This window comes from Castanea sativa, chromosome 10 (genome assembly GCF_040712315.1).
Source record: "Castanea sativa cultivar Marrone di Chiusa Pesio chromosome 10, ASM4071231v1".
In the NCBI taxonomy this organism is placed as follows: Eukaryota; Viridiplantae; Streptophyta; class Magnoliopsida; order Fagales; family Fagaceae; genus Castanea; species Castanea sativa.
In genome coordinates this window covers 33,559,067-33,700,672 of record NC_134022.1, presented here as the reverse complement: position 1 = coordinate 33,700,672, position 141,606 = coordinate 33,559,067, and the positions used below count along the sequence as shown (strand labels likewise).

General features: G+C 34.7%; 7 protein-coding genes, 1 long non-coding RNA gene and 1 pseudogene across 12 annotated transcripts; 3 read left to right on the top strand and 6 right to left on the bottom strand.

Moving 5' to 3' along the window:
* Positions 1 to 20,049: 20,049 nt before the first annotated feature.
* LOC142612998 (uncharacterized) lies at positions 20,050 to 22,639 on the bottom strand. Its single transcript, XR_012840215.1, has 2 exons — positions 22,353 to 22,639; positions 20,050 to 20,500 (listed from the first exon to the last, which is right to left on the bottom strand). It is a non-coding gene; the product is annotated as an uncharacterized LOC142612998 (long non-coding RNA).
* Positions 22,640 to 23,909: 1,270 nt separating this feature from the next.
* LOC142613647 (putative protein phosphatase 2C 10) lies at positions 23,910 to 29,873 on the bottom strand. 4 transcript variants are annotated; one of them, XR_012840299.1, is made up of 9 exons: positions 29,694 to 29,826; positions 29,512 to 29,604; positions 29,204 to 29,354; positions 28,065 to 28,304; positions 27,676 to 27,952; positions 26,550 to 26,617; positions 25,966 to 26,457; positions 24,546 to 24,700; positions 23,910 to 24,412 (listed from the first exon to the last, which is right to left on the bottom strand). XR_012840299.1 is itself a non-coding variant. In XM_075786085.1 (7 exons), the coding sequence occupies exons 3-7, from the start codon at positions 29,240 to 29,242 to the stop codon at positions 24,275 to 24,277; spliced, it is 849 nt and encodes a 282-aa protein (XP_075642200.1). In that variant the 5' UTR covers positions 29,243 to 29,354; positions 29,512 to 29,604; positions 29,694 to 29,873; the 3' UTR covers positions 23,910 to 24,274. The 4 variants fall into 4 exon arrangements, 2 of the variants coding, with proteins under 2 accessions (XP_075642200.1, XP_075642201.1); XR_012840298.1 differs by having other exon boundaries at positions 23,997 to 24,412; positions 25,966 to 26,617; XM_075786085.1 differs by lacking the exons at positions 25,966 to 26,457; positions 26,550 to 26,617 and having other exon boundaries at positions 29,694 to 29,873.
* Positions 29,874 to 44,092: 14,219 nt separating this feature from the next.
* LOC142613054 (cryptochrome-1) lies at positions 44,093 to 51,281 on the bottom strand. Its single transcript, XM_075785238.1, has 4 exons — positions 50,512 to 51,281; positions 48,137 to 48,355; positions 45,850 to 46,556; positions 44,093 to 44,899 (listed from the first exon to the last, which is right to left on the bottom strand). Exons 1-4 carry the CDS (start codon positions 50,822 to 50,824, stop codon positions 44,093 to 44,095), a joined length of 2,046 nt encoding a protein of 681 aa, XP_075641353.1. The 5' UTR covers positions 50,825 to 51,281.
* A 17,509-nt stretch (positions 51,282 to 68,790) lies between these two features.
* LOC142612420 (uncharacterized) lies at positions 68,791 to 69,258 on the top strand. The gene has a single exon (XM_075784518.1). It carries the CDS (start codon positions 68,791 to 68,793, stop codon positions 69,256 to 69,258), a length of 468 nt encoding a protein of 155 aa, XP_075640633.1.
* A 14,032-nt stretch (positions 69,259 to 83,290) lies between these two features.
* Positions 83,291 to 84,786, bottom strand: LOC142613809 (transcription factor MYB93). 2 transcript variants are annotated; one of them, XM_075786317.1, is made up of 3 exons: positions 84,598 to 84,786; positions 84,378 to 84,507; positions 83,291 to 84,260 (listed from the first exon to the last, which is right to left on the bottom strand). In XM_075786317.1, exons 1-3 carry the CDS (start codon positions 84,728 to 84,730, stop codon positions 83,510 to 83,512), a joined length of 1,014 nt encoding a protein of 337 aa, XP_075642432.1. In that variant the 5' UTR covers positions 84,731 to 84,786; the 3' UTR covers positions 83,291 to 83,509. The 2 variants fall into 2 exon arrangements, with proteins under 2 accessions (XP_075642432.1, XP_075642431.1); XM_075786316.1 differs by having other exon boundaries at positions 84,378 to 84,773.
* Positions 84,787 to 93,130: 8,344 nt separating this feature from the next.
* LOC142613873 (signal peptidase complex-like protein DTM1) lies at positions 93,131 to 95,987 on the top strand. The gene is made up of 2 exons (XM_075786386.1): positions 93,131 to 93,486; positions 95,690 to 95,987. Exons 1-2 carry the CDS (start codon positions 93,242 to 93,244, stop codon positions 95,775 to 95,777), a joined length of 333 nt encoding a protein of 110 aa, XP_075642501.1. The 5' UTR covers positions 93,131 to 93,241; the 3' UTR covers positions 95,778 to 95,987.
* A 3,335-nt stretch (positions 95,988 to 99,322) lies between these two features.
* Positions 99,323 to 100,086, top strand: LOC142611803 (multifunctional methyltransferase subunit TRM112 homolog A-like). The gene has a single exon (XM_075783948.1). It carries the CDS (start codon positions 99,566 to 99,568, stop codon positions 99,932 to 99,934), a length of 369 nt encoding a protein of 122 aa, XP_075640063.1. The 5' UTR covers positions 99,323 to 99,565; the 3' UTR covers positions 99,935 to 100,086.
* Positions 100,087 to 103,107: 3,021 nt separating this feature from the next.
* Positions 103,108 to 108,458, bottom strand: LOC142612633 (uncharacterized). Its single transcript, XM_075784748.1, has 8 exons — positions 108,021 to 108,458; positions 107,773 to 107,913; positions 107,370 to 107,597; positions 106,168 to 106,375; positions 105,400 to 105,536; positions 104,249 to 104,329; positions 103,782 to 103,848; positions 103,108 to 103,705 (listed from the first exon to the last, which is right to left on the bottom strand). Exons 1-8 carry the CDS (start codon positions 108,320 to 108,322, stop codon positions 103,403 to 103,405), a joined length of 1,467 nt encoding a protein of 488 aa, XP_075640863.1. The 5' UTR covers positions 108,323 to 108,458; the 3' UTR covers positions 103,108 to 103,402.
* Positions 108,459 to 123,682: 15,224 nt separating this feature from the next.
* On the bottom strand, positions 123,683 to 126,613 carry LOC142613995 (sesquiterpene synthase 2-like; annotated as a pseudogene).
* Positions 126,614 to 141,606: the final 14,993 nt, after the last annotated feature.

Here is a 141,606-nt window from a genome sequence, read left to right as displayed (position 1 = left end):
AACAAATAATACTAATAAGTTAATGCAAATAAGTTACCATTCTGTCCTTACAAAAATTCAAAAACTACAAAACTAAAATAATAAAAAAGTTTTTTTTGGTACTGGCCGGTATTGCCCGAAATCGGCCAGTATGGCCGATACATGGCCGGTATTTAAACCGGTACGAAACGTTGGCGTTTCGATACTGAGATATGTACCAGTACATACTGACTGGTACCGATACGGTATCGACTACTCTGTTTAGGAGGTCATCAAAAAATTCTCTCAAGATGTCTCTGATTGGAATAATAGCCATATTGGAAACATCTTTGATAAGAAGAGAATGATTATGGCCAGGTTAGGAGGGATTCAAAAGGCTTTAGCTGATAGTCATTTGGTTTCTCTTGTGGAGTTTAAGAGGAAACTCCAGGCTGATGTTTGTTGTGTTCTGAATCAAGAGGAAGAATTATGGGCGCTTAAATCCAAGGTTAATTGGATGCTGCTGGGAGATCGAAATACTTCCTTCTATCACATCTCAACGCTGGTTAAAAGGAAAAGAAACTCCATCACAACTATTATGTCAAATTCCAGGGAGTGGGTGCATGATGAAGTGGTAGTCAAGGAGGTTATTTGGAATGGTTTTCTGATCTCCACACTACATCCCATAGCTTTTTTGTCCTCAATATCTTGGTTGGTTCTACCTGGCAATCACGTCTTTCCAATGAAGAGCGTGATAGTATTGATGGGGGTGTCTCAGAAGACGAGATTAAGACGGGTTTGTGGTCGCTTAAAGCCTTTAAAGACCCAGGTCCAGATGGCCTCCATGCAGGTTTTTTCTAGCGTTTCTAGCTAGTAGTAGGTAATTTAGCAGTGGAAGGAGTTAGAAAGATTTTTGCTGGAAAGGAAATCCCTGAGGATTTGAATAGGACACTCATCACTCTTATTCTTAAGATTCTTGGTCTAGAAACTCTTAACAATTATTGCCCGATCAGCTTGTGTAATACGGTGTACAAGATTGTATCAAAAATCTTGGTTGCCCAGTTAAGGCCTTACCTTGGTAAACTAATATCTCCCCTCCAATCTACTGTTGTTCCTGGAAGAAGGGGAACGAATAATGCCATCATTGTCCAAGAGCTTATTCATACGATCAGTAGAAAAAAGGGTAGAATTGGATTTATGACGATTAAAATAGACCTAAAAAAACCTTATGATAAGCTTGAATGGAGCTTTGTTAAAAAAATGTTAATTAAAGTCAACCTCCCTCAAAATCTTATAAAGCTTATGATGAGCTGTGTGTCGATGGTATCCACCTCAATTTTGGTGAATGGGGGAGTGTTAGATCAGATTCTGCCTTCGAGGGGCCTTAGGCAAGGTGATCCCCTGTACCCATATATTTTTATCTTGTGTATGGACTTCCTAGGCCAACTTATTGAAGAAAAATGTAGTGTGAAGAGTTGGAAGCCGGTTAGGGCATCCAGGAGTGGTCTAGCGTTCTCACATCTATTCTTTGCGGATGACTTGGTTCTTTTTGCTAAAGCTGACCATGAGAATTGTGTCGTAGTCAGGGAGGTGTTAGATCTTTTTTGCAGTAGATTGGGCCAATCTGTTAGTGGCACCAAGTCTAGGGTCTATTTCTCCCTGAATGTTGATAGGGATAGCAGGGAAGAGCTTTATGATATATTGGGTTTTCAATCGACACCCAATCTAGGAAAATACCTCGGTATCCCCATTAATCATCCGGGGTCCTCATCTCAAGACTTAGACTTTGTGTTGGACCGAGTCAAGCAAAAGTTGGCTGGTTGGAAGGCGAATCTCTTGTCTTTGGCGGGTAGAACAATCCTTGTTAAGCATGTATCCTTCACCATACCTAATTGTGTTATGCAGAGTGCTCACCTCCCCAATAAAATAATAGAAGGAATTGATTAAGTCAATAGAAACTTCCTGTGGGGCTTAACAAAATCAATGAAGAAAATGCATTGGGTTGGTTGGGGTAAAGTCACCAAACCGAAGGAAGAGGGGGGATTAGGTATCCAATCAGCGAAGGGTAGGAATTTGGCCTTTCTAACAAAATAAATTGGAGAGTCAAAACAGAAAGGGAGTCTTTGTGGGCTAAAGTACTCAAAGGAAAATATTGCAGCACTCGGAGATTGAGATCTAGAAATCGGGATATGCTTCCTTGCTCTAGGGTCTGGACAGCAATGAAAAAGGAATCTGAGACTTTCCAAAAGGGGGTAAGGTGGACCATTGGAAATGACAGTAATCTTAACTTTTGGTATGACAACTGGTCCAACCTTAGGGCTTTAAGGCAAGTCATTCAAGGCACCTTTCCTAATGGGCTTGTGAACCTGAAGGTAAAGATATGGTGTCAACTAACGGGTGGGACTAGTCTATTACTTCCTTTGATTTTCCAAATTTAGTCAAGCAGGAACTTCAAGCCATTCCTGTTGCTATGGCATCCCGTGGAAAGGACAAGTTGACTTGGAAGGAGTCGGATCATGGTTTTTTCAACCTCGGATTAGCTTATAAGATAGCCATTAATCAAGATAATGTTAATTCGTTTGGGGGTAAGTGGATATGGAAGTCTAAGGTGCTTCCTAGGATCCAATCTTTTGTGTGGCTCTGTTATCATGATAACATCGGGGTGAAGGAGTGTCTCAACCAAACAGGTATGCTTCTTGACACTCAATGCCCTCTTTGCCACACATTTAGTGAGTCAATCATACATGCCCTTCGTGATTGTAGAGTGGTTAAGCAAGTTTGGGACCAGCTGGGTGAGAATCAGGTAAACAGGTCCTTCTTCAGCAGCAACCTTCAGGAGTGGTTGGAGGAAAACGGCACCAAGAATCAAAAAGTTGGTCGCCACGCTATTCCCTGGAATACAATTTTTCTGTTTACTATATGGCTTATTTGGAAGCATAGGAACTAAGTGGTGCTCAAGGAGCAGAGGTCGAACCCACAACTAGCTAAGGAAATATCTTGCAGAGCCATAGAGTATACTTTCTATGCTGGCCCTCATAAGGAAGCTATTATGCGAGTTTGTAGATTTATCCGATAGAGCAAACCTGTAAGTGGTTGGGTAAAATTGAACACTGATGGTTCTTCCCTTAGCAACCCAGGCCTAGCAGGGGGAAGGGGTCTAATTTGAGATGAGGTAAGGAATTGGGTTGTGGATTTTGCTCAGTTTTATTGCAGAACTTTGGGCACTTCGTGATGGGCTTAATTTATGTCATAATCACAACTTTGCTGCAGTAGAATTAGAGATAGATGCTAAAGCTATAATAGATGCCATCCCTAACCCAAATTACTCTAATGTATTTGTCTCCCCCCTTATGGATGATTGCAGGTTTCTGGCATCCCAGATCCCTCAGATTAGCTTTAGGCATTGCTTCCGTGAAGCCAATAAGTGTGCTGACGCTCTTGTGCACTTGGGAGGGCTTTAAGATATTGATTTTGTTATTTTGGAAAGTCCGCCTATGGATTTAGTTAATTTTCTAGATTTTGACTTTAATGGGTTGTATTTGAACAAGCTCTGCCTTGAATTGTTGTTTCCTCCTCAGTTCGTTAATGCATTTCCTTCACCACAAAAAAAAAAAAAAAAACTACTAGCAGTCCTATGTGGCTTTAGAGCCAGAAGGTAAGCTACGTACGGCCGAAATATAAAAGCCACCTACTAGAATACAAAAAGTAAAAGAGAGATGTCGGAATTTGGATCACATGTTCAGTTGATATTGTGTGATGAATAGATTATTCAATGTTTTTAACATAATAATGTCTGAATAAGTTAATATCGTATTACTGAATAAATGAATAAGTTAATATTGTATTACTATGTTGATAGTTTTATAAGACATTAATGATTTAGACTTGACAAATCCTTCAAGGATTTTAACCCTTTAAAATTCTTGGATTTTAAATTATATATAATGATGGGGGATTTTTTGACATGACAAGCATTTATAAACAAAAGGCTAAGAGAGCAGACGGACTCTATAGGGTTGTTGGCTTTAAGGTGACGAAGAATCTGTAATAAGCTGACGGCACTTGCAATACAAACAATGGCAAGGCCGAAGGCTATGTCTCGTACTGATGGGAAGAAATGAAGTGACAACGGGCCATAAGATTGACGGATTAGAGAGGCTGACGGTTCCAACGTGGCTATGTGCGGTGCCCACGCGTGCTCGTATATGGAAATGTCTTGCGCATCACATACCAAGGCCTTATTACGTGTCTTTCTTATATGGAAAGAAACCCTATAATCACGGAAACCTTAATACCAAATACCCTCCACAAGGAAAGATCCCTACTTTTGGGGGATCTCGATTCACTACTCATCACTATATAAGCACTAGACCTCCTCTTTCCTTAGGTACGCAGAAAATCCCTAGCTCTCTCACTGTAGAGTTCTTAGAGATTTCTCATTCACTAACTTGACATTCGAAGGGTTTTTGGCCGGTACTACATTAGTGCTTTCTGTTTGGTCCATTTGTTCATATTCCACAAGTACCCATTGGAGCGCTTTGGAGCCTACAATTCACTGACGATTTCAGCAAATTATCATATAAAATTAATGAAATTAAAATGAAGGCAATTAAAATTTATTGATTTAAAACAAATTTAAATTTAAATTTAAATTTCCAAACATAACCATGACCGTGGATCTGTAAGTACATGAGATCCTTAATTTATGTATAAATCGCTCTACCGCCTCCATTGGAACATAGGAGAGTTTTTACCATGGGTAAACCTTAAATTAACTAAAACATTAGTCCACTCCCTAAGTTTGATCTCTTTTCTCTGAATCTATTGGAGGAGAAACTACAGTCAACAATAAGAGCTTTTAACCTTGGGGTGAATTTTATCTAGATTATGCATGTTAGAAACAAGGAATGCATCCAATTTTGTAACTAAAGCTGAAACTCACATGTAAATAAAGTAACTATTTGCAACCCATCCTTTAAATCCTATATAAATATCCATTTTATGGTTTATTTTTTTGGGATCTAATAGTGTAAATGATGCAACAATCCATATACATTTAAAATTTTAAAATCTATTCTAAGCCATGAAATAGATGGACAAATTTTGAAATAGAAAGGATCCTTCTCCCATAACTAACCAATTTTTCTTGCACACCCACATACCCTTTAGCTAACCCTGGGTTTCCTTTAGATGCACTATCCCTATTCACTTTAGTCATCCCATGTTTTGGGGATTGTCATTTAACCAGCAATTGTTCAACTTGCTCTTTCGTTATGTAACATTAGCTAATTTACAAGCGGGTTTTGTGATAAAAGTCCCTATTAGTTGAAAAGAAATCCTACGAAAATCAACATGAGCATTACCCGTGAAAAATTCTCTCACAACAAGAGAAGTTTCATGGGGAAGTAGGGTTCTCTCAAGTCTCAACCAAGCATCTTAAGAAGTTCTTACCCAAAAATTTAGGCCCCTCCTTATTCTCCAACCAGTTCTCAGTTTTAGAACAAGTCCCAACCCTTTTTTAGGCATGCCCAAAAACTTGAACCTTTTTAAGTCTCTGTAAATCGCCTTGGAATATTTTAGTTTCTAGGCTGGGTCATGGGTGTTCACGACTCTGCCAATGCGCGACATAAGTGTAAATCAAGGTAAATAGTTTGATTTGGTATCAAGGATTTAATGAAATGGAAATTTGGGATTTGCATTAATTATAAAAAGAGTACAAAGCTTATATATACAATGTACAAAAGGAAGCAAAACTATAACTACAAAAACAGAACTAACCACCTACACACGTGCCTATCACTAGCTATAACTAACTGTTACATGTACTGCAATTTAAAGAGGCTTAATCACTTAGCTATACTGCAAGTTGTTTATACATTGTGTTACTAAAACTATTGTCATTTATTCTCCAACCAAATTTGCAACTTTTGCTTTATTCCTGGCCAAGTTTGTCAAGTCCTGCTGCTCTTGTTGCTTGTTGCTGCCTTCATTTTGATACTCCCCCTCAAGAGCAGTTGTTGTATGTATGTTTATCATACCCATTTTGCAGACAAGATTAGAAAATTGATTAAAACTCAATGCCTTAGTGAGCATATCTGCTAATTGACCATGAGTTCTAATATGGTTTAGCTTAATGACCTTCTCCAAAACCTCATCCCTGACCACATGACAATCAATCTTGATATGTTTTGTCCTCTTATGAAAAACTGGGTTAAAACCAATCTGTAATGTTGCCTAGCTGTCACAAAATAGTAAAGCCTCTCTAGTGTGCTCTATCCCAATGTGTCTAAGGAAGTACAAAATCCAAACTATTTCACATGTTGCCACAACCATGGACTTGTATTCAGCTTCTGTTGAAGACCTTGAGACAGTGGATTGCTTCTTTGACTTCCATGACACCAAGGAATTTCCAATGAAAATGAAGATGCTATACCCTGTTACAGACCTTCTAGTATCAGGGCATGAGGCCCAATCAATATCTGTAAGTCCCTTTAAGTGAATCTCTATATTGGAAGAAAACAGAAGTCCCTTTCTCGGTTCATTCTTCAGATACTACAGGACTCTATACGCTACATTTAGGTGTGGTTTCCTTGGCTTAGACATGTATTGATTGAATTTATGAACAACCAATGTGATGTCTGGTCTGGTGATTGTCAAATACAACAACTTGCCAATCAATCTTTTGTAACTACTTGGATCCTTAAGCTCTTCACTCTCAAACTTGCTCAATCTAAGACTTTGTTCCATTGGTGTTTTTGCAGGTTTACAGCCAAGCAATCCAGCACCATTTAGGATTTCAAGTGTATATTTTCTTTGGCAAAGAGCTATTCCTTTGTCTGATCTAGCAACCTCCAAACCAAGAAAATATTTCAAATCACCTAAGTCCTTCAATTTAAATTTTTGATTTAACAAAACCTTGAACTTGTCTATCTCATCTTTGTCATTGCAAGCCACTAAAACATCATCCACATATACTAAAAGAATCATAAATGTATGTCCCTACTGCCTTGTGAAAAGAGAATAGTATGCCTTGGATTAAGTGAATTCAAGTTGAATCAAAGTGGTAGAAAACTTAGCAAACCACTATCTAGAGGCTTGTTTAAGCCCATACAGAGACTTATTGAGCTTACAAATCACCTGCCCCTGGCTATGAAAAGAGCCATATACACCTCTTCATGGAGATCACCATGCAAAAAAGCATTGTTCACATCTAATTGGCTTAAAACCAGCCCTTGACTGCTGCCACAGAAAGAAGAACCTTGACAGACACCATTTTTGCAACCAGTGAAAAAGTCTCAATGTAGTCTATCCCCTCTTTTTGGTTAAACCTCTTAGCTACTAACATTGCCTTGTATCTTTCAATTGAACCATCAGCTTTATATTTAATTTTGTAAACCCATTTAGACCTTATAAGTTTCTTACCAGCAGGTTATGGGGTTAATGTCCATGTGTTTTTAGTCTCAAGTGTTGCTATTTCAGCAGCCATGGCCTCTTGCCATTTAGGGTTAGAAACAACTTGATAATAGAAAGAAGGCTCAACACTAGAGGAAATGGAACAACATAAAGATTTGTAAAAAGGGAAAAGATGTTGATAAGAAACACGAGAAGACAAGGGATGAGAGGTACCTAATTGGAGAGGATTGGCCGTGAAAAAGGATGATACTTGATTGTAGTGATATGTCTGGAGGTATGATGGTTGTTTAACAGTTCTAGAAGACCTAAAAGGAACATGATCAACAAGAGGCTTAGGGGGTTCTTTAGGTACATCATCAAGAAATCCATCATCAAGTTCATGATGAACTTGAACGATGGAGTCTTATCAAGTAACAGAAGAATGAGAATTTGACAAAAGAGTATCATCAAAGATGGAAGGAATAGCGAGAACACAAGGTAAAGGCAATGAAGAATTAGATTCAGAATTAGATGACATTGAAGCATAAGGCTACATAGATTCATGAAAAACAACATCCCTTGAAATGAAAACAGTATGGGGTCCAAGATCAAGGCTTATATCCTTTTACATTGAATGGATAACCAATGAAAACACACCTTCTAGCTCTTAGAGAGAACTTATTTATGGTTTGAGCAATGGTGGAAGCAAAACACAAACAACCAAACACCTTGAGCTGACTATAATCTAGTGACCTTTTAAAAAAGAAGATCAAAAGGAGTTTTGTTATTCAACAAAGGCGAAGGTAATCTATTGATTGAGTAAGCTACTTTTAAAACACATTCACCCCATAACTGGATTGGGAGATGAGATTGATTTTGTAAAGTTCTAGCAATAGAAAGGAGGTGCTGATGTTTTCTCTCCATAACAGAATTTTATTGTGTAGTGTAAACACAACTATGTTGATGAATGATACCATTGGTACTAAGAAAATCTGGCATGTCAAATTCTTTGGCATTATCAGTTCTTATAGCTTTGATTTTTAGTACAAATTGAGTGTGAACCATAACATAAAAGGATTGAACTAACTGCCTAACTTCAGATTTGGCATTAAAAAAGTCTTATAGTATTGCATTAAAAAGGCAAAAAAATCTTGTCTTCTGTTTTACGTTAAAAATTTTAACTAAGGCCAAAAAAATTAATAAATAAAACTTAATTTTAAAATATTATATTCTTTTCAAATGTTCAACATTTTATTAAAATATTTTACTATGTTATAGAGGTTTAAAGCCCGTACTGTGTATCTAAGAGTTAGGCTCTTTTGGATATACACTACTGTTAATTTTTTTAAAATCTTCTCCACTCTCCCCTTGTGTGTGTGTGTGTTAAAATACTTAGTATTCTCAAAAGAAAAAATAGTGAGTTAATCCCACATTGAAAAATGAGTAGTTATAGAGGTTTAAAGCTTGTGCTGTGTATCCAAGAGTTAGATCCTTTTGAATATACACCACTCTTAGTTTCTTTAAAACCTTCTCCTCTCTTCCCTTGTGTGTGTATATATATATATATATCTTACTATGTTTGTGGTAGTTTAAGAGTGTAAAATTTTTTAGTATTCCAAAATTTTTACTCTTCCTTTTTCTCTCTGACAAAATTAAGATTAGAATTAATAGTTTCTGAGACAAATTCATTATTGAAAATTCATTGTTCATAACTATAGTCCAAAATTGCCAAGAGAGACAACGACCATTTCAAATAAGATATTTATTCTCACATTGATTGTTTCAAAGTTTTCAAAATTAAAAGTTTTAAAATCAATTTAATAAATATATGAAAATAGTCCAATTAATGTATTAAATTATATAAAAATGTCGGATTCTTTTTTCTAAATCATGTATCGCTTATAAAATATTAGGTCACAATACATTTTATTTTCGCTTATATTGAGTATGCCCGAGACTAGGCCCTATTTTTGCAAATGGTGAATTTGAGCAAGGCATGAAAAAAATAAAAATAAAAAAATAAAAAAATATTTGAAATTGAATTGAAGTATTTAATAGGAACGACCCTGTTTATAATTTACAAGTTTTTAAAATATTTTCTTTTAAGTTTAAAATACTCTATGCATATGAATTTTTTTTTTTTTATAGAAATATGGTTATATTGCATGAAAGACATTTAACATGCCAATAACATGGCTAATATTGCATAATTTTGGCATTATTATAGTGATATTAATACAAAGAAACCAATTTAATCCAAGGCTAAAGTTATTAACAAAAATATATCAAATTGATGATATTTTTAAAAGAAGTGTTCAATGAGTACTACCATTGGGATATTGGAATAAACCAATAATATTTCATAAAATAATTCACTTTAGATTATCACCTTATTATCACCTTATGTAACAAAATGGCCTGGCTTTGGAGTTAGCTTACCAACTATGGAATCTTCGCACTTAAAAACCACAGTTGGCAAATTAATTTCAAACTCAAATATTTGAGTATTTAATTAAAGTTTTGATTGTTAGTGGAAAAAAAAAAACATTGGATTTGGAATCCTATCGATTGTTGTATTATCTTGGTATTATCATTTTGAATTGGATGTCACTAGTTAGCATGTCACTTTTACTTTTCAATTGCAAATATGTAATAAAAGAAGTGAGTTAAAATGTAATAATTAGAGAAGTACTATGTTCATAATATTTTTATAACATTTTCACAACAAATCATAAGTCTTTTTAAAACATTTTCACAATAAATCATAGGTGGTTATTTGTTATTGGTTCAAATTTGAATTTAGCACTGAGATTACTTTTTTAACCTAACAATAACATCCAGTAACAATCTGCCACTTAGGATTTGTTGTAAAAATCATGGTTTTGAAATCTGGACCGGACCGTACGGTTTGACCCAGTTAACTATGACCCCTCTTCTTTGCGGTTCTTTTAGTCTTGAGAACCTCTCTATGCAAGAAAAACATGGACCCGTGCGAACCGCGGTTGAACCACACAGTTCTTAAAACCGTGAATAATTTTTGCGGATCTCATGGTTCCTTCTTTTTCAGCAACCGAAATTGAAGATTTGGCCGGCATGCACTTTTTCTTTTTCTTTTTTTTTTTTTTTTTTGCCAGATCTGGAATTAAAAGATTTGTATGGGAAAAAAAAAACTGAGAAGAAGAAGATGACAAAGTTGGGGCTGTGCAAAGTTGAAGCAGCAAGCTAGCAACCTAGCACAAGGTGCCAATCACGGCCTTCATCTTCGTCTTTTGCTTCTATTTCTTCTTCTTTTTCTCCTTCTTCTCTTTCTTCAGTCCCTCTCTACTACTGTGGTTTCTCAGCTTCTCTTTGTTTTGTATTCATTTTTATGTTTCCAAAGCACCTTCATGTGACTTGCATTGGGTAGGCAGAAAACTTTTGATTTTTGAATTAAAGATGACAAAATGTTTCAGCCATTAGATTTTTGCAACTTTGAGCCCACGTTGTGACTTATATTGATAGATTGATATGTAACAAATAAAATATTATAAGTACCTTTAATTAATATTTACAATTTTTTGAAAAGAGAAAATGTGTTACAAAAGATTTCACAACTTTTTTATAACACTTATGATGTAGCAAAGAGTGAACGGTGGAAGATAAATAGTGAGTCACATCATAATTATGACAATATATTATAAAATAGCGTGTGATTCTAGAACTACTTTATCTTAAGGCAACAGATATCATTAAGCATATAATAATTATTAAATTATTATTTTAATTTAAAATTACAAAGTAATATAATTTTTATTTTATTTTATGTAAGTGCCCTTATAATTCATATATTATTATAATATTACTATTATTATTACTATCACAAGTTTAACTAATCAACATATAAATAAATACAAAAATAGTATATCTATGTATGCTTAGGATTTGATATTTTTTATTTGTCCTGTGAAAGTTATGATATGAAAAAATAAATTTGAAAAATAGATTTCTATATTTAATTGGATCACAAGTTTAACTAATCAACATATAAATAAATACAGAAATAGTATATCTATGTATGCTTAGGATTTGATATTTTTTATTTGTCCTGTGAAAGTTATGATATGAAAAAATACATTTGAAAAATAGATTTCTATATTTAATTGGATCATTTTATTTAATTTTTCTATTTATACTAATTTAACATATTTATTTATATTTAAATAATTATTAAATTAATTATGATGTCATCACGATTCAACCTCAACTCAACCTCAGTCTGACCTCAAAAATCTTGAACCTCTTTCTTTTACAATTCATTGAACGGTCTGAGTCTGAAAACCATGGTAAAAATGTTGTGGACATATTATATAAATAAACTCAATTGAAATAGAAAATTAATTTCAAATTCTGGTTTTTTTTTGGAACATATAATAATGTTGGTGGGAATATTTGTAACCATTACCAAAATAATTTCAAGAAAAATTTTGAATGCTAAAAAAGAATTAAATTAAAGTTGAAAGAAACCATCGACAACTGCAAGACAATTTGAATCTTATCATCATATAAACGAAACTCAAAATCAACCCACAATTTAACAATGTCTGGCATATTTGTATATTTTAATACTAACTCCAATTGAGCAGTATAATAACGAGTTAATTAGTTTCAAATGCTTTGAACGTGGGTAATCTTCCATTGTCACTATTCTTCTACCCTGCAAAGGAAACCATAGTGACTCAATAAAGCTCGAGTACTCTAAGTGATGTCTAAAACTAGCTAACTGTCTTGTACATATGATTTTACCGCACATGTCTGTAGCATTAGGATTTGTTCTTTTCCCTGTAGTTGGTTTAGAGATCAATAACTATACAATCAAAGTTTCGGTTTGGGATGTCATATTGTCACACTAAAAACACTAAATGAGACACATGAAACTCAAAGCAAACAGGCGAGGTTTATTTGATACTAGCTAAAATTAAAACGCATGCACATTTGTCGGCAATGAAAACTCTTATAGCTTACCTACCTAGTTAGATTAGCTCTAAATGAGCATCTAGATTTTAGAGCAAGTAAATATAAGATAGAAGAGCCACTACATAGAAGTTAATACAATTCTAGGTCAATGCTAGTTTTGTTGATGAAGGTATACCTTCTTAACTATGCCTTTTTTTGCATTAGCAGCCTTAACATCTTCATAAACCTTGCTATGACTTTCATCATCCATGCTCCCAATGAGTTTAAACTTCTTTTGATAAGGTTTCTTAGAACAACTTCAGGTTGGACCTTTGAATGGCATTCAACTTTAACGAGGACTTCACAATATTCACCATTATTTGAGCCTGATGTGCCACAAGAGAGTGAAGCCAAGTCATTGATATCTTTCTTAAAATTTTCAACCATTAAATGACATGGTGGTTGCCCTTTTCTCTCTCGTTCTTCAAAATCAACGTTGCACTTAATATAATTTGCACCAATCATTGCAAGAGCTTCAATAGAAGCCAACATTTTCTCTAAAGAAACCTTTCAGTCAGCAAATACTAATAAACTATAAATAAATAGAAACCAATTTATAGAAGAAATAAAATTGAGTTCAACTATTCTTTGAATCTTCACTATTAAAAAAAAAAAATTTTGAATCTTAAGTTTATGTCTTATTTAAACTAAAGAGATATTTCATTTAAATCAAAATTTAAAATTATGATCTTATAAACCGTTTTAGCTTATCCAAAAGCTATCATTTTTTTAGAATTTTATCCAAAAGCTATCATGATTGTATAAGTATTACAAAAACTAGCCGAAGCTTCTTTTTTTTTTTTTTTTAAATAAAAATTTCTTGGGTCTCATGACCTTACCGATTTGTTGGGCCTAACTATGCTAAACCATGACTATTTTTTGAGGAAGTAAAAATAGATTTTTTTTTTTAGACATATCATGGGTTGGGCTCAAAGTGCGTAGGTCCATGATTAATTTTTATGACAAAGTAGAGACGGAGGCAACGTAATTGAATCCCGGCTTACCTTTTATCTTTTTGATTTAGGTGATCCTAGCCTTAGTACAAGGATTTTAGTTCATGCAAAATAATCTTCTATGCAAGACGTCAAACAAAGTGTCACTAAACTCTAGACATCCAGTTTTATAGAAAATGTGTTTATAAATTGTTTAATAAAATGCTTACAAAATGTTTCATCCAATGTTTAAGAACATGTGTTGATGGTTGCTCAATAAAAGTAAATAAGCATAAAATTACTCTTCCTAGGTGTAAAAAAAAAACACACACACACACACACACACACACACACACAAATAGCTCTCAATCCGGCCAATCAAGTGCCTTGAACCACCTACAAAACGAGGACCTTTTTCTTTCTCATAAACTGTACTTAAAAACAAAAAGGCGTAATGAGTAAAAACAAGTTTGGTTCTTAATGAAATATTATATAAACACACGAAACAATGGAAGTAAAAATACGGAAAAGATACACAAACTCTGGATATTAAAGAAAACAATATGAAAACAAAAGAAATTATGAAAGAGAAATTCATGTAAAAGAATAAAGACAATAAAATAACAAATAGAATAGAAAGAAATTAATATTAATGATTTGATATTTAAAAACAAAGGGTTTATAGAAACAAAAGAGCAAAAACGCTTTTGTACCCTTGAAGTTGCTGTGCAAATATACCTCCTCATCCTCACTGCTGTGCATGCAAGGGTAAAGTGAGCATCCACAGCAGTGGAGTTAAAAATTTAGATTTTTAGCTCCATCAAAAGTTACTTTATCTATTTTACTTACACACATGCTGCAGCAATAAATCTATTTTAGCTTTCAACACAATAAAATAATATAAATATTACAATAAAATAATATATCCCCTACAATAAAATAATATATCCCACAACTCAAAAAACATTCACAACACCAACCACAACCACCTCTACCATCAGCCACAACCACAACCACCACCACTACCACCAGTCCACAACAGGAAAAAAAAAAAAAAAAAAAAACCCACCAACCGAAATCTCCAATCTTTTTCCTCAACCCAGACCAAACAAAATCACCAATCACAAACAAAATAAAAAATCACCAATCACAGAGCTGGGCTTCGGTGAGGAGGACAGTGTCAGGATGGGTCTGATCGGCGGAAGAGAAGTGGGTCTGAGGCGGATGGGTCTGATCAGCGGAAAACCAAAGTAATGGTCTGATTGGCGTTGGGTAAGCATTGAGATGGAGGACTGGGCGGAGGCGTGGGTATGATCGGTGGATGGGTCTGATCAGTGGAAAACCAAAGCAATGGTCTAATTGGAGTTAGGTGAGCGTTGAGATGGAGGATTGGGCAGAGGCGTGGGTCTGATCGGCGGATGGGTCTGATTGGCGGAAAACCAAAGCAATGGATCAGCGGCTTGGGGCTTGGGTTGGCTTGGGCCGGTGATGTTGAGGCTGGCGGAGGCGTGGGTCGGAGACTTTAAGAGAGAGAGAGAGAGAGAGAGAGAGAGAGAGAGAGAGAGAGAGAGAGAGAGAGAGAGAGAGAGAGAACTGTTTTTATTATTTTAATCGAGGCCAAGAGTAAAATAATATTTTTTTTGTTTAGTTCTCATGAAGAGTGCACATCTATAGATAGATGTGCACTGTAGCAATGGAGCTAAAAAAAATAGATTTAGCTCCACTGCTGGAACATGTTTTTTGGTGTTTGAAGAGCTAAAAAATACCAATATACCAATATAGTACCACTGCTGTGAGTGCTCTTACCAGCAGTGGTGGCAACGAAATAACAAAAGCAATGAGGTTTAGCGTTGCTATATTAATATAGTATTGGGTAAAGTAATAGTTGGTTTAAAACTCCTAGTGTTGCTGAGTAGTAAATAGTCAAACGTTTTCAGTTTGGTTTAAAACTCTTCATTTAGTTGAACAGTAGTTGATTTAAAACTCTTCATATTGCTAATTAGTAGTTTTTTTGAGAAACACTACTAATTAGTTTAAAACTCTTTCATATTACTAATTGGTTTAAAATTCTGTAGTTTACTGTGTAATAGTAGGTTTAAAACTCTCATTTTGAGATAATAAATAAATTAGGTAAAAATGCAAAACTGAACCTCTAACTTTCACCATTTTTCATTTCAATTCTTTAACTTTCAGTTTTGTCAATTCAATCCTCTAACTTTTAATTTTTGTCAATGCAGAGCTCCGTTACAACTCAGTTAGTGGCTGTCGTTAGAGCTCCTAAAACGATGTCGTTTTGCATATATATTTATTTTTTAATAAATTCGGAATTAAAAGAAAATAAGCAAAATCTGAAAAGTAAAAAAATAAAAAAAAAAAACATTAAGGGGCCTTCCCCTGAATCAAAACAAAGAGTGGGGCGTGTGTGTTAGAGACAAAGAAGGATCTTAAGAAAAAAAAAATGCTAGCTCTCATGAGTCCATCATTACTAAAAATTACTACCATTAATAAAGCTTTCAATGTAAGCTCCGAAAGACAATGCGTTTTAACGAAGAAAATGATTTTTTTTTTCTTTCTATTTTCTTAAAAGGAAATAAATAAACTTGTCTGGAAAATGGAAATGAAGAAAGGAAGATAGGAAGAAGGTTGAAATAAAGTTGAAATGAAATAATAATAATAATAATAATAATAATAATAATAATAAATAAAGGGTACCTAGAAACATCTTCCCAAAGAGGCCCCTTGAGAGTGGCATCACGGAAAACAACGTCCATCTCTGACCTAATTCTGAGAAGTGCTAAAGTCTCTTGATAAGGCCACCATGAAAAACGGCGTCGTTTCAAGAGTTCTAATGGCAGCCACTAACTGAGTTGTAACGGAGCCCTACATTAATAAAAATTGAAAGTTAAAAGACTGAATTGACAAAATTGAAAGTTAGAGGACTGAAATGAAAAACGGTGAAAGTTAGAGGATCAATTTTGCATTTTTGCCAATAAATTAATAAAAAAAATAATGTGTAAAATTAAGCAACTACCAAAAATTATATCACAAAATATTATAAGATGAACTAATAGTCAAATATTGAAAATGAGATTTAAAGAAATCTTAGTCAAATATGCTCTTTTTTTCTTCTTCTTTTTAGATGCTATTAGATGTAGATTATGCTAATAATATCTAATAATTGTAACAATTTTGCAAAATAGCAATTACAAATTTTATAATAAATAAATAAAAATTGAACACTCATAATAAATTTAAAAAACAAAACAAAATACCATCCAACAAAAATTGAAAATATGCTAAATGTGTAGCAATTTTATAAATGATTCATTTTGTTTTTTACAGCTGCAGAGTGAGCTGGAAATCGCCTCAATCATCATGAACATAATTATGCAATATAAACTATTTAATTCAGGTATTTGTGTAAGTTTAATTGCATTGACAATTTGTAAAATAGAGTTAAAGACCTTCTTTAGGAATTGCCTAATTCCTACTTTGAATTCAATGGCTACAGTTCAAAGAGAATTAGCAACAAAACATATTTTTGGCTAAAAGATCAAGTTGTGAACACTGAACATTATCTACCGTAAATGTATTATTAGATTTCCTTAAAGCCTTCCTAGTACAAAAAAGCAACTAATACATAGTTCAAAGAAATAGAGCTTCAAACTACACTTTTCCTAGAGCTGAAGTTAAACAAAAGAGTTTTTTGACCTTTAAGTTATAGCACTATTGAGCAACATAAACAGCTACTTTTGTATTTGAAAAGACATTCAGGCAATCTCTCAAACATATTAAGGGCATGCCAAGGATGCTCATCTAATAAAAGGAAAGGAAAGGAGAGATTATGACTGTCCCAAAAGATGAGCTTCTAGTACAGTAGAAACCTAAACTTGTTTTATTCCTTCCAGCCATCACCTTTGTTTTGTGCAAAACTTCTTACACAACACATAATAAAGTTATTAACAACGTTTATACTCTCTCTCAAAAGAATAAACAACTCTAAAACCTCATATGGATTTCCTATCCACTAATATGAATCCCACCGATTGGCCAAGAAAAATAATATTCATGGAAAGTTAGAAACAAAGGGGAAAAAACATCCATATCTGTAACAGTCTCATTCATTCATATACTTAAAACCCAGCTTTTCAAAGTTAGTAAGTTTACAAAAAGTTTAAGGCTTTGATTATATAGTATTTGAAGATAAGCATAAAATTACTCTCCCTATATTTTAATAAAATGCACACACAAATAGCTCTCAATCCGGCCAATCAAGTACCCTTTTTTTGTTGAATTAAGCCAATCAAGTACCTTGGAGGCTTGAACCACCTACAAAACCAGAACCTTTTTCTTTCACGTAAACTATACTAGGCATAAGGAGTAAAAACATTTTTTCCTCTCTATTGTGTCAATGTCTGGACTAACACAGGAATATATATATAAAAGATAGATTCAAGTTACATCTTTTCTAAACCATTAGATTTAAGTAAATCTAATGGTAAAAAAAAACACTAATTAATGGTAATATTTTTATTAAGATCTTATTAATTATCCCTTATTTATTACATTCTATATCTACCTCTAAACTTAAAAAAAAAAAAGGTACACGTCTCTCTCTTTCTCCTCCATTACACGTTTCTCTCTCTTTCTTTCTCCTCCACTGCTCTTCCATCTCCACGGCTAGGTTGCCGGTAGATGGAAAAAAAAAAAAAAAGCCACATCCGCTAGTTGCATAACTGGGATTGAGGAAGCTTTCAATAGAATTAATATTCCTATAACATTTGGCCAAGAGTTTTATAGTTTAATTAGCAAAATTTGGAACTATGATTACGAAGATTCTTTATTTTTATTTTTTCTCTAAATTTAATGAGTACTACGACATACTTATAATGATGGCGGTCATCTTTTTGTTGCAATTGAAGCCCCCTTCTCTATTCTGGCAATCCCACTTGTTTAAGCGTGAATTCAGGTCCGGATTCTCGCATTCATTTATATCTGATACAAGATAATAAACAAACTAATAAATCAATTAAATCTTAAAGCATTTTGGATCTCAAACCCATAGATAGAGACACAAGTTAGTGTTTCTTTGTTTGCAGATTGTTTTGACAAATTAATTCTAAGAAATAACTAATCAGTGCTCCCATTCAAATTGAGTTAAAAATTTTTGTCTATCACAACGAAAAATAATTTAGTAGCATTGGTGATCAGAAATCCGAGTTATGCAACCAGTGGCTATGGCTTTTTTTTTCTTCATCTGCCAGCAACCTGGCCGTAGAGGTAGAAGAGCACGTATACCTTTTTTTAGGATTAAAGATAAGTATAGAATCTAATAAATAAGGGATAATTAATGAGATCTTAATAAAAAAATATTACAATTAATATCTTTTTTACCGTTAAATTTACTTAAATCTAATAGTTTAGAAAAGATGTAACTCTAAAGAGTAATACCTTTTTTAAACCGTTGGATTTAGATAGACCCAACAATTAAAAAAAGACCATCATTATTACAAATATTCTTATAAGATCTCATTAATTACCATCATTTATTACCTTCTAAATTTATCACTAAACCCAAAAGGCGTTTGACATCTGACTCTCTCTCTACATTTCTCCCTCTCTCTCTCTATCTCTCTCTCCTCCATCATTGCTTCTCCACCATTGTTCCACCTCTACACATTGCTAGCAAAAGGAAAAAAAAAAAAAAAAAAAACCCAAGCCGATTCAGTGTTACTCCTTGACTTGATACTGGGCAAACTATTTAAAGAGGAGCCTTCTTTCATCGAGCCTAAATAAAAAATCCCTCCCTATGCTTTTACTATCTTGAGCCTAATTTGATTTATTGCAAATCCACAAAAGTTGTTAACCAAACTAGCGTGTTCATTAGTTCTTCCATCAGAAAAGCTCTTTAGACTCTAGAGCATCAAAGTTCTAATAATTAGAAACAAGTTCACTTGTTGAATTGGCTGGTTTGTTTTTTATACTATTTTTTAACCAAATCTGCGTACTCCTTTCACCACCATATGGGGATTTAGTGATTTACCCATTATTGTTAGTGTTTGGCTTGGGTTTTTTTTTTTCCTGCTGGCAACCTGTAGAGGTGGAACAATGGTGGAAGAGCAATGGTGGAAGAGACAGAGAGAGAAACAAAGAATAAGAGAGTCCGACGTCAAACATTTTTGAATTTAGAGATAGGTTTAAAATGTAATAAATGAAAATAATTAATGAGTTCCTAATAAAAATATTTGTAATAATAATGAATCTACCTAAATCCAACGGTTGAAAAAATGTGTAAATCTAAAAAATGTGTAAATCTAAAGAGTTAGACCAAGTGTAACTAAAAGTAAAAGATAAAAATTATGATTAACTTCTATGCCCTTGAATAAAATATTTTGAGGGGCAGAATCTTCAACTTTGATTTACCTGAAGAACTGATTAAAAAACACCAAGCACTAAACAGTGATTGAAATATTAATTAGGAGGACAATTTACGATAAACTTTGATTATCTGGCAAGTGTATAAAATTTTGCTGACGCAATTCTTAAGTTTAAAAAACAACACGAAAAGCAGAGGGTGGAATAGGGGAGCGTAAATGCTGACTCACAAACACGACTTCTTTGTTTTGCTACTATCCCTCTTGTGAATGGCTATGAAGCTATCCTAGCACTTAGGTATGACAAATTATAGGCAATTCAAGATCAAGAAATTTGCAAGGGATTTCGAAGAAAACATTTGGAACAAGACGTAAATAATGCTTGATGCTGCAATATACACTAATGCCACATAACACAGCTTCTACTAGCAACCAGAAAAAGTCACATTGCCCTTATAAGTGTTTTTAACCATTTTTAACAAAAGAAATAAATTCCAAATGCATTGTTTCATCCCTACTCCTCTAGCAAACTGTAATTCTTAGAGCACTTGCTATAATGCTTACAACCTAATCATACACCAAGCATCTCATTAACTAATCTGTCTAAATACCAAGCGCGGCAATCCTTAAAAACATTCAAGTACCATATAAAGCTATAACCCTTTTCGCCTAAAACATTTTCCAATCCCAAGTTGAAATCAAAAGCCATTCTCCAATCCCACCCTCTAGACTCCAACAACGCCCCATTACACTTTTAGCACAAAATCAAAAGGCTAACTCCTATAATGGAAAGAGGTGAATGATTTCAAGCTACAAAAGACCTCTTCAATCCAAGACTTCCTCTTAACAGTCCTAAAGGAAAAAATAAATAAAATCGTCAATACCACATTAACAAGGAAAGGGAAGGCAAACAAAAAATTGAATTGTTAGGTAGAATGAAAATGACACTAGTGAAATGCAAGCCCTTAAGGGAATAATATAAATGCCAACAAGTGCCCTTTAACACAAAAGACTGCCAAAAACATAACTTTTTCACGCAGAATATTGAACAAGTAATGTATAAGCACCTGCCCTTGATACCACCATTGGTCAGCACTTGTAAATCAACGTTTTGCAATCAATAAGTCTAGAGTCAAAATATATTTCACAAAAAATTTCACAACTGCAGAGGTGACAAGTTATTAATAGTGGACCAATATGAGAATCAATAATAACCTACCAACTCAACAGTTGTGAAATTTATTGTGAAAAATATTATGTCTATAGAGCATTACTCTATTGCAATGCAAGCCAAAGGTTGAACCATTAATGGTTTTCAATGGCAGGCAAAAGCATACAAACTTGCAACATTGAACAAATGATCTCTACTTGTTCTCTATTGATTGTTCCTCATGGCGAAGACCACCATATAAGAGAAAAACCAAAATGCAATAAAAACAATTTACCGAAAAACTCCATATTTAGAAGTTAATTACAATTAGTAAAATTTCCAATACAACTTAATTGTTTTCCTTTTATTCATGTCAATCCAATTCTGCACATTTTAGTTTGAAACACATCTAATCTACACTGCATCTAGCTTGCAATTAGTTGCATACACACTACTCTCACGTGGGTGAGAATTCCAAATCAAAGAGTGGCTATTGCAAGATGTGCAAATAACATCTTAATGGAACCCACACCCATGTGAGAGAAATGTATAAACACTTGATGTGCAAGTTACACACAACCAATGAGTTTTGAACCCATGACTTTAACCTCCACCCTTTTAATGAGGAGGAGGTGCCATTTGGGTTAAAGCTCATTGACTACACAAACTTTAAATTTGTAACAAATGGTCAGAAATAAAAAAGGAAAATTCTTCAAAAAAAGACCCCAAGATCTAAGATTGAAACTTTCCTTTTCTTTTCCTTCCATTCTGATGACCCAACAGAGCAAAGGCAATTCACAATCCAAAAATCAAATCACAAAGAATGATTAGAATGTATCAGAGAAAGGGGAGCCAGATAAGCAAAAATGACATATCTGGATAAAAATAAACCCCCAAGACCTTGAAATTCAGTCTATGCCTCAAGAACAAAGCCATCAAGAAACAAATCCTTGCAGCCGAAAGGAGAGGCAAAACACACCCAAACTACCACAATTAGAAATAAGTATATAAACCTAGAGGAAGACAAAGGGATGAAACCAAGTTGACTCTAATTAAGCATTGCCTCAATCAAGTTATATCATCAAAATCATAGTTGACCCCTACATGTTGAAGTTCAAAATACATTTTTAAATCCTGAGTTTACACCATCATATACGCTCCCACCTCGTGCACTAACTCAGTTAACAGGAAACTTGAGAACAACACCAATATGTTGAACAGCCTAGTGGATTTGTTAGGAACAGCTTAGCTAGCTGAATCCATGATAGATTATTTTGAAGAAAAAAAAATCCAAATTTATCAACACCCATATGTTGATTATGTTCTTAAAATCTTAGCTAATTCCTTAAAAAAATCTTTAAAAAAAAAAAAAATCAACAATAAAGTTATCTAAACTTGTTGGATATCCTATTAGGCAAACAAGATAATAAAATAACAATAAAGCTATCTTCGCTAAGAGATTAAACAAGAGCATTTCAAATAGAAATTATAGAGAACAAAAATGAAAATGTAGCAAAGGCAAAGGGAGGCCAGAGAAGTAAGAGGCGACTAAACTGGACAAAGTTGAACCCCCAGGCCATTGAGCTAAATTGATTTATGCCCCCAGAACAAAGCCATTCAAGAAATTGATCCTTAGATCTTAGCCCTTGTAGCTGAAAGAAGAGGCAATCATTATCACACACACACGCACACACACACTCACTCACTCACTCACTCACTCACTCACTACGCTACCACCACCTTCACCATTTAACAAAAACAAAAACCCTAGAGAGAGAGAGAGAAAGAGTTCGGCGAGAGATGAATTGTGAAGCGGCATATATAGGATAGAGCAGCAGGGCTTCAAGGTAAACCCTAGAAGGTGATGACATCACATTCTTGTCCATTATCACTGTCTATAAAGATGCTAATGGGCTTCAAGTTTAGCCCAACCCAACTGGACCCTCTTTGAAGTAGAAAGCTCTCCGTCCAAAAAAAAAAAAAAAACTCTCTTTCTCATTTCATTACTCGGATTAAATATTGTAAATTAAAGGAATATTATATGTATTATTAAAATATTAAAAATTAAATCTTTGACCTGAAATAAACTTTGGAGATCAGATGATTAGATATTAACAAAACCAATTAGCCATTGATTTTCACATTTCTTATTAGATATTATTTGTACTTGTCACCTATTTTGAGTTGTAAATGTGTACGTCACATTAAAATTATAAACTTTAAATACGTTAAATATATAGGATGTACATCAACGAATGTAAGAAAACAATTACCATTAGCAACATGTTTAGCCTTGTAAGTATATCATATTTGATCTTCCCACTTAGATGTATCAATTATCCAAAATTATCAAAATAAACAAAAACAAAAATGGTTGTGTCGCTATCGAGAGGACAAGGAAAAAATATTCTAATTTGCTGGGTACATGATAAGCATATTCTCATCAAGTTTTAGGATTGAAACGCATCTCCAACCAGGAAGCGTGCAAAAAGTCCAAGAAAGGTTTGGTAGCGAGGATCCAAACCACCAATATATACTAGCCTCATCACATGCATTTTGTATGTAGATGAGGCTTTTTTTTTTGGTATAGTGTCATAAGTTTTTTTTTAAGTGAAAATGTCGGGCTTAACGGTCCTATTTTATAGCCAAAAAAAAAACTTGTCTTTATTTTTTATATATAATTTTTATTTAGAGAATCTAATTTTTAAGTAGATAAATTAATTTGAAAATTAACAGAAGAATGATTCTATTTTTTAAGCAATATTTTAGTGAGAGTTAAAGTTATATTTTTTTCGAATTGTTCTTTAGTTTTATCTCTACTTAAACATAGAAGTGTAAGGGTATTTTTGAAGAAAAAAAAATAAAAATCCCAAGCAGGAAAAGCCTCTTAGATAATGCATAAATTGGTACTATTGAGGATTCAGTTTGAAACTATCGAAAATTATATGGTTTAATTTTTCAACAGTGTTAAACTTCAAGGTTTTCTAAGGTCTAAATTATAATTTAAACGAAAGAATATTTGAAACTCAAAAGGCCAAAGCTAAACGTGGCCTATTCCAAAAATTTCCAATGATCAGATGATAAAACTAGGAGGTACCAACACCATAGTACTAAACAAAGGCAATCCTCCAATCACATAAAAGCATATATTCATCTACACAGCCGCAAGGAAATAGATCTTGAGAATAAAACAATATGTATCAACTTCAAGCCCCTAATTCACTTTAAAAAAAAAGAAAAGAAATCAAACAATATCAAGCACTGATCGAGAAATTAAATTTACAGTAAGGGAATCCTTCCTTTTCTTCTCCGTTTTTTCCTTTGACGAGTTCATATATTTCTGGAAAATTCAGTGTGGATTACCCCAACAAGGTATCTATTGTTGTCGGTCTAACCACAAATTGGCATACAGTGTAATAACTCTTATTGTAGGTATATACTGCACCTCGAGAGCAACACTGATTTAAAAGGTATCATCACTTAAATCTAACAACAACACACGATATGTCATCTTTACTGTCTCTTTTCAAGGCTTCAGCTGTTAATTGCTTAGCTGCTTTCTGCGGGTCTTTGATCCTTCTTGCAATATCAACTGCTTCTTGATTAGGCATTACCTGAATATAACGTGCAAAAGGGAAAACAATCTCTTAAAGGTTTACACTAATGCAAGGACAATGTAACAATCATGTGCCATTTTTTGTATGAACGTGTAGATAGTGCTACAGATCTTCTGAGTGAAACAATTACCTTCCAAAGACCATCACTAGCAAGGATTAAAAGTTCGGTATTGGCATCTACAAGAGTCTCTTGTATGTCTGGGTCAGATCGCAAATGTGATTTGAGGCTCTTGTCTCCAAAAGCACGAGAAACTGCCAGCTGCCCGTTGACTCTAGGGACATCCCCTGATAAGATGGCATGACAGAGATCAGGATTATTGCTGTAACATTACCCAACTTCCAAGCTTACTAAATCAAAACACCACAAAGAAAATACCTTATCCAAACAGTTATGAATAAACACCATAAGAGTTATTGTTTCATTCATAAAAGCTGCTACATTGTGTCTGATGACATATGCAGATCACAGGGATCTTTGGTTTAAATCTATTTTATTGACACTTAGCAAAGTTACTAATGATAAAGATACTTCACATCATTGGAAAGAAAAATAAGTGAGTAGTTTGAATTCATTAAAATTTGCAAGAGACAAGGATAAAGTGGTAAGCAATAGCCGGTATGGTCAAAGCACCTTGACTAAGAGAAAGAATACACTTGAATTAGAACTCTTAGCATGGTTAAAGCACAATGAAGAAAAAAAAAAAAAAAAAAAAAGGAAAAATCAGCATGGGTGCTCCTTCCTAAGCTTGGACCCACTTTATTCTGCATAAGTCCCCATTGAGAGCAGGGACCATATTTTCTTTGAATGCTCTTTCACACAAAAAAATTGGAGGAAGATTACTTGCCTGTGTCTAATTAAAAACTCACAGTGTCAATAGGATGCTGTAATTGAATTGGGTACTAGAGAGACCACAAAAAATTTCTCAAAGCCGTGTTATGTAAATTGGGCATGGCTGCCACTGATTACAATATCTGGCATCAAAGAAATGCCTGGGTCTACAGAGGGCATATCAAATCTGAAGATTCCATCATCACCTCCATCATGTGAGATGTTAAAGCTTGATTTGAGATTTGCAAGAAGGTGAAGGTGAAGGTGTCACTGCAGTTAAAGTTTTATGTTCAAATTGGAGCATCTCTTATAAAGTTTTCAAGAACTAAGGAGGCTTTGCTGTTCTGGTTTATACTTTCCTTTGTTTTACTGTGTAATAATTCCTAGTAGTGCTGATGTATGTGTTGGTTGTTCTGTGATATTAGGGTACTATTGTCTTGTGCTGCTGTGGGTTTTGGTGTGGTTCTGTGTGGTGCTAGTATGCACTGAGTAGTAGAAATGTTGTGTTCTTTTTTCCTTAATAATGAATTTATCTCTGTTTCATAAATAAGTAAAATAAATATATATATATATATATATATATATGACCAACATGATAATAAGCAGATTGTTGAGCAGCATAGATTTGTCAAAGGAAGCCGAAAAAAAAATCAGGCAACACCTAAGATATACTGAGTAGCACGTTAAAACAAGATATATGCAGCAGGGACCCACCCACTACCTTATAGAGAATTAGAAGTCCCTATTTCTGAAAGAAAGCCCTGAATCTTGACCACCACCCAAACTTTTGGTGTCATCTGATATTTACCTAGTATCAACAACTCTGGAGAAGAACAAAACAGCATCATAGTCATCAAGAGGTATAAGCCACATGCTGAGGTATGATACCAAGTTACCAACTCAAAGGAACTCCAAAGCAGAGGGCATCCATTTTCACTAGGAGATCGTTTTCTAAGAGTCAGTTTGGGAATACCTTAGTCTGGGCATACTAAGTACTATGTATATCACAAACCCAAGACATTGGAGAACTCCCACAAGCCTACAACTATTCCATATGATGACAACAGAGTTATCACCTTCTGCAGGAAATTTTTCTTGTTTTTCTCTTCTTATTGCAAAGAAGGATATCCACTCTGTTTGTGTTATCTCATCCAAGAGGCTCGTGATACCCCCCAAAAAAAGAAGTCCTTCTCTCCCAATCAACCTGGCTACACTATAGAGCAAAACCCACAATTCAAGGTCATCAGATGTGGGTCTTTCAAAGGGCAGCTATCAGATGCTTGTTGACAAAAAATAGTGTAATACCTTTATGATTTTGGACAACACGGATCAGATCATGAACTCCTCATATTTTTCTGAAGTGCCCCAGTGGACTATAAAAATAATTAAGTTATTCCTTGGTTAATTTGATACAGTGACCAATAGACAGTGTAAGCAAACTCTTTTTTCTGGGCAGTCTTGCATCCAAAGTAGGGAGCACTAAATCCCACCCAACCTCCCAACACGGGAGACATCTAGATGCCTTAAAGATTCATCACTGAAAGCCTAAAAAAGTGTCACTACAATGAAAATTTCATGCAGCAATCATATGAGAAATTTGGGATAAGGCTTCTTGTTGTTGTTGTTGTTGTGGTAATCATATGAGAAATTTGAATCAAACAACAAAACTTTGGGAAAAAAATCTTCTTCTGAGCACCTAAAATATAAGTAGAAAGCTACCAGTTTAGTGGACAGGAATATGATTTGCATGGTAACAGCACAGCTACAACATAATCTAGTCCTTGCAATGTGGATCAGCAGAGTTTTTCTTTAAGAAAAAGGCAACTGATCACTTTAAAACAAAATATCTTAATAATAGACCAAGAGGCAGGATGTTTAAGGGCTTGATCAAGCTATGAAACAAAGCACATGAATTCACTCTTTTACTTTCAAAATTATTTTGGTGCATATCAAAGTAAATGGACATTGGACAGGCAACCTAACCGTTGATGGACTAGTTCCCACAAATGCTACTCTGGCTCCTAACAATCAGACAATCACAGAGAGATCTACCAACACTTTTAAGTTCTTATGAAATAATTTCTTGTAGATGATGATTGATAATTTTAATAAATAAATAAAAAGTTTTGGCTCCAAGGGGAGGAGGAAGAGGAGATTCAAACTAGTGACCTCCGCTTCATGAGGCATGGTCCCAGTTGATATTTTCTGAGGAGAACTAGCCATTTATAAGATGCAATTGCATAAATTAATCCAAAAATAGTTTTAAGAAAATAAAAAATGATGCCAGAAATTTGAAGATGAAACTCCATTTAATGATGATTAACAAATTCTAGCTAGGTAATTATTTAGAATAAAACATCAGCCATGTTAATTAACTTCAGATGAGAACACATTCAAACAAACTCTTTAAAGAGAGGTGGCTGTGAGAAACCTGGCATGTTTGAGACAAAACCGCCTTTGTTCTCGATGCTGCCTCGCTCGGTGTTGGGCTCATGGTCTATAGACATCTGTATTGCCTGGCCCCCTCTTGAGAGGACTGCTCGTGAATCTCCAACATTGGCTACCCATAATTTTTGGCCATTTATCAAAATTGCAGTTACGGCTGTAGACCCACCCCGCCCCAAGTCAGAACTGTGAGAGAGAATTGCCTGGTCTGTCTTCTCATAGGCTTTTGAGATAGATCTGTTGGGGTCAACCCAAAATTCTTCCTAAAATGATTACACTAGAGTGTAAGAAACTAAGAACGCATCTTTAAAAGTATTACATAACCGAGTAAAACTGAAACTTAAAATTCTGTTAAAGTTTAAAACAAGACCCCACCTCCTTTAGGATATTGGAAAACAAATGTTTTTGTAGGTAGGAAGGAACAGTATCTCCCAAATGGCCATCATAGATAGCAAATAGTCCTAATTCATGTCCATCAATCTGCATAAATTTAGCAACATGGTAATCCTCCATGGGATGATTAGCTTTCCCTTTTACTAGGCTGAAACCAAACTTGATTAACCCCTCATGGCTTCTTCCTTTGCCAGAGCTAGATGAGGAACGCCCTCCTACAAGCTACATAACAAAACTATAAATAACGAAAACCTCAATATTAATCTTGCATGTTTTAGAGGAAGTTATATGGTACAGAAGCAAACAAAAGTAGTTGCAAGTTGCAACTTTGAAAACCATTTGCATGAGGCTGCAAGAAGAAGATTAAACAAAGAAATTACTATATTTAATTAACAGCTATCATTCCAAACAAATGAAGCGTTGAAAGTTATTGAGATAGGAACTTTTTTTTTTTTTTTTTCGTCCTTATTTTGGTCTCTATTAGTCTATTTTGCTATGTTTATGATGGTTCTTTTTTGTTTTTCTTTTCTTAGAGGGGAGAGAGAGCATGAAAGAGGATCACCAGAAGTTAGTTATATAAACTGCAAGTGAGAAAACATGCAGTTGGTTCAATTCCGATCATCAGTTCTTCCTAAGATGGCCTAACAGTGTAAAAATTTCAAAATCTCTTATACCCAATTTCAGCAACCCTGCAAATACCAGTCCAATTCTGTGCTAAAAGTCCCCCATCAAACTCACTAAAGAAGCAAGAAGATAACTTGAACAGTTGAACCACTCAAACTAACTAGATGTGCCATCATCACCTCCAAAGCCCCCCAATTATCCATTCTATACAAGTGATTATACAACAAAGAATGATCAGTAATCTCACTAAGAACCTGCAAACGTTGAATAATTCAACTGAATAACATCACAAAATTATCATATTCACTCAAGAGTCTATGCCCCTACTAAGAAAATTGGAGACACAAATCAATCACACAACACAAATAATCCTCTAACAAACAATTAAAGACTGTGCCTTTTCAGCTTATTGGTTAACCTTTTCACAACACAGAACATATTGATTGCTATTAGAGACAACTGATAGACACATAAAGTTTTAAAAAAAAAATCCTCACCTTAGAGTAGGAACCACTAAAACAGCAGAGCCTATCCATTAAAGGAATTCAACAGCCACTTCAACTTCTTCAACTAAAATTTCAACATCCAACCCCTGTAGCCACCTCCAACCCAGATTTCAAACCAAACCCGCCTCCCCAATTTCACAAACTGCACAAGCAAAAACAATAGTTGATCATTATAATATGAAATGAACAAAAACCCTTCAACTATTAAAACCCTAAAGCCTTAAAGCCCCCCAAGAAAAAGCCACAAAAGCTAAAAACAAGAACAAACCAAAACTGGGTTATTGACAATTTCCTCTTACCGATCCAACTGAAAGCCAAAAATGGCTGAACTTCGTTGTTTTGGCTGTGATTTTTATGCTTGCTCCTCTTGTTGTTATTAGCTCGCACACAAGCTATTGAATAAAAGAATGATAATTTTTATAAATAAAATAAAATAAGATAAAATAAAATAAAAGAAAAAGGGAGAGAGAATATTTGAAACCTTTTTTCTTAAAAGAAAAAAAAGTTTGTGAGACGAAGGAATCGAAGGAGAGCTATGTGTTTCTTTATGGAGGTGATGATTTTTAATTGAACCGTTCGGAGGAGACTTGGCAATGAGAAAGATATTATTATTTATAAGTAAAAGAGAAAAAAAGGCTGACACTTAGCAGAGCAGACTTCCTTTCCTGTTGACTTTGCTGTATCTACTTCTACCGTTTCTGTCTTTGTTTATTTATTAGTGACGGTAATGGTAATTGTTAATTAACTATTTTAAGAAATGTTTTATATTATTTTTAGGATAAATATAACATGATGTAAAAAACAATAAGTTTTTTTTTAATTGTTCCCAAAATATTTTATAAACTAATATTAGGACATCTGTTAACTTTTTTTCTCCATTGGTTATTAGCTTTTTGGATTATAGTACAATTTCTCCATTGGTTATTAGCTTAACTGATTCAATGCACTCTATTTCACAAATTTATTTTTTGCCATAATTTTAACGTTGTAGAATGTGAATGATTGTCTACTACTTACATATAGATTCACAAATTTTTTTTCTACCACTCACACTTTGCCACATCACAATTGTGGCAAATAAGTTGTAAATAGTTTGTTCTCCTATATTTTTTTCTCAAGGTAATTCTATTACCAGGTAAAAAGTAGTTGTGTCACAATTATTTTATGTCGTAATATATTTGACTTTTACATGAACTTACTATTTTTTCTTTGTTACTCAATTACTGCAATGTGGGCAATTGTAGTACAAATTATAGTTTTTTTTTTATGTGGTTCACGGACCTCCACTAACCAAAAAGAAAAAAAGAAAAAAGAAATCTAATAGAAAACTATATATGTTGAAAGAATTCTACCTTTTTTTTTTGAGAGAATCCTTTCATACTTGTATTAAGGCAAAAATACAAAACTGACCCTCTAACTTTCAACATTTTTCATTTTAGCCCTCTAACTTTAAGTTTTGTCATTTTAGTCGAACTTTCAATTTTTGTCAATCTAAGCTTTCGTTAGAAGTTAGTTAAGGCTGCCGTTAAACACACTAAAAAGACGCCGTTTTATCATTTTTTTTTTATATATAAATTTCGAAATTAAAAGAAAAAAAGAAAAATCTGTAAAAAAAAAAAATAAATAAAAAAAACATTTCATGGGGAACGACGACTGGCGGTGGTGAAGGCCATGGAAGACAAGCTAAACAAGGAGATCTCAACATTGGATCGCCTTGACCTCAACGATCTAGAGGCGCTCAGAGAAAGGAGGCTCCAGCAGATGAAGAAGATGGCTGAGAAGCATTTTTGTTGTTCCCCTTAAAATGTTTTTTTTTTTTACAGATTTTTTTTTCTTTTAATTCTGAAATAAAAAAAAGGGTAAAACGACGTCGTTTCTCCGGTGAGTTTAATGGCAACCTTAACTGAGTTATAACATAAGCCCGAATTGACAAAAATTGAAAGTTAAAGAGCTGAAATGATAAAACTTAAAGTTAGAGGATTGAAATGAAAAACGTTGAAAATTAGAGGGTCAGTTTTGCATTTTTGCCTTGTATTAAAGACTGCAATACATTCCATCTTACAAACTACTAAGTATAGATTTTTGTTTTAGCGAATTTAGAAATTATAATACCTACACCCCACCCCAAACCCACCCCCAAGGTCAAATTAGCAATCCCATGAAAACACCCCAAGCCTTTATGGCAAGGGGAGGTACCACTTGCCTAACACGAGCTGTAATTACTAACTACTAAGTTTAATAACACAAGAAGGTACTATAACACATAAGAAATTCTTTCTTTGAATTACATCCTCGTTGGTCAACTCTTCGCAATTAGGAAAATTATAAAATACTCTTAAAGTACCGTAGATACATATTTTTTTCATCTCAGATGAATAATGGATCTCATCATAAATGTAATTAGTGAAACATATTATTATGTAAAAGGAAGAAATACATAGTTATTATACACCTAAAGTATTCTATGATTACTCTACGATCAACCAAAAAATATATTTTTTAATGGAAGTAAAATTATTGTTATTTTTATTCAATCAAAAAGTTTGCATAAGTAACAGGAGGAATCTAGAAAAATCACTTATCCATATTTTTATACTAATGGAAACGTTTGATATTCAAATCCCCATATCTGTTGTTGTAACCTGTAACTATCGCTTAAAAAAAAAATCATATTCAATCGTAATACTACATATTTATTAGGTTAGAATATGATAAGGTCCAATAAAATAGTATTTACATGAAATGCAATGATAAATTATAGCATGCCACATGATAACATGTGTCTTTTAATTTTTTATCCTTACATGATAACCATTTTGTAACCTCTCCTAAAAATTCATGCAACATTAAAGGCGAAACTACAATATTGGTCCCTCAAGTTTACCCTGTGTGCGCAATTGGTCCCTTAAGTTTCAACTGAGCACAATTGGTCCCTCAAGTTTATAAAATGAGTTGTATTAGTTCTTTTACTAACTGCCGTTAGTGATGTTACTTACGTGGCTAACGGAATAATGACTTGGCATTTTTTTAAATGACATGACATTTTTTAAATTAAAAAATTGCAATAACTAATTTCCACCTCAGATTTTAGTGACCCAGTTGAAATCAAATATTAAAATATAACCCGGTTACAAATTAAACTAAACACATTTATCATCTAATTTTGGTTTCACGCACGATGGCGCTAGGGAGAGAAAGGGGAAGGAGAGATTGATGCCGCCTCCCTCTGACCCGTCGCCGGTGGAAACCCAAGCCCTAGCCACCGCCGGCGACAGCCCTTGTCCCGTGTCCCTGTTTCTCTCACACAACCACTGACCCACCTCCCTCCTCCCATCTTAGGTCAAGGACATGAATGAGAGATTTAATACCATTCTCATCCATGGAATGGATATGCTCCTCCACCCATTTCCCAAGAACCAAATCCAACTCCAAAAACCCTCGTTGTTTGCTCCTATATATCAATCTGTTTCCCACATCCAAGGGAGAAAAGTTTTTAGAAGAATTTAAAATTAAGATCTCCATCAAAATTAAAATGTGACAAAGAAATCAAAGCCCAAAGTATGATTATATTAAGACAAAGAAATAAAGTGGAACCTGTTAAATAATTGCCTCTTGCTCTCTTCATTGGAGAGATCAATATCCAGTGATTGGGTATTTGAAGAAAACCCAGAAACCCAATGATATTGAGGCTTGAAAAGGGCTTGAGGGGAAGTGGCAGCAATGGAGCTCCGGTTGAAATCAAATATTAAAGTGGTTGTGCCAGAGAAATAGGGATGCGGGTCAAGGGCTCTCGTCGGCAGGGACTAAGGTTTGGGTTGTCGCCGGCGGTGGCTAGGGCTTGGATCTCCACCAGCAGTGGGTCAGAGGGAGGCGGCGTCAATCTCTCCTTCCACTTTCTCTCCCTGGCGTCGTCGTGTGTGAAAGTAAAATGGGATGATAAATGTGTTTAGTTTAATTTGTAACCGAGTTATATTTTAATATTTGATTTCAACCGGGTTACTAAAATCTGAGGTGAAAATTAGTTATTACAATTTTTTAATTTAAAAAATGTCATGTCATTTAAAAAAATGTCAAGTCATTGTTCCGTTAGCCACATAAGTAATATCACTAACGGCAGTTAGTAAAATGACTAATACAACTCATTTTATAAACTTGAGGAACCAATTGTGCTCAGTTGAAACTTGAGGGACCAATTGCGCACACATGGTAAACTTGAGGGACCAATATTGTAGTTTTGCCAACATTAAACAATAACTTTATGGTGGATTTCATATCCCAAAAAACATTGAAAGTGTTTCCTTTTTTCCTTTTTTGAATAAGTGTTGGTGGAGCTCAAGTTATTTAAACCATTATTTATAAAAACTTGTAAAGTTAGGTAGAATTTTTTTTTCTTATTATAGAATAAGAAAATTCATATTAAAATTATTTAAAATTTTTAATTATATTAATTATGATATCATTAGTAGAAACATCGATTAAGCACCAATTGCACCAAAGAACCAATTACTTTTTTCTGTTCTTTATCTGGTCCAATTTTCGAAATCATAGTTCAAGAGAGCATAGCCAAAAAGAATGAAAGAAAATACACAGAAACAAACGGGGTGTTTGATAAAGTAGTTTAAGATGAAATTTTTAAAAATAAGTATGAGTGAAAAAGTGTATAATATTATTTAAAATATAAAAATGCGAGTTTGAAATGAAAAAATTAACCGAATCAAAATAACCCAAAAAAGCGTTTGATGTGTCATTTTTTTTTTTCACCCAAAAAAAAAAAAAAAAAGTATCATACTTTTGCTGACCATGATTGAACAAAGTTCATTGACGCAGCGATTGATTTGTCTCGAAATTTGTACATGGAACACAGGAACAGCCGAACAGAGTGATAGACATATCGAATGCACTAAAGACTAAAGAGTAAAGACAAACTGGAATTTGTTAAAGTTTTTTGGTTTTCTCATAGTTTAGTCCGTTAAGAGTACGGAGTACCTTATTACATCAGTCAAACGACTTAAACGGTCAAACCTACCCACACTAAACTGTATCATCCTTTTTTGCTTTTTGTTAACGACTATCCCCCAGACAGAAACTAGAATGAATTTACTACTTTATTAAATTCAAAATTTCAAACCGCACACAAATGTCAAGAAAAAAAAACTCAATCAATCCCTTTAAATTCGGTCATACCGAGACAATTTAATGCATTTGAGGACCTAGTTGAAAACTGAATTGAGGTATTTTATATGTTAAAATATGACTTTTTTTTTAATAAGAAATATTAATTAAACTTTATTTTATCATTTTAAAAGTAAAATTACTAATTAATTAAGTAAAATGTTTTTGAGAAAGTCTATAGATAAAAAATTGACAATTTTTCACACCTATTAACATGGTAGAATGATAATAATAAATAAAAATGTAATATTAGTAGTGAACTTCGAAAAAAAATAGTAAAAGTTTATCAATTCATTTGTTGTAAAAAATGTTGTGAAAATTTTTGTGCATTGCTAGATGTTAAGTTGGTTATTGATTCTAATTTAAACTCACTTTAAAATTATTTTTTTGCCCACCAACTACAAGCCGCCACTTAGAATTGTTGTGAAAAATATTATGGATGTAACATTCTCTCTTTCTTATTTTTCATATGATACAAATTTTGAAGGTCTTTTTCTCTTTAGGCCTTAGGCAATTGCCTCATTTGCCTACACTATAGAGTCAACCCTGATGCGAACTAATGAATTATTGATAAGATTTGTTTTTAATAGTTATGTTTTCTTTTGTGTTTTAACTTATGATTGAATTAATTGTTACATTATTTTGAGAATTAACATTTGGTACTATGTTGAAATTATGACTAAAAAGGTAATCATGTTGAATGGAATTGTGTTTGCTTATGCTAGTAGAGAATGTGTTTTTCATCATAAAATAATAATTATTAAATTAGTTCCTATAAAAATATTTATTTTTTCTTGAATTAACACATAATTTTACATGTATGTGGATTTCCTCCAAATCCTCATAAACAATCTCAATTCCCAGATCCCTATATCCCCCCCCCCCCCCCCCCAAAATAATAATCTTCGCCACAAATCACTCACCAAAAAGCAAAACAATCAATTCCTAACGCTGAATTTTGTAATGAAATTTACAACAACAAAATCTAATTGCTTTCTATCAACCATATACTTCATACAATCTCTCTTCCACTGTGCAAATAAAGGGTAAAAAAAAAAGGAAAAAAAAATCCTCACTTAAAAATTTAGGGTCGGTATGGTTGAAAATTTTTAGTATTGTTATTCAGTTTTCAGTATTATAGAAATATATGTCTAAGTATTATAAAAATACATATCAGAAGTATTATTGTTGTTTAAATACTAAAAAATGTTATTTAAACACTAGAACTAAACAGCCACTTAGGATCACAAAATTTTTTTTTTTTTTTTAGGTGGCTGAATGGGTGTAGAAAAGTTGGCAACAATGTCCAAGAAAGGGGCAAATCGACGAGATGATGGTGTTTTCAATGTTGCTCTTACATCACTGTCGTCGTCAAAGAAGACTACCAAGAAAAGAGGGAAACGATTTAATTGATCTTGTCAATAAAGCATACATGATACATCTACAAAATCAATGGTTGGCTATTGTTGTTGTAAGCAAATTGATAGTTGCATAAAACTACAAATAGACCTCACACTTCTGAGCGTTTATCTCCAGTCGATTTGTGATAGAGATCGAAGAAGTGAGAATAAAAAAAGAAAGGAGAATATATATAAGGAAAAAAAAAGCCATTGGTTGCCTCATTGGGTATTTTAGAAAAATGAGAATGAGAAAGATTTAGAGGGTTCTCATTCTGAACTATTTGTAGGGCCGGGTACTATTGATAAGAAATTGTATCTTAGCCAGGGCACCATTAGAATAAGGAAAATTGTTATAGTAGATAATTTAGCATGCATGATGACTACACTGATTTCTTTGGACAAGTTTAATCATTATTTGAACTCGACTGATATTTGCTGTTTGTGATAACCTTTAGGGCTTTGGTGGAGACAATTGGTGAAGGCAGTGAAAGAGTTTCGTTCATATAACTTGATTCAATTTAAGTTAAGGTGAAGATTTTTTTTTTTCTTTCAAATATATGTTTTTTAACGTGGCTTGAATTTGTTATGCCAAATTTTATTTAACTTATTGAATATTGATGACCCTTTAACCTAATTCGTATGGCATTCGGAGTTACACTTTTAGTCCACTTTAGACTCCTTTCCTTACATGACAAGATCCTATATCCTAATTGTGTATGTGTAAGCCCTTAAGGACGCACAATTTCAACTTTTTCATGCTTTGAACTTAGAGAATAAGGAATTCCTGTGGTGTGTTAATTGTGAGAGGGATTAAGTTCTTCGGGTTTATTTGGAGTTTGAAGTGTTTGTGCCACCATTGTAACCTTTTCTCCTCGATGTTGCTCATGGGTGTAGGCTTAAAGTCAAATCATGTAAATTCTTTGTGATTGTGTGTTATATTTTGTATAAGCTGGTAGAATTAATTGACTATACTCATTAAAAAAAAAAGTATATAAACTTCTTCTATCTCAACATCATCAATATTAAGATTGGCTTTGTTACCTCCATTGATTACCAGTAACGTGACACCATACACCTACTAAAATTGAAGATGTATAACATTTGGTTGATTTCATAATATTTTGCTACATAAGTTTTTGAGACTTCATAATTTTACACATAATTTTAATTTAAATATTTTAAATTTATTTAAATACTATTATATATTTTAACTCTCCATTACAATTTTGACATATCATATATATATATATATATATATATTAAATAATAGAATATGTAGTTCCATATATAAACATGACCACAATAAAAACCTAATATTAATTTTTTTTATTTAAGATAGAAATTCTACTCTAGCTTAATTCTAAGTGTATAATGTATATGCGTGTGAAATTCCCTTCTAAATATTTGAACTTCAGCCCTTGCCCTCCCCCCACCCAATAAGAACTTATAAAAACACAATAATAATAAATGTCTATAAATTAATAACTGTCATAATTATCAAACTTTAAATTTAGAAAAGAAATTAAAAGAGAAAAACCATCTTATATTAAACTTTCTCCTAAATTATTCTAGTAATAATTAACTAGTTTTTTTTTTTGGAGTATTTATTTACTAGTTATTATTAATTATCATTGAACATCTTAATTTGGGTGGTACTCAAATTTTATCCCCTATTGTTGCCCTTTTATTATAGGGAAAAAAAAAACCACAATACTCCATTTTTTTTTCAATTTTTTAAATAAATGCTATAAAATTAATTGATAAAATTCTTTAAAAGACAATGTTTAGCTACAAAATTAGTTGTAACTTAAAGTTATAACTTTACTTAATAAAATAAATATTATTACATATTTTGAAAATTTAACTGTTGAATTGCATGTTTTTTACTCTTTTAATACACATGTAAAATTTTGTGTCAATAAGATATTATTTATTATTGATTTATAAGTTTATATTTTATGTATAATTTTAAATTATAAAAACTTGTAATTTAAACAATTTAATGATGACATAGCTATTGATCTTTAATTTTTTTAAAATTTTGTAAGTATGAAAAAAAAAAAAGTAATCTAATAATAAATTTATTAAAATTAACATTTAATCGAAAGATATTAAATAAAGTTTTACCTAATTTTACCATAAACTTTGTCATTCCTTAAATATCTTCCAGTAGTCGGTATTGTGAGAACTCGAATAATTAAAAAAGTGTTAGGTGAAATCTTCCATCATAATGGATGATATTTTGATATTCTTAATGACATTGAATATATTGCCGGAGATTGGACTTGTTGGAGGTAGACTATTAGAACTTCTCAACAAGCTAAACCCTGCACTAGGTGTCAGTATTTAGGTGGCAACTTCAGCTATTTATATTACAAGAGTGCTGGCATGAATTCGTGCACTCCCTTCAGCAGCAAGAGACAAAACTCTGGCACGTGTTCCAAATATGAACGTGCTCCAAATATGCTGATTGCTGATATTAGAGCATTTAAGCCCCTAAAATCACAGTCAAGATATTTGTGTAGATTTATAAAATTGCTATAATAACCGTGTAAATTTATGTTGATACTATTTACTCTATATGTAGCTTTTTATTCTTTGTTTACGTATTTTGAGGCTGAAGGAAGAGAGTGAGTGATAGTCATTATGTGTGAAAAAAGATAATTAATTAAAAACTATTAAGAAAAATTGATATTTTAAATTTTAATGTAATGTAAAATAAATAATCTTATGTGAGGTATTTTGAAAAATGAGTATGCAAAATAGAAAAAATAGGTTTTTATCCTAAAATGAATGAAATGTTTTTCATGCACTAATGTGAATGCTCTTAACTCTTAAGCATTTTGTCAAATCGCAATGTCTTTATTTTTTTCCCCTTAAAAAAATAAAGAGAAAAAAAGAAAAAAGACTAGTTAGTGTGGTCATTGTCCTCAAGTACCTCAACTCACTTACACCCTACTCAAACTCGAGAATTCCTGTCCAGCTCAAAATTAAGCTACCCTTCTGAAGTCCACATCGTGCATATAAATGAGATGTATGCGTAATAGATGTATATGTGTAAGAAAAAAATAAAGTGGACTCATATAAAAGGAGAAAATTTAGGACCAGCTAGATAGGTACATTGTTTAAACCAATAGAATTACACTAGTCATTCATAAGCTCTCAAATGTATGGATTGGAAACCTCTAAGCTGTATTTTTAGGTCGTTTTTTAAAAGGTTCATTCATGTAATTACTTGGTGTATGTGAGATAAAGGGTTGCAAACACAATGTTTAGCCAAAAAAAGGGCTATATGCTAGAGAATATATTCTCAAAGAGTTTTGGATACTCTCTTTTAACACCAAAATTTGGGTAACAAGGCTAGGGAAATTATTATTTTTTATTTTGTTTAACAATCATTTGACAACTTGTTAACATGGTAAGTTTTAATACTTGTTTCCATTCATCTCCTCACTTACTTAAATAACAAAAGTGCTGCCAAGTCTATTTCACCTTCCATTTTTGAGGGGGGCCTTTAACCCACCCCTAAACTTGGTTTGCTTGTTGTAGTGAGCCTTTTTGTAATGTTGGGTTGGGCTGCTTCCTGGTGTACTGGGCTCAAATGTTCTGGATTAGGGAGTTGGGACCGGTCCAATTGCAACCCACCTTGGTCCGGCTTATGCACAAACTATGCCCCGTTTGTCAAAACTTTGATCACATGCCCATGATAGGCGGAGCTGCTATGGGAAAGTTATTGCAGACATATATAATAAAGGTAACAAAGGAAATGTGTTCACTATTTAGACAAAATAAATAAAGGGAAGTGACAAAAGACACCCCATACATAAAACAACAGAAATAAGTGGGGAAAGAATAGTAATGAGTTTGTTGAATCAAAGAGGGGAATATCAGTCTGCCGTGCCAAACTATATTACAGGGTCGGAACCAAGAAGGGAATCATTTCCTCAATGCAAATAATCTCCCTCAAAAGAGATTAATTGTTTTGAGGGAACGGGGCTAAATGGCCTATGCCCAAAAGAATCCTTTTTGCCTTTAGCAGAGAACAAGACTTTAGAGGGAGAGAGGGGATCAACCTATTTAGTGCATGCCTGCTATCCTATGCTCTCTATTTTTTGTTCTTTCTAATTCTTCTTTTCTTTTCGTTTTTCTTTTCAGTGCTTGCTTTTTTGTTGTGATTTTTTTCCTAGAGGTTACTATTATTGTGCTTCTCCTCTCTTTACTGTGCACGACAAGGGTCCCTTATATAATGTCTGTCGTGGCTTTTACTATTTTAGCCTTTAACCATCTTTGTATAGTGTGTGTGTCCTTGCCGACCATCACTGGTTAGTCAGTTGCCCAGCCAGCACCACTTACCTGTGCTGGCTGTGCCACTCCACATTACCAGACGAAGAGGACTATTTTGTTTTTTTGCTCGCCGTGGCATTTTTACCTGCTACGACGTGGGTGCTCTCTTTCTCCATCCCTCATGGCATACACCTAGTGGTTCCAACTCATTCTTGCTTCTTTTTGGCAGTATGTCATTCCAGCAGGACATTTCCCCTAAAAGAGCCTGAGCAGGAACTGCAGAATAGGTTTTCCCCTCTCCCCACCACCAGACCATGTCCTCTTACCTCTAACCCATGACCCACCACTTCCTGTATTGGCTGGGTACATGCTGGTGATGACTGGGCCTTGCGTGTGCTTTCCTTCTGTGTTCGCTTAAAACCTGCTTGCTACTCATGCGTTTGCCATGGTCTGGAGGCTCGTCTACATATTCTGCCGTCCATCCTTACCTTCTTATGGCGTGAGCTATTTTCTGATTTCCCATTCTTTATGGCTTGTTTCCTTTAGGGGCTAGACTTTGCTTAATTGTGGGTCTTTCTTCCTTTAGCCCACTCTTTTGCTCCTTCCTACAACCTTGCTACCATTTCCTGCCGCACCACTCTGCTATTCTTACCGTGATGTCATTTGACCCAAGCCTGCTAGGTCTCTTTGGGTCTGCTGCTTATTCTTCTTTTAATGACTCAATATGATCATTGGGCTTTTTACTACATTACTTGCAGGCTCCTATGCCCCATTTATTTCTTTTTGGGCATCCTTGGCCCATTTACTTTCCTTAGGCATCTGCGGTCCTTTCTAATTCTGCGTTCCCATGGGCTTTTACTAACTTCTTAAGGCTTTTCTGGCCCAATTACTCTATCTTTCATCCTTGAGGCTTATGGACTTTCCATCAATCTCTTACTTTCTTTACTTGCATTACTTCGAGCTTGTTTTGGCTCATTCTCACTTTTCTACGTCACATACTGTCCATGGGTTTGCTACTTCTCGGTCTCCGGGCTCTTTTAGGCTCGTTTGCTTCCTCAAAGTCCATTTGTTTGTTTTATGGACCTATGATTCATTATTCTTGCTGTTTGGGCTTAATGACTTTTCTATCCAATTACTAACTCTTTTCTGCCCATGCTGCTAGGCTTCTTCTTTCTACTAGGCTTCCTAAAATGAGCATCAACACATGTTAGCACTCAGCTATGGAAGGAGAAAATGCAAGTCATTCCTAAGAATTTGCCATTAAGAGCATCTCCAATAGATTAGCTATATCTATTTTTTGAAGAGAAAATCTCATTGTTCACACTCCAACAGATTCTCCAAATGCAAAACTTTTCCAAATATTTTTTGAAGTTGCTATAGTGCTTCTCTAGATATAGAAAACACTGTGGCAACTCCATATGAATTTTTCTACTTAAAATAATCATACAACTCAATAAAAAAAAAATCATACAACTCAATAAAAAAAAATCTCTCTCCTCTCACAACAGCTGCAAACATTCACAACGGCTACAAACACAACAATCATTTCTCTTAAACATCTCTAAACTCAAGCATAATCAAAATACAAACTCAAAAACACAATCTTAAAATTAATCAAATCATGACAATAATAGCAAAAAAAGAAAAAGAAAAAAAAAAGAGACAGAAGCCATCTGATCCATCTGGGCTGCGTTGGGGAGGAAGACGAGTGGTGGCAAAGTGGAAGGCACAGTGAACATCGATTTTGCGCCTACTTGTGTCCTTCGATCAATGCTGGAGCAAGCAGTCGCTTGTTCTTTCTCTGTTTCTTATCACTACTAGAGAGTGTTCTAGAATCAAGTAGAAATAGAAAAAGTAAAGAGAGAGAGAGAGAGAGAGAGAGCTAGAAAGAGAGAGAGCTGGAGAAGGTGAGATCCGAAATGAACTAGAAAAAGAAAAAGAAGGGTAGGTAGAGATAGAAGTGGGATACGTGGAGAAAAAACCAAGAAAAAAAGAGAAAAAAAAAATGGAAGTGATTAAGTTTGGAAAAATAATATAAAAAATAAAAAATGACAATTAAGAAATGCTACCACAATATTTTCACAATAAATTTTAAGTAATAGATTGTTATTAGCTAATCTTGGTGAGTAAAAAAATAATTTCAGTGGTGAGTTCAAATTAGAATTAGTAACAACTTTTCACATAAGATTTTGATTTGATTCTTGTGAAAGTATTGCGAAAAATGTTGTTGATATAACACTTTTCATTGAAAAATATAATTGTTGGGAATGAATATAGGAAGAATAAATGATGATAAAAAAAGAATAAAGTATTAATGAAGAAATAATATTTAAATGAGATAGAGAAAATGATAGAGAATCTGTTGAAAAGTGTATTTAAAAAAGTAGGTAAGTAAAAGTTAAATGTCACTGTTTATTGTCCAAACAATACAAAAATTTAGATAAGCTGCCAGAGTTGCTCTAAGGCTGACACATCTTCATCTCTATCCATTTTCTGCATCACGACTATGCACAGTTTGTACAGCCTTAGGCAAAAGTCTCACATTTATTCATCACACACTGGAGCTTCTATTGAACCATGCATGGAGTATAGGCACTGCCACCGTCTTTGATGCTCATCAAAATCTTTGGATTTTCACTGTGCATAGTTCCTATTCTAGGAGCCCTGGCTGCTACTTTGTGTATGACCTTCTACCGTACCTAAACCAGAAAAATTTGAGGATAGCACCGAAAGTATATACAATATCTTTTTTCTTTTTTCTTTTTTTACATGTTGATCCGTAGGCACGCACATATTTGACAAATGTGAAGTCCATCACGACTCCGAGCTATGACTGTAGTACACCACGAAAAATCACTCTGGCCAACCTGAACAGATGAATTTTTTACTTGCAATTCCCTCTAGGCATTGAGAAATGAAGAAAGGCTTAATATATTCCATTCTCTTCATATCTATCGATTTATATAAGGGGCCCTATTAAGTTCAAATCATTCTTCTTTCTTCTTCTTCTTCTTTTGAAACCAAAACGATAGTTGTATTATATTAAATCTTCAAGTACAATGGGAAGGAGAAAAGAGGGACACCTATTTGTCCAAACAGATTGGTTCTCACTCTCCTTAGCGTAAGAAGCTAAATATTGAGCAACTCTATTACAATTCTTAGTGACAGTGCAAAAAGAAATGTGCTGGAAAGATCCAGCCAAGCTAAATATCAGAAAATCATAGTTCAAATCATTCTTTGATACTGATTAGATTTTTTCACCTCTTTCTATTCAATATCTCATGAGATTTAATTTTTTAAAAAGGGGATACAAAAAATGAATCTTCATAAAACAAGAAAACAATCTGAAAGTACTAGTCAAGTGCAAGGCAGGAACATTTTTAATATAAGAAGCTACTATATACTTGAAGCCTGTCATAGCCTAGTTTAATTTCAACTTACTTCCTTGAACCTATAAAGAAGTCAGCAATGTTGCATAGGGGAGAATATGTGTATAATATAAACACAAATTAGAATAAAATATCAGCCTACTTAATAAAATGAGAAAGCACAAACCTGGTTTATTGGAGAACTACACATCCCTACAATGAGTCTCCTCTTCCCTTACAAAGACAACATTTACTATACAGCATATATGGTACAACAAGAAAGGAAAAAAAGGTGGTGAAAGAAGTATGTGGGGTGTTGGTTCACCATCCCATTGGCCCACAGGATTGCATGACACCTATCTTCACCTCTGAGCTACTAGTCTTCTTGTGCATATATTTTCTACCTGTTGACAGAAGATAAATTATGACGACTTTGAAGGTCTTTTAAGGACAAGATAAGAAAAAATAGCGAAAACAAAAACATGTTATTTTGCTGTCAATTACATTCGTTAAACATATTGATCCTTGTAGAAACTTGAAGGATATTAGAGCAGATGAAGCAATTCCATCTTGGTAGTAACTTTCTAAACTGATTGGGCAAGAGGAACTTGTAGAACAACTTGTTTAGACAACATAATCCAATGCTTCAAGAGTTCTTACCCAGTTTGAGATAGCCGCCTCCAAGTAACTATTTGGTGAGACTGAGGATGCCTCTGCAAGTATGATGAACTAGTTCCAATACCATTTTCATCACCTACAAACTGCTCTGAGTAACTAGAGGTTGAAGGAGACCAAACTGGAACTACACCCCCATCCCTCTCTCTCCTAATACTACTAGAAGATTCTGCTGTGGAGTCTTCAGCAGCATTCCTCAGCACTATTGGAGTACTAAATTGTGGAAGATTGTGGCTACGAACATTCTGAACAACTGCTGGGTTTAATGTGTTTCTTGTTGCTTCTTGATTTTCATGTCCATTGGTTGGGACTTCAGCTCTGCTATCTGCTGCCAAATTTTGAAGATCCAAAGAAGGTTCTTCCTCTTCCACTCTCACCAAAGAAGAAGTCATGCTTGGGACCATCTGATCCTCATAACGCCGAATGGTGGTAGGGGGGTTGTTCCTCACTGGTTCATAATTCTCTGCCATTTGTATATCTTGAGGAAAGGCAATTGGGGTTGATTCAGAGGAGTCTCCAAGCCCTTCCTCAGTTCCATTTTCAATTACAGCTCTTGAAGCTGCTTCTTGTTGCCACGTCTCTGATAGTGCTTCTTGCAACCTGGCTTTTGCTGCATCTATCCCCACAATAGGAAGAGGGTAGTTTGACCCCAGCTCAATTCCAGCAGCTTGGAGGACAGGTTCTGGTGCATTCCATGGGTGGTGTATCCATTCAGTTGGTATCCTGGCAAGTTCAGGAAGCCAACGTCGTACATATTCTCCATGAGGGTCGAACTTGTAACCCTCAAACTGTAAAAAAAGCAACTTAGCTGAATTTTTTTTTTTAATAAAGTGTATCATCCAAGAAATTCTGTAGCTGATAGTAATGAAAAAAATCAAATGTCAATGTTTTATAATTTAGAGTTTTATATAGATATTAGAAAACTTGTTGAGAACCCACAAGTAATAAGAATTACTCTTACCAACAAATTTTCCAATACAAAGGTTTTTGTGATCATGCAGGTGATTATGCCATGGGCAAAATCAAATGGTGAATTTCCAGAATTTGGATCATGCAAACTGAAAACAAATGCATCAAACAATGCCATCCAAAATCAGAATTTCAATTCCCCCATAGTTATCTATACTATAGAGTATGCCTGGTTCCTGTGGGGAATAGCACAGCTAATTTTACTTGTAAGGGTGTAAGTCCAGATTTTCATATTGCTAATCAATCCAAGAAGGCAAATCTGGGCTTCACCATAGTAGCTAGTCATAACACGGAAATGGAATTGAGGCACAACATGTCTCCTATGCTTCTGCTATAATGCATTTCTTTGGGATAATTAGGAGCAGAGGCAGACAGTAGTTACACAAGGACAATTTATTGCTAAAAAACTATTAATTAGAAAACCCTAGAATCTTGACCACATTTAAAAAATCTTAATTTGAAAGGCCAAAGAATATATAGATGGGACAAAATTTTCCGATCTCCTACATGGTGATCAAATGACCATCATTGTATATTTTAATCACATAACTCATTAAGTAATTTAAACTTGTTACATGAAAATTAAATAAGTCATGTATGTTTGACTGGTTATATGATAGCCACATAATTGGTTGGAGGAACTTTTTTCCGGACTGGCTTGGAGGATATAGATGAATAACGACATGGTGAAAATTTAAAGACGTTTGTGCTTGTGTGGAAGGTCAAGAAACAGAACCAAGCTCACCAGAACTGTTAAATACATCCATACCTGTGGATTATCTATGCGGTCGAATTCACGGCCATCAGGGAGAGTACCAGATATATACTGCCAACCAAGAGCATCACTCTCAAGATCCGCATCTAAGAGTGTATCCCAGAAATACTTCATTCCCCATCTCCATGGAAGTTGCAGAACCTTCACAAAGAAACTAGAAACCACTACTCGTATTCGATCATGCAGCCAGCCAGTGGCCCATAACTCTCTCATGCCAGCATCCACCAATGGATAACCAGTTCTACCTTGTCTCCATGCCTTAAAATAACCTTCATTCACGACCCAAGGGAAGTACTTAAGGTGCCCAAGAAGAGGCCTTTCGTGACTATATGGATGGTTAAAAATCAAGTACCTAGAATATTCTCTAAGACCAATAGATTTCAGAAACAAGTTGACACTCTCTTCCCCAGCCTGGTTGCCTTCATTGGCCCACAGAACCTGCTTGATACGGACAAGATGAAATACTTTTCTCACACTCACCTCCCCAAAATGCAAGTGGGGAGAGAGAAGTGAGGTTGTATTGCTATCAGCTTTTCCGCGATTTTTAGAATACTCTATTAATGGTCCATTGATGAATGTAGTCAGAGTCTTATCAGCATTGCTCCACCCAGGTGACCATGCTCGAGCAAGAAGTGCATTGCTTCCCTTCTCTGATTCATCCTCAAACACTAACGCATCAGAAGGGCACCTTGATACATCACCTGAAAGAGGACAAAATAAATAAACATTAAGTTTCGGGATTAAATACATAAAAGGTCCCGGTTCATTCTTTTAAATGGTAACAACATGAGTTACCCGCAAGACTTAAAATTTGGAAATACAATCAACTTTGAATGTAGGAAAAGTTTTTAGTGTATTCTGTTTTATTCAAGTAAAGGCAGTGAATTCCATTTTAACTGTTAACATAGTCATATTAGTTACCATAGGAAAATTGCTACATTCTTAGATTTACTCTTGTCCACAGGACATTTTGTAGGCTAAGCTTAAAGAATCTGAATCACTTGGTTGACAGGGTTGGGCAATTAATGCAGTGATCAAACTAAATTACCAACAGGTTTTGATGTCAATAATTTTTTAATTTATGAAGAGTAGCCACAGAGAAAAGCTTGCTGCTCCTTTTCCATGCTTTGGATTATCTGCTACTTCTGTCATATGAACTGTAATCTGTTTAACAACTTAATAGATTCTAAACCCTCCATCCAAACAATATGTCACAGGTTAGAGTTTAGGAATTAGCTTTTCCAAAAATTGAGGGTAAGACTGCCTACCAACTACTTCTCCTAGACCCTACGGAAATGGGAGCCTTGTGACATTTTTTAAATTTGATACAAGTCAAATAGTATCCAAGTGAAAATCTAGAGACCAAAAGACCATCTCCCATCCTTTTCTCCTTTATGAGAATATATTTGTCTGGAAAAAAGAACCCTCCTTATCTATATTGCATTTCTTAAAAAGTCAATAAACATAAAGATGTTGTCAATGAACAATCTCTGCATAAAAGCATCTGCCACAAAAAGAATATTTATTGCTCAATCACATTCAAAATTCTAAAAGCACTAGCTGGTAGGAGAACATAAAACCATAATAGTTTTTAAGGTTTCAATAGTCAAGATTTAAACGAATGTCTATTATGGAGCGCATCTTAAATACTGTGAATTCATACATTCTTGCCAACAAACAATTTTTCTCCCTAAATAAGATTGAGGAATCCATATAATACTGTTATTGACTGTATTATCTTCAGTTGCATATGTTCAAAACCTTTGGAAGCTCTAAAATAAAGTGGTAGGGTTTTAATGATGTTTTTATTTTGGTTAAATTACAAATTGCACTCGCTAACTTTGCCTAAATTTCAATTCGGTCCCTCTAATTTCACTTTCATTTAATTCAATCCTCTAGCTTTTAATTTTGTTCAATTCAGTCTTCCCATTAGTTTCTGTCAAAACTGTGCCATTAACTTTCAACTTTATTCAATACAAAACTATGTCGTTTTGGGGTCCTTAATGACTCAATTTTGACAGAGAATGGAGGACTGGCTTTAACTAAGTTAAGAGTTAGAAGACTGATTTGAATTTTAGGCAAAGTTAAACAGTGAAATCTGTAATTTTGTCTTTTACTTTTCAATACTCTATAAGAGCAAGCACAAGATTCCAATCTCAAGAAGGCTCAATGGTTTGCATGAACACAATATATAATCCCTTGTTAACCTATAAACCATTTCATCAAAATATTGAAAAACTTGAATAAACAAGTTTAGGAACATAATTGATAGAATATAAACCTGAAACTATCCTCTTGGGTGGAAGAAGTGGAGACTCCGGGTCATAAGGCATGCTGAGGCATCTTTCCCAAAAGGCGGCAAAAGTTGTGAATGGGCGGCCATGGGCATCATTAACATCCCAAGGTTCATAGAGCAAATCTGCATTGAAGGAACGAACAGCTATGCCTTGAGCTGTTAAAACCTCCTTTGCACGGTGATCCCTATCAAGTGACAAAGGATCTGAAAAACAGAAATTAACCACCAAACATAAAATGCAAAAGTGACTTTCTTTTACTTGAACTATAGAATGTGATAATATTTAATAGTTTATAAGCATATGAATACAAATAGGAAAATTTTAGGTATACAGTATACTACTAATGAGGTTGTCCAGAGCTGTTTCAGCATTATTATTTCTAAGGCGTGTCCAAATCTCACATTTACCAGCTTATTCTAAGGAAGAAATCCCAAAGGTTAGCCCCAAGATGTTGGCTAGGAGTTTTGAATCCAAAAGACCTTAGGTTCCCGATTAAATTCAATTACATGATTTATTGGTAAATGCAAAACAATCATGTGTCTTATTGGCTTATTAGGTAATGAACTTTCTTATGTATAGTTACAACTTTCAAGACCACATTGTTGAGTTTAATTGGAAGAACCTAACTACCTAAGTTTTATCCAATAGAAATACTTTAAAAAAAATTATCCTTTGTGGTTATTGGTTAATTAAAGAAATTTAGATGCCTAAAACTTTAGTTTATAAACATGAATAGATATACACAAAATTTCATACACACACACACACACACAAACTCAGTTCTAAATTACACCTATTATAATTTTAACCATCTTACTTATATTCAGGCTTTAAAAACGAAGTGTTTAAATTACAGATTTAAGTGTTTTTTTTCTTTTTCTTTTAGATAAGTAGATAGTAGGGGAGGGGGAGATGGGGTTTGTTCCACAAACGTTGGATACCATAAAGAATACCATTATCATTAAACTCACTTGAATCCGTTTATGTATTCTTAAATATACTAAAGAAATTATTATATAGTTTTGATAGTAATAACATCTAATTGTAGTGAAATTGTTTATGCATGATAAGCTTACAGTAGACCATGAGTTGAGTAAAGCATTGATTTTTTTATATAAATAAAAATTAGTGTGTCATGTAACAAAAGTTACACAATGAGCAACTCTTTAAGACATTCTACAGCTCAGCAACTTTTAGTTCAACTAATATTTGTTAAGCCGGATCATACATCTCTATATGCTTATATGTTTAGCATGTGTACTAATTCACATAAATTGTATGTCACATCCTATTAAACCCCAGAATTTATTTGTTTAGTAAAATTTGTAAATATGAAGAGAAAATTTAATATTTTTTTAAGATAAGGTAGTTCTAAATATTTGATTCTTATAATTTGATAAGCATAAACATAATGGACATGTGGAGGTATGTTGCAAGGGTAGATTTTGCAAATGATTGATCCCATAAGAAATTATTATTATTATAAGAAGCTAATAATTTTTATTCTTCATCACAAGCAAGTTCTTGGTTAGCAAAACTTGAGTTTTCTTTTATACAAGTTACATAATCAAAGACAATTTAAGCTAATAAATGAGCGGATTTGTTGCCTATATGGAGTAGCGTGCATTGTGGGTTATATTAGCTTTGTTTTTAATATACTTAAAAAAAAAATTAGGAACCGGTTATCTTAATTACTTTGAAGTTGCCAAAGGCCTTCTAGCTGAATAGGTACCCTCCATGTACGAAGTGCTTAAGGGTCAATGGGGAAAGAGTTTAAGCGGCGGATTAGCAGTATATTGTAATTATTTCTAAAAAAAAAAAAAAAAATTACTTTGAAGTTTCAACCTCACCTATATAGAGTACATAGTAAATTTAAGGTACATAACACCTACTTCTTTCTTTAAGTTAAAGAAAGAAGTAGGTGTTATGTACCTTAAATTTACTATGTACTCTATATGAACCTCATTACTTCTTTCTTTGATAGGTTACCTAACGCATTACTTTAAATAAAAAGAAACTCATTACTTTAAACAGCTAGTGAGCAATAAATCATCCAGAAACACCATGTTGAAGAATCAAAAAACCATCCAATTTATGCAAACATATAACAAGCTCGGAGGTTGGAAGCTATCAAGACTATAGACAGTTAATAAATCATCCAAAAAGTTCATATTTAAATATCAAAAAGCAAGAAATATATAATAAATTAAATGCTGAAAAAAGCAGATGAGAGTAATAAGAAGAATATTACTATATTAGAGGCCAATCAACTTGTAATCCAAACAAAACAAATAAGACTTTTATTGATAAATAGTATATAAAAATAGGAGAGACAAAAAAAGGAACAGAGACAACAGACCATATAAGTGGTTGAAGAAGAGTTGAGTAGCACCAGTGGACTTAACAACCTCAAGTAGAGAAGAAATGGTGTCAATGGATCTTTTGGTGATGAGAGAAGTGCCAAGGCTTCTCAAAGAGGAATCAAGGTGAGCCAAACTGTGATTAAGCCACCACCTTGAAACTCTTCCAGGGTAAAAGTGGCCTTCCTCCTCAGGTGCCCATATGAAAACAGCAACCACAGCACCTGCTCTCACTCCAGCTTGTAAAGCTGGGTTATCTTCTAGTCTCAGATCTCTTCTAAACCATACTATGCTACACCCACCACCTGACATCTCCAAAAAAATTGTACGAACCAAATCATAAACATGAAACACTCTCTATCTCTCTCTCTCTCTGTCCTCTGAGCAGACCAGGGGTGTTGTAATTAATCTTTATCTTTTTGCCTTTTCTCTATACTTTCTGGTAATATAAGGAGGAAATTTTAGGCCATAAACAAGAATAAAGTGCATTTGATTTTGAGGTGGATAGGTTTGGTTTAGCTCTTATCTTCTAGTACTTCTCTTTTCTTGTTATGTGATCATATTATTAATATAAATCTAATTTTGTTCATTTTTATAAAAAAAAATATTTTTTTTCCACAATTTTTTGGGTGAGTTTCTTTTTCATGCATATGGGATTTTAGTCTTTTTAGACAATTTGCAACCAAAAGGGTCTTTTGCAAGAGAGAGAAAGAGTGAGGGTGAGAGAGAGAGAGAGAGAGAGCGAGAGAGATGGGATTAGAGGGTGAGTGAAGCGGATTGGCTAGTGGGGGTGGGGATGCAAATTGATTGGCAAATTGCAACCACAAAATTATCTTTTCTAGATTTCTATTTTTATTTTTATATTTTTCTTATCCAATGCAACACAACAATTGAAATCCCACCCACCTCTCTAGTTCCTTCTCTAATCCTCTCTCCTTGACAGCGTGGAAAATTATATAGTTAACTAAAAGAGTAGTTCTGCACCACAACTTATTTCATAATATTTTTGTCACAATTTTAAAATAATAAACTGTGAATTGTTAACCATCACTTATACATAAATTTACAATTTTTTTTCACCAATCACGTTATGATATGTAATAATTATGGCAAGAAATTGAGAAAATTTTTGTAGTCTTAACTTTTTAGGCACCCATAATTATTTATGACCGAGGCACCATGTAGTGAAATGACACCTGCTATTGTCAATGTTTCTGTTTTATCCAGAAATGTTTTGGGCTTGACAAGATATTTTTTCTTTTTTTTTTTCCAATGTTTTTGCTTTGTTTGCACCTGATTCTGGTTCCATTTTGCTACTTGGGTAATTATATTTATGATAAGTTTATTATTTATTTCGAGTTGAACTTGCATTGGAAGATCGGAGTTATTGGAAGGGGACAGCAAGCAAAATGGTAGAGACAGGCATTGCTGACTCCTTGGAGTTTTGGACTTTTTCTTTCTCTTGAGGTGTGCCTTTTTTGCTTCGTTTCTTGGGGCTCCGCATGTTGCTGAGATTCCATTTATATGTCACTGTTAGAGGTGATTTATGATGTGGCTCTCTCTTTCTCTATGTGGCTTGTTTAAATTTATCCTTAGAATAGAACATCCAAGTTTGATTATACATAAGGTTGTAATTTTTTTTTTGGTTGTTGTGAGAAGGATAAGCTTCTAAGTTAAGGAGGCAAAGCTTAGTTGTAAAATAAAAACGTGGTGGTAAGGAGGCAAGTCTAGTTATAAACAGCCAGATTTGATTATTCATAGGCTTCTAAGTATAAACTCAACTTAGAGATGACAATGAGGCGGTGCTGAAGGAAGGACTCTTAGCCCGTTCTCCGTAATTTTGTTTTACACTATTCTTGCTCAGCTCCATATGGTGGGGCAAACTGCCCTGCCCCATTCCCACCCTCACAAATTTTATTTTGTATTAATCTAGCAAACCTTGTCCCACACATATTACATTTTATGAAAAAAAACCTTGTTTTCATTAAAATAAATATACTATAAATTACTATTAAATTTATTTCATCAAATCATACTAATTTTTAGTAAATACGAATTAATATTATCCAAAATGTTTAACAAGATAATATAACAATAAAATAAGATGTTTTAATATTCATGCATTTAAATACTTAGAGGCCGTTTGGTAACGTAATTAACGTTTTTTTAGTAATGTTATTTGTATTTTTTAGAAATACATGTGGACGAAAAAATGTGTAAAAATGTGTGTAATATTATTTAAAAACTGAAAACATGTGTTTAAACTCTTATACCAAACGATCCTTAGTAATACAAAGTACAAACTAAGTTTTTAACACTAATAGAGCAATGCAAGACAAAGTTAAAAAGTATAAACTCATCGTTGTCCAAACGTGCGGAGAACAAATCTTATCCCATTCTCATCACACTATTTTTGTTGAACAAGAAAAGGCCACAAAGAACCAAGCGGAAAGAAATTGCCATCCTTACATCAACATAAACTTTTTAAGTCGTCAACTAGCTAGCCCAACTCACCTATACTACTACACAAAAAAATAACAAACACATATTTTTCTCTCTTTTATGTTCATTTCTAGGATCTGAATTTAATTCCATGTTAAAAAGATTTCGAATCTTTTGATGTTAAACCTCGCCCAAAATGTGGGATTTGTTGGGATGTACGGGACAAAATAATTATAGTTTTTTATTCATTTTAATCTATGATATTATTTGTAATTTTCATGTCATCCTGTATAATCTTTTCTTTCCTTCAATATTTTTTTTTCTCTTACTTCACACACAGTCGAAAAAAACCTTCTTTTTTTTTTTTTTGTTGCTAAATTAGAAAGGCAAAACAGATCTTGAAAAACTTACCCCGGCATAAATAGTACTAGACTACTAGCCCATACCCACGGAATAAAACAATGTAAAAATGAGTGTTTATTTGTTGCAAAGCTTTTAATTTTTTGTCTTTTTTTTATAGTAAATAAAATAAAACGGTGTGGTTCGGCCCGAAATATTTTTTTGATAAGAAAAAAAATCAGTTAATTTTTAGGTTTTTGTCACACATTTAACATAAAAACTATAAAATAAAATAAAAAACTCATATTTTGATAAACATTATGTGAATAAGCTATCAAAAATTGTGAAGATACCTAAATGCACACTAAAATTAGATGAGCCTACAGGAAGAAGACTCAGAGTGGAGTATTTATAATTACAATGACTCCCGGGTTGACCATTATTTGATTTTAATCAAACTTAAATCCAACAATATGTGGTGTGTTTTCTTCTTCTTTTATTTTTTTTTTACAAGATAAAAATTTTACTTTAACTTAATCTAAATATTTGTGGAGTGACCATTGTACCAAGAGTGTTAAACATTAATAATACTGATCCAAACAAATGTCACATTGTTACCCCTCAAATTTGAACTCAGGTTGTAAGATTTAATTTTAAAAACAATTTGTAGTTTTTTTTTTTAAAATCATGTAAGTATTTATGAATTTATGAAAATTTCATGACATTTTATAGGAATACATTGTAAGGTTTTTTTTTTTTTTTTTTTGGGGTGGGGGGGAAGATACATTAGTAAGTAGTAACGGAAGATTTACTATTTTCTTTTTTTCTTTTTTAAGCAATGGAAGTCAATGCCAAATGGGACCGCGTAAGGCTATATTCGGAATTAGAATATTTCTGAAAGCTTTTTTTTTTTTGCCGTGAACAAAAACAACCAATTGCAATATATCATTCAGTTTATAGAGTCAAGTAATGCCAATATGCCATTAACCATCTTGCAGTCATTTTCAATTCAGTTGTTGAAAACTTGAAATGATAATACTACGACTCGGCAGTCGGCACATCAATATTATTATCAGTTTACAAAACCATTTATTTAAAGAAATAAATCAGAATCAATCTAAGATCACTATTTCTCAGCTAAGATATTTATGCAAAAATTGAGAATTATGTAGACATAAATTCAGATTTGTGTGTGTTATGCATTAATTATAGATAGGGTACTGTGGATATAATCCGTACTAAATGTACTCTAGATAACATGCATATATGTCTTTGGATGTTGATGTGGGTGGGGGAATTGGACTTTTTATAGATATACATTCCGTTCTATACATATATCAAGCAGTACTTAGGAGCTGCACAAGATCAAGTGTGGAAGAAGGGGTCTCAAATCTACAAATGACTGGCAATCAGTTCCCCAATTAACATATGGTCCAAAATCATTGAGCTTGACATGGGTTTGTAGTCCTCGAAGGAAACCGATGTGTTAGCTATATTATATAGTGTCGGTAAATGTCATTATTACCGACTTCGAACGGATAAGGTAGGAAAATTACACTTTACCATTTTAAACTATACCTTATGTTACACTTTTTTTTTGGTTGAGAAACACCTCATATTACACATTGCACCGTAAACTTTTCGAATGTACGTTTTACATCTTAAACTATGACTCCTGTTATAGTTTGCTGTTAACTTGGATGAAAATTCAAAGTTTAAGGTGCAAAGTATAAAAATGAGTGTAGTTAATTAGGGGTAAAGTGTAATTTATTTTTTGTTTTTAAAGTATTGAGAAGAGGGACAATTAAGTCTTTTCACTTGGTGTCATATTTTTCCAATCAAGTTAATAGCAAACATAACATTGGGATGCAAAATGTAACAAATTTCATAGTTTAGAGTGCAAATAATGCATTCGAAAAGTTTAAGGTGCAAAGTGTAATGTGAGATTTATTATAAGGTGATAAAGTGTAATTTCCCCTAAATAAGGTTTCATAAATTGTTTGATATTGGGAATATGTAGAGCTTTATTTATTTATTTTTTTAGAAGAAATAGAGCTTTATTTTTTATTTTTAGAAGGGTAGAGATTTTTAATTTGAAGTTAGGTTGTGTTAAATAGACCAACGTCCCAATTGTAAGTGTATGAAATAATAGTGGGGGGGGGGGGTGTTTAAGTCACATAAAAGTTAAAAATAAAAATAAACAACCACATAGGAAATACAAGACTTTTACATGGTTAGGTGTAGCATATATTTTGAGAGAGAGAGAGAGAGAGAGAGAGAGAGAGAGAGAGAGAGAGAGAGAGAGAGAGAGAGAGAGAGAGAGAGAGAGAGAGAGAGAGAGAGAGAGAGAGAGAGAGAGAGAGAGAGTAGCTTGTGCTTAATATTCTAGTCAAAAAATTGGTCACCGCGTATGCTTAATGATAATTGTTGATTATTATCATACTAAGATATCGATTAGTTTTTAGTTTAAGATAAAATTTGAATCCCAAATTTCTTATTCGGCGATAGTAAACTTTACCAGTTAAGTTAATTGGAATCCACCTAATTTTAGCATTCTAAATATTGAAATTGTGAGGTAGTTTTGGTATTTAAAGTTCTAAATATTGCGGATCAATTTTGTTGCAAACAATTCCATAGTTTTTTTTTTTTTTTTTAAAATGAAAAGTTAGGGCATTGATTTAGGAAATACATGAGTTGTATTAGGATTAAGGAGATTTGACATGATTGTTAAATGGATTGATTTATGGTTAAGATTTTTTTTTTTTTTTGAGAAATGTTAAGATATTTATTCAAATATCTTAATCTCGATACAACATTGACAAGTCCTTTTAACATGAATTGTCACTTTTGAAATTAAACGAGTCTTTGTTTATACTATTTGATAACTAGAATTTAAATTTCTCTTCTTCTTACAATTGAAGATTTAATTACTTTTTTTTTCTTTCAATTTTATTAAAGAATATGTGAAATCTTTAATTCCTATATTCTCTTTATATTTCTTTTATAAAAACATAAAATAATCTATATATCCTCATCTTATCTATAATCTATATTTTGTGTATAATATGACATCAACGCTTTTGACCTTTTTTATTAATTTTTTCCAAAGTTGAAATAGTTGTAAGATCTAAACGGTGAGAAAAAAAAAATGTACATTTGATGTATAAGAGATTTTCTTCTAAATTTGCCATGAATTCTTAAATACCTTATTTATTTTCTATAAATTATGTAATTTGATTTTATTTATTTTAAATTTTCTCATGTAATGCAAGACTTAGCAACTATTAATAATGATAAAAAAGTGAGGAATTGAAGATGTTTAATAAAATTAAAAGAAAATAAATAAATCCAACAAGATAAGAAAACTGATGGTCAATTTGAAGGAAAAGATACTACAGTGAAGTCGGCCGAAAATTTTGAGAGACTACGCGTGTGTTTGGATAACTTGGCGTTTGCGTTTTGATGAAAAATTTCTGCGTTTTTTTTTTTTTTTTTCTTCTGCTGATGCACGGGTCAAGGGGACAGCGGTTACTGTTTATGCACTGTGCATGAACAGTAGCCCGCTTTTGCTGACTTTTCAGCCCATTTGTGGGTCCCGTGTACTGTTCACGGGACCCACAAACTTCACTTTTCAGATTTTTTAAAATTAAAAATGGGACCCACGGCACTATTCACACATTTAAAAATTATTTTGGTACAGTGTTTTCAGTTTTCAGTTTTCAGCAATAAGCTGTATTCAAACGGACCCTACGTAGAATGTGTTTGGATAGAACTTTGCGTTTACTATGTCTGCGTTCTTATGTTTCACCTTTTTTTTTTTTTTGCTACAGCACGTGTTTCAGGGGGACAAACGGCTACTGTTCATGAACAGGAGCCGTATATTTCTGACTTTTCAGCACTTTTCTTCCGTGAACAGTGCATTCGTGCACTGTTCACGGACTCACAAACTTCATCTTCAGCCATTTTTTTATTAAAAATTGATCTCACAATACTATTCATACATTTAAAAATTATTTCGCTACAGTGTTTTCAGTTTTCAGTTTTCAGCAATAAGTTCTATCTAAACAGGAGTCTAAATCTTCTGTTCCACTTTTCCTGCTCCACTCTATACTCCACCAATAAAAACTTGCCACGTGTTCACCTAATTAATTAAATACTACTATTAATTAATAACGGTAGCATTAATAAGTCAATAATGGTAATATTTAATTAATTAGGTAAACACGTGGCAAGTTTTTATTGATAAAGTATAAAGTGGAACAGAAAAAATAGGACAGAAAATTTGAATTCTCTAAACAGACCCTTGGCGAGATAAGAAAACTGATGGACAATTAGTTGGCCGAAAATTTTGAGAGACTTGACAGCAAGAGTCTAGTTTAGACAGATTTGACTCTTGGAGTGCACGAAAGGACGTTAGGACTGGCAAAATTTTAGCACATGTCATGTGGGTGTGGTCCGTCTCCTAATGTTTGTAAATAATTAGCTCCAAGCGCATGATTGGTACCCACAGGGTCCCCTCCCGACCCTCTTGTCAATCAACGAAGAAGGACATTTTGTAAGTCAAAAGTCCACATTGGATCAGCAGAAACACATTTACGAATTTCAGACCCAACTGGTATCCAATATGTGACTAGTTTTACTGAACATGGTAAGTGTCCGTATTTTAACATGTCTACTAGACACAAGTCGTATCATACAATAAAGAGGACCTAAGACGCATAATCTTTTTTTTTTTTTTAGGAATATTTTTCAGGTGAGTGATATGCTATATGCAAGTATGCAACTATTACCTATGACTTCATATTCCATAGTTATTTATTAATATAGTAAAATGAGGAAGCCTAAGGTATGCCTTCTTATCAATTTGTCAGTGTCTCGTAACTAAAAGACTATCTTGTAAGATCATCTTCTCACAACATATGAAACTTACACATATTGTAAGTCTCATAAGATTGTTTTATAATTTCCCTTTTATTTCTCAAAGAATGAAGGTACTTTTTCTTCTTAACTATTCTATACACTACAATATTAAGATAGGCCAGTCTAAAACTACTCACTTTCAATTTTTAATAATCTGTTCTCATTTTCTTTCTTTAAGTCTAAATTATACCAACCTCTCTTGAGGTTTCACAAAATAACATTCCTCCGAAATTTATGGATAAATTAACACTCCCATTGAGCTTTGTACAAAGAGAACAAATAAATTCATACTTTTTCACACTTTGACTTCCTTAATGAAATATTCTATTAAAAAAAAAAAACCTACAGAGTAAAGAAAAAAAAAAAACGATAGTCTGTGCAACAATTTTATCCTCTTGGCAATAGGCTGTCTGAAGAGTTTAAGCAAACATTTATCGCTCTAATTACCAAATCGTACTAAGCAAGCACTATTGTAAATTACATACCAATTTGTGTGTAGTTACAAGATAATTCTAAGCTTATTTCGACAAGAGTGAGACCAATAATGAATAAGTTGATCTCTACCTACCAATCAGTCTTTGTACTTCACAGATGGATCCGGATCCTCTCAATTTCAAAGTGAAATGGAGAGTGTCCAGTTGAGGGTCAGGATTAATTTGAAATACATCTAGGGTCTAAGATGTGCCACGTCAATTAAAATGTTAAAAACTTAACTCAACAAATTCAAATTCTGGTTAAATCAAGGTTAATTTAGCACATTTTTTTCTCTCACCATCTCATCCGAAATTTCAAACTCTCTCTTCTCCAAGGATTCTAAACACCCAAAACCCAAATGAAAATCCCATTTTTCAAACCCCCCAAATCCAAACTCACCAAATCCCTAAACCTACAAAACTCAGTCGAGAGAGAGAGAGACAGACAGACAGAATACTCACCGAAATAGCCGTCCTCGCTGCCGTCTGCAAGCTTCGTTTTTGACCAAGACGAGAAGAAGGCCTTGTGGGTTTGGAGTTACTGAGTGACGAGTGAGTATGATGGAGGCTTTGTGGGTCTGAGATTGGAAGAGTGATGTGGCATAAAAATTGGTTTCTTCACACTCTGTTCAGTTTCTGCATAGTTGTACATCCATCCCACGGTCCTCCACTCCTCCCCGTCGCCGGTGCTACCAGCCATCGTGCCAAGCCACCGTTGTTGCGCGGGCTATGTCTCACACCAACCTAGCATCATCGGAAAGTGCCGCCCACCTGCAAGCACATGCACTACCCAGTAAGTTTTCTCTCTCTGCTTGGTTTCTGAGAAAACGAAGGAAATTAAACTATTGTTACTGCAATTTTGTTGATTGATTTATTGGTTCTGAATATGGTTTCTCTTTTTGTGCTATATTTTTTAACAGTGAGACCAAAAAAATACCCACAAACCAAAAAAATGGAACCAAACATTCTAATACCACAAAGCTAAAACACCACCATAGAAGTGTTCTCTCTCGCCCTGCCGTCACGGTGCCACCACTACCACTTGCGCCAAGGCTACAATTTGATCAAGCTTTTATGCTCCAAGCTTTTACAGAACACTACAAGCTGAAGATTTTCTCCAACTTCATCCGCCAGAAAAATATCAACTAATCTATGTTTGTATGCCTTTTGTTGTTGTGTTTTACTCTGTGATAGTGCTTTCTTGGGGTTTTTGATTTAATTTTGAATTGGGATTAGTTTATATGCTGAAAATTTTTATTGGGGTCTCTCTTGGGATCAGTTTATCAACTAATCTATCTCTGTATGTTTTTATTGGGATTAGTTTATCAACTAATCTATCTCTGTGTGTGTTTTATGTTGTGGTTATTAGAATGTTTGGTTCCATTTTTTTGGTTTGTGAGTATTTTTTTGGTCTCACTGTTATGTAAATGTTTGTGCTTCTGCATGGATTTTGATTTGATTTTTAATTGTTCACTCTATTATGAAAGGTTTTAGGGAATGTATTGTTAATTGTTCACTCTATTGAAGCTCTTATTGGAAGAATAATTGAATTTTCTAATTGTTTGTTGTGTCTTTCTTTGTGTAGATTGGTTCTTGTATTTTGAGATATAAGCTTTTCGGTTAGCCATTTGGAAAGTCTGGATTGGGATTTGTTAATATTGCAGCCAAGGATTTTAGAGGTGAGTCTAGTCATATTTTTCAGGGTATTTGTTGCTGCCTGGAAGGCTGTAGCAGCTGGCAGATACGGCACCTGAAAAGGGGTTACAACAGGGTAGCGCGTGAGCTGGCCCGCTATGCTAAATGTAATGAGATTAGTCAGGTGTGGAGTGGGATGTCTCCTCCAGTAGTGAGAAATTGGATTCATATGGACTGCTTGTAATGGGGCTGTGCCCTTTGCTCTGTTGTAATTCACTTTTTGGTTTAATGGAAGTTTCCTCATCAAAAAGAAAAAGAAAAAGTTGTTTAACATGATGCAAGTTGAAGTGATCAAGCTAAGATTGAAAGTTGTGGACTTTGGATGGAATGTAGAGTCAAGAAGCAAGAGGTCGAATGTGTAGTCAAGCAATAGGCACACCAATTGTAGAAGTTTCATGTTATTATAATCATGTAATTAAAGTGTATATTTCAATGAAATTCTTATTATGTGACCAAAGTTTACATTTTAATAATAAAATTTCATTTTTTTATTATATTCCTTTCTTGTCTACTCTGTTGGATCAAATTTCATGCGACATCAAAATTGATCAATTTGAAACAATTGCTTTATATTTTATGATACTCAATGACCTTGTAGTCATGTATGTGGTACAAATTCCATTGGTTTATGGTTTCTATAAAACAATGCATAAATGGGAAAATTTGTCAAGCACAGGTACATACATAGTTGCAATGCTTCAAGGGAAAATAACTTGTCACATTTATGAACAATGATTGACTAAAAGCTACTTACTCATATATGTTGGTATATTATATGTACATGTTTGAGTACCTTCATAAGCCAACTATGAAAACTATCCAAATGCTACTACAAATTATGCAAACACTTGTCCAAGTTGTCCTACAAGCTAAGAATATATCAAATCTAAATCTTTACTAAAACTGAAAATTAGCCTTGCTAGCTTCAAAATACGTTGTCTTCAATCGGTCATGGAATACTTCAAAACCTTTTCTTGATAACAAGTGTGTCAAATTTGGTACATGAAGCTTTGCATATATCTTGCGCTTGACTCCTTGAACAACAACCATAACCTTCTCTACAGACTTTTGTATAGATACCCTTCTCTTCAGACTTTTTAATAGATGGCTGCTAGCTGCTTCAACTCATTTTCTATAAATATAAAAATCAAATGCATTATGACAAAAATACATACCATCAAATGGAAGTTCTACACATATAGCAAATACACTATAACAAACTATAAGTGATTCACATACTCAACCATGATAAATAGTATGATGCATGAAGCATATGATATAATGTAGGAGTAAATTCAAGCATGCCAAGATGCAATACTGATGTGATAAAAAATTAAATGATAATTCTACAAAGCACTACTAATAACAAGTCATGTTAGGGACATAAATTTCAGCAAGGTACTTAAAAGTATTGTTAATGCACAAAGAAGTTCAAAGAAGCATGTTTTGCATTAAACCAATCATCAAGCATTATTGTTAACCAAGTTCTTAAATTTAGGATTAGTGCCAAGAACTGCAGCAACCATTCTTGAGGTAAAATTGATAAAGGTATGGGAAGGGTAGAATTTTTTTATAGAAGAATTTGATAATGGAATGAACATATCACAAAGCAGCTCTATACCATAGAAGAGTTACACCTCGAAAGAGCATTTGACCCCATATTGACTTCTTCCTATTAGAACCTAAAAGTGTTAACATTGACAAGTTAATTTGAAAGTACAAGGTTTGATTCAGCTTATAAGCTAAAATGGTAAGAGTTAATGCCCATATTTGTCATAATGATGAGGAGCAAGAGTTCAGAATTAGGCAAAGCAGAGGAAAAAAATCAAATACTGAAATAATTTTAGTAACGAATTCAGATTGAAACAACCCATAAATCCTACAAAGCTGAAACACCACCTGCATATAGCACAAAAAAAGAAACCATATTCAGAACCAATAAATCAATCAACCAGTAAAAGATGATAACAGATTCAAAAGGGAGAATAGAAATAAGTTCCAATGTCACACTCCGGTAGAGACCGCTTCCTACCATCACTCAATTTCAAATTCCCATTACTCTGATTAGCAATCTGATTACACCTGCTCGCCACAACCTGGCCTGGCTTCACTGGCTTCTTCACCGACTTTTCTCCATCTTTAAACAACTTATTTGGCTGAATTGATGCAATAACCCCATTTTCTTTCTTCACAGCCCTTTTAGATGTCATTGTCGTGGCGGTGTGATCTCCGGCTTCTGCCTAGCTCTGGCTCCGGCGAGTATTTCGGAAGGCCCTAAACTCATACCCCTTCTGATAATCTTCGATTTCACGCTTGAGGGTAAAGGCTCTTCAATCTTTTTCATCAAATCCAAATTCTTCACACTCTGTTTCGGCTCCATAAACTTCGCCTGCACAACTATGCAGAAACTGAACAGAGTGTGAATAAACCAATTTTTATGCCACATCACTCTTCCAATCTCAGACCCACAAAGCCTCTATCACGCTCACTCGTCACTCAGTAACTCCAAACCCACAAGGCCTTCTTCTCTTCTTGGTCAAGAACGAAGCTTGCAGACGGCAGCGAGGACGGCTGTTCCGGTGAGTATTCTGTCTGTCTGTCTCTCTCTCTCTCAGCTGAGTTTTGTAGGTTTAGGGATTTGGTGAGTTTGGATTTGGGGGGTTTGAAAAATGGGATTTTCATTTGGGTTTTGGGTGTTTAGAATCCTTGGAGAAGAGAGAGTTTGAAATTTCGGATGGAATGGTGAGAGAAAAAAATGTGCTGAATTAACCTTGATTTAACCAGAGTTTGAATTTGTTGAGTTAAGTTTTTAACATTTTAATTGACGTGGCACATCTTAGACCCTAGATGTATTTCAAATTAATCCTGACCCTCAACTGGACACTCTCCATTCCACTTTAAAATGGAGAGGATCCGGATCCTTCACAGATGGATTCTGGAAAATGGGGTAATAATGCATGAAATCCTGCGGAGTTTTAAGAAAAAGAAGTTTAAAAAGAAAAAGAAAAAGAAAAACTTGGATGTTAGTAACTTTTTTGTTTTTTTTTTTGTTTTTGTTTTTGGAATCAGATCATACGAACAAAAGTAGAAACAAGAAATTACACAACATCCTTCCAGATTACAACAGACACACAAGGAGGAATCTCTTCAAGCCAAACCATCTCTGTGTCAAACTGAATAGCTTTCTAGGCTAGAGTGTGGGCAACCTGGTTTGCCTCCCTCTTTGTGTGATGGAATTCATAGCTTTTCATTGCCATTGACAAATGCTTCACATCCTCTATGATGTGTCCAAAATCACAGGTAGACTCAACATTGTCTAAAATAGCTTTAATCACCGAAGAGGGAGTCACTCTCAAATATAACACAACTAAAGCTATTCTCAATTACAAACCTGATAGCCCGCCAGATAGCCAATGCCTCGATGACCTCTGCATCTTGCACACCAGCTACAATTTCCAAACTCTCTCTCTCTCTCTCTCTCTCTCACACACACACACACACACACACACATTCTAACTTTATCATTGGAGGTTCGCTGGTAGGCACCACACCGATGACCCATTTGTTACCCCCTTCTTGCAGGTTATACCAGAGCTATTTGGATGACTTCAACTACTAAAGATTTTGGCATCATCAGTTTGGCGCTGTCTGTGGGAACAACTTTCTTTTTCCTAATCCTAAGGACATAAATGTTGCTTTACCCTTATTGTTATCCAGATGGATTCCAGTGCACAACCAGAGTGAGCTGCCATGGCGTTGCGAGTCCAAGCTCTCATGGCCAGTGTGGAAGAATTAACAAAACAAAACCAAGATATGAGGTAGCGATTGCAACAGTAAGAAAACCACTCACCAAGAAGAATGGAAAACAATAGGAACGAAGATGAAGTGCAAGACCCAAAAGGAAGCCAAGGGAGAGACAACTCGAGGAAGACGGAGCGGTTCGATGAGGCAAGCAACGACCTACTATGGAGAATGAGGAAAGAGATGGATGAACTCAAGAATGCGATGAAAGGAAAAACGGCAAAGAACTTGGACGAGATGGTGAGAAGGACAGATTCCCCGTTCACACAGAAAGTCCTCGATTTCCTTCTCCCGCCGAAATTCTGGCTTTTGCAGCTGGAATCGTATGACAGGTTGAAAGAATCACTGGATCACATCACCACCTTTAAGATGACCTTGAGCTTGCAGCAAACCTCGGATGAAATAGGGTGTCAGTCCTTCCTGACTACCCTTAAGGGAGCAGCCCGAGTATGGTTTAGTAAGTTGGCACAATCTTCCATTGGCGATTTGGATCAACTTAGCAGCCTATTTGTGCGTCATTTCGTAGGAGGGCAGCATAAAAAAAGACCAGTAAATCATTTATTGACGATTAGACAAGGAGAAGAAGAGTCCCTAAGATCCTACGTGAAGCGATTTAATAGGGAAGTATTGGAGGTAGATGAAGCAGAGGATCAAGTGCAATTAACCACGTTTAAGGCAGGATTGAGATCCAAAGAGTTCGTAGTGGCACTCACAAAGAGTCCTCCAGCATCAATGACGAATTTGCTCATAAAGGCTCGGAAGTACATGAACGCAAAGGACGCTTTGGCAGCAATAAAGGTAGGTGGATCTCGAACATCTAAGACAAGCTCCTAGGATGACCAAAAAGGATAGAAGAAGGAAAGGAGAGACCACCCGCCCAACAACGACAGGGGCAAGCGGGGGGATGACAAGGCTCGAAAAATGGTAAACTTTACACCCTTGGTAATGCCCATTGACCAGATCTTAATGCAGATTAAGGACGACCATTAGCTGAGATGGCCGAAACCATTAAGTGGCTCACCTAATTCCCGAAACAAGAAAAAGTATTGCTGCTTCTACAGAAACCACGGGCATTACACTGACGAGTGTCGAGACCTCAAAAAGCAAATAGAAGAGCTAATATAGAAAGGAAAATTGCAGAAGTTCGTTAAGAGAAAGACATACGGGTGACCAAAGCAGGAAGACCAAACCGGATTAGAAGAAAAGCCAAAGGGCAGGATAAACCACGAGAGCAACTAAAGAGTACTATAGGAGAGATAAGGATGATCAGTGGTGGTCCAACAACGGGGAGCTCCTTTAAATCCCTCAAAAAATCACAGCAAAGACAGGTTAACAGCGTCCATATGATACCACTAATGAAACACCGGAAGAGAGAAGCAACAGACATGATCTTCTCAGAGGAAGACGCTAAAGGAGTGAAACAGCCACATGACCCCCTAGTCATCATGCTATGATAAAAGGGTTCAACACTAAAAGAATTTTAGTAGACAATAGGAGCTTCGCCGACATCATTTACCTTTTCGCCTTCAGCAGTTAAGAGTAGACCTGAGTAGGCTTCGTCCATTTGAATCCCCCCTTATCAGTTTCAGTGGGGATAAGGTTTACCAAAAGGAATAGTGACCCTGACGATAACAGTAGGCACGTACCCCCAACAAATAACAAGGCAACTCAATTTCCTGGTGGTAGATTGTCCTTAGTCCTACAATGTCATCATTGGATGACCTACACTTATCCGCTGGAAAGTTGCGACCTCAACATATCGTTTATAGGTGAAATTCCCTACAGAAAATGGAGTGGGAGTGGTTAAGGGAGATCAGGTTCTGGCTTGTGAGTGTTATCAAGCGGTATTAGCATCGAAGGAAAACCACACGTGGATAATCGAAGAAAAAAGCCCCGAGACGATGGAAATGCTAGAAACAGTGGAACTGGTAGAAGGGGAGCCTACGAAGGTGACGAACATTGGAGCAAATCTTAGTCCAAATATGAAAAGAGATATAGTGGAGTTCCTGAAGAGAAACCTGGACGTGTTTACGTGGAGTCATGAGGACATGCCAGGCATTTCAGAGAATGTCATTCAACACCAGCTAAATATGGATCCAGGGAAAAAGCCCTTCCAACAAAGAAGAAGAGTCTTTGTGCCTGAAAGGAAATCAACAAGCTCCTGGCTGCCAAGTTCATCCGTGAGGTATACTACCTGGAATGGTTGGCTAACGTCATCATGGTAAAGAAAGCAAACGGGAAATGGAGGATGTGTGTGGATTTTACAGATCTGAACCAAGCCTGCCCAAAAGATAGTTTCCCCTTACCACGAATTGACCAGCTTGTTGACTCCACGGCAGGACATAAGCTCCTAACATTTATGGATGCGTTCTCATGATACGATTAGATCCAGATGTTAGAAGAAGATCAAGAGAAGACGACCTTCATCACCAGTCAAGGACTCTACTGTTATAGGGTCATACTATTTGGATTAAAGAACGCAAGGGCTACTTACCAAAGGTTGGTGAATCAGATGTTCAATGAGTAAATCGGGAGAAACATAGAGGTATACGTGGATGATATGCTTGTCAAAAGCAAAAAGGTAAAAAGCCATTTGGACAACCTTGAAGAAGCCTTTGAAACATTAAGACGATATCAGATGAAGTTGAACCTAGAGAAGTGTGCGTTCGGAGTCTCCTTGGGAAAGTTCCTCGGCTTTATGGTGTCACAACAAGGCTTAGAAGCCAATCCGGAGAAAGTGAAAGGCATACTAGAGATGGCTTCACCAAGGAATGTCAATGAGATACAAAGGTTGACAAGGATAGTAGTAGCATTGAATTGCTTCATCTCAAGGGCGATGGAAAAATGCCTCCCTTTCTTCAAAACACTCAAATAGGCCTTCACATGGACTGACGAATGCAAAGTAGTATTCCAGGAGCTAAAACGTTATTTGAGCAATCCTCCATTGTTGAGCCCGTCAAAAGAGGGCGAAGACTTGTTTCTATACTTAGCTGTCTCCACCATGGCAGTAAGTGCTACCCTCATACGAGAAAAATCAAGGATCCAACACCCTGTATACTATGTAAGCCAGGCCTTTCAAGGAGCGGAGGCAAAATAACCACGTATCGAGAAGATCACTTTTGCTCTGATTGTTGCTTCCCGGAAGCTGCATCCTTACTTCCAAGCAAACCCGATCCTTGTCATGACAGACCAGCTAAATAAGAAGGAAATGAACAAACCAGATGCCGCAGGCCAAATGGTAGATGGGCAGTCGAGCTAAGCCAATATGACATCGAATACAAGCCCCAAACAATAATAAAGGCTCAGGTACTGGCAGCCTTTATCGCCGAGTTCACCATGCCAGAAGACATTCCGATGAATGTCGCAGAATCATAGACACTACAAATTGACGGATTGTCAACAAAAGGAAGGGGCGGAGTCAGAGTCGGAGTTGTTATAACCTTACCTGAAGGGGACACCTTGAAGTACGGAGTCCAGCTCCAGTTCCTAGCCACCAATAACGAGACAGAGTACGAAACAATATTGACGAGGCTCTTAAAAAGTGAATCCAAGCTAGTGATTAGGCAAATCGAAGGGGATTACAAAGCAAAGGAGCAGAGAATGCAGAAATACTTGAAGTTGACAAACCAGCTTGTTAGAGCCCTGGAACATATAGAATTTGTACAAGTCCCACGAAGTTTGAACATGGAAGCAGATGAAGTGGCAAGACAGGCATCGTCAGAAGCCAGAGATAATCCATTGGGGATCAGATTGGAGGTATAGAAATTCCCGAGCATTGAAGAAGTTCATATGTTTGCAATACAAAGGGGGCACGAGCTGGACAACACCTATCACCTCCTACTTGAAGGATGGCTAGCTACCATAAGATCCAGATGAGGCAAGAAAGATAAAGAAGCGAGCTACCAGATTCACACTCCTAAATGATGTGCTTTACAAAAGGGGATTTTCTCTCCCCTACTTAAGGTGTGTTGAAGAAGATGAAGTGAGGTATATCTTGGAAGAAGTTCATGAAGGCATTTGTGGAGATCATTCAAGGCCGAGATCTTTAATATCAAAGATCACCAGAGCAGGCTACTTCTGGCTAGCAATGCGGAAAGAAGCGAAGGGCTTCGTCAAGAGATGCGACAAGTGTCAGAAGTATGGGATCATCCAAAAAACACCAAGAGAGAAGATGACGATCATAACCTCTCCATAGCCGTTCACACAATGGGGGATTGACATAGTAGGCCTCTTGCCCCAAGGTAAAAACATGTAAAATTTTTACTTGTAGCAATAGACTACTTTACAAAGTGGGTAGAAGCAGAAGCTCTGGCAACGATCACGGAGGCAAAGGTACAAAGCTTCTTATGGAAGAACATTGGTTGCAAGTTTGGCATACCGAGGACGTTCATATTAGATAATGGCAGGCAATTTGACAACCAGACGTTCCGATCCTTTTGCTCGGGACTAGGGATCAAAAACCACTTCTCCTCACCAAGACACCCCCACGCTAATGGACAGACATAAGTAAGCAATCGAACCTTATTGAAAGCCATCAAAGTTCGACTGGAGGGGGCAAAGGGTGCATGGCCTGAAGAATTACCAAATGTCCTTTGGGCTTACAAAACCATGACCAGAACCCCAACAGAAGAGACGCCATTCAATCTTACTTATGGCACAAGAGCCATAATCCCTGTCGAAGTTGGGATCACCAGTATAAGGAGAGATTTTTTCAAAGCCATCATAAGGAGAGAATTTTTCAACAAGGAAACCAACAACGACCAACTAAGGATGAACCTAGATTGCCTTGACGAGATAAGAGATGATGCATCCAGAATAATGGCGAGGTACCAACAGAAGATGTCTGGATACTACAACCAGAGAGTAAAGCTAAGGAGGTTCAATATAGGAGACCTCGTCCAAAGAAAAGTTACGCCTGCAACAAAGGATCCAACTCATGGAAAATTGCGACTGACCTGGGAAGGCCCTTGCAAAGTCACTCACTACTCAAGACAAGAAAGCTACCACTTGGAGTCTTTGGACGGTAGCAAATTACCCTATCCTTGGAATGTCGAACGCCTGAAGAGATATCACTAGTAGGAATATAATCATTTGTGATTGTTGAAAAAATTCTTGTTTTACTTTAAAGCAATGCAATTAAGGAATCATTCAAGAGTGATTCAAGTCATAAAGCTTCCACAAAAGTACTAGCCCATGACAATGCCCACTAACATAAATCCTTCAAAGGATATAAGTCAAATGGCGAGGCCACTGACATAAATCCTTTAGAGGATATAAGTTAAACAACGAGGCTAATGACATAAATCCTTCAAAGGATATAAGTCTAATGACGAGGCCAATGACTTAAATCCTCCAAAGGATATATTTCAAAAGATGAAGCCAATGACATAAATCCTTCAGAGGATATAAGTCTAATGATGAGACCAATGACTTAAATCCTCCAAAGGATATAAGTTAAAAGACGAAGTCAATGACATGAATCCTTCAAAGGAAATTGCAATGCCAAGAAGAAAAAGGTTAGCAGAATAAGGCAAAATCTCTACAAGAGGAAAAATGAAATTTGCAAATAGAAACAAAGCTGATTGAATAAGATAAAGTGAAATGTTCGAAATAAAAAGCATAGTGTTCAGAAGTAAAGCCCAAAAACAAATAAGGCACCCAAAATCTTAAAGTGTTAAAAAATAAATGCAGAAAGCCCCAAAACAGACAGGGCAAAAAAAAAGGAAATAGAGTAAACTTTTTCTGAAAAAGCTCAAGCAGCAGAATCGTCACCACCACCACCACCACCAGCTCCCTCGTCTACGTCCTCCCTGGGAGCAACATCTTCAGCAACAATAGCTTCATCAGCTTCCATCTCTTTGTCCATGGCTTCAAAGTCGAGGTCTTCAAGGTTCACACCAAGATTATGTTTCGCCAAATACCTCCACAGTAGCTTGAAACCTTTGAAGTACCAAGTGAGCAAGATGCCATTATACTCGTCAGTAAGCTAGAAAGCTTGTACAACACGCTTTCCAACCGTAGAAACTTCACATTTGGCCACATAAAGCTATTCGTCCTTTTATTCCAACAGCATCTTCTCGGCCTTAAGATCATCAGTCAATGCCTTGACCTGCTCCTTCATCTTGTTCCCGTTGTCCATCATCGTTATCAGCTCCTTCCTCAGGGTGGAACCTTCAGCCTCCAGGGCATCAACCTTGGAATTGGCTATGACGACCTTCTCCTTGTTGGTTAAGTACTCAGTGGTAAGGTGGATGGCTTCTCGCATGCTCTCTCTCTCTCTCTCTCTCTCTATATATATATATATATATATATATATATATATATATATATACACACACACACATACATACAATGCAATGATGAGCAAAGCGGGAATCGCTTTAAAAAATTATGACAAGAACAAGTTCAAGTGGAAAAGTACCTGGATGAGCTTGTGGATGTGACAACTCACTAGCTCGTGAGAAGGGACAGCCCTCAAACCCTTTAACTCCTCAAGAGTGACGACATTGTGAGCCTTCCCCATGGCAGTGGCAACATCATCCAAGACGCTGGAGTCAATTTTGCTTTTACCTTTGTCACTACCACGGGCCTTCTTTGGACGAGGAGTAATCTCCTCAACGGAGACAGTAAGAGAAGAAGCCTTGGGATTAGACGCAATAAGAGTAGACGCGATGGTCTCCACAACCTCCTTCGCAGCCCGGGGTCGCTTCTGGCTGATGCTAGACAATGGCTCGTTCTTCCTGGCCCTCAGCTTGGCGTACAACTCCTGGTTGAACTTCGTCGTGATCTCTGCGAAAGAACGCCAGGAACAGGATATCAATAAAAGAGTCCAAAGATGAAAAACGAGGGTGCCCAGACACTAGAACTTACTTTTTTCTTCCTTGGCTATCACACACAAAACGTAAGAAGAAGGTTCGGGATCGAGGAAATGACGAGCTAAAGTCCTAGGGTCGATCAAATCATCGAAGTCGTCGATGGTCCCGCGTAGTCCGAAGCACTCTTGACGAGAGTTTTATACCTGCTCTTCAGCTTTGGACGAGTCTTGGTTGCGAGAAATAAACAAACATGAGGTGTCAGAGTTAGATGGAACAAAGGCAAACACTTTCAAAAAAAAAAAAAAAAAAGATGAAAGAAGACGCACCAAGCTTGGGTGTCCCCCACCTACGCAGCTACCTAGGGATGTCTCCCCAAAGATCGTCCGAGAGGGTTTCCCAGCCATCTCCAGACACAAAGAAGTACCTAGACTTCCAATAACGATTTGAAGAGGGAAGACTCGCGATAAGACGAGCCTTTCTATCCTAAGGCACTAGCTTGTAGTACCCAAATTCTTTCGACTCATTTAAACGGTACAAGTATAGGAGTTTGTCCATCTTGATCATGTCTCCCTTCGTCACTATCATCCAAATCTCCATGCAACTAATGACGATCCTCCAGGAATTCGGCATAAGTTGCCTTGGCACTATGCTTAGATGGTGAAGGAGCTCCATTATGAAAGGATGGATGAGGAATCTGAGGCCATTTAGAAGAGCAGCCTCATAAAAACACACCTTCCTAGGATTGAAAGCACAAGCCTTCTCGCCTAAACGAGGGAGATGAATCCTAGTTTCGTTAGGAATTTGGAACCTATCCCTAAATCTGAAAAGGGTATCCTCGTCTAGAGAACACACCTTCTTAAGGGCATGGAAAGCCATCAACACAGCAGGTGAAGAAGAAGAAGGGTTTAAAGACAGAGACGCCAAAATGGCAGTATCAACCTCCATGGCCTTGTTGCTAGACGACAAGCCTGTGTCCAACTCACTAGATCTTACCTCCGTTGACATTTCCCTCACAGACCTAAACCAATCTAAGGATTGACACAGTAAAGGACTAAGATCAGCCAAGACCAACCCTAGAGCGCTACTCCCAAGAGCGAAGGACCCAACCTCCGGACAACCACTAGCGGACCCAATAAGTGCCCCTAAACGAGCAAAAAGAAAGGAAACAGAAGGGCAGTGGCGCCTCATCTCAAAATACTCGTACATAAAAAAAGAAAAATATAGAAGCTCCTATTTGAAGTAAAACGAAGCAAAACCAGGTAGGGGGAGGAAAGAAAAAGTACTATACCTGAAAAGGAAAGACCAGGGTGGTCGGCGCTCGGAGAAAGGAAGAGCCATGAAAAGGAGGAATCATAGAAAATGAGGAAAACACAAAGGTGAGTGAAATAGTAGAAGTGAAGAAAGGCAAAGGAAAAAGAAAAAAGCCTTTAAAAACCTCCCCATAAAATTGAGACGTTGGAAGACCAAACGACTCGTTGAGGAACGTGCCCACGTCCAACCAACCAAATCATGACAAATGGCCACCAAGCGTGCCACGCCATCATGTCGCCATAAGTAGGATGGAAATGGAATCAATGAGGGCACACAGAACGTTGGGCGACCCTCCATATTCCCTGTTCGTCAAACGGCTTGATGACCAAGGAATGAGGGGCAACTGATGAGCCCGAAGGCATCGTTCGTCCAAAGACAGCTAAGGATGAGGAATGAGCCATAAATGCCACCGTTATTAGCCGAGCCATTACAGTTTAGACGAAGTAAAGAGACAGCTCAAAGGCCTTCGTGTCCATGCATTAAGTGTCAAAGGATTCCATATCCCCACATTGAATGCCAAGGGCATTACCCAGGGAGAAAATTAAACCACTATTAATGGTGGTTCCAACGGCTAGAAGAAGAGAGGCCTATATATATCACACTCCACCAAAGCTAAGGGGTACAATTAGAAATATATTCTCACCAGCTACGATTTCCAAACTCTCTCTCTCTCTCTCTCTCTCTCTCTCTCTCTCTAACTTTATCATTGAAGGTTCGTCGGTAGGCACCACATTGGTGACCCATTTGTTACCCCCCTCTTGCAAGTTATACCAGAGCTATCTGGACAACTTCAACTACTGACGATTTTGGCATCATCAGTTTTGATTACATCAATGATTGACGGTGAGTTTTCTCCTTCAAAAATCAACGAGCCCGGTTTACTTCACTCCTCACTATCCTCCGCATGGATATAATGTTTATTTCCAAGTAAATTAGGTGGGTTCAACTATCAAAGTAGTGGGTGAGGTTGGGTAGTGGATTGAGTTTTTTAAAACAGTTAAGACTCGACTCGACCTAACCTACCTTTATATATATATATATATATATATATATATATATATATATATATATATATATTTATTTATTTATTTATTCATCTCTCATTAATATTTCATATCAAATTTTAAGTTTTTTTTTTTAAACTCCATGATGTACATATGTTGATATGAAAAATGTGATACTTTTCCAACATATTTGTAAGCATATATTGACAAGGATATGCTTAATTATTATAATTATTATTATTATTATTTTTTGTGTGGAGAAAAAGTTAAAAAATACTCTTATCATAAGACATGTACTTTAAATTCTTTAATCTATGAAAAAGTGAACACTTCTTATGATTTCCTTTAATGATTTAATATTTTTGTTGTAAGTCTTTCAATGTTTATAGGATTTAAACGAATTTTTTAAAATTTATTCGTAAGTTATAAAATAAAGTTTGAAGTTTCTAGTATACAACACATAATTAAAATTAATCCACCGAGTTGAAGCCCTCTAAACTTTCAACCGATCTGCCAATGACAAATTGGTTAAAATTTTTTTTTTTTGTCAATTTTACCTACGCACAACCCTCCTTCTAACTCACTGCATGTGGTAGCTAACTTGATCGCCTTTGACAAGGCTGGGTTTATTTGTAATCAAACTAGGAGTATTTGCATTTAATCTACTTAGAAGCTTTTCAAACCAATTTTTTGAAACTATTGACAATTATTATTTTTATTTATGGTCCGTTTGGATTGAGGGGGAGGGATGGGGAGTAGAGTAGAGTAAAGTAGATTTAACCTAAAATTAGTCTATTTTTAGCCAACTCTACTCTACTCCCCCTCCTTCCCGCCTCTATCCAAACAAGCCCTTAATTAAGGTGGTATTTTAATGCACATATCAAAATTAACCTCACTTGAAAAATTCTCCTCTTTCACAGTTCACTTGATAATACCGAAGATAAATTACTTGGAAAATTAAAACTTGAAAACCACCAAAATCAATAATTATTCTTAATTGTGCAGGATGTGTAATCTTTTTTTCCCCATTTCTTGCTTGGCAATCAATTAGTCCATGTGTCCTAGATATTAGAGGGTGTTTGGTTTGTATTTTCAAATAACATTATACGTATTTTAATACATTTTTTCACTCACACATACTTTTATAAATATTTTTAAATAATAATTTTTAATTTTTAAATACATGTACCAAACGGACCTTAAATAATGTTTTAGATTTTGAATTTTTTTTTTTTACTAGAACTTTTAGAAATTGGAATGGAAAGCTCAACTAAAGTATTGAAAAGTGCTACCGTAGCCGCAAAATAAGACTTTTTTTTCAAGCATAAAGCATTACCTCCTTGAGAATAATAATCATTACTGACTTAATTTTCTACGGACCAGTTTTCTCGGAGGGAACTGCGAAGGCAATGAACTAACCATTGACCAACGAATCATACCCATATTATCTTATTATTATTTTTTATACAAGTTAAAAAAAAAATTTTAGCCTAATCTAAGTGGGAGGTGTGTGAAGTATTTTTTCTGAAAACTTGAACTTCGATCCTTATTTTTAATTCTACAAACATTTATACTTGTAGAATGACCACGTACTAAAAGTGTGAGATAGTGCATATTATCTTATCATTAATAACGTTGGATAAGTGAATGACAACGTTTTCAACAACTCAAGACTTTTAAGTTTAATTATTAGGATGTTAATTGACTTTTTTCCTATTGAGAAAGTCTTGATGTTAATTGAGCTGACTGATTCTGTACTGTTCAGAAAAGCATGCTCTACATTCAACCCAAAAAAAAAAAAGAAAAAAAAAAAGAAAAAGAAAAGAAGAAGAGGCATGCTCTACAGAGTCTCTCCTATGCTTTGCTATCTTACACTAATTTATTTATCTTTTTTGCTGCTTGCTGGGCTATGCAAAAAAGCTTACAATTAAAGATAGGCTTGATTAGGGGTATAGAGGTGATTACTATTGTGTTTTCTGCAGGGAAGAATTGAGTTAGGTATTGATAAGACCATAAAAATCATTAATTAAGGTTGTCCATCTTAATGGAAGACCATTGCATCATTAGTAGGCCATCAAAGGTAGACGAGTAAGCATCCAACACATTCAATAACGGCTATCAAATGTTTTAAACTCTCATAAAAACAAAGAATATTACAATTAGGATAATAATCACCCTAATTTATATACAACAACTACCTAAGTCACTTATAAAATTGACAATCTGTCTCACTAGCTAAGGTACGTAAAAAACTACTATAAAACAACTATTTATATACGAAAAATATGGATTGATACTAACTTAAGCATCGGAGGCTTCTCTATTGGGCACAACCCGGTTGTCTCTTCAATCAATCTCTCCTTTATTTTGCAAGTCTTACGACTCTACAAAATCGTCTAATGCTCTGAATTCAATGAGTGACCCAACTGACGATTTTGGCATCATTAGATATCATTTATTATATTTTCTTGTTTTTTTTTTCTCTATACAGGTATTATTATGTTTTATGATTCTCAAAAAAGGTATTATGTCTTTTAGATGTGTTGGAGCCCATTGGGCCTAACCATGTTGTAAAGCCCAAAGCCTGCATGGTTGGGCAACTCTCAACAGTGAATGATTGTTCTCATTATACATTGTTTCATCTCTTGAAACATAGGCCTGCAGGCTGCAGTTCATGATATTTATCAAAACTTCACAAAAATGATTGATACACTTTAGGAACAATAAAAATCTTTTGCTCTGATAATGCCATAGAATGCAAAAAAAAAAAAAAAAAAACGATTTTGCTAATCTCTTATTAGATGCTTATGGGACAAAAATGATCAAGTTGAGCTGCGCATAGGCATGCATCCCCATAAACTCAATTATGTTCTTTTTTCTGCTCATTTCAGCTTCTGTACCTAAATCATTTTGGGGGGAAGCTGCCTTAACCACAATCTATACCCTTAATTGGGTTTCTTCGTCTCTTCTTTGCATGGAGTTTGTTTATGAGTGCTTGTATGCATCAATTATTCCTAGTTATTCCATCTTAAAAGTCTTTGGTTGTACATGATTCGGTGTTCTTCAACCTCATGAATACACCAAACTCAAACCTTACTCTTGCTTGTGTTGTTTTATAGGTTTCAACATTAAGCATAAGGGATATAAATGTTACAACGCTCTTAATTTATTGTAGTTGCGTAATTGTCCATGTGTCCTAAGAGAAAATACTCATTTCTCTAACTTGTCCAAGTTTCATCCATCGTCTACTCCTCGTCTCTTTACAAATCCTTTTACTATTCTTTTTCTCAGAGAATTTCATTTATTGTTGGATATTTTGTGTATCCAAGTAAATTGTAATAGAAATTTGATCACAATTTGGCAGTGGAAGAGTTTTGTTTTGACTTCCCTTAGGAAGTGGAAAAGTGTTATTGTCTCTTTATAAGAGAGAGAGTGAAACTGTGAAAGCAACAATAGAAAAGCAAGTGAAAATGCATTTATTGTGTTTTTGTAAGACTGTTGATGGACCTTCGGCAGTCTAATGAAGGTCTTAAGAGAGTTTCTGTCTAATGGTTATTGTGGACACTCTCTCGACCGAGGTTTAGGTGAGATTATGATAAATTGTGTTTTCTGCAAAATTTATTACTAAAAGTTGCACCATCACTTGATATTTAAAATGTTTGTAAACGTTGGGGGATTGGTTCTAATTTCTAACTATTTTCTAACAGTTATAATATTTTGTTTGTTGTGACTTTGTATGGTCTATATATATTGTTTAAAGTCCCATATATTATTCTAATCTAATGAAATCTTGTGGGTTTTCTGACTTTTTCTAAAGTTGCTATATCTAAAATTCAATATGCTTGGTTGTATTTTGGGACAAATTTATAGTTACCATTTAACTTACTTGTGGAGACAAATATTAACTAAGTATACCAATTTCGTAGTGCTTCATAACCATTAGATTCAGGACACAAATCTATATATTGACTAGGGGGCAATGGCCCCCTAATGTTTTTTAAAAAATATTATTATATTAATAGGTACTAATTTTGTCAATTTTGTTTAATAAAATTACATTTTGCTCCCCCTTAACAATGTCATTAATTCTTTTAAAAGTAACGTTATAGTCACACACTTTTTTGTAATATTTTTACAAACTATTGAGGAAACAAATTTTTATTGGTTTGCACACTTGTATCACTTTTTACTTATCAATAACTACTCACCACATTAGCAATTTGTAAAAAATTTGCAGTTTTATCATTTTCCACCTTTTAAAGACTATAAAAATTAATAAATTAAATCTAAAACAAAATATACAAGTCCAAAAAAATTAGCCTTGTAAGGACACAAATTGATCCATAACCTAAGATGTTAGGCCTATGGCCCAATAAGCCCAAAATAATAAATTTGTTAGAGAGTGGATTTGATGTTGAATGTTCAGTGAGTCCAACAAGAATTATCGCGGGTTAGTTTAATCTAAGAATGAAAGTAAATAATAAGCTGAGAAGAAAAGTTCTCCTCTGTCAGATCCGAGGATGGTATGTTCTTGTATATATTTTTTAGACTTACACAAATATTCAAGTTCTTGGTTATAAAGATATTTTTCCTTCTTCTTTTTCAGTTCCGCTTTCTGTAAGGAACTCTCTTCTTTTTTATACTTCCCCCTTACTTTCATCTTAACCTTCCATTTGTTGATCAAGTAGCTCATCTTGTTGATACTTGTCCCTCAGAACCTTCTTGAAGTCAGCTATAAGGTTAGAAATCACTATTCAGGCATCACCTCCACATTAACGCGGCCAGTTGTTTAGGTGCAGAGCATTCAATGTAATGGTAACAGTTTAATCCCAGATATTTCTCAATTCCCTATTGATTCTCCTCTCTCTAGAGCTTATCCTCCTTCCGAGCATGGTTGTCCCCCTCTCAGTACTTGTTGGGTGATCGAATTTCAAGGTTCCATTCCATTTCCCGAGGAGGTTTATCTCCTCTGACAATATCTCTTGCTTGTCTTGACCAGCCCTTGTTCTCGGTCCGACGACCTACTTTCCTTTACTAGTACTTGTTTGTCCTCGGGCTCATTGACGTCCTCGAGCACAGACCATGGCCGAATACCCTTATTCGAGTTGTTGATCCCCACAAGCCCAATAATAAAAATTACCAATAATAAAACTTTTTTTTTAAAAAAGCCCAATTAATCTATTTTACCTAAAACAAACAACTTGGCTATTTAAAAAGTTTTAAAGAAAAATCCTTAGTGATAAAGTAGTAGAGTCAAATGCCAGAACTACTGCACACAGCTAGTAGCAGAATCGCCCCCTTTAACCCCAAATCCTAGCTCTGTCCTTGATTAGAGTTCTCTTATTTATTCATTAAATTTTTACATGTTTTCTTAATTTTTTACTCTTTTGATCTCCAACATTTATTAGGTTTGAATCTTAGTTGTTAGTTCTCTACTATACATGATATTGTTGAATTAATGGTTGGTTCGTCGTTTCAGCTGTGTGCATGGCAGTGTGTTGTAGTGTTTGTATAGTTTTGGGTGTTGCTACTAGTCTTCTGTACTTTTAACGTGATAGTTTTGAGTGTTTGGTGATAATTTTCATTCGTTAAAAATAAAAAAAAAAACTGAAAGCTCACTTAGTATATAAAACATTTATGAATGTTTAAACCCCTAAATACAAAATGTCCAAAGCAAGCTTATATTTAAACAATATATGTGCAGAATATGAAATATAAACAATACCCAAATTATCAAACTACTCTAAGCCATATTTTAATCACAACTCAACAATAACTAAAAGCAAAGAGTAAGGAAAAGAGAGATGCAAACGCAAGATAACATGAGCACATGTTATTGAAGAGGAAACCAAAGAACTCGACAAAAAATCTCTCCGCCGCCCTTCAAGCAGTAAATGATCTACTCGAAAAGCAATTGGGATATATGAATAGCAATAGACCCTCCAAGCCTAATTTACCCGATGCACCTAGGCCCTCCAAACTTCTTGCTCCAACAAAGTTACGCCGAACATTATCTTCTTTAGCTTACCGAATTCCGCAATTAGCTCATTGCATCAACCAATATGAATTGGTTCTCTCTAGAACTGCTTCCTGAACACTAAGAACCTTCTCACTACACTGAATTTTGTGAGGTGAGGATTTGATTTATAATCATCTCATGGGTATGACAATAGAGAGGGTGAGAGTAGAGGAATTTGAAGAATCAAATGTATAAGATTGTGAATGAATCAATCTTGTTTTTCTCTAGGGCTTCTCTCTCAAAGTTCTCTCTGGAAGCTCTTTTTTTTTTTTTTTTTTTTTTTCTTTTCTCTACATTTAGTGAGTATAAGAGGAATTTGAAGAATCAAATGTATAAGATTGTAAATGAATCAATCTTGTTTTTCTTTAGGGCTTCTCTCTCAAAGTTCTCTCTGGAAGCTTTTTTTTTTTTTTGCTACATTTAGTGAGTATAAGAGGAATTTGAAGAATCAAATGTATAAGATTGTGAATAAATCAATCTTGTTTTTCTCTAAGGTTTCTCTCTCAAAGTTCTCTCTGGAAGCTCTCTTCTTTTCTTTACATTTAGTGAGTATAAGAGTTTTTATAGTAGGGTATGAAATGGAATGTAAAAAGACAGTTTTCAGCAAAACAGGGTGCATTAACGACTCAACTTGTGACTAGGATGAGTCACAAGTTCCAATCACCAGTTACCAAACTGAACAGACTGTACTTTTTGTCCTATAGTAATCCAGCTGTCATAACCCTTCAACTTCTTGCATGCTTCACACGTGTGCCACATTTTGGCGGGTCGTCAGTCGCCAGTTCCAGTCACTAGTTGCTCCCTATTGCACACACTTAATCAATTCTTCACACTCTCTCACACACAATCCTTATATTATTCCCACCTAAATACAGGGTTTCTAAATGCTGAATTACAAGCAAATTTGACACAAAATAAAGCCAACACATAGTTGAATAAATTCAATTTTACAAAAAAAATAGAAGAAAAAAAAAACCCTGTAAGCCATTTCTATTATGCACAGATTAACGTGGTCCTCCATGCAGTATGATACACTTAACCATAGCAATTGGCCGTTGAATTGCTACCTATATATAAATCATAAATGGCAACAGGACTTACCGGGTGTTCCCTGCCTACATTTTTATTATGAAATAATGTATTTTTATATATATATATATATATATAGAAAAGTTAATGGATGCTTAATGTATTTGCTATATAATGGTTTTAATATTTCCCAAGTATACATACAATCTCTCATATCGTTATATGCCAAATGCATGAGCTTTAATTTATATATTGATTAGCCTAATGATGCACAACTACCACTCTCATATATAATGATAGAATACGATCAAAACTTGATTACTATATATATGATTACTTAAAACAACAAAAAAAAAGCAGCTTTCTTGATGTTGCCAATTGTTGTGGTGTTTTCCATGTCGTTGGCACCAACTCTATATTCTATGATCACTGGTGGAGTCCCAATTCATCCATTGTACGACCTACATAACATGCATATATAAATTATAGATACATGAAAATCTTATTTGACATGATTGCTATGACATAAGAAACTTTGGGTAGCATCCAACAAATGGGGTAGGATTAGGTGGTGAAATTTTTTGCTTTCTCCTTTTAATAGGAAATAAGGAGGGGGAAGAAACCTAACCATATCCTATTTTTCTATGTTGCTTTGACAACCGTGACTATTTGATCTTAATAAATCAAAGTCTAATTACTCTAAAGCTGCTTTCTCTCAAAAATATACAAGCAATTGGTTTAGTCCATTAGGATAACAACACTTACGTATGAGAAATTAGCTTCACAATGAAGACTTCATAAATAGGTGGATGAGTTAACTTAGCAGTCAATGTCTCAAAAGAAAAGAACTAGTCTAATCTAACCACTCAATAAGGAAATAAGATTAACCATACTACAAATTTCATTTTCTTTAATCCTAAGGAAATGGTAATTAAGAACTCTTGGATATCCAAATCTTCTTCACCTATTCTGATTGGGATTGTCATAACAAAACAATCACAATCATTATTATTGATTAGCCTAATGATGCATAATGGTGGGTGTTTTCTATTTACAAATTATATTATATAAATCATACAAATTGATACAAATTATATTATATAAATCTTAGAAATCAATGTATCAATTTTTAAATAAAAATAAAAATAATAATGTATCTATTATACTATTGAATATTTTCATATTTCTACCCAAAAAAAAAAATTTATATTAAAATTAGAGTAATATTTCTTACACAAAAAACTGTTTTACACAATATTTCTATGCACACCCAAAAAGCAATTAAAACCATGACTTCATTTTAGTTGCGCCTAAGAGTGCATAAAATAGTTTGTATACACCAATTTTAACCTTTAGAAATTATAGGATATTTGGTAAAGATATTTAAATAATAATTTTTATTATTTAAATAATATAGTACATATTTTCACAACACCTATTACCTCATACATATTTTCAGAATACTTTAACAATAATAACATCAGGCCCTATATATATTATCCCAACACTTGCAGGAGGGGAATATACGAAAGTCAAAATGCAGCAGCTGGGTAGCTCACGCGAGAACGATGAAAAGTCAAAAAGCAGAACTTAACAAATGAAAGTTTCTGCACCCCTGCTATCATGCATGGCTGATGGCCTTTGTACATAAAAAATTGCTCAAGCAATTAAAGCTTAATTAGAAAACTTTCCGAGAATAGGAACCAACCCTTTGCACTGATGACTGGTGGATTTCAGCCTTCCCACATTCACATTCTAATGTCATCTTGCGGACAACTATACATCACTCTAATGGAAATCCATCTCTTGCAGCCAAATACATCACTACTCTAATTTTACAAAATTTACAATTGACAATTGTATCTTGCAGCCGTATAGGTCCGTACAAAAGTGTTTTTAATTACCAACTCCTAGACCTGGAATAGTTGCTTCTCTGCTGATCAAAAAAAGAATAGCAGCTTCTCTCTCTCTCTGTCTCTCTCTCTTTCTCTGTCTCTCTCAAAAGACCAAAAATGGAAGTTCTACCAGATAAATCATTTTGCGTAAGATTTTATACCAAAAAAAAAAAAATCTTAGATATCTTGGCATTTTGAACTATTTTGAATGAAAAATTATTATTTTGTACTTTGAGAAATATAATTTTTTGTAATTTTTTTAATAATGTTTGTGGACTTTTTCACGTTGATTGTGTAGTTGCTTTCCACAATATATATATATATATATATATATATATATATATATATATATATATATATATATATATATATGTTATGAATGAGAGTTTTATTTCATATAATTGTTTTGATTATTTGGAAATATTATTGATTTTTGTACGTACAAAAACACCAAAAAAACATTTTCCAACTCATTTTTACTGTTAATAACAATCACATGATAAACCAGTTTCTAGAGAAAAAAAAAATCATTGAAACAGACCGTGCATTAGTTTCATAAAAATATAAATCCATACTGATAAGGAAGCTAAGAGGATGGTCTTTCACACCTGGCTAGCCGCTAAATGCAGATGGAATATATATAGAGCAAGTTCTTGATTAGTTACCAATAATTACATGGAATTAAACATAACAAAGGAATAAAATAATTCTTGTCTGCGAATGCCATTATAGCAAGTTCTCTGCTGTCTGCTCATATAAACCATCCAATATATATTATTCATTAATTCACCAGATTTTCATTATTTTCTCTGGGTAGTAATACCAAAATTCTTTCCTCTACAGACCCATCAAATATTACTATCAGAGTATCAGCCATAAACACAAACTACAAAGCAAACAAAATGCAATATCAACAAAAAAGAGAGATGGGGGGAGCTAGGAACATGTTTCTTTTTGGGGCGAGGTTGACATAGAGTAGTTTTAGATTGGATGAAGCAAACAACTCAAAGTTAAACTAGTACAATCATACTACCCGAAGACTATATATTGATAGATAAGATGTATATATATGTGTCATATACATGCATAGAGATGTATTTGTGTACACATGTGGTTGGTGTGTCTATCTGCAGGCATTAAGTGTTTACAACTAACAAACATAACACTCAAAAAAAAGAAAAAGAAAAAGAAAAAAGGTGTTTACAAACATAGAAGGGTGATGCAACTCCAAACAGTCCAAAATGAAAGAATTAACTAAGAAATCTCATGCATAATAGGATCTTCAAAAAATAGTTCAGGCCAAAATGACGAAGCTCCACCATAGCTAGAGGTACTACTACTAGCATCTCCTGGATTGCTTAAAGACATATCATCAGTCAAAGTTGAAATAACAGGAGTGGGAAATGGGAAAACCAAAGACGATTCATCATGTGGGTTATCTCCTTGGCTGATCATTGTAAAGTTACAACCTTGACCCATCTCACTATTCAAAGAAGTCTGAAAATTGAAAGGGACTTGTGGGTCTGACAAGTGAGCTAATAAGCTTGGGTGGTGGAGTGGTTGAAAGGTAGTAGTACTTCCAGGAGAAAATGAGGATGAATTCTCCACATGTGACGAATTTAAAACTGGGTTTTCTTTGAAAGCAGGAATTGAGCTCAACAAATTAAGAGCCTCCATGTCTGTGAGGTCATTTTGGCCATAAGAGTTGGTGGTTATTGAAGCCGCGGATTGGAGAAGATACTGTAAGTATTGAAGCTTAGCCAACTGCACAGCATCAGCTTGTAATCTCATAGCTTGTTCATCTAATGGGTGATGATCCACCATCAGGTCTCTAAGGTTAGCAAGGGCTAAAAGATGGGGCAAGCTGGAAAAGAGGTCAGTTCTTGGTTGATGGGTCATTGGATCAAAACCCATTTGAATCAGCTTCTTCTTCAAATGTGTGTTCCAGAAATTCTTGATTTCATTGTCAGTCCGGCCTGGTAGATGCGTCGCAATAGCTGACCATCTTGTGAACAAAATGCAAATAAAAGTTAGTGGTGATCACTGATCACAATTAAAATATATAGGCAAAGTTGAGACTTCTTTGAAGTTTCATAGAACCAAAGATTGAAAGAATTAGTACTTGTTCCCAAGTATGGAATGGAGATGTAGAATTGACTGCTCCTCTTCTTGAGAAAATTTTCCTCTCTTGATATCTGGCCTCAAGTAATTTGTCCATCTTAACCTACAGCTCTTGCCACATCTGTTAAGACCTGCCAAGAAAATAAAAGATTGTAATGAAGAAAAGCCTTGAGAGAGAGAGAGAGAGAGAGAGAGAGAGAGATGGGTTTGTAAATAAAAACCTGCAAGTTTAGGGAGGGCTCTCCAACTTCCATGGCCGTGTTTTTGGATGTATTGAACAAGCTTTTCATCTTCTTCAGGAGTCCAGGGTCCTTTCTTAAGGCCATTCTCATCACAACAAGGAGACCTTCCCATGGTGATCTGTTCCTATATCTAATTATATTTGCTTACTTTTTTCTAGTGCCTCCCTCTGTTTCAAGAAAACCTCGGGCTTGCTATTTATATACAATCATCTGCCTGATTCTGGTCGTTGATTATTCTCAATTAAAAAATCTCTCACTTTTTTATTAGGTGGATCGTGGATCAAATTACAATAAGCTCCCTATCACATCTGGTTACATACACACTCTCTTCTAGTCTTCTTCTATGAAATGACAAATACATCCTTAAAAAACCATTTTTTGCTAATCACTTGACTCTTAGCTGACATGAAAAAAATGGGGAGGGGGCTAGACTTATTTTCTTAGAAGAGTTGTATTCATTATACACGCTTTAAGTTGCGATTTCAAACTTCAAAATCATGACTTAAAGATATGAGTTCTCTTGTAAATGGCAGTTTATGTGTATTATGTATACACCTAGTTGTGTTCAGTAGTTATTATCCTTCCTAGAATATGAGAGAGAGGTGCAATGATCAATGTCTCAATAAATTTTAATAAATCTAGTGACACAATATACAATTTTTATTTAATTGTTGAGACAATTTTTTATAAGTGATGTTATTCCAATAAAAATTTGCCATCATAATTAGCAAGTTGGAAAAAAATTGTACCCCTAGTACTATTACTCAAAGTCAGCTAATTAAAAGTAATAAAAATGCTAAAAAACTATTTGCTGCCCCACTATTTTTATCTTTCCAATTTGTTTAACAAAATTAAAAATAAATATAATTCTTGTAGCCAAACAAAAACTCTTGTACATAAATTATTTTTGAGAGAAAAAAACTAGCTATATATATATATTTACTTTATCTAACAGTCAAGAGTCTTATGGTTCGATTGCAAAGTTTAGTTATTTTGTTTAATGTACGACTCTTCCAATCATATTATTTGGAAAAAAGTTTGGTTACAAACTTAGTTGTAGTCTAAGGCTTTAATTCCTATTAAAAACTAAATATGATTACATATTTTAAAAATTTAACTGTTAAATTATATGTTTTTAATAAACATGTCAAATTCCGTGCAAATAAGATATTATTTACAATTTGATCCATAAACTTATTTTTTTATATATAATTTTAGACTACAAAAACTTGAAATTTAAACATTTGTACGCTCTATAAGAGATTTTATGGAAAAGTTCAGATTGCTTTCATTATTTCACACTAGTAAATAACCCATGTGCTCTTTATCATAAGATAATGCCAAGAAGGCGAGGATTAAACTTTACATCTTTTATTCAACCATTATAACTTTTTCTAGTTAAGCTAGAATCCATATCTTTTGCACAACATTAACTCACCTATAACAAATTTTTTTAAAAATTAGATAGGACACATAGCACAAAATTAGATAATAATTAAAATCCAATTTAGAATTTAATAGAATTTTCACTTAACTTTGCCTTTAATTATATATATATATATATATATATATATATATATGATTAGGATTTGATGCTTCAATTTAATTACTCTGTATATAAACAGAACTGCCCCACTTCCATGTTAAACGTAAATACATCTAAATTCTTAAAGGAAAAAGGATTTGCTACAAACTAAATTGTAGTAACTCTTACAAAAATGTACACATGTCAATGTCTTAAATAGACACTTGTTCAGATTTATATTTAAATGAAAATTTCCTTGTTAAGGTTGAATTTTTCACCAAGATCACTTGACATGTGTGCATTTTGTAAAAGTTGCTGCAACTTATTTTGCAACAAATCCTTGCTATTTCTTAAATAATCGAACAAGAGTCCAATTCAATGTTTCAAGCTGCTGACGGAGGCGATTAGGCAACCAATATAACATTGGCAATAATTGTCCGCTTTATGTCATGAAAACAATTTCCTGATAAAAAGTAGTCGTGTAGGGTCTGAACACAATTGGCATAATCTGAAAGGAAGGAGAAAACAACTGGTCTTTACGGGCTAAATTAAGCCTTAATCAACATTTCGTTTTTAATCACTTCACTAAAGTAACCTCAAAGGTTGAAACTTTCAAATCAGAGTACGTAATAACAAATGGCTCGTCCTTACTTGTCAAAGGAACCCAATCCATGCACGCAAAGAAGAAGCTATTTCGTCATTTTTTGCATGGCTTCAAAGGACTTACGCCTTACATTTTGGATTCATGTAAGGCCTATGCATTAGGGAATCTACGTATTCTGGATTATTATGTTTGATTAGCCAGTATGTCATGCCACAAAATGATTTTATATGTTTACGAGGCAGTTTAGGGTTTCTTTTTTGCCTCGTCTCAATTTTTTAAACAGTTGATGCGATTAAATCATTTACACATTATAATACTAGGGTTATTCGCAAGTCACTTACAACTTTATCTTAATTTCTTTTAATCATAAAAGTAAAGTATAAATTTATTAATTGAAAGGTGACAACATTTGTGAACATAAATTTAAGTCAGTTTATGATTTGAGAATGGAACTTTGTAAAAATAGAATTATAATATGTTTGTAATGCGTTCATTTTATCTTTTATATTTTTGGTTCTTTTTGGTCCTTTTTGGTCAAAATAAAACCTACCTATACCCTCCGTAGTAAATTTATATTACAACTAGATCAATATATTTTTAGTATAGTTCATAATGCCCTTGTATTTCCAAGCTCACGTTTATTGCTTTGGTTGGCAAAAACACAACATCAACTACAATTTGGGGCAAACTATAAATTTTCTGAGGAATAGCCCTGTTTAATTAGCTATTTTAAAGCCCTAAAAACAATATCATTGTTTGAATGGTATATATGCCTAGCTATTAGCTCGCTATCTTTTCAGTTCCTCATCACTTTTGCCATTCTATTTCATATGCCTCTCAATCTTTTCATCTTTTCTTCATATTTAGGTTCCAAATCATTTTATTTGATCATTCGATTTCTCCTTCAATAAGCATTTTATTTGATAATTCCATTTCCTTCAATTGTAAAGATTTATTTATTCTTACGGGACTGCATGTCTTTCTTGAGCATCTTGAAGATGTGTAATTATAAAAGGTGACATATAGATAACTTTCTATTAATTATTTTGAAGCAAAAGCCATAATGGGCATGTGCAATATTGCGCAGGTCGTCATCTTTATTTCATACAAATGATGTCGCCGGTGAAGTAAAACATTCCACGTACGTCAACTGCATGTGCATGGTGGGTAGGGTAGATATTAAAAAATTTCATATAATTTAGTATAAATTTTTTGAAAGATTTGTTTTGTTAGAAAATCATTTCCCCAGTCATATCTGGTGGTTTCGATATTTTAAATCCTAATTTAGATTATCTTATATTAGGGATATTTATGTAACATATATATATATATAGACTCTATTTTTCAAATATTTCCAATGACATCCCATAAATTGACTTGAAGAAGCCTATATTTGTCAGTGCCAGATACACCTTAACGCACTTTTTCACCTCTTTGATTAGATCAAAAGGGGTAGGTATTAATTAAAAAAAAAGTAGTACTATAAATCCTACCATTTTTATTACGTTGATATGTCACTTCACCTTTAGTGCGGTGGTCATTTCACAAAAATAAATGTTGGTAAAGTGTGGGGGTAAAGACTAAAATTCAAGTATCTAAAATAGAGTTTTACACACATATATACTTAGATTAGGCTAAGGTAGACTTTCTATCTTGTATAAAAAAAAAAATTTTAATTCAATTATGAAGTTGTTGAATCACCGTTCACATATATTATTACGTTAATTTATAAGCTTTATGCAGAGAAACTTGTAATACTTTTAACATTTTTCTTTAAAAAAAATAAAATACCTAAACAAATTCAATCATTGATACCACAAAAGTAACAAAAAAATGGCGGTAGCAGAGATATTTCGATTTCCATTAGAAAGAGACAACAGGATGTGACCCATTTGACTCAGGGGGTAGGGCAGTTAGAACGGAAGTTGGTGCAGCAAACGCCCAAAGCAACACCAATTTCGATATGTAGTTTGTACACGCTTGAGAATTCTTCAATGGCATTCGTTTATATATGGTTTGTCCTCATTCTCCTTAATCTTATACATTTTTTTTCCACCTTATTCTTGATTTTAAATCAAAGTCTATATACTAAAGTAAAAGGTTATCCTGTAGCACAAGCCAGTGTATTTATTAAAGTTGGCTAGTGAGTGAACCACCATCCGGAGCATCTAAATCTAATATGACCTATCAAATTTCAATGCGTATAACTATATGACCATAGAAAAAAAATGAAAATTAAAGTAAAAAGCGTGTGTTCATTTCTATAACACAATTTGGGTTAGTGATTTTTTCTTAAATAAATAGCGCTTACCTTACTTTACAATCACAAAATTTCAAACCTAATTTCTTATTTAATTATCAACTTAGTCCAGTGTCAGTGTCAATTGCCAACAGAAAGAGAATTGAGGGGGACATTTTATAATTAAAATTTTATTTCTTTTCTCTCAGTGCATAGTTGCATATGCTGTAAAACGCTCATTTTCCCAACTCCTTACATCTGTTAGTAAACGGTTCATACTCATAAGACACAAAGATGCCCAGAGAAATTGGTCCAGCCAAGGTTCCTTGTCGGGTGGACCATATATTTGAATATAATGGTCTTTGATGTCACATAAATTTGTAGTGTTTTCTATTTTATTCTGATATAATCTTTGTCTGTGATTTCAGCTAAACGAACTGATTTGCTTGCTTCAATAAGTTTCTAACCAATACATCTAAAACCCAGACTTTGTGGCCATCTACGTGTTCCCCTAAATCACCACGTTTATTTCTCTTGTCTCCGTATAAATTTCTAACACAAAAATGGACTCTTCCCGTATGTATACAGTATATAGTATAGTACTGACTGTTGAATTCACATTAAACCTTTTTATTTTTCTAAAAGGAAATATTTTCTTGTTGAATTTCAGGTGAGACAAGTTAGATATTCTTTGTGCACAATCTTGTCTCATGCAAAATGGACAAATTTGCATTTGTGGTTGTATGTGTGATTCACATGGATCATAGATATATAAGTATATACGCATGAAATATTCCTGGGTAGAAATTAGAAATGTATCTCACTGATGGAGACATGAAGCTCAAATATAGAGGACTTCTAGATAGAGAACTTGTTTCGAAAGTAACTTGTGTAAGTGTTTCTTGGGTAACCTAATTCATGACTTTGCAAGATTAAAGAAATAACAAGGTAATTAATCTAATTGACTTTCAGTTAGCATGTGATGGCTCAGTTCCACAGGGTCTTAACTCAGTCGGACCTAAACTATCTGTCGACAAGGTTTTGTATAAAAGACAAGTATGCTTCTTTTTTTTTTTTTCTTTTTTTTTTTATTTATAATTATATGTATATGTAGAGCTAGTATAGTGACACAAAAGTATTTCATAGAAAATTTCAAAAAATCTTGTACGTCCTGCTACCTCACACTCATGGACCTACCAAAATCTGAACTTAAATTCAAATCGTCACATATGATATGATACTTTGTGAAATTGTTTGTGTTGAAAACTTATGATATATTTACCATATGTACGTATGCCTGCATTGTAAATTTGTAAATGGAAATTTTTATGAGGAAACTTTTTCATCTATAATGAAATGAAATGCCCAATTAAGCCATAACGAGTGAATCTTTGTTGAGTAGTGAATGTTTAAACTTAACTCAACAATAAAAGTAAACTATTAATCAAGCTTGACTTGAGCTCCAACTCATCAAAAAGTCTAAAATTTAAGCTCAACTTGATTAATTTGTTAAACCGAGCTCGAGCGCTTTTGAGCTTGAGATTCCATACAAGTACAACCCATATCAAGTTTATGATTAAGCCCATTTGGTTTGGATGAGTGATTTCAATTTCAAATTAATTAAAATCTTAGTAAGAGTTAAGTTTATTTGTCAAGCTCATATCAAACTTATTACTAAGCCCATAAATAAGTCTAGGTTCAACTTATTTTTTATTGAGCTCTATTGTTCACAAGTATGTTTATTAACTTTTTTCCCCCTCTTTTTTGGCTTAGGCTTAACTTGTTTATTAAACAAGCCTAAAACTAAGGTTCAAGCTTAGTTTGTTTATAAACAAACAAATGAGTTTTTCATCAAGCTTATAAATGGCTTAATTAATTCATTTACAACCCTGTGCCCAATTGTAAATTTTCTATTCTATAAGTTCAATAGAGATTAGCCTTGAATTTTCTTCTTCCACCCCAAAAAAAAAAAATCACAAGAAACACATTTTAAGTTTTTAAAGTTACCCACCAACATAACCAAACACTTGATTGCATTTGCAATATAAACATGCAAATATGACTATAAATGAAACAAGTTGTTTATGAAGAACTCAGGGCTCGATTTGAAAAAGGGGAAAAAATACTTGTTTAAATTCATTTATTTAACAAGTGAGCCAAACTCAAGCTCTAGTTTAGACTTGACTATTAAGCGAGTCAAACTCAACGTAACATTGTATTTGTAAACAAATTTGTGAGTATAAGACACAATTTTTTTTTAATATATATTCTTGAAATTGGATTATGAAAATTTGTAATAATTAAGTTCCTTAGATATTAAATTGTCATTATTGAAGAAATTTATTTGATAATTAATGATTGGATAATTTTGTAATATGACTTTTGAAAAACCAAGATAATATGGTGCAAAATTAAATACAAGGTATTCACACATACATACATTTCTAGCCAACTCCGAAGAAGGTTACTCAGTTTGAGCAACCTTATTATGTAGGATAACACCATCTAAAGGCTGCTTTCCCTAGCAGGGTTCAGGCCCAAAGAAGGAATTATGAGCGATGGGCCATGGTGTCTAATATGGGCTAAAAACCTTGATCTAAGCTGAACCCCTATTTTGCACTTTTCAACCAGGGCTTGGTTTTAGTCGAAACCCAACTTTGACTTTAGAGTTTAGTGGACTCTGGAGTCTAGCCCACATGCATAACGCATGCTAGAAGTTTTTTTTTTTTTTTAATTAGAAACTTGGAACTTTATTAAGAAGAAAATAAATTCAGCACATCATGAGTAATATAGCTTACTCAATCAGCGATGAATTTTTCTCTATCCATGTTACATAATTATCAATATTATCTATTTCTTTGGCAAACTTTGCCGGAAGATGTGCAGGTTTATTGTCTTGACGCTTTACATGAGACATTTGAACTGATCTAAAATCCTGAAGCTTGTATGCAATACCAGTTAGAACATTTGAGGCAACCATAGGAGGAGTGCATAATCCCAATAGAGAGTTAGCTAGCTACAATCTTGGAATCACTTTCAACTACCACATCCCTTATACCGGGAATGATACTCCAATTTCCATAGCTTTTGCCTCAATCTCGTGGACCCAAAAGTTGAAGAAGTTTCTTGCTCATTACTGCTACAATCCTTCCTTCATGATCACGGATCACCACCCCAACGCCTAGACCACCGAATATGACTAAAAACTGCATCACCCATGTTTACCCTGTAATTTGAGACTTAAAAGATTATGAGATAACTTTTACTTTAAAAAGTCTTTTTTTTTTTTCTTATTTTATACCGTATTTTTTTTACAAGTTTTCTTTCGTACATTTTTGACAAAAAGTTTTTAATAAAAAGTTAAATAAATTGCTTCCAAATAAATAGAAGCAATTTTTTTTACCCCTTACGCAAATTAGATTTCTCAATTCCATTTCACAAAAAATAAGCACAGCATGGTTTTAGGAGCAAACTAAGAAAACTCACCTCATTTTTTCTCAGTGTTAAAAAGGAAAAAAAGAAGCAAATCAACTAGGATCAGTTCTTTAAATCACACCAAAATACAACAAAAGTAATTATGAGTATCCAATCAAAAGTAAATCGGTGGTTGGGTTTCTACTTTCTACATCACAAGTTGAGACAAGGGTGTTGCATGTAGGGTTCTACTCTTCTAGGGGACGAGACAAACATTTGTTCGGGGAGCATAAAATAATTTATACGGATATACCCCATAATAAATTAAGCATTATTTTTCTTGATGAATGGAAATTGTTTTCGATTTAACCAGCATTTTTAGCCGTCCCAAATGCCTTAAAGATCATTTTATTTATAAATAAACCGGACAAGTACAACTGTACAACTATATTTTTAGTTTTTACCTAACTCATATGAAGCAATTAAATTTAGTTATCCCAAATACGGAATACCACACGTATGGAAAACTCTCTCCCTAGTTAGTAGTTCCCTGCTTTTCTTGATATGTTTTCCTTTGATGTCTCAGATCCCAAGTGCAGACAAAGACATTAGTACTGTAAGAAAGTAGATTTATCGCTAATGGAGTGGCATTTAACAGTTAAATGACTTGGGGACTGGCATTTAAAGCAGTGCTCAACTACTTTAGTCAGTTAAGTGTTCGTGTCAGAAAGGCAGAGTAGTTCTATATGGCCGTCCCCATTCCTATCCCTGTCCATCACCACAATCTTCTTCATTATATTAATACTCCTAAAGCTTGAGCCAAGCATCTGAGTCTATATCCATGGCAAACGATGCAGCACTACGCTCCTCTCTGATATGGCTAGCCGCAGTCATAGTGGTAGTTGGGATAAGCACGCGTTCATTCAAGAAAATGATGGCTACGTACGTGGTGGGTGGGCTTGGAATTGCTGGGGTTCTCTTACCCGATTGGTGCTACTTCAACCGTGATTTCTCTAGGTGGACCTCACCGGTTACTGTCGAGGAAAGGGCCTCTCATACTGCTTCTACAAGATCTGGATCGATAAGGTTATTGGTTTCTTCCTTTCTTTTTTGTAACTCAACTTTTCAACTTTTTTTTTTTTTCTTTTCTTGTTTTGGATTGAAGCATTGGGAAAAAGGAAAAGAAAGAAACTAGGGGGGTATTGTATTGGGTTGTCCTAGTTTTCAATGAATGTTATAAATTTCTTCTCAATTAAGCTTAAGGACATGGTTAGAAATGGAATTATCAGCGTTCTTGATGGAATTTGGGCTTGGGGTTAGCGAAACCACGTTAAAAACAAAAATAAAAACATTTAGAATGCATTAGTCCACCAATAAGTCTATAGTCACAACATTTTTTACAACCGGCCAAGACATGTTCAATCTAATGACACCTCCCTAGGTACGTACATAGGGGAGAGGGGTTTGTGGTTTAAGACCCCAGAGAGGCAGTGGTGGGTTAGATTAATTTAGGATAAATTTCTAACCATGATATAAAAAATAAATGTTTCACAACTGTCAAGATGAAAAGTTATTAATGATGAATTAATAATAAATTGGTATGTGTTTTTAATAACAACTTGTTGATTTAGTTGTGAAAAGTGATTTCTAATTATAACAACACTCTATCAACACCAACCGATGTCTATTATATATGATATGGATTATAGGCATAGTCGATGATTAAGGTCACAAGGTTGCACCTAATACACAGAAAGTCTTACTTCTATGAAAATTAAGAAATGTGATAGGTAGGCAGCCTTGCCATTAGTTTTAGAGAGATTGCTTCAAACTCATGCATGTGGCCTATTGCTCGGACTGAGGGCACTTGTTATCGCATCAAAGTCCGATCTCTAACCACACAATAATATGGATAAAAAATTCATGCTCGGTTAAGATCTATGAAGCACGGGTGCAGGTGCGGGTACGGGTGCGGGACTCGGCAATTTTTGAAAAAAGTGGGTGCGGGTGCGGCGGGACTCGGCAATTAAAAAATTATTAAAAATATTTTTATTTATATTTTCTATATATTTTTACTATTAAAATATTCTTAAAAAACATATTACTAATTTACTATGCCTTGATTCACAAAACAAAGAAAGAAAAAAGCAAGAAACACAAAACACAACACAAAACCAAAAAGAAAACACAAAAGAAGCAACAAATATTCAAAATAAAATTAAGGAATGATAGATTTAGGGTTTTTGGGTCTCCTTTAGAGCCAATTTCGGCTGTTGCAGCATGATTCGAGGCCTGTTTTGGCCGGTTTCGGGCCTGTTTCGGCCGTTTCGGTCGCCGGCCGATACAGCCCGATACGGCCGAAACATCCCGATTCTGGCCGAATCGGCCCGAATCTGATTGAATCGGCGCCGCGTCGGCGCGATTCAAGCCGCGTCGGCGGGAAAAATAAGATGCCACGTGGCCGACGCGGTCGGACACCGCACCGACTTGCGAGCAGCGGCGTCCCTCGCTCGTCGGCGAGTCCCGCCGCGTCGGACGCGTGTGCGGCACCTCCGGTGCCGCGTCCGTGCATCCCAGGTTAAGATAAGGTGCATGGTTAGGAGTGGAGATTTTGAATGCTCATTGTAAAAATTTCCCACTTCTGAGATTTGTATCAATAACAAGATGTGGCAGTAAGCGAATCCCCTTTTAATCCAGTTCTGCAATTTATGCATTTCCTTAAAACTCAAAAAGTGCACCTCTTTGGGACGCAGCACAGATCATTATCAGTATCACCTTACATGTTGATCTGCCTTGTGTATCATATGGCGGCTCCCAGTGGTGTAGATGGGGATGGCCTACCATATTTTTGGATGTAGCTTTTTACTAAAGATTATTTGCTTAAAGTTGGTTAAAGTATAATTATATCTAGAAAAAGTAAGGCTGTAAAAAACTTTACATAAACAAATAATCTAAAATACTGAAGAAAAAGTTGTTAACAAATGCCGAGTGAGATTGAAAATGGATTATATGAGCTAATGTTTTGCTTGATTAATCTACATTAACTGGTTACTAGGGATGATCACCTACATTTGAGATGATCTGATCTGATCAATTTTAACGTACATTGAAATGAATGGCTTGTCATTCACATGGTGTATAGTGTATTTGAAGAATTAGGTCAATGTCCAAGACTCCAAGCCTTTATAGGTCAATGTCAGTGATCTTAGGACCCCGAAGGCTTGACTATAAGTAATTGAGGATCAAATGTTTGCTGATTTGTTTTAAAAGTTCCTCTTTTTCTTCGCAGGTTTAAAATTTACCCAATCAGAATGACTGTCTACACCACCGTATATGGGTTTGCTCTGTACAAGTGGTGGATTTTTGTATCAAACTAGTGAACTAGTGCCACCGTGTTCCAAGAGCATTCTGGTATGCCTAGCTGCTTGTAATATGGAATGTTCGTTTGGTTTGTTCAGTTGTAACTTTGAGGTTTGAGTGATTCCTTTTGATATGTTTGTGATGCTTGGATTGGCTATGACACTGACAGATGACCATACATCTATATGAAAAAAATGATCAACAGTGTTAGTGTTTTTTATTCCCTATTTTTGTCTTTCACAATGGTGATAACTGATGCTTCAATTTTGTAGATCGGATTTTGGTCGGAGTCCTCCAACCAAAATTAAAGTTACTGTTTTCAAATTTGGACAAAGTTTTGGTTTAAAATTAAAAACTTCGTTAAAAGTGTTGGCCAACCGACCACATGTTCTTCTCATCAAATAGCTTAAGGCTCAAGCAGCCTTAAAACATTCTCTCCTCGAAACCAGCTGGTTTTCTAGTAAAGAAGACGAAATGTTTTACAGTAGTTATCATATCTAATACTTTCTTCTAGAGAATAAATTTGATAAGGACTTGATGTCGGGGGATAAACACCTTAGGAAGCTTCCTTGAGTAATTAATATAACATATAGAGACACACTTTAACCCAAAGAGTCTAAGCCCAACGAGTATGTGCTCAATTATGTTATATTAACTACTCATTCTTCTCATTTTTATTTAATATGGGACTTCACTCACATGTGTAACCCAACAATCTCTCCCTCACGTGTGAGTCTCCCTCTCTATGGGCTTCAAGACCTCTTTGAGGGTTATGAACAAGTCCTACTCACTCCCCCTTGCTTAATGGGCTTTTCACTTCATCAATGCGTCATCCATGGGTCTTTCGTACGCCATCCATGAGAACCACGTGTCAACCCCGCACGCACATCCATGGGATCCCCGCACATCCATGTCCAAGGGAACCTCGCATCACACCATTATTTAGCACCATTAGCAATATTCCGCAATATTCCTTTGTTGGGCTTTTTTTTTTTTCCTTCTCCAGAATCTTTGTGTGTGGGCCATTTAGGCTTTCTTTATCCCTACTGGGTAGGGACCATGAACATCTCACCACCTTCGCCGCACACCACTATGGGCTTTGATACCACTTGTCGAGGGATAAATGCCTTGAAGAGTTTCCTTAAGTAATTAATATAACATATAGAGACCCAATGAATATGTGTTCAATTATATTACATTAACTACTCATTCTTTTAATCTTTATTCAATATGGGACTTCACTCACACGTGTAACCAACACTTGACGTAAACCTCCTTTTACACCCTCTCATTCATAACACCTAATCATGTTATATTGTTATCACTCTCTTCACACATCAAAATACTCTCAGTCTCACTCACCTACATAAATATGAAACATCACCTTAAAATTTATATATATACTACAAAAATAAATCAAAATAAAAGAGATTCTTCAACCCATCAAAAACACAACCGAGAGAGAGAGTGCATAGACTAGAGATAGAGTGGGTGACCTAACTTGATTTTGAAGAGAGGATCAGAAAGGCAGCCGCACTAGACTACCAGGGAATTGACGACCAAACGTTGCCCACTCGAATCGAGATCTCTTCAAACTTGGGCTAGGTTGCCCTTTAATGGTTTGAAGTATCTCTTTTGTTTTGTTTTGTTTTTTTTCAATAATATGAATTTTAAGATGGATTTTTATGTGAATGAGAGTATTGTGACATATGAAGGGCAATGATGTGAAAAAGTGTTATGAGAGGGTGTAAAGGCAGGGGCGACACCATCTTAAGGCCAGGGTGGTCCCAGGACCACCCTAACCTGAATTATATATATATATATATATATATATAATTTAAATTTTTTATTTGTCTACCCTTCAAAAAAAAAATTGGGAACACTCTCAGTTTTTTTTTATGCCAATAAATTAAATTTTGTTCCATAATTTGTTCCGCATTCAGTGAACGAATAATTGCTTAGTTGTGTACATTGAAAGAGATGTAACTTATAACATTGATAATGAGACTATCATACAACGATTTCAAAATATGAAAACTCATAGAAGGCAATTGTAAACTTTATGTATTTGTGTGTTTTTTAATTGTTGTTGTTGTCAATATATGAATTTCTCATTTTATTAGATTGTATAATTTATGCTTCTTAAGAAACACCCTAAGAAAAATTCCTAGGGCCACCATTGTAAAGGAGAGGGCTTACATCAATTCCTTCTTGAATTTATTCTCTTTAGTCTATGATTGCTTATGCTATTCTAATCAAACATGTGAGAGGCAATAATACCTCAGTAACAAAAATAGTATTCTAAAAGGTATAATAGAATATAAAATCTAACAAAAATCATAATTAGAAACATTTAACATAATAGCAATAGAGCAAGACTTAAGTACAGTACTTAGATGCTGTTCCTTAGGTTTTCCTTTTAAAATTCTGCCATGTAGATTTTTTCTTATGAGATGGAAGTGTATTTTTTAGTTAAGTAATTACATTGTTAAATTTTAAGAGGGGAACCTAAGGAACAGTACCTAAGGTACTGTACCTAAGTTTTGTCTATAGCAATAATACCTTAATCCATAATAGCATAAAATAAAATAATAATAAAAAAACAAATTTCCAATCAGCATTTAAGATTTTTAATGATAGGTAATTATTTAAAATATAATACATTTCATACATATTTTGTTAAGTTAAATATAATCGTAAGAAAGATATTTATTTAAACTTACAGTATTAAACATTTTTCAAGAGGATTCTGAAAAAATTTTATAAAAAAAAACATTTTGAAAGAGAAATTCAATGAAGAACCTTCTTTTCTACGTTTCAAGTAAATATATGCATTTAGATGTATGCTACATATACAACCATATGTACATGCTTGCCAAGAGCATTAATTGTTCAACTGGCATCTTCTTGCATTTCCAACGGGGATTCATCCCCCTCTTATGTATTAAATTATAAAAAATAATAATAATAAATACATTTTTTATTAAGAAAGGTATATATTTTAATTCAACTAGTGAGTAGTCCCGTGCATTTACATAAGTACAATTAAAAATAATAACAATTATACAGTTCAAATTATACTATTTTTTCATAAAAAATTTAAATTATACATGGTATTAGTTTACACTTTTTTTAAACCATACATTTTTAAAATATGTTATTGTTTCTCATTATATATATATATATATATATATATATATATATATATATATATGATTTAGAATTTTATTAGTTTTAGAATCTTCGATTTTTGCATCCAATAATTTACTTGCCACAAAAATTAAAAACTTAGATGGACGTGTGGCAAAAAATTGGACTTCAATTAAAATCCAATTTAGAACCTAATTGGATTTAAACTTTTTTATTTTTATACTTAATAATTCACTTGGCACAAAATTTTTAAAATTAAATATAACACATGGTACAAAATTGAAGATCAAATTAAAATTTAATTGGATTTTCTATCATTGGCTATTAATATACATAGAGATTACATTTCTACTATATCATAATTCAGCCCCCAAACAAATATTTCTCCATACGTGGTCATAGGCTGTTGGGTTGGGCCATGTGGATTAAGTGAGGTAATGAACTGAGCTAGAACTTGGGGTTAGGGCTGAGTGGGTTAAAGAAAGAAAGTGGGATCGGTTTAGGGCCCTACAAATTTACCTATTCTACCCCTTTATACTCCAAGATAAAAAGGGCATATCCGTCCATTGCGTAACTTCAGCATCTTTTAGCAAAAACAGCACCCGACCCAGCCAGCCACCCTCACCCTCCTCGACCTCAAAATCGTGAGACAGAGATGAGGCTATTAACACACAACATGCTTTCATCGAACATCAAGGGCGTTAGCAACGGGTTTCCTCTTCGAATCGAGGTAGAGAAAGTGGTGGAGAAGCAAGTCGACTTCAACGCCGACTTCCTCCGCAACATGTTCCCCAAGATCGAGTGGAAGGCCTTCGTCGACGCCGCTAAGACCATAGGCTATGCGGAGCTCCCTGAGGAGGTCGATTCGTCTGCGCTCGACTCGGAAGAGTTCTTAAACAAGTTCCACCATGCCCTTCTCGAGCTCCACCTCGAGGAAGGCGCCCTTGTTTGCCCTGAGACCGGTCGCCGCTTCCCTGTCAGTAAGGGAATCCCCAACATGCTCCTCCATGAGGACGAGGTCTGAATTTTGTGTTGGTTTTTTTCTAGTTTATAATTAGGGTTCTTGGCTTTGCTAATGGGATCAAGTGAAGCGATCACTGATTTGAATTGGAAAACAGGGTTTCGTTTCTTGGGTTTTGTTAATTATGAATTGGAGTATTACCTCTTTTTTATTTATTTTGTTTTTGTGGTTGTTTTTGAAGTATAATTATGTGCAAAAATTCTTTAAAAAATGTGGGTGACGCTTATTCATATTTGGGTTGAAATTCAAAAATTAGGGCTAAACTAATATGGTTCTGACTTCTGGTAAACCCTAAACCCTGAGAAGCATGTAATATTAATTCAGGTTTACTAATGTCAAATAAAACAATCTTTGAACATTTGACATGGATTAGGTAAAAATGTAAAAGCATCGGGTGCACAAAAGCCTCTTGCAGCCTAGTTCCAAAGATTTTTTTTAATATAGGCGCAAATGCACTTTTAGTTCTTATATTTTGACTCGATTTTTACTTTAGCTCTTACATTTTATTTTTACCACTTTTAGTCCCTAAACCAATTAACGCGTGACATCTATGCCCTTACCGTCACCTACCTAACTAACAGAAAATGGTGACGTGGCAAACGAATTTACTGTTTACACAGTAAAAGATGATGTGGCGAATACAATAATAATAAAAAATTATATTTATTATTTAATAAATGCCCAATCAGCATAAATAATAATTAAAAAAGACATTTTCATGTTTTTTTTTAATTCTTTTAAAATAAAATAAGATAATTCAATTAAAAAAAATTTAAACCAAAAATCAAATTCACAGAACGATATGGGTTTAGAGAGAGAAAGAGTGATCTGGATATGGGTTTAGAGAGGGAGAGAGCGTGATTTGGGACCAAAAAGGAGAGGAGAATAAACAATTTTGGGTTTAGAGAGAATCGCTTAGGGGCTGACCAAAATTGCAATGGATGAGAGAATAGCCTAGGCTCTGACTAGAAAGGAGAGGAGAGAATAAACGACGATCTGGGTTTTAGAGAGAGAGAGGTTGAGATATGGCTGATAGTGGTTCGGTTTCTCTTTCGTCGACCAACGGCGAGCATGGATCGGAGAAACCGATGCTTGGTGGAGGCTTCAGTACTTGGTGGGCAACATGGATCGGAGAAAACGATGGGTAACATGGCATCTTCCCCCTTGTGTGTGTTGTGAAACTCAAATCGGTGGTGGAGGTTGTGGTTTCCTTCCTCACCATTCACCACCACCAGCCACCATCAAGGTAGCCTCTTTGATCTCTCCCTCTATCTCTTCTTTTCTTGGACTCACCCACTCGGTGCTTCTTTCTTTGTTCTGTGATGGTGTAGGGGGTTTGGGTTGTTCAATGGTTCAAAATATGTTTGAGTTGTGGTTGAACTTTGATTGTAGGATTTGGTGGTGATGGATATGGTAGTGGTGGTGCTGGAGATTCGGGTTTGGTGTTGGTGGATATGGGTTAGTCTGGCGAAATGTGGTGGTGGTCATTGGGTTTGATGGTTTAGGTTTTGATTTTTGTGGAAGAACATAGCACCCATTTTTTATTTAATTTACAATTGATTTTTGGTGGAAGAATGTATACAAATTTTGGAATAGAAATTCTTTGAGTACTGTTCTTGTTATCTGGGTTTGTGTTCTTGTTATATGAGTTTGTGTTCTTGTGTTCTTATGATCTGGAGAAGTTTTTATTCTAATTGTGTGAATTTTTTTTGGATTTGTAATAAAGTTTAACTCTTATTGATTTAAGGATATGATTCATGTTCTGGGGATGAACCCAGGAACATGAACATGTTCTTCAGAAAAAATAATGAAAGAAGTAAAATTTTTTAATTTAAGTATCTTATTTTATTTTAAAAGATTTTAGAAAAAAACATGAAAATGTCTTTTTTTAATTATTATTTATACTGACTGGGCATTTATTAAATAATAAATATAATTTTTTATTATTATTTTATTCGCCACATCATCATTTACTGTGTAAACAGTACCCTCCGTTTGCCATGTTAACATTTTATGTTAGTTAGGTGACGGTAAGGACTTAAATGTCACGCGTTAATTGGTTTAAGGACTAAAAGTGGTAAAAATAAAATGTAGTGACTAAAATATAAATCGGGTCAAAATGTAGGGACTAGAAGTGCATTTACGCCTTTAATATAATACTGGAGTATATAATAAATTCTAATAAAATGATAAATAACATCTAATTATAAAAAAAATAATAATAATAACAAACTCAAAAAAGTGAGGTTTTTTGCTTGGTTAAAATGGATAGTGACCACCACGCACCCTTGGTGCGGTGGTCATTCCACAAGTATAAATGCTTATGGAGTGTGGAGGCAAGGGCTGGAGTTCAAGTCTCCAGGAGGGAGCTTCACACACATATACACTTAGATTAGGCTAGAGTAGAAATTCTATCTTGTATAAAAAAAAAAAAAAAAAAAAATAGATAGTGCAATTGCAGAGTTTGTAAGTTCAAATTTTGAAGAAGTTATTTCAATTTCATAAAATTTTTATATGGTAAAATTGAAAATAATTGTTAATGGACATCAATATGATAATAATCTACGCATAGAAATTTATAAAAATACAAAACTGGAATAGCTATAATCAAATGAAGTATATGGTTCAATGAAAATAAATCGAAAAGAGTTGAAAAGGGTAAAGATCAAAAACGATAAGAATAATAAATTATCCTTCTTCATGTCTTTCTATATGTTAAAAAAAAAAAAAATTGTGGTTTGTGTAATACAATGCTTTAAGAACAATGTCTGTTTAAAAAACTCAATGTCCATGTTATTGCCATCAAGATCAAAGAGTTAATTTTAAAAATTCATATATCTTTTTAGAGCAAAAAAAAAAAAATAGCGCACCTAAGCATGCTTGAGGCACACTTCGTTAATTGAGTTTTGTTTCAACGAAGCTAGCACAGACCTGGGGACTTGAGCTTTACATTTTACATTGGATTTCCGTTGGTCTTGCCTCCCCTCAAAATACAGTCCCATTTTGTTTAATATCACAATGTTATCAGAAAATGCAACCTTTATCAATGATCCTTAATTCCTGGAGAGAGGTAATGATTGTTAATTTGTTATTCCTCTGCATTTTCTAACTGGAAGGTTAATCATCTCAGCCCCCATACAAGAGCAGCAAACACTGCACACAATGGCCAAGCATAAAAAAACATCAATGGAAGCCTTTTCTCATTTGAATATCTTTTGAAAGCACGACTTAAACCAATCTGTGACAACTACACAGATGACACCAAAAAAAATATATTGATAAGGAAAAAATGTGATTCTGATTTCTTTTAGGCACGAAAAGTTAACGAACAAGGAATATATTAACCCTAAATCACTCCTAGCAACTAGATGCTGCAAGAATCATGGTACATACAACTTCCCAGCAATCAATTTGGGAGAAGTTTAAACAACATCTAAACCTCTCCTCAATAATCAAAACCAAAACTAGCTTCTAACTATCTTTGCAGGGTGGGGTTTCGCATGGAGAAGGAGGAGGCACGCCAAACACCCAATCAAGAACATTCAAGTACTTGGATCGAAACACTTCCCTTTCCTGGGCATAGCAGTGCATTATGATGGCTGTTGATAAGCTGAAAATCATCACATCAGCTCTCTTGAAATTCTTTGATCGTGGTAGATATCCAGCTCCAGACATACATGAGAAGAAGCTCTCAATAGCCCGTGCAAAGCAGTAGAGTGATATCTCCATTCGCCTGCTTTTCTTCTCAATGGCCAATGCCAGGCCAGTTGGGAACTGCACAAGAACATAAAGGGTTACTTTTAATGCAAGAGCATGCTTTTGTGTAGTAGTTACGGAGTCAGTCCTATACCGTTCCCATTGCCACCATTGGAATGTTACATCTCTTGAAAATCCTGAAGAGCATGCATGTCCACATCCTGATGAACAATACAAATGGGATTTCTGAATACAACAGATCATTTTCTCAATGGTTGAACTTGTCTTTTCTATTAAAAATTACTAAAAATAAGAATACACCTGCATAATTATCAATCATGTAACATATTTAATTAAATAAAATATTACACATTTAGAATTACTTTCATTCAAGTTTACTTTTTGCCATTCAAATAGGGTATGGATCCCTATAATATAGCCATATAAGGTTAAAAACCCCTTGGCACCAGATAACTTCTTGAGCTAGCAAGAAACAACATAAAAATAAAATTTAAATCAGGTTACAAATGAGAATTTATAGAAAACAACAGAATAAATCAGTAATATCATGACAGTGCATGAGGTTTTTTTTTTTTTTTAAGTAAAAAAAAAAGTGCTAACCACGCAGATGAGCAATATACGGATAGAAACAAGCTTGATCTTGCAGTGCCAAGAACACCCTTGCCTAGTATTGTGTAAGGCCTGCATGCAATCAAACAGATACATCATCCATGAGTAATGACCATCAAAACTTTAGTTCATTGACAAAAAAATTCTTTAATGGTTAAATCAAGGGAGGGTGGCTGGTGGGGGTTTGAACCTCAATGCCCAAGCACCACAAGAGGTGCTGGAACCACTGGGGTATCTGTTGAACCCCTAGTTCACCTACAAACATCCAATTTATATTTCTATAAATTGTTGAAGTATGAACACAAATGTGTTATTACACAATGGTAGAAGACTAAAGGCATGATTAAAACTGGTAAAGTCCTTGGTTCAATTTAGGCTGTAGCTAGGGGAAAAAAAGATATCGACTTTATATAGGAACAAAAGGATGAACAAAAACAACTGATTAAAGAAATGTGCTTGACATTGGCTAGTTAGTTCCCATCAATGGAAGCTAAAACAAAATTTGTTTGGAAGCATGCCAAGAATAATATATATCACTTATGATAAGTTATCCATAAAATTGCATCTAGGAGCTATGATAATAATATGGGAATAGGATGTATCCAAGATAGCTTTATTTATTCTGTCACCTTAAAAGAAACTATCAACACCACCGCACTTCAATTAGTATTCTCTAGCAACTATGGCCAGAATAGAATTTGACACTTTTTCAAGTAGCACCAAGACCAAAAATATTAAATTGCACATTTGGTCCTCAACCTTTGACCTTTGTTTCAAAATTCCCCTTATACTTTAAAATGTTTCAAAAATGTCCTTTCCAGCATCTAATAGATGGGAAATGAAGAAGTGGCAAATGGAATCATAATACTGAGGCCACTTTGATGACATGGAGTCTATAATGTGGCATGAATTATGTTTGCCACTTATATAAAATAAAATAAAAAGAATTATGTCATGTTAGCATTTTTCATCCATCATATGACAATAAGGACCTTTTTGAAACAATTTTGAAAGTATAGGGACCAAAGTAAAACAATTTAAAGTATAAAGACGATTTTGAACAAAGGGCAAAGGTTCCACTAAATATGCAATGTAACCAAAAAAATATTATATGAATCAGGAAATATAACTACTTTTGTCACCTTTTCAGGACGCCCTTACGATGAACTATCAGTGCAGGCATCAAATATACAGGAAGATACACAGGTAACGCTCTTTTATAGGCTTGAAGAAGAAATGAAAGAAAATGTCCACTGCATGACTGATTTCCATGTATGATCTGCAAAAGAAATAGATCATTTTAAGTATAAAAACACAGAATAAGCATATGAGCAAAGTACAATTACACATGAGAAACAAACTTCATAGCATGAGCTGAAAAAAAAAAAAAAAAAAAAAACTTGACAATACATTGTTCTAGGATATGTTCTTCAAACAGAAATTGCATGGTAAATGGATGACAGCAGTACTTTAACAAATCTGACAAAGCAACATATGCAACAATTCTACAGTATATGATAATATAAAAGGAACTATGGGAGGCTTTTGCTGTATTTGTATCTTTGATTCTTTTTTTTTCTTTTTGTGGGGGGGGTGGAGGATCAAATTTCCTCATCAATGACGACCTAAAATGAACTTAATATGAAAGACATGCAAAGGCTAGAATTAGGAAATTTGCACGATACAAGAAATTAATAAATCAGGAGAGTAATATTTCTCCCCATAGAAATCCTGGCTATTCAAAATATTCAGGTGGTCTAATGTCAAACAGTTGCTGCATGTGCCTATATTTGAGCACCCAATTTTATAACTTTATTTGATTGATTAATGAATTGAATTGCATATCTATGTACTAAATGTAATATAATCACTTGGTAGAACAAAAGTACAATAAACACAGGAATGCATACCGAGCAAGGAACCTTCATTTCTGGATCTAGTTTTATGCTCGTGCCCAAGGCCTTGTAATATTTCTCAATTTCTTCCAAATTAGTAAAAGGCATGCCACATGCAATCTGTTTCACACCTTGCAGGATAACCTGATCCTTTCCACCATGTTTATTGAGAAAGGACTTGTATGATATAGGCAGACTCTCTTGGTTCAATATGTAAGCAGACCTGAAAAACAATATATATATATATATATAAATATGGTCATCAAAACAGATTTTAAGACCAATTGTTGTAACTAGTGAGTACTGTAACTTATAAAAGTATAAGAGGGCCAAATTTCCTCAAATCTGGACAATTGAAGCTGGCAGCCAAAGGATTCCACCATAGGATAGAGTTTACCTCCAAACCAGTTAGAAGGAAAATTCCTCCAACCACTACGTGGCAATTCACTTATGCTTTTAGTTTAGTCACTTGAATTAATTAAAGAGTCATGTGATTTAATACACATGGATGATTTTATAAATCATCACATAATTGATTGGATGAGATTCCTTCAAACCAGCTTGGAGTAAAAACAATAATTTTTTAAAAGTCTATTTATAATAATGATAATATGGTATCATAGGGTCTGTTTGGATCCTGCTTATTTGTTGAAAACTGAAAACTTATTGCTGAAAAGATTGTAGCAAAATATTTTTTAAAAGGCAAAACACTGTTTGCGAACACTGTTCATGCATTTTTTGTGCTTTGACTAGTCCATGAACAGTGCCATGGACCAGCCAAAAAACGCAAACGCAGCTTCAATGCGCAAAACTCAGCTCCCAAACGCACGCATAGTACAGGGAGCTCTAAGTATGCCGGTCTAATTTGAGGGACCATGATATACAATAATTATTTTTAAAAGTCTATTTATAATAATGATAATCTGGTAACATAGTACAGGGAACTGTAAGTATGCCAGTCTAATTAGAGGGACCATGTATAAATAGTATGCATAGAAAATACACCAGGCATTGCCAGAATTATATAGAAAAGAACCAACCAACTATGAAAAAATCAATCAGGTGGTGAATTTTCTAAAGAGATCAAAAGGTAATGAGAAGCTCATACATTTTGCATTTAACCTCACACTGCATTGCCAGAATCAGATAAAAAAAAAAAGAACCTCAGTCTTAAAGCAAATTAAACTTCAATTATGCAACACATTAAGGATACTTACAAAATTTGTGAAGAGGAGAGACACATAAGGAATATATCACCATGAGACCATGTCAAAGGTTTACAAATTCGGCCAAAACGCTTGCTCTTTATCCCACATCGCGATGCCAAGACTGCAGCACGCATAAGTATGTATATGGAAAGGGCCGTATGCTGTGTCCCTATTCCAGTCATCAGCATCGAAGGCCCCGCCACCGCCCCCGCCACCAAAGCCCTCCACCCTGCAGTCCTGAACTAGAGTAACAACACTACCCAATTACTCATCAAATCACAGCACCAACGGAACCAAAACCATATACTCTCCGCAAAACGCGCTATAACTGATAAATTAGTTAAACACAATTGATTCAAATCCAAATAAAGAGCAACATAGCAATTAACAAATGGAAGATAAAAGAACATGCCTACGATGACCACCCAAAGCACCAATAATCTCATCCACGGAGACAAATGTACCAGCAAAAGTGCCAAGAAATAGACCATATCTCAATGTTTCCTTCACAGACCTTACAATTGCTTCACTATTTGTAAGCACACCCTCCTTCCTGAACACTCAAACCAACCAAAATTAACAACAATTATATAGAAGAAACTCGCGAAAACAATAACAAAACGAAGAATCACAGAAAATTTGGTATTCGATGAATTTCACCTGAGAGAGGTTAGGGCCTTTTTTCGTCTCAAACGACCAAGGATCGAGAAGAGAGCAAGGCCACCTTTGAGACCAGCTCCAATCGAGAACCCCTTAATCGAAGCAATGACAATTCTTCGAAGCTTCTCCGAGTCCGTCAATGGAATCGAATCGAACGAAAGGGAAGTGTAAGCATATGAGGAAGATGTATCTGACTTTCTGCAATGCGTGCAGCTCGGCTCACCGGATCCGTCGTGAGAACCACCATTAACTCCCGCGGAGCATGCGCAGCCTCCGGCGGCTCCGTCGTCCGAATGAGACATGGTGGCGGCTGAGGGTTTTTCCAGGAAATTGAGGATGGGGGGCTCGGCGAAAGTTTATGCGGGAAGACCAGAAAACCTGGTGGGAATTTTCGAAAGCGAGAGAGAAAACAGAGAAAAGGACGAAGGAGAAAGAAAGTTCGCGTTTATCTGACTTACACGTGTGCGGGCAGTTTTTAAGGAGTCCAAATCTTCTTTTCCACTTTTTCTGCTCCACTCTGTACTCCACCAATAAAAACTTGTCATGTGTTCGCCTAATTAATTAAATACTACTATTAATTAATAACCGTAGTATTAATAAGTCAATAATGATAGTATTTAATTAATTAGATGAACACGTAGCAAGTTTTTATTGATAGAATATAAAATAGAGCAGAAAAAGTAAAACAGAATATTTGAACTCGTTTTTAAGGCCCACGTTGTACCAAGTACTAATGAGGCAACCTGGAAACACATGACACAACATTTTTCAGAATACTTTATACAGCTGTTTGTATTAGATAGAAGAATTTTTCAAGAATATTCTTTTTTATTTCTTTATTAATTTGTCAACGGATAGGTTGTTGGTTTAGAAATTTTTTTTAAAATTTATTTATAAAAATAGAAAAGACTATTTTATATTTTATATTTGGATACCGATTAATTAAACCCTTCTTTATTTGGGAGTGTGAAGTTAAGAACAAAACAAATACGGCTTAAAAAGACTATTTTTCAGACTTTTCTTAAAAACCCAATTTCTATGAGGAATTGGAAAGAATTAAATAGAGTTTATTTAAAATGTTTTCATTATTTATACTTGTAAGGACCTGATTTGGTGCCTAAACCTAAAGGGAAAATGATCTAGATCCAAAGAACCCAATACAATAAATTTGTAGAAAGTGGACTGAGAAATTAGGCTCTAATAAATCAAACAACAATGGTAGTTAGCCCAGATGAAAAGAAAACAAGAATAAAATAGTTATGCTCAAGGTAAATCATCCTCGGCACAATTCGAGGAGATTGAATCTTCTGTATATATATATATTTTTTTTCTTATTGAAGTTGATTACAAGTTCAGTTCTTACTTTTACACTATTTTTCCTCTGCCTTTCTCCCCCCTCCCCTCTGGATGATCCCTTATATTATATATCTCCCTTTAAATGATCTCAACCCTTCATATGTTGATTATCCAGGCCACTACTTGAGTACTTGTCCCATCAGACGCCTTCTCAAACCCCTTGTGAGTTATGGCAACCAAGACAACACTGTTCAGGAGTCTTCTCTACATAAATACAGCTAGGAGGTTTGATGAGATGCATTAAATGTGGTGGCAGCTACCAATCCTTCAGTCATGTCAGTGTTAGCCCCTTCCTCGAAACTCTTCCTCTACAATATGACCTCTTTTGATGACGTGCTATTGACGTGACCTTACAGTCCAAGGGCGTGGCCTCCTCGGCATGATAATGGTCCTTCTCGGCCATGGATATGACACGTGGCATAATTACCTTACTAGAATTTTTGTACCCCACAATAGTCCCTCAAAACTCCAATTCGTTTCCTCCCATCCAATAAGAGAAATGGGGTTTTAACTTCAGGTAATTAATTTAACACGCTTCTCTGACTCCCATACGTGAGAATGTCACTTCGCGTGTCCTGTAACTATTCCCGACGCTTCAAAGTCCGCAACGTCTCATTAAATGCTCTAGGCGGCACTTTGTTCCCCACATCCTACAATAAGATGGAGATCCTACGGCTAACATTTCCCCTCGAATTTTGGTCGGGATAACTCCCACCCACATCCGCCTCTTATATAAGGCGCCTGGAGAGTTCATTTTTCTTACTTTACAAATCTTCGAACTCCCTAGACTTCCCATACTCCCAAACTTCCAAGAATTCCCAAATCTTCCAGTTCTCGAGAAAGCTCTTGAGGCATCCCGTGTCCCTATTTTCGTAAGTTTTTCGTTTTAGGCTATTTTCTCCTCGGCCTTCTACTTTCTACTTCTTCTTCACAAATATTTCTTTCGCCTCTCTTCATTTTGCTTTAATGTGTAAATTTGCCCACCTAGTAGATTCTCCCACCAACATGGAAGGATTTAGGGCTAAATACCACATTTTCCTGCGAGTTTCCCTACGATACTGTGCTTCGGCATAGTGGCTTACCTATAGGAATCAGGGGGAGGTTGTCATTCCCATGATCACCTTCATAGAAGGGGGAATTACACTCCCCATGGGTAGCGTAACTAGGGAATAGTTACTCGCCCATAGGCTGTGCCCCCACCAATGTGCGTCCAACCTATTTAGGGTCCTAGGTAGTGTTAACGCTCTCAATGAGCATATGGGTTTGAACCTTACTTGGCACGGCGTCATTTGGATGTACGAGTACGCTGACTCGAGGTATTACCTCAAGTTTAGGTCCTCAGTTGTTAGGCTTGTCTCGTGTCTTCCCAAGTCCAACAAAGGCATGAAGGAAGACTACCTAATCGACTCTAGGGAATGGCACGATGGTCTTCACTACCTAACCCGGGAGGGGGAGCCAGGTGGAGTGCCTTAGGTTTAGGTCCTTTGAAACGAGACTTAGTATTATGGTTCTCTTTTTGCTTCTTTTTTTACTTTCCTTTATGGCTAAATGTTCATCCTTCTAACTGTGATTTTGCTTCTCAACTATTTTTGTAGATAAAAGGTACATAGCTCCTAACATATACTTTGTCAACGTCGAGGACCTTAACAAGGTGCTAAGAGCCGAGGTGTTCGTGAGTGAAGACAGGCAACTGAGGGTTTCGACCTCATCCTCAACTTTAAGCCCTTATCTAACAATTTTCAAGAGGTAGGCAATGCGATTAGAGTAGGCGATCCTTGGCTAGCCCTATAGACGTCTCAGTGCCTAATTTTCTAGCCCAAGAAGACATCGTGCAAGTTAATCGGCCTTCCCAATATGCTCATCCTGAAACAGCGACTTCGAGAGAAGAAACTGCTTCCTTGCCCCTGTCACCCGAGGAAGAAATTGACCAATTCCAACTCGTGGAGGGGAAGGAGCAGGGAGATCCTGTCATTCACATCTTGGATGTGGAGGACGAGTTTAACAGAATTTCAATTGTTCGCACCCCTGGCCTTGTGGTTACTGGCATAGACAGCAGCTCAGAGGAAGAAGAAAAGGAGATGGCTCTGAATAAGAAGAGGGGCTTGGGAGATCTCCTTACGGATAGGGCCAAAGGATCCACGTCCAAGGATGCTTCGATGTCGCAGCCCCTTCCTGCTCTCCCCCCTCCTCCTCCTCCCACAGGCAGCATGCTTCCCATAACTAACCTGAATAAGAAAAGGAAAGAGAAGGGTGGAGCCGAGAAAAGGGAGGTGGTCTGCCAAAATAGAGCCAAAATAGCAAAAAACGGCTAAGGGCCAGGTGCACGCCTCCTCAGTTGAGAGCAAAGAGGACCAGGATATGGCCAAGGTGCACCACTAAAACCCCGCTTAGGACCCTCAGCTGGAGCTGGACAGGGCAGCCATTCCTCGGAACTCCATCATCAGAGAGTTCCAAAAAGAGCACACCCACTACCTGGCCGACTCCCTAAAGCAGCCCCTTCTTTTGCCTAAGGACATGGCTGCATCGAAGAAAATGAGGCATCTAAACCTCTTTCTGTCCCTTAAAAGGGATCTAACCCTGGTAAGTTCTTCGGACTGCCTTACGGACATCATGTTGGGTTATCTCTTTCTTTTTTCTTTCTTTTTTATAATAGTGTGCTTGTCTATTGCTTTTGTGCAGGCCATCCATGAGGTGTTTACTGCCAAGGAATGGGTGAAGGATGCTCGGAATAAGGCTAGGGTCAAGGCCAACCTTCACGCCGAGGCCCACAAGACCTTGAGAGCCGCTGAGTAAAAGAACCAAAAGCTCACCACAAAACTGACAGCTGAGGAAAGGGCGTAGAGGAGCGTTGAGGTGGGCTTGAAGAATGCCTAGGACCAGGCTGAGGAGCAACGCAAAAAGCTCTATCACACTGAGATAGAGTTGGCTACAGCAAAACAGCAGGTCCTAGAGCTGAAGGTAGAGCTGGGCAAGGCCAAGTAAGCCGTCCGAACGATCAAAGAAGTTGTGGAAGCCTTAATGCAAACATCCTATTACTTTAGGGTGGAAGAGATCAAGGTCCGCCTAGCGGAGGAACTAGCTGAGGTCTGCAGGGACTACTGCTAGATGGTGTGGACAAAAGCCCTTAATATGGTAGGAGTCCCTACTACCTCAGGGTGGAGGAAGGCTGAGAACGTCTACTACCTTCCAGATATTCGTGAAGTTCTAACTGCACTTCTGCCTCCCGCTATCCTTGGACCTACCTCCTTTGAGTAGCCCCCTATCACCCAGGCCTCCCTTCCTCCTTCTAAGGTCTTTAACTGGCCTAGACAAGTTAGCGACCAAGGCTAGGATATTAAGGTGGCCAAGAGTAAGGGGGCTGGCCAAAGTGGTCCTCGGCTAGAGAAAAAGGGCAAGGGTAAGGAGGTTGAGCCCCTGTCAAAGGCCAAGGGTCCAAAAGCTGCCCTTAAGCTCAAAGATGCCCCTCATGAGGCTAAAGATGCTGCTCCCAAGGCAAAGGAGGCTGAGGCCAAAGCCAAGGGGGCTGATCCCAAGGCCGTTGACCCACATGTCTCCCAGCCAAGCAGCAAGGAAGACCCTCCTCCCAAGGCCAAGGCATAGCTTAGGATCTCTTTTGTTTCTTCTTTTGTTATTGAAATAGAATTATTCTTTTTTTTTTTTTTTTTATAATGTTCCTTCGTCATGGCAGTTTGTCATGTTTGAGATGTATCTCTTTTCTTAATTAATGAAAAGACATAGATTTTGGCCTTTGTGGGATTTTACTTTTCTTGCAATATATATCTCTAATTGGCTATAGCTATTGTTTTGTCCCTTGCTGAGACTTTAAATTGATAATGCTTCTAAGGGGGTACACCCTTACTTTAACAAAAGCTAATGGTGATGGTTTGTTGTTAACTCAAATAAAGCAAAACCATGTAAACAATGAGAAAGAATGGCTATGTGTTAATACTAAAAATTGTGTAATTAACAGAGAGGCCTAAGTCCTCAGAGGTAAACAAGGCACTTAGAAGGCAAAAAGTACATTATTTTAAGAGTACCTTAACGTACCTTCAGAATCCTTTAGCCCAGGCCTAGGGTGAGTCCTTGTTTTTACGTGGTGATGCACATGTTGGCCCTATCCCTAGTGGGTTTACCAAGTGTCAATTTCCTCAAGGCATGTGATCCGATGGGTCACATAAGCAAGGGAGAGTGTTAATTTACCTAAGGTATATGGATTGAGGGACTAGACATAACTCAGGTCATGTTTAACACTTAGATAAATAATGAGAAGTATTTATTTACCCAAGGTATCTAGTCCAAGGAGTTAGGCATGACCAATGTTCTGTTTAATACTTAGAGAAATATTGAAAAGTATTAAATTACCCAAAGTATGTGGTCCGTGGAGCCAAGCATGACTAAGGTTCTGTTTAATACTTAGAGAAATAATGAGAAGTATTAATTTACCCAAGGTATGTGGTCCGAGGAGCCAGACATGACCAATATTCTATTTAATACTTAGAAAAATAATGAAAAGTATTAATTTACCCAATGTATGTGGTCCGAGAAGCCAGACATGACCAAGATTCTGTTTAATACTTAAACAAATAATGAATACAACATGGCATAAATGCATTCATTAATAGTAATACCTTCGTAGGTTATTTACATTTCAGGGGCGTGGTACAATTTTTTTATCTAAATCTTCCATGAAATATGCTCCTATACCCTTTATCGATATGATATAGTATGGCCCTTCCAAATTGGGCCCTAACTTCCCCCATGCCAGGTTCTTTGTAGTACCCAAAACCTTCCGCAATACCAAGTCTCCAAGAGCTAGTGGTCTTAACTTTACATTTGAGTCGTACCTCTGCTTAAGCCTTTGCTGATAATATGTCAACTGAACCATGACATTTTCTCTTCGCTCTTCAATCAAATCCAAGCTCTTCTCTAATAACTCGTCATTGCCATCCGGATTAAACAAGCTGGTTCTCAGTGTTGGGAATCTGGTTTCTAGAGGAATTACAGCCTCGGCCCCATAAGTCAAAGAGAAGAGAGTCTCTCTCGTGGACCTAGGAGGGGTAGTTCTATATGTCCAAAGGACATGAGGCAGCTCTTCTACCCATTTGCCTTTGGCATCATCTAACCTCTTCTTGAGTCCATTAACAATGACTTTGTTCACCACCTCGGCCTGCCCATTTCCTTAGGGATAAGCCGGGGTTGAATATCTGTTCTTAATACCCATCTCACAACAATACCTCCTAAAAACTTTGCTATCAAACTGAAGCCCATTGTTTGAGATGAGGGTGTGAGGAATCCCAAACTGAGTGACAATATTTTTCTACACAAATCTCTTGGCATCCACATCTCTAATGTTCGCCAACGGCTTAGCTTCAACCCATTTGGTGAAGTAGTTAGTGTCGACCAAAAGTCATCTTCTGTTTCCTGTTGCTTTAAGGAAAGGTCCCACAATGTCCAAATCCCATTAAGCAAAAGGCCAAAGACTAGAGAGAGGATTAAGAAAACCCCCAGGTTGATGGATGTTTAGGGCAAATCTCTGTCATTGGTCACACTTCTTCGAATACTCTTGTACTTCTCTTTGCATACCTGGCCACTAGTACCCTTAGGTGAGGGCCGTATGAGATAGAGATCTGCCACCTATATGACTCCCACAAATTCCTTCATGTAGCTCTTCTAGGAGGGGTTCTACTACCTCAGGATGTATACACAGTAAGTGCAATCCAGAGAAAGTGCAGTCCAGAGGTGTAGGGCTTGGGAAAACTGAGTTGGTTGAGGCTAGATGTTACATGATCAGTGGCTGCACTATCAGCTAGCCAAGGCTGATCTTGAGTGAAGCAGGCATTTGAAGCAGTGGCCATTGCTGCCAACTTTGTAGGTGGATGCTTTCCTTGATAGGCATAATCCATCCTGTGATAACAGTCCACAGCCAAATGTCAAACCTTACGACATATTTGACAAATAGGTCTATATGATCTAGCACCTCCAGAACTTGATTGACCCTATTGAAAATGATTGAATGGACTAAATTAAGAGTGGAACTATGAATTGAATTGTGGAGATGAACCATTGGATCCTCTACCACCTCTGCCTCCTATATTGTTGAAGTTACCTCTGGCTCTTCCTCTATTATGATTTTGATTATAGTTATGACCATTAGGTTTCTGATTGGTTGATGCAGCTAAGGTAAAAATAGAATTTTTAATTTCTAACCCTTCATTGAGAGCTTCTTCTTCAGCATTAAGCATAGTAGAGAGTTCATCAAAACCTAGTTATGTGCTCCTGGTCCTAATTGCTGATCTAAATGCATTGTACTCTTTAGGAAGCCCTTTAATTGCAATGTGGAGTATTTCTTCATCATTAACAATTACTCCAACAACTAGCAATTTGTCTCTTACAACTTTGATTTTTTGAAGGTAAATATCTACTGTATCACCTCCTTTCTTCAAGTTGTGAAGCTCACTCTTAAGATTCATGATGTGAGACCTAAATATTGATGAGAACCTATTTTCGAGTACCTTCCAAACCTCCACAGTAGTAGCACATCCAACAATAAGTGCAAGTATAGTTGACAGATTTGAACTAATAAAGGTAAGCAAAGCTTTTTCCTTTGATTTCCAAATCAAGAAATCTAGATTCACAATTGCAATATAAGATCCAAATAGATCCTTAAGAAATTTGTCAGGAATTATTTGAGGCTCTTCAAGCAACTCATACAAAGAATAGGTTTCAAGAATCATAGTAATCTGATGCTTCCAAACTATATAGTTTGTATCATCTAACTTCACAGTCATCATATTGGACATATTAGAGAGAAGTAGAAGAGGTTGATTTAACATATTAGATGATGTACCAGATGACATAGAGGAAGTAGATGAGGACGATGCCATTGTTGAAGATGAGGTTGCCATTGTTGAAGATTGATTCACAATAGTAGTTGCTTGCTCTGATACCATGATGAAAAACTCAGTAATCAATGAGTTGAGTTTCAGTAATGATCACGAGAAGAACAAAGTTTATCCAAACAAACACAGTGAAGGAAATCTGAGAAAGAGAAAGAAAATGCAAGAAAGTGAGGTAAGAGAGAGAGAGAGAGAGAGAGAGAGAGAGAGAGAGAGAAACTAATTTTGTATTGAATTATAGAAAATTTTGGATAGATTACACAGATGCTCAATTGAGTTGTTTATATACTACAAATCTAAGCTAATCACAATTAAATTAACTGCCCCAAATTATGCTGACCAACTCCTGGAAATTAGGGATTTAGTTGAGCTGAAGACAATAGCAGTAGCAATTGCTTGCTCTGATACCATGATGAAAAACTCACTAATCAGTGAGTTGAGTTTCAGTAATGATCACAAGAAGAACAAAGTTAATCCAAACAAACATAGTGAAGGAAAGTCTGAGAAAGAGAAAGAAAATGCAAGAAAGTGAGGTAAGAGAGAGAGAGAGAGAGAGAGAGAGAGAGAGAGAGAAATTGATTTTGTATTGAATTATAGAAAATTCTGGATAGATTACACAAATGCTCAATTGAGCTGTTTATATACTACAAATCTAAGCTAATCACACTTTACTTAACTGCTCCAAATTATGCTGATCAAATCTTGGAAATTAGGGATTTAGTTGAGCTAAAGACAACAGCAGTAGCAGTTGCTTGCTCTAATACCATGATGAAAAACTCAATAATCAGTGAGTTGAGTTTCAGTAATGATCATGAGAAGAATAAAGTTTATCCAAATAAACACAGTGAAGGAAAGTCTGAGAAAGAGAAAGAAAATGCAAGAAAGTGAGGTAAGAGAGAGAGAGAGAGAGAGAGAGAGAGAGAGAGAGAGAGAGAGAGAGAGAGAGAGAAACTAATTTTGTATTGAATTATAGGAAATTCTGGATAGATTACACAGATGCTCAATTGAGCTGTTTATATACTACAAATCTAAGCTAATCACGCTTAACTTAACTGCCCCAAATTATGCGGATCAACTCCTGAAAATTAGGGATTTAGTTGAGCTGAAGACAACAACTCCACGCGCCAACAGTTATAGATATTTTGAGCAAGGTGTGATGCGCACCGTTTCAGTAATTAACAGAGAAAACCAATAAGTAAAACCATGTGTTGGATAATACTCTCAAAACCATTAATGAAACGGTGCGTACTGGTTTGTTCTCACTATTCTTCTTTCTTCACAGGTCTTGTACTCTTCTTCAAAAAACTAAATTTGATAGTAAAAAACTATTTCAAAATCTCTTTTTCTTTGTTCTTTTTTTATTGGTAAGGTACACTCTCATGCACCTTATGAGTCGTAAACTTGCGAGCTTACACTCCATTCCATTATTGAGGAATAATCATTCGCCATTTGAGCTAGAGCTAATTAGAAGTGTTTCAAAATTTACAAGTGTTTCTTTCAAGATAAAATTTTTGAGGTCACACTTTTAATAGAATTAGAAACAATCAATTATTTACCAAAGTTGGATACTACATTGACATGAGTGAGACATATCCTAAAATTTCAGGCAAATCAAGCCATGGATGAAGCATATTTATGAATAGTCCAAAATTTTAGCTTAATTAAAAAACCAGCTATAGTTATTTTATGAAGGTCAAATGACGGTTTCTGCATAATGGTTGAAACAATTTCTATCAAATAAGATGGTTCATGTACTTTGGCTAATTGATCCACCCCGCTCTCACTCTCTCCATATCATACAATCAAAAAATTGCAAAACAAATCTTCAAAAAAAAAAAAATCATTAATCATAAAATAGGTATGTCACGTTACAACCTAAAGAGTCTTTTCATAAACATAAAATATTTGTAACATACCTTCAAAAATTAGTTGCTAAGTTCCAGCACCACAAGAAAAAAGACTTAATACAACGAAAAAGTCGTTGCAATAACAACTAATGTCGTTATAATAGGTGTTAGGACATATGTGGTTCAATTGTTAAGAACATATGTCTTTATTTTATGTAATTGGCAAATGTTTTGACAAAACGCACTTTACTTGTAATTGGGTAGATCTAGGATGTTTTTGATACTTCAAGAAACAAAGTTTCAAGATCAAGTGTTAAAGCCAGGCAATCTGTCCAAGAAATAAGCTGAGAAGTGCTCTTCATTAAAACTCGACAGCTGGCTTGACAGCTGTATCTATCAAGCTTTAAGAAGCTATTCTAGCCCCGTGGCTCGACAGCTACTCAACAGCACCTCAACACCTCTAGCTGTCGAGATTTAAGAAAAACAGTTTTTCAGTACTGTTTTGATTCTAATCCGTGGACATGTCTTTGAGCCTTCTTTTCTCACAACCCTAGACATATAAAAGGATTATTTTAAGGGCCGTCAAAGTAAGCACAAGTTGCACAAGCATTGAGCAAAGTCTGTTCAAGCAATTTGTGACTGGAGACAAAGTTTGCCCTAATTCATCTCTTTGTAAAGAAACTGCCGTGTCTTTGCACCATAGAGTTTTGTAACCAAGCATCTTCTTGTTCTTCAAGGTGAGGATGAACTGAAGAATTTTGCAGCCAACATCTTTGTTTGTGCTACCACGCGTTTACATGTTAATTTGATTAATTAATAAATTTGGCTAATTAATCAACTTAATTCATCACAAGAGGTCAATATGTTTTTGGCCTATCAATAGGTGTTATTGTAACAACAAAAAAGTTGATGCAAGCCGCTGTAATAAACTCCGAGGCAATAGGTTTATATAACACTAAATTTTTGCTGCAATAAATCCTACATATTGCAACAATTTACTTTGAAAATCTTGTTGCATATAGGTTGATTTTTTAATTAATTTTTTAAATTTAAAAATAAATAAATCATTTTTTAAATAATAATTTTTTTCATTAACCTGTTTTGCAATTCAAAAACCATATCTAGGAACTATACTAACAAATTAAAGATATGCATAAAAGATGAAAAAATTGAAATACTCTATTTCAATATGTATGTCAAAAAACACAAATATATACACAACTTGTTGAATTTACATTCAATCACATAGTTTCAAAAAGTATGCAAAAATCAATACAATATGAAAGAAAAGTTTCTTCTCAAAGGTGTTATCCAAGCATACTTCACGACCATTTCATTGACTTACCACCTATTTTGGAAAAAAAAAAGTATGAAGTTGAAAAATATCATATATACAACACAATGACACCAATATACACTATCATTGATTCTAAAAACATAACACATATAAAACAATAGTACTTGAAGATTGTGCAATTAAACAAAGAAAAATCAAATTAAAAATTAAAGAGAACCAAAAGATTACCTGAAAGTTAGAGAGAAAATATTTTAACTGAGAAAGAGTCTCTCCAAAGAGATTAAGAATTAAGAGAGACAGAGAGAAAATTTAGAGTTAGTAGATATGAGAGTGAGATGGAAATTTGAGAGATAAGCTTTGTAGTTAGAAGATAAATTCGAATTTTGAGATACGCTTAAGAGAAAGAAAGAGGGAACGTGAAATGAGAAAAAAAAGAAAAAAAAAAGAGATAGAAATGGAGAGAGAGAGAGAGAGAGATAAGAAAATCATTGAGATAAATGTGGGTAAGAGAAAGAGGGAAACTAAGATGAAAAAAAAGAAAGAAAAAGAGGAAGGAGAGAGAGAGAGAGAGAGAGAGAGAGAGGGAGAGAATTTGATATTTTTTTAAAAAAAAGCAAAAAAAAAAAAAAAAAAAAAAGGAGATAGAGGTGGGTGATATAAAGAGGGAAAATAAGATGAAAAAAAAAAATAAAGAGTTAGGCATGGGTGTGAGTGTGAGTTAAATTTGAGATGAAAAAAAATAGGAAGATAGATGTGGTTAGAGAAAGTGAAAAATTGAGATGAGAAAAAATTCTTGTTGTAATAGTATATATATTACATCCATTATTTTTTTTTTTTTTGTAATAATACTTGTTGTATTATGTCTTTTTTCTTGTAGTGCTTGCTCCCTCTCCTCTCTTAGACTCCCTCTTGTTCGTCTCTCTCTCTCTCTCTTGACTCTACCTCTCTCTTTGATCAAATCTATGGGTTTTGTTTGTGTTGTTTGTTGCCGTTGGTGGTTTTCAGTTGTGGGCATGGGTTGTTGTGTATAAGGGTGTCCACCCACCCGTAACCAATTTGAGAGCTTCGACAGTCGACGGCGGGTTTCAGACTTTAAAAACTGACTCCAAAGGGTTGATTGGTAGGTTCTCTTCTCTTAAACCCGACTCACTGGACCCAACCATAAAACCCAAAAAATATGGAAACTCCAAGAATTTTTAGGCAAGTATTTGGTGAAAATTCATCAGATCCACCTAGATTTCTGCCGGATTTGGCGAGATCTCACCAGATTCGACTAGATAGAAAAGTAGGAGGATTTATTTTCTCTCATATGTGTTTGGTTGAGAGGAAAGAAAAGTAGATAGATGAAAAATTATGAAAAAAGATGGTATAAATTTATAATTATGCTCATATTAAAAAAAAAAAAAAGTAAAACATTTTTTATGCTTATTTATTATTAAAACCAAATGTGTATAAACACTTTGCTTTTTTTTTTTTTTTTAATCACAAGCCAAAAGGATCCAAAAAAAATAATAAAAAATGAGAAAAAAAGGAAAAAAAAAATGAGAACAGAAGAAACAGATAAAAGCAAAAGAAATTGTACAAAAAAGACAAAAAGTGAAATGAGCACCACCAAAAAAAAAAAAAAAAACCTTCACTTGTTGGTGGCGAAGCAAAATTTTGTCAAAATCATGATTTATCATTTTCGCTTCCATTTTCTCCCTAATTTGGGGAGATCAAGTTTTGGTGGGCTTGGAGAGAAAATAGTCGGGCCCTATCATTTCTCTACCCCCTCCCATCTCACCCATTTTCTCTTATATTTTCCACTCTCATTTTTTCATCATTTTCAAAATTATCCCAACCGGACATACCATTAGATAAGAGAGAGACAAAGAAGAAGAGAAAGAAAGAGATATAGAGGAAAAATAAAGAAAGATTAAAAAAATAATATTTAAATAAAGTGTTAAAAAAATAAAATATTTGATATTGGATATATTGTAAAGTGAAATATTAAAATAGATCTTTTAGTTGCTCTTACTCCCATGTAACCCCTCAAATTCTCACCATTTAAAAAAAAAGTAAATAAATAAAGATCAGATAAGATTTTGTACAAATCTAGAACACAAACTATATATCCAATGTCCATCCTTTTTGTTGGTCTCTCTTTCAAATCTCACATAAGAGCATTAGTACACACACTGCCATATGCCATATGTTGGCATATTTTACCATCAAAGCACAATAAACATGTTTTATCCGAGCTTCTAATTATAATTGTTTTTACAATACTGCTACAATACCATCTTGTAAGTAAGATGGTACTATAGCAGGCTTGTATAAATTATTTACTAATTTATTCTCTCTCCTTCACTAGCTGTCTCCCACTTTGTCTCTCTATCTTCCACATTTCTCTCTCTCATTTCTTTGGTTCTCTCTCTGTAGCAATGTAGCCTCAGTCCCACTTTGTCTCTTTGTCTCCCTCATGTCTATCTCTCTCTCATTTCTCTAGTTCTCTCATGTCTATTTAACAGATAAAGTAACTTTTAAGATGGTAAAATAAAGTTTTTTGAAGAAACTGGATGTGAATGTTCTAAACACGGAAAAAGAAATCGACACACGTATGCTTTGACCCTGTACCCCAACACGCTTTTTGATCAGCAAATTTGGACGTTTTTTCCTTCTTCTCTCTTGAGTTTTCTTCTCTCATGATTGTTTTTGTTGACCAAGCTTATTCCTCATCTCTGCCACTATCATTTCCTCTCCAACAGAAGAGTCCTTTGATTGCCACTTCCCTAACAACATTTGCAGTCCTTCATCCTCCTATGATAGAACCAATTTGTAATTGTTGATGCTTTCCAGAATAGGACTTTGGGTAACAAATTGGACTTCCATTTGGGTAGGTAACACAGAGAGAGAAAGAAAGATGCATCTATTTCTATCAAAGATGATCACTCACTAGTTCAAGCATCATTACTTGGTAAAGCTTGAACTCGAAGGAATGAAAAGGAAACGGTCTCAGCATAACAGAAAAAGAAGCTGTGAGTCTTACAACCAAACCCTGTTTAGAGATTGGTTGTGGGCCCCATTTGGTGTGGAAGGAAATATTGATTGCTCTTTCTAGCATTTTCTGCTGTAGAGGTAAATTTGATATTGGATTTTCGTTGTTTTTGGACTTGGGATTTTCCTTTTGTTTTAAGGCGGTTTAAAGAGTTTTTAATTTTTTTTTAATTTTTAATTTATATTTTTTATAACAGTTTAAAGAGGTCTACCTGAGGGTATTTCACGCTATTAGATAATAAAGTGATAAAGTCAAAATAAACCTAGCCACAAATGGGTTTATAGTTTACTATAATTTCTATAAAGTAATTAAAACAAAATATTTAAATGTAAACAAAATCAATCCAGTCATATTTAGCAGAAAATAAAAGTCAAGGTTACCATGATTTTCTTGACTATGTATATGAGGTAACCTATATGGCATAAACACAACACAAGGAAAAAAGTGGAAAAAAAAAATCAATGTTGAAGAGAGAGAGAGAGAGAGAGAGAGAGAGAGAGAGATTGGTAATGACAAAGCCCTGGGAAAAAAAAATCAAGGTTTTCATTATCAGGTTCCATTCATTGATGATTCTAAAGAAAAGATGACGGTTCCATTCATAGATGCCTTGATGACATAAACAAAACCCAAGAGGATAATGGTTGTAAGCAATTTTTTTTTATTTTTGATATGTTGCAGCACACTATTTGAAAAGGATAATTTGAATTTTATTTGTTGAAGTTGTTATGTAGATTAAAGAATAACTATTAGTTAAGGATTTTTTAATAAGGAATAATTATTTTTTTTATTTTAAATAATAATTATATATAAGAAGAAAAAAATGATTCTTTGTAATAAAAATGCAACTATCAAGGGTTGGTTATTCAAAAAGTATAGTTATTGTTATTTCACTAGAGGTTCTATTATAACAAACGGTGCTAATTGTGTTTAGAAAGAGCTTCCTTAACCTCTCAATTACCCTCGCTCCCTCACAGTATATAATAAACAGTAGAGTAGGGAAGCAAAAGATAATAACTTAATAATTATTAAGATAAACTTTACGTACCCACCCCCATTAGAATGGCACAATAATTATAATCTCCCACAAAAATATACCAGCAGTAAATCCCATCATCAATATAAACATAGTGCTACATTATTAAATAAGACACTAGCAGTTTATTCAGAAATAAAAAATAAAATAAACCAAAGATTTTCCTTTTATCTTCAATATAAATGGGCCTTATATATATTTGAACATCAACAGACTTGGATCCTATTCAAGTCCTTTATTTTATTTTATTTATTTATTTATTTGATGGACAAGTCCTTTATTCTTTAAGCAGATACTTATTTTGTCACCCCATTTATATTGGTATTGGGTCTATAAACACTGATGCAACATTATCTTTCATCTCTTTTCCAACGTGAGTGTAGCTATCCTCTTCCTTGTAAAAGACATCTACTACTCGTGTAAGATTAAGAACACGCATAAGTAGAGGCATGGGAACAACAGTAGGTCTTATACACTCCTCATTAATGTCCTTCCATGCATTAGCAACTTGCCTGTTGAATTCATCATGGACTACTTGCTCTGAGACGCCATGTTGCTTCATGTAGCATTCGACTGCTGAGGGAGCATGCCCTCTCTCTTGCTCAAACTACATAAAAAGTTTTTCAAAAGGGTAAGTAGAAAGTTGGAAACATATATGAAATAGACATCTCACACTACCTTATGTGACTTCATGTCATCCATGAGTCTACCAACTACTGATGAAGCTTTAATAATCTTGGGGTTGCTGAAGATCCAATCAAATGCCTCTTTTGTAACGATGTCACCCATGCCAAGGAAAGAGATAGCTGTGAGCATAGGGTAACCAGAACTTTTAAGTGCAACATGCATATACTCCTCCATTGTTGGGATGTAATTGTGGTAGAACCATTTGGCTTCATCAAAGTAGGCCCGAACCAAACGTTTCATCTAAGGTTTAAACAACATGGATGAAATAAGTATGTAGCATGAAAAAGTAGACAAAAAAACATGAAAAGTTAAGTTGCTTGACGCTTACAGCATCTTTTGCATAGCTAACACGATATGATCTTTCTTTCTTGGCCAACTCATTTTCAATTTCTTCGAATACATCAAAGAGTGCACGACAACATATTTGCATGTATTCTGGAAGTTGATCTATGCAGCTAATATCCCACCTGAAAATATCATGTACCAATTACAAAAGTTAGATTGACATTATACATCATAGTCTTAACATATATATTAATTAACTCAATTTATGAACCTCTCAATTGCTTCTGTGAAGGGTTCGAGTTCTTCAAGTGTGCCATAAGCATCATATATATCGTCTAGAATAGATGTCATGGAAATAACTTTGGTTAATATTTTTCTTCCAAATGAATATTGGGGCTCAAAGTAGACCGAGACTATCCAAAAGTAGCATTCGACAATCCTATCTCTTGCAAAAGGTAGCTTCGTTGCAAAATCTAAATCTTTCCACCACCTACAATTTGAATATAACAATTAATATTAACTAATTGTAAGTGACCAAATATTTATAGCAAAATGCTAGGGTTGCTATAAATTTTACTACAAAAAACTAATAAATTGTTGTATCAAGAATATGATTACTGCTATATACCACTTCAAAAATCTAATAAATGAATTTTGAATTAATATTTTGGGTAAATTACAACTTACACACACACACCTATGTTTTGGCCGAAATTTAACTTGCCTACCTATGCTTTGAAATTTGACACTTTACCTACCTGAGGTTAGTTCAATTAGATTTTCTTAAACACTTCTTTTAAAAACATGGCTAAATATGTGATTTTGCTTCACTTTTATGTTTCTTTCCTCCAAAACCACCAAAAAAAAAAAAACATAAAAATAGATGATCAAATAATATAAAAAAAAATCTAGTGGAACACTTATATCATGGGATTTCAAACCACAAGTAGGCAACTTATATTTTGGTCAAACCTTAGGTGGGTAAAGTGTCAAATTTTAAACCACAGGCAGGTAACTTAAATTTCAGCCAAACTACAAGTAGGTAAATTGTAATTTGACCTTCTTTTTTTATTATTTGTAACACGTTATTTTGCAAGGTTTATATAGTAAAATTTGTAGTATACTCTTCATTATTTTCAAAAGTATTCGTACTTTGTCTTTTTGGATCATGGTTTTAGAACTAATTACCTTATGATATAACTAAGTTCCTCTTTGTGCAATGACTGCACTAGATTGAAATCTAATATTGAAAGCTTGAGCAAAACTTTGTTATGTGAAGCATCTTGTTCATAGAAAGAAATATATCGCCGAGCCTCTAGCCGTGGTATGCCCTTGTGCAAGGGCTGCTTTAGGGCACAAGTTATTTGTGCTGCCAATGGATTGCCTATAAGGGATGCTGTGGACTTAAGGTGAGTGGTATAGTGAACTCAAGGGCCTCATCAAGAATGTCTTCTCCATGCATCCTCAGATGTGTAGCTTCATAGAAGGCTAGCATGCCTTCAACGTTACTGGTCAAGCTTTCCTTGAATTGACCATCTTCGTCTTTGAACTTTTTGAAAACATCTGTTTAGCAAAAACCAAACTTGTTTTATGAAAAAAAAATGCCTCTAACTTGCTATTACATGAAGAAATTAATCATACTCAGGTCTTACCACATGAAACCTTAAATCCTTCTTGGCGTAGCACTCGAAAACTGAGGGAAACTTTGTAGAGATCATCAACATCAATTTTGTCATTAAAAGTCGTGTATATACATTCTAGAGCTTCTTGGATTTCTCTTTCAAAGTGGTAAGCGATGCCGAGGCGCTGGAGTGCATCAATTAAGCCTAGCTGTTGTGAAAGATGACCCGTGGCAAAGAGCTCATTTCTCACCTCATCTTTCAGCTCTTCAACTTCACGTACTTTACGGAAATGAATATCCTACACCATGAGTTGCATGAACAAATAATTATATTGTAACAAAAAATGCTAAAAATATAATAAATTTTACTATGTAATTTTCATAAACTAGGGTAGCAACTAATCGTGTTACCTTGTCCTCAGAAGTATTGCTAATGAAACGGTCACCCCAAATGCTTGGATGGAAATTTGCTGTTCGGCGAACAACCTCTAATTTGGCTTTTTGGGATGGAGCCCCTGAGACTTGGATAGACATTTTTTCTAAGTTCAAGGAGGAGTCTAAGTTTTGAATGGTATGATGGGATTTTTTCTCTGTGAACTTCTTGAGCGCGATGTAGAAAGCCTTCAAGGCCATGGTATTTATAAGCAATGGAGAGAAAGGTAGGTGAGTGAGCTTTATGTAATAGCTTAGGAAAGTCAGTAAAGTACAATTTTTTTAATGCATATTTTAGTTTGATGAAACATATAAGTAGGGGTGGCAATTCGTGTTCGCGTGTCGGGTTCGTGTCGTGTCAAGTCATGAGTATTAGACTACATAGGTCAACACTAACCCGACATGTTTATTAAACGGGTCAAGATTCCTCAATCCTAACACGACCCATTTATTAAACGGGTCAGTCGTGTCGACCTGTTTATCAGATTTTATCAAAATAAAAAATAAAAATTAATGAAAAAACAAACAAATAAATATTTTTAATATAAAATTCAAAACTAACGAATAACTGCATCACAAATAATCATTAAAAATTAAAACATATCCCAATATCACAAATAATCAATCACAATATGTCAAAGAATATAAATCACAACAACTAATAAGTTCATATACCTAGAGTTTGAAGGGTATATTGGTAAAATATCATTTAATTAAACGGGTCAGACGGGTCAAACGGGTTCTATGTATTCAACACTAACCCAACCCATTTATTAAACGGGTTAGCCGTGTCAACCCGAATATGACACGAACCCGTTAAGCCTCAACCTATAACCTGCTAATTTCGTTTCGTGTCGTGTCGTGTCGGGTTCGCAGGTCGTGTCAAATTTTGCCACCCCTACATATAAGTGATTTGGAATTCAATTTTTGCCTACACCAAATATCGATTGATGTCTTGGGATGATAGAGCTATTGTCAGGAGCGGATGCTATAAGTTAAATATCTCTTAAAAAAAAAGTTTGATGAAACATATGTCATTAGAATTATCATTTAAGTATAATGTTTTGATGCACACTTAACCTTAAGTATAATGAAACACGTCATTAGAGTATATAACCATTTGAGTACAACTTTTTGACTAATAACTAAATATGTTGATCGTGCATATGTCTCAATTGAATAGAGATAAAGGACATTGCATATATTCTATATGTCAGAAGTCACTTTGTGGAAAAGATGGGGAGGGTGGTAGCCATATTGATATGACCCAAAATTTTGAAAAGTCTACTTATTCCAAAAATAAATAAGTTTTTTTTTTTCCACTTTGAAAAGTCTAATTGTAATAATAAATTATTTATTTCCTTGTACCTAATTACGAGCTATCCCTCTCTCTTCCATGAAAGAAAAGAAGGAAATTTTACATCCCGTGTATTCAAATATAATCAAAGGTTAAGAAAACAATATAATCAAAAGTTTAGATATTGAAAAAAAGTAAAAAAATTATCTCATAAAATAATTATTAGCATATTATAGAAATAAGACTTTGTTAGTGTTTAATTTTAATTCAATCTTTCTATATTAAATTTATAAATTTAACTTTATTATGCTAAAAAGTTTAGAGGAGAAAACTGACAATCTCAAAATATGAAGTTTCCACTTATGTTGTAGATTAATTTTTATGTGTGTGTACGTGTCTCTTTTGAGCAATTTTTTTTGGTACTACACTTGGCAATGCTTATTTCTGTTTATATAAGTGAACTAGAGTAATCTAATTTAGGTGACAAGGTATATATAAGAAAAATTTTACCTTCAAAATGGTCTAGAAGAAATTTTGTCAAACTTACTATGTGATAATTGATAAGATCATTTATGTAAATTTTTAGTTACTTAACTTATTAAATGAGTTTTGTGACTCTATTTAAATAATGTACATAGATGGTTTTATGAGTCATCATGTAAGCCAGTGAAAATTTCTCCAAGTCGTCTTGGAAGGAAACTTTTTCCATACATAAATATTTATTTATTTTTTAAATCATGTATTATACATATTTACATATTGTTTATTAGAAAAAAGAAGAAGAAAAAAGTGTTACTTGATTCAATAAAAGTAGGTGGTATTACCGAGAGTCTTATAGCTCAATTGCCTAACATTTCTTAGTTTTTTCAATGCAGATATTCAAGGTTTTAATCCTTCCTCTCACAACTATTGAATTATAAAAAATAAAATAAAAATAGTAGTTTTGGTTATTTAATTAGATTGCTTCCGATTCAATTGCTAATTGAAAACGATTTTGTATTAGCTACAGTTTCAAGTACATTTTCCCCCATTTAGACAGCAAATTAGGTAGTATTCAAAACTGTTTATAATTTTTGGAGTAAAATATAATTAGAATAAATTAAATAAATGTACTAAATTACAAACAAATTGAAAGATTCAATGGTGTAGTGAACTTGTTGTGGTGAACTTTCAATTATCACTGCCTTGTAACTTAAAGTAGGTTTAAATATGTGATTGGACGTGCTAAGTGACCGTTTGGATCCAGATGATAATTGTTGCGTTTTGCGTTTTCTCTCCTCTCTTTTTTTTCAACGTGCATGAATAGTAACTGGTACTATTCATGCACGTTATTTCACTATACCGGTTACTGTTCATAAATAGTACCGGTACTGTTCAGCACTGTGCGGGAGACAAAGTTACTATTCACGCACTGTTCATGGGACCCACAAGCACTTTATTCAAAAAAAAAATTAAAAATGGATCTCACGGTACTATTTACAAAGTTAAAAATTATTTTGCTACAGTGTTTTCTGTTTTCAGCAATGAGTTCTATCCAAATGGACCCTAAAATCCTGGAATGATGACATGACGTAGCTCTTGGATTGCAATGGAGTTGGTGCTAGGAAGTTTCTCCGTATATGCATGCTTGCATGAGGGATGAAGCTTTCTTTTATCTTTATCTTTTTCTTTTTTTGGTTAAAAGGAAAATTCATTCAACTAAAAAAAAATGCAGCAACATCAGAGTTAGGACATAGCCTAACATGGTACAAGCCATACAAATCCAAAAGATAATAGTCACGCAAACATGTAGGGGGCATTGTAATACATTATATAGACATGACAAAATGGGTCAGAATTTTTTGACCCGACCCGTTATAAAAAATTTTGCTAAAAAAAAAATATTTAAACTACGTCTTGAAAAGCACAAAGCACCAAAACCAAACCAATGCAATAGTCAATAAAGCATTAAAGCTTCACGAATCACAACCATTATTTGACCAAAAAAAAAGAATCACAGCGAATAAAGCATTAAAGCTTCAACTCTCCATTACCTCCACAGTCCACAGACATGACAAATTGAGTAGAAAGAACGAGACAACTAGTCTCTAGACAAGACAACTATTCTCTAGACAAGACAACTATATAGTGTTACACTTACACAACACAACCATTAAAAAAACAAGAAAAAAAATCTAATGAGCTTGAGTGCTTGACTAGCTTAGCTTTTAGCTGTAGTCCAAACTTTCAAATCCAATTACGGACTTACCAAAGGCACAATTTAGTTACAGACTCACAAATAGCCACATCCACAAGGCTCATAATTATACAATTTTAATTCTTTATTGATTTTCTTTCATGGTACCTTAAATTATAATAAAATATTGTATTTTAGATGAAGATGCTGACAAAATTGGCAAACTTGAGCTACAATTTGCAAGTATGAATATTTGCAGTACTGAATCTGCTACCAACGTTAAGTAGATTGAAATTGAGGTGTAATTCTTATAAAATATTTACTTATTCTTCTTTACTTAATATGTTATGTTTATTTTTAAATCTTTTTTTGTTTAGTTTATCTTTCTAAGTAATCTAACTTTACTATTATTTTAAAAGAAACAGGACCATGTGCACTTAAGAAGGCCGATAACTTAATATGGTCCTTGACATGTAGTTTTTTTTCTTTCTTTTTTTCTTTTGTGGGAATGATATTATTAGTAATGTAAACTTAAAATATACTCTTTACAAGTTTACAAGTTTGCTATCATGTGTGTGAATGTAGAAGCAAACATTGGCTTGCTATCATGTGTGTGAATGAATTGTATAGCTAAATCAAAATGAATGAATGGAGGATCTAGAAACTAAGCACACGAATTGTGTTTTTGATGTGTTCACATCAGCACTGTAGTGTCTTTTTGGCTTTGGTGAGGAGCAAGGGAAATCTCAATTCTTTAATATTAGTGTACAATGCATGTGCATGTTATACGTGTTGGTAAACTACTAAGCTGGATGTATGCATCAGCTGGTTGTACTCCATTATAGTTTGTCATTCTTTACTTGCCACCTTCATTTTCTCTTCCTATTTTAAACAGATCAAAGATTATACCAAGATTAGCTTCTAGAAAGCTAGAACAAGAGTTTTACCAAATTTGGGTATCAAGTGTTTAGTGGTAATTGGTAATAGTATCACTAGTGAGAATCTAATCATAGTTGAATAACTCATAAATGGTTGACAAATTGCATCTATTTAAAAAAAAAAAAAAAAAAACTTGTTTGAAAAATATAGGTCAACCCGACCCGACCTGCGACCCGATTGACCCGTGACCCAATTGACCCACAAACCCGATTGACTCGACTCGACCCGACCCGACCCGACCCGAATGTTTTGCCATGTCTAACATTATATCAGCATTAAGCTGTTTGTTTCCTACTCTAGCAAGACCATCAGCACAACGGTTTGTTTTCCGGTAGTAATGCGTCACTTTAACTTGCGAAACTTGAGAAATTAGAAGCCTGCAATCAATCACCATAGCAGAATTTATAGCATTAGAACTACTAGAATTTGTCATCAATTCAACATTAATTTTAGCATCCAACTCAATTTCTATAGCATTGATTTGAAGGTTTTGACACATGATCGGACCATCCCTTAAGGCCCCAAATTCAGCTAGGAAACTCATGCCATAAATAAACTCGTGCTTTTTATGAAATTAAATTAACTTGTGCTTGAGGCCACGTGCTGTGAAGGGTGTTATTAGTTTTTCTTCAAGACAAAACAAGGTTGTCAAACTTTGTCTCCTTCCGTAGCAAAATTTGAATCTATGGATAGACTATACTCCTTTCTTTTGGCTCCTTTTTCTATACTATTCTCTCATTGTATACCTCGTACTAATAAGTCTATCACTTTTTTTTTCTCTCCAAAAATACAAAAAATGAGACTGATCGAAATGACACTTGACATAGAATAAAAAAGACAATTAAATAACTTAATGTAAATCAAACATCATTATAACTTAATGTAAATCCTTATTATTGGTCAACTTTTTTTTTTTTTTGCTTGTTTGTCAAAACTGCTAACATGTGCATTAATTATCTGCCTGGGGGTAATCTCGTTCCATTACGTGACACGCAAGTTTTTTTTATCAATCTATCACGAGTGTAAAAGGACCTTCGTTCCAAAAGGACAAATATTTCATGTGCTTAGTTCTTCCAAAACAGACAATAAGAAAATTTGGGAAATTGCTATAGTCCATCTAGATGATTCTTGACCCATTCAACATAATGATTCTCTGCACTTGATCGAAGAATATTAAACGCTATCTCTAAAACTCATCAATCCTACATGATGAGAGCGACGAACTCTCCTGCCTAGATGACCTTATTAAGAAAATTTGTCCACCCTACCACAGCATGGACGAAGGCAAGCAAATCATTAATAAGAAGTTTTAATGCCTCAATCAGTTACCAATTAGCTATCATACCGTTACAAGCTCATTAAAACCTACATTAATAAGCCTTGAAGCTTTAAAAAAAGGGCACTAAAGCCACAATTAAAGCCGCAACGGCTAGAAACTATGAAGCTATATACAAGTCCATCAGGACCAGACCAGGTACATACACTCAACTAAAATACACTAGCACACGTAGTTTTGATATTCTGAGCTCTCTTACTTCCTAAAAAGTCTCTATTACTGACTTTATCATCGGAGGCTCTGTGGCAAACACCACACCGATGACCACCTAAGGACAGTTTCACATCACGCTTACAGGTTCAATGATGAGGATTTAACTCTATCTGAACGAACCTATATTGCTGACGATTTTGGCATCATCACTGCACATTATTTCAAACATTATCAAATGGTCAGTGCATCCGCATCTATGTACATAAGACAGCAGCCATGCATACAAGGAAGCTTCACTTATATATATTGTTAGGTTCTAAAGATTTAGATTTAAATATTTAAAATCACATTTGTATTGTGTTGGCAAATCGAGAACAAAACATGTCTAGACCATGATTTTAGGCAATACTTAAAAGTGATTGTTTCAAGGTTTAAGTCCAGTTGATTGCAGAAAAAGGGAGTGCGGTTCTGCCTTGCTTGACCGATCAAGAATTAGGACCAATAGAAAATCGTAGGTCTAGTTTTTTCTGTAGAATTTCAAACAGGCCCAAGCTCGCAAAAATGTTTAGAGTTTCATCTAAATTTCTCCACATATAAAAGGGAAATTCTAGCCACGTTTTGAAGACTTTTGAGAGACTTTAGAGGTGCTCTTGTGAGATTTAAAAGGTATTCTGCCTTCCTTTTTCAAAGTCACAGCCGGAAATCACTCTCATATCATTAGATCCAGTAGATCTAAAGTTGCTGCTACAAGATCAACAATTACTGATGATCTAAACTTTCAAGGGTGGTCTTGGAGTTACAAACTAGAGATCTTGTGTTGCTAAACCTTTGAGTTGGATCTCAAAGTCACAAAGAAGGCGGCTTGTGTTGGTGTAAATTCGAGAAGAGAAAGAGTCCGTGGATTCGGAGCTTGCACGTGGCCGTGTCAATAAGTTACTACATGAGATAGCAATAGATTTAGGGTTAAATCTGAATGTAAAAATTTCAATTCTCTTATAGTGGATTTACTTTACCTTGAGGATAGCTAGGTTAAATCCTCCCCAGGTTTTTACCTTGAAACTGTTAGTTTTATTGGTTTTCCTGGGTCATCATATTGTGGTGTTATTTACTTTTTCGCATGTGTACATGATATGATATATGCTTGTTTAACCTAGATTTGAAAAATAAACCTAAGCAATCTCTTGGTGAGACTTCTACGCAGGTGACGTAATGGAACGGGAATACTCCCAGGCAGATAATTAATGCACATGTTAGCAGTTTTGACTACCAACCAAAAAAAAAAAAATTGACCAATAATAAGGATTTACATTAAGTTATAATGATATTCGATTTACATTATGTTATTTAATTATATCTTTTATTCTGTGTCAAGTGTCATTTTGATCTGTCTCATTTTTCTTATTTTGGAGAGAAAAAAAAAGTGGTAGACTTATTAGTACGAGGTACACAGTGAGAGAATCGTATAGAAAAAGGAGCCAAAAGAAAGGAGTATAGTCTATCCATAGATTCAAATTTTGCTGCGGAAGGAGACAAAGTTTGACAATCTTGTTTTGTCCTGAAGAAAAACTAATAACACCCTTCCCAACACGTGGCCTCATGCACGAGTTAATTTAATTTCATAGAAAGCACGAGTTTATTTATGGCATGAATTTCCTAGCTGAATTTTGGGCCTCAAGGGATGGTCCGATCATGTGTCAAAACCTTCAGATCAATCCTCTAGAAATTGAGTTGGATGCTAAAATTAATGCTGAATTGATGACAAATTCTAGTAATTCTAATGCTATAAATTATGCTATGGTAGCTGATTGCAGGCTTCTAATTTCTCAAGTTCTGCAAGTTAGAGTGACGCATTGCTACCGAAAAACAAACCGTTGTACTGATGGTCTTGCTAGAGTAGGAAACAAACAGCTAGATGCTGATATAATGTATTACAATAGCCCCCCCCCCCCCTCCCAGTTTGCGTGACTGTTATCTTTCGGATTTGTATGGTCTGTACCATGTTAGGCTATGTCCTAACTCTGATGTTTTTGCGTTTCTTTTTTAGTTGAATGAATTTTCCTTTTAACAAAAAAAGAAAAAGAAAAAAGAAAGCTTCATCCCTAATTTAGTTGAATGTATTATACATGATTTAAAAAATAAATAAATATTTACGTATGGAAAAAATTTTCTTCCAAGACGACTTGGAGAAATTTTCACTGGCCTACATGATGACTCATAAAACCATCTATGTACATTATTTAAATAGAGTCACAAAACTCATTAAATAAGTTAAGTAACTAAAAATATACATAAATGATCTTATCAATTATCACATAGTAAGTTTGACAAAATTTCTTCTAGACCACTTTGAAGGTAAAATTTTTCTTATATATACCTTGTCACATAAATTAGATTACTCCAGTTCGATTATATAAACAGAAATAAGCATTGCCAAGTGTAGAACCAAAAAAAATTCCTCAAAAGGGACACGTACACACACATAAAAATGAATCTACAACATAAGTGGAAACTTCATATTTTGAGATTATCAATTTTCTCCTTTAAACGTTTTCGCACAAAAAGCCACATCCACAAGGCTCATAATTATACAATTTTAATTCTTTATTGATTTGCTTTCATGGTACCTTAAATTATATTAAAATATTGTATTGTAGATGAGGATGCTAACGAAATTGGCCAACTTGAGCTACAATTTGCAAGTATGAATATTTGCAGTACTAAATCTGCTACCAACGTTAAGTAGATTGAAATTGAGATGTAATTCTTATAAAATATTTACTTATTCTTCTTTACTTAATATGTTATGTTTATTTTTAAATCTTTTTTTGTTTAGTTTATCTTTCTAAGTAATCTAACTTTACTATTATTTCAAATGCAACAGGAATATGTGCACTTAAGAAGGTCGATAACTTGACATGGTCCATGACATCAGGGTTTTCATAGAAAGGGTTTTATCAAAGAGGCTAAGAGGTGTTTTTCCTTTGGAGTTTAGAGCACATACAAGTGAAAAGGCAATCAGATTGTTCAAGGTATAATTTCTCACTGTTAGAAACAAAGAATTAAGGTGTTAGAATTTTATCATGAAAAACTTTAGTGAAGTGTAGATTATTGAATTGGTAATTTTTTAGATTACGATTTTATACTGTTTCAATTATTCTTGAATCCTAGGTAGTCACTATTCGGAGTCCAAAGCAAAAGTCGAAATTATTTAAACCATGAATAAGGCTGCATTGTGTTTGTGCTGAATTTTGGGCCTTAAGGGATGGTTCGATCATGTGTCAAAACCTTCAAATCAATGCTCTAGAAATTGAGTTGGATGCTAAAATTAATGCTAAATTGATGACAAATTCTAGTAATTCTAATGCTATAAATTCTGCTATGGTGGCTGATTGCAGGCTTCTAATTTCTTAAGTTCCACAAGTTAAAGTGATGCATTACTACCCGAAAACAAACTGTTGTGCTGATGGTCTTGCTAAAGTAGGAAACAAACAGCTTGATGCTGATATAATGTTAGACATGGCAAAACAGGCAGGTTGGGTTGGGTTCGGATCGAGTCAATCGAGTTTGCGGGTCAAAATGGGTCATTTTTAAACGAGGCAATCGGGTCGCGGGTCAGGTCAGATAGACCCATATTTTTCGAACAAGTTTTATTTTTTTATTTTTTAGATGCAATTTGTCAATCATTTATGAGTTCTTCAACTGTAATTAGATTCTCACTGGTGATACTACTACCAATTACCACTAAACACTTGATACCAAAATTTGGTGAAACTCTTGTTCCAGCTTTCTAGAAGCTAATCTTGGTACAATCTTTGACCTGTTTAAAGTAGGAAGAGAAAATGAATGTGGCAAGTAAAGAATGGCAAACTATAATGGAGTACAACCAGCTGATGTATACATCCAATTTAGTAATTTACCAACACGTATAACATGCACATGCATTGTACACTAATATTAAAGAATTGAGATTTCCCTTGCTCCTCACCAAAGCCAAAAGACACTACAGTGCTGATGTGAACACATCAAAAGCAGAATTCGTGCACTTAGTTTCTAGATCCTCCATTCATTCATTTTGATTTAGCTATACAATTCATTCACACACATGATAGCAAGCCAGAATTTGCTTCTACATTCACACACATGATAGCAAACTTGTAAACTTGTAAAAAGTATATTTTAAGTTTACATTACTAATAATATCATTCCCACAAAAGAAAAAAAGAAAGAAAAAAAACTACATGTCATGGACCATGTCAAGTTATCGACCTTCTTAAGTGCACATATTCCTGTTGCATTTGAAATAATAGTAAAGTTAGATTACTTAGAAAGATAAACTAAACAAAAAAAGATTTAAAAATAAACATAACATATTAAGTAAAGAAGAATAAGTAAATATTTTATAAGAATTGCATCTCAATTTCAATCTACTTAACGTTGGTAGTAGATTCAGTACTGCAAATATTTATACTTGCAATTGTAGCTCAAGTTGGCCAATTTCGTTAGCATCCTCATCTACAATACAATATTTTAATATAATTTAAGGTACCATGAAAGCAAATCAATAAAGAATTAAAATTGTATAATTATGAGCCTTGTGGACGTGGCTTTTTGTGAGTCTGGGACTAAATTGTGCCTTTGGTAAGTCCGTAATTGGCTTTGAAAGTTTGGACTACAACTAAGAGCTAAGCTAGTCAAGCACTCAAGCTCATTAGATATTTTTTCTTGTTTTTTCATTGGTTATGTTGTGTAAGTGTAACACTGTATTTGAATATCTAAACTTTTTTTCAATATCTAAACTTTTGATTATATTGTTTTCTTAACCTTTGTTTATATTTGAATACAAGGGATATAAAATTTCCTTCTTTTCTTTCATGGAAGAGAGAGGGATAGCTCGTAATTAGGTACAAGGAAATAAATAATTTATTATTATAATTAGACTTTTCAAAGTAAAAAAAAAAAAAATTAACTTATTTATTTTTGGAATACGTAGACTTTTCAAAATTTTGGGTCATATCAATACGGCCACCGCCCTCCCCATCTTTTCCACAAAGTGAATTCTGACATATAGAATATGTGCAATGACCTTTATCTCTATTCAATCAAGACATGTGCACGTTCAACATATTTAGTTGTTAGTCAATGACCTTTATCTCACACAACATATTTTCTCCCTCTTTAGCCATTTTGCTCTCCCATCATTTAGAGACATTGGTGTAATTAAATTAAATGCACCAAAATACCATCAATCACACCAATTTTCATTTATTAAATTAATAACAAACATAGATAAACATTTATATAATTATTGGGTCAAATTTAAGTACAATTCTTGAAGCATATACGTAGGGGTTTTTTTTAATTAAATTTCTTAAGCATGTGATTGCAGTGGCAATAATCCAATTTGTTGAATTTCTTTATCTTTGGGGAAGAGAATATCGCATACCTGATTTAGTTAAAAAAATATAAAGTATAACACTTAAAAAACCTATACTTAAGTTTTGCCCACTCTTCTTTTTTCTTTTTTCTTTTTTTCTTTTTTTGAGAAGAATATAAGTGGAGTCAAATTGTGTAGTCATACAAGAACAAGATTCGATGAGATGTCCCTATCCAAACATTTGGATCGTGGGTGTCTAACACTTGTCTAGCCAAAACATGCGTTATTGCATTCGCTTAACGTTTTACATGAGAAAACTTACACATGATGTTTCCAATGTAGAAAAACTTGGAGCATTGTTCATGAGAGTTTGTACAACTAATACTAAAATCCCATCACAACACAAATAAAATATACAACTACAACCCTACCTCATTTATACACATATATGAGATGATGATGTATGATCGTCAGTCAAGTTTGTGCCAAATGTTGTCTCTTGTCGTCGTTCCTACAAACGCAGAGCAAAGGCCTTACAAGGGTGGTCACCGGTGTGGTGCCTGCCACAACGTTTCCGATGCTAAAGTTAGTATAAAGCTCTTTTTTGAGGAAATAATAAGAATTCTGAATCAACATAAGAGTATTCTAAAGCAAGAGATCTCGTACCCTCTCTTGTAGTGGAGGCTATATATATATATATATATATATATATATATATATATATATATATATATATATATATATCTTCATGGTTTCTAGCCATTGGGGATTTAACTGTAGCTTTATTACTTTGTTTGTAACGCCCCAGGACTCATGATTGTGGAATTTGATGAGGTTCAACGGTTAGTCATCTGATCAGTAACCGTCTGAGCCATTAAGTGCTCTTTATTATTGGTTTGCTTATGTTCGTCCATGCTGTGAGGTGGATGAGTGTAATGTCATCTATAGAACGTGAGTTCGTCAGTCCCATCATGAGAAATGTAAAAGTGCAATTATATATATAAATTGCTAATGAAAGTGTCCCGAACTTTTTTAAGATTTTGATTATTTTCCTAAGTGTGTGTAGTCATCTATTTTAAAGTACAATTATTCACTGGGTATATATAATTTCTCATCTCACACATATTAGAGATAAATCTTTTAGAGTTGGTCGCAAGATACTAACCAGTGGTGTTGACATTGTGGATCTAATGAGACTTTAGAAACATTAGGCCAATCCCTTGAAATTCTGTATGATTCTAGATTTCTGTTTAGACAAAATCCGCAAGTTAGAAGTATCAAATTAAATGCATCAAATGATAAAAGATAAATTCTAATTAGATCAATTAGTAAAGTTTTTTATTGTTAAATAAAAAATATAAATTTTAATCTTTGTCTACATCAAAAATCGATTAGTATCTTAATTTGATTAAAAAAAAAAGAAAAAAAGATGATGATGAAAGCCATAGCACGATTCAATCGTGTTTGGAATGCCAAGACAGACCTCGATGTTCAGTCCGTTCACTCTCAATGGCAAGCTCGAAAATATTTAAAACAAGTACGGCAATATTAATAAATGGGAATTGAAGTTACGAGAGTTGTTCACCAAAGCTACCGTCCTGGTGTTGCTAGTTGTTGGTAGTTGGGAATTGCGTGGTCAAGTTTGTCAGTTTGTGGACTTAAAGACGAGTAACCATTAACCAGTGCATCGGCTATGTTGACAACGCAAATTTATTATCACTGCTATGGACACGTAGGTTGAGGGGGTTCATAAATTCCTCTTGAAGTGATATGAAGAGGATGTTAAGGCAATTATTGTGTGCTATAAATATGAAAGAGGACGTTAAAGATAATTATGAGCTAGAACAGTAGAACTTGAAGTAACGCAGATTAAAAAATAAATTCACAATAGTTTTTAGGACGAATAACACTAGGGATGGTAATTTTTTCTGGTCCCGTTTTTTCCTCTTTCACTCTGTGTGGATTTTCTCCGTCCCATAAAGGTGATGAGACAGAGATGGGGTGAAATTTTAGACCTGCACCACGGGGCGAGATAGGGATGAGTTTATACTTTTTAGACCCGCCCCGTCCTGCCCCACCCCGCGTTAATAAGGATTAAGTTGTATTTTTTTCATACTCTAAAATCCTACTATTTAAACAAAAATATCATTTGCTTATTTTATTCTACCTAACGTGGTTCTACCTCTCTTTTCTCTCAAGCAAAGTTGGAAATAAGGTATCAATTTTAACTCTCTTTTTTTGTCTTTTCATTCATGATTCATATGTCTGTCTCAACTTACTTTTCATCATTAACATAATATGAGATTTTTATGTCATACTATGAGATTTTTGTTGTGACATTGTCTTGTTAAACATTTAGATAATATTATTTCGTTTTTGCTAAAAATTAGTTTGATTTGATAGGATAAATTTATTTATAATTTCAAGTATATTTTTAATATTGAAACATGTCATTTTATTTGAAAAAATGGTAATAGTTATAGGGAAAATTAACAAGAAATAAAGTTTTACGGTGTAAGGCAGGACTTCGCGGGTCTTCGCGGGGCCTTAAGGGGTGGGGATGGGGTAATAAATTTTCTCCGTCATACGGGGCGGGGCGGGGCGGGGATGGGGCAAGAAAAATCTATACGGGGTGGGATGAAGATCCCATCATTCGGGCCTACCCTGCCCCATTGCCATCCCTAAATGACACCTTACTCACCTATGGTTTAACTCAAATTTAAATTGCTTATCTATTCTACAACACTCATTTAGTGCGATGGTCAATTCATAAGTATAGATACTTGTAAGGTGTAGAAGGGTAAGAGACAGAATTCATGTCTTTAGGAGTGAGCTTCACACATATATACATTTAGATATTAGACTAGAGTTAAATTTATATCTTATATATATATATATATAAATGCTTGTGGAGTGTGGAAGGGTAAGGGTCATAATTCAAATCTCTAGAGTGAGCTTCATACATACACACACATATGTATATATATATATATATATATATATATATATATATATATATATATATATATATATATATAAAATATAATATTTATACTTAAATATTAGGTTAAAGTATAATTTTTATTTTGTATAAAAAAAATAAAATAAAAAGTTATCTAGTGATTTAAAAATTGAGGAGGTTGGGTTTTTTGTTTTGTTTTTTTGGGTTTCATTGATGGTGGGCTTTGATTTCAGTGAAATGGTGGTGGTTTCGGCTTTCTTTGTCATTGTAGGTTGTTGGGTTTTCCTTGAAAGTTTTTTTTTTTTTTTGGGTTTCATTGATGGTGGGCTTTGATTTCAGTGAAATGGTGGTGGTTTCGGCTTTCTTTGTTTTTGTAGGTTGCTGGGTTTTCCTTGAATGTTCTTGAACCATTGATTGAAACTCTAGCTCAAATATATATAGCTTCCAACACTATACAGTTTGCACACCATCTCAAGAACAATGCTATTTCTATTGCTAACAATTGCTCTTGCCAACCATTTTTGTCGCTATATTGACAAGATTCACCGATGGGAAATGGGAATCCAGGGGATGGAGCCATGAAGGACCAATAAAATGGTCAACTGTGACTAATTGATATTCTTTGCGCACTTTTAAAAATGGATCTAGTACTATTTTTTGTCACAGATCACTATCTGCACAACTACTTTGAATTTGAATTTCGGATCACATTATCACAATTACTTAAACTTTGTAATCAGGATGTATGAGATGTGAGCTTGATCTTAGTACCTTAATTATCCTAAACACTTATTGACTGAAAATATTGTGAGTCTTTTTGGATTTTGGTATGTGTTTTCCTTGAATATGCATTTGAAA

Coding starts and splice junctions, on each gene's coding strand:
- LOC142612420 (XM_075784518.1), top strand. CDS start 68,791: ATGACCAGAACCCCAACAGAAGAGACGCCATTCAATCTTACTTATGGC.
- LOC142613873 (XM_075786386.1), top strand. CDS start 93,242: ATGGCAAACGATGCAGCACTACGCTCCTCTCTGATATGGCTAGCCGCA. Junction 93,487..95,689: donor ACAAGATCTGGATCGATAAG/GTTATTGGTTTC, acceptor TTTTCTTCGCAG/GTTTAAAATTTACCCAATCA.
- LOC142611803 (XM_075783948.1), top strand. CDS start 99,566: ATGAGGCTATTAACACACAACATGCTTTCATCGAACATCAAGGGCGTT.
- LOC142613809 (XM_075786316.1), bottom strand. CDS start 84,730: ATGGGAAGGTCTCCTTGTTGTGATGAGAATGGCCTTAAGAAAGGACCC. Junction 84,261..84,377: donor CATTCCATACTTGGGAACAA/GTACTAATTCTT, acceptor TTTGTTCACAAG/ATGGTCAGCTATTGCGACGC.
- LOC142613054 (XM_075785238.1), bottom strand. CDS start 50,824: ATGTCAGGTGGTGGGTGTAGCATAGTATGGTTTAGAAGAGATCTGAGA. Junction 48,356..50,511: donor CTTCTTCAACCACTTATATG/GTCTGTTGTCTC, acceptor TCTGTTTTTCAG/ATCCTTTGTCACTTGATAGG. Junction 46,557..48,136: donor ACCCAAGAGGATAGTTTCAG/GTTTATATTCTA, acceptor GTCCTCTTTCAG/GTGATGTATCAAGGTGCCCT.
- LOC142613647 (XM_075786085.1), bottom strand. CDS start 29,242: ATGGATAGGCTCTGCTGTTTTAGTGGTTCCTACTCTAAG. Junction 27,953..28,064: donor TTTCCAATATCCTAAAGGAG/GTGGGGTCTTGT, acceptor TAATCATTTTAG/GAAGAATTTTGGGTTGACCC. Junction 24,413..24,545: donor CTAGTGATGGTCTTTGGAAG/GTAATTGTTTCA, acceptor CGTTATATTCAG/GTAATGCCTAATCAAGAAGC.
- LOC142612633 (XM_075784748.1), bottom strand. CDS start 108,322: ATGTCTCATTCGGACGACGGAGCCGCCGGAGGCTGCGCATGCTCCGCG. Junction 106,376..107,369: donor CTCTCCTCTTCACAAATTTT/GTAAGTATCCTT, acceptor ATTGTTTTTCAG/GTCTGCTTACATATTGAACC. Junction 103,706..103,781: donor CAATGGTGGCAATGGGAACG/GTATAGGACTGA, acceptor GTTCTTGTGCAG/TTCCCAACTGGCCTGGCATT.